The sequence below is a fragment of the Eptesicus fuscus genome, chromosome 5 (assembly GCF_027574615.1).
Source record: "Eptesicus fuscus isolate TK198812 chromosome 5, DD_ASM_mEF_20220401, whole genome shotgun sequence".
In the NCBI taxonomy this organism is placed as follows: domain Eukaryota; kingdom Metazoa; phylum Chordata; class Mammalia; order Chiroptera; family Vespertilionidae; genus Eptesicus; species Eptesicus fuscus.
In genome coordinates, this window is record NC_072477.1 from 74887357 (window position 1) to 75031014 (window position 143658).

The 143658-nt window shown below is 43.6% G+C and overlaps 4 protein-coding genes, 1 long non-coding RNA gene and 3 pseudogenes across 8 annotated transcripts; 5 read left to right on the forward strand and 3 right to left on the reverse strand.

Annotated features, from left to right (window-relative positions):
- Positions 1–14021: 14021 nt before the first annotated feature.
- On the forward strand, positions 14022–14459 carry LOC103303509 (ribonuclease 4). The gene has a single exon (XM_008160507.3). It carries the CDS (start codon positions 14022–14024, stop codon positions 14457–14459), a length of 438 nt encoding a protein of 145 aa, XP_008158729.2.
- Positions 14460–46360: 31901 nt separating this feature from the next.
- Positions 46361–48096, reverse strand: LOC103304773 (ribonuclease pancreatic-like). 2 transcript variants are annotated; one of them, XM_008161579.3, is made up of 2 exons: positions 48002–48096; positions 46361–47076 (listed from the first exon to the last, which is right to left on the reverse strand). In XM_008161579.3, the coding sequence occupies exon 2, from the start codon at positions 47059–47061 to the stop codon at positions 46531–46533; it is 531 nt and encodes a 176-aa protein (XP_008159801.3). In that variant the 5' UTR covers positions 47062–47076; positions 48002–48096; the 3' UTR covers positions 46361–46530. The 2 variants fall into 2 exon arrangements, with proteins under 2 accessions (XP_008159801.3, XP_054571560.1); XM_054715585.1 differs by lacking the exon at positions 48002–48096 and adding an exon at positions 47239–47320.
- A 12875-nt stretch (positions 48097–60971) lies between these two features.
- On the reverse strand, positions 60972–65013 carry LOC129149013 (uncharacterized). The gene is made up of 2 exons (XR_008556001.1): positions 64580–65013; positions 60972–61655 (listed from the first exon to the last, which is right to left on the reverse strand). It is a non-coding gene; the product is annotated as an uncharacterized LOC129149013 (long non-coding RNA).
- Positions 65014–65731: 718 nt separating this feature from the next.
- Positions 65732–84201, forward strand: LOC129149014 (angiogenin-like). 3 transcript variants are annotated; one of them, XM_054715587.1, is made up of 2 exons: positions 65732–65781; positions 83574–84201. In XM_054715587.1, the coding sequence occupies exon 2, from the start codon at positions 83591–83593 to the stop codon at positions 84029–84031; it is 441 nt and encodes a 146-aa protein (XP_054571562.1). In that variant the 5' UTR covers positions 65732–65781; positions 83574–83590; the 3' UTR covers positions 84032–84201. The 3 variants fall into 3 exon arrangements, with proteins under 3 accessions (XP_054571562.1, XP_054571561.1, XP_054571563.1); XM_054715586.1 differs by lacking the exon at positions 65732–65781 and adding an exon at positions 78822–78881; XM_054715588.1 differs by lacking the exon at positions 65732–65781 and adding an exon at positions 78860–78900.
- A 7270-nt stretch (positions 84202–91471) lies between these two features.
- On the forward strand, positions 91472–92438 carry LOC129149044 (ribonuclease 4-like; annotated as a pseudogene).
- Positions 92439–98887: 6449 nt separating this feature from the next.
- On the reverse strand, positions 98888–99130 carry LOC114229637 (thymosin beta-4-like; annotated as a pseudogene).
- A 2672-nt stretch (positions 99131–101802) lies between these two features.
- LOC129149163 (ribonuclease 4-like) lies at positions 101803–119624 on the forward strand. The gene is made up of 2 exons (XM_054716401.1): positions 101803–101960; positions 118561–119624. The coding sequence occupies exon 2, from the start codon at positions 118578–118580 to the stop codon at positions 119118–119120; it is 543 nt and encodes a 180-aa protein (XP_054572376.1). The 5' UTR covers positions 101803–101960; positions 118561–118577; the 3' UTR covers positions 119121–119624.
- On the forward strand, positions 116117–116515 carry LOC114229639 (angiogenin-like; annotated as a pseudogene).
- Positions 119625–143658: the final 24034 nt, after the last annotated feature.

Here is a 143658-nt window from a genome sequence, read left to right on the forward strand (position 1 = left end):
ACACATGGTCTCACCCGGACCCAGGGACGCTTGGCCTCTCCCAGAACAGGGGCACGTTGCCTCACCCGGGCCTAGGTGCACAAGGCCTCACCCAGATCCAGGGACACATGGTCTCACCCGGACCCAGGGACGCTTGGCCTCTCCCAGACCCAGGGGTACGTGGCCTCACCCGGGCCTAGGTGTACGAGGCCTCACCCGGATCCAGGGACACATGGTCTCGCCCGGACCCAGGTGTGTGTGGCCTCTCTCAGACCCAGGGGCATGTGGCCTCATGTGGACCTAGGTGCACGAGGCCTCATCTGGATCCAGGGACACATGGTCTCACCCGGACCCAGGTGCGCTTGGCCTCCCCCAGACCCAGGGGCACGTGGCCTCACCAGGGCCTAGGTGCATGAGGCCTCACCCGGATCCAGGGACACATGGTCTCACCCGGACCCAGGGACGCTTGGCCTCTCCCAGACACAGGGGCACGTGGCCTCACCCGGGCCTAGGTGCACAAGGCCTCACCCAGATCCAGGGACACATGGTCTCACCCAGACCCATGGACGCTTGGCCTCTCCCAGCCCCAGGGGCACGTGGCCTCACCCGGGCCTAGGTGCACGAGGCCCCACCCGGATCCAGGGACACATGGTCTCGCCCAGACCCAGGGGTGCGTGGCCTCTCCCAGGCCCAGGGGCATGTGGCCTCACCTGGACCTAGGTGCACGAGGCCTCCCCCGGATCCAGGGACACATGGTCTCCCCTGGACCCAGGGGCACTTGGCCTCTCCCAGACCCAGGGACACTTGGCCTCACCCGGGCACGGGACCCAGCGTCATCCGGGTCCAGGGGCACTTGGCCTCACCCGGACCCGGAATCCGGCCTCACCTGGACACAGGGGCACGCGGCCCCACCCAGACCCAGGGACGCGAGGCCCCACCCATACCCGGAGGCGCGCAACCACTCCCGAGCCCAGAGGCGCACAACCCCGCCCGCACCCAGGTCCCAGCGGGGCCCCGTCCTCCCGATCCCAATTCCCGCCGGGCAACCCCCCCAAGTAACCCCCCCCGGCCATCCTGCCAGAGCTCCAGGACGGCCGCCGCAGAACTCGTCGGGCGGCTGCTCAGCGAAGCTCCAGTGCGCCCGGTGTGTGGCGGCGGGCCGGTCCGGCGTTGCCGCGGCGGCCGGTCGCCGAGCATGTGCACCCGTCCGCCCCCGGGGCACCGAGATTCCTGAAGGACTCCGAGGCCAGCAAGCGTGGAGTCCCCCACCCCACGTCTCACAGGGGCCCGTCTGTCCGTGCTCGGCAGCCAGTGGAGCCGCCCCCTCAGCTGGAGACAGCCGGGGGGGCCGCGCCGAGCACGCTCCAGGTTGCCACTGCGTCGCCTGAGCCGCAGTTCCCAAAGTGTGGTCCTTGGGTCATCTGCATCAGCATCATCCCGCATACCCCTCTTTTATTCTGGCTGCAGAGCATCCACTCAGCCACCCCTACGGTGGTCTTGGGTGGTGTCTGCTCCGTTCTCCCGTCGCAGCCTCAAAGTTGTTGTGGCAGGCAACATCCAGGCCTCCGCCCTATGCCTCCATCCCGGTCCTCCCTTGTATAGTTAAGTCTTGATTGTTGCTGGTGCCCCCGGGAGGGCTCTCTTTGTCTATAAAGGAAGAGTTGCTGTGCAGGAGACACTCCTATGGGCCAGGTCTTGTTGCAGCAAGGCTTTGGCGCTCACTGAATCTGCCTGTTGGATGTGTCCCTTATGCGCGTGGTTGAAGTCTGGTGTCATTTCCCACAGACCACCAGATGCCCTCGTTTCTGGGTCCCCAATGGGGCATAGATCAGCCACTGCCTTAGGCACTCAGCAGGGATTACAGCAAAAACTGTAGTTTCCTCCTCCTGTCTGAGTGGCCCTGGAGCAGTCCGACTAGAACAGCAGTTCATCTGGTCCGCTGCCAGAGGGCAGGCCACCCACATGCATAAGCCGTTGCTTGGAGCGTAGATGCGCCTGCAAGACTTGCGGGGCGGGTCTTCAAAACGTGTGGGGCGGGTCCCAGGGCGGGGCGGTTCTCAGGGCGGGGCGGGTCCCAGGGTGGGGCGGGGTCTGAGGGCGCCAACAGGCCATGGTGTGGCGAGCCGCAATGGCTGCGAGTCTGCTCCTTCTGCCTTCCAAGTTTCTAAGTCCCCTCGTTCCTCGTTCTAGCGCAGCAAACACTGATTGCTGGGCGCACCTCCGCAAGAGTCCCGCCTCTCCCCGCAGGCATCTGGGTCTCCCGCGTGTCCCCAGAAGCTGGATTTCAGGGTGATGGGGAGCTAATCTCCCCTAGGTTTGGAACAAAAGCCCCTTTCTTCCGCCACCAGCCCGACCCACGCGCCTCCGCACCTCGTCCCCTCCGATTTCGCTGGTTTCCTCTTCCCTCTTAGCTGTAAATCTGCCATTCAGCCATCTCTCCTGTAGTTCTGGGCTGCAGACGCTCCGTCCTCCAGTCGCGCCCCTGAAACCGCTACGCGCGGTGCAGTTCGCAGTTCCTTTGTTTAGCCCAGCCGTCCTCTTGATTTTCCTCCGTCAAAATGGCTAGAGGACTTGAATGTAAGATGGGAAATCCTAAGAATCCTCCAAATTGGTGTTGGCGGCGTCCGGGGCCCCGAGGATCTCAGTGTGCAGCTCGGCCAGGTCGGTGGCGTGGATTAGCCCCTCCTGCAGAAAGATGGTCTCTTCCTTCACCGAGAGCCGCTGCGCCGATTCCGCGGCCGCCGCCACAGCAGCCGCCGCGGCGCCTGGCTGCGGTACTGACTGAGAGGAGCAGCTGCCCGGTCTGGGGAGACGCGAGCAGCAGTCGCCACCCTCACCAGCCCATGTTTCAGTTGTATTTCCGAAACTGCCATGCAAGGCAACAGATCAGCCTTTCACCTCCGCCGCCATCTTTTTTTTTCTCTCTAATTTTTAATTTCTTTATTGATTAAGGTATCACATATTTGTCCTCATCCCCCCATTCCCATCCCCCACCCTTCCCCACGGATGCCCCCACCCCCCTGTTGTCCTTAGCCATTGGTTAGGCTTGTATGCATGCACACAAGTCCCTTGGTTGATTTCTCCCCCCTACCCCTAACCTCTCCTACCCTCCCTCTGAGGCCCGACAGTCCGATCGATGCCTCCTTGTTTCTGGGTCTGTTCTTGTTCATCAGTCTATGTTGTTCATCATTTCCCCTAGATGAGTGAGATCATGTGTTACTAGAAATATACTTATAAGAACCAAATGTGAGACGAGCAATAATAGTTATGCTGACAGGCAAATGAATCAGTCTGTAGTAAGTTTCTTTCTGGACCAACAGTTCTTTTGAGACCCAATTTCAATGTCCACCAGTTCCTTATGTGTACATGTCGGCACTGACTTTTCAGCTCTGATGGTGGACAAATGGTGGTAATGCAGGTCCGACTCCCTCTGGTTTGGGCTCGCCCAGACGCAGGGGCGCGGCTTCACCCAGACTCAGGGGCACGGCCTCATCCACACCCGGGACCCGGCCTAACCCAGATCCAGGGGCACAGGGCCTCACCCGGACCCAAGATTCAGCTTCACCTGGACTCAGGGGCCCGTGGCCTCTACCAGATCCAGGGGTGCACGGCCTCACCCGGACCCGGGATCCAGCCTCACCCGGATCCAGGGGTGCATGGCCTCACCCAGATCCGGGATCCAACTTCACCCAGACCCGGGACCCAGCCTCACCCGGATCCAGGGGCGCATGGCCTCACCCGGACCCAGGTGTGTGCGGCCTTACCCAGACTCAGGGGCGTGGCCTCATCCACACCCGGGACCCGGCCTAACCCAGATCCAGGGGCACAAGGCCTCACCCAGACCCGAGATTCAGCTTCACCCAGACCCAGGGGCGCATGGCCTCGCCCGGACCCAGGGGCGCAGACTCACCCAGACCCGGGACCCAGCCTCACCCGGATCCAGGGGCGTATGGCCTCACCCGGACCCAGGACCCAGCTACACCCAGACCCAGGGGCGCGTGGCCTCACCTGGACCCCGGGGTGCGTGGCCTCTCCCGGACCCAGGGGCGCATGGCCTCACCCGGACCCACGATCCAGCTTCACCTGGACCCAGGGGCACACGGCCTTGCCCAGACCCGGGACCCAGCCTCACCCGGATCCAGGGGCGCATGACCTCACCCGGACCCGGGATCCAGCTACACCTGGACCCAGGGTCGAGTGGCCTCACCCGGACCCAGGGGCGCCTGGCCTCGCCTGGACCCAGGGGCACGGCCTCACCCGGACCCAGGACCCAGCAAGGCCTCGTCTTCTTGATCCCAATTCCTGTTGGTCAATTCCCTCTCAGCAATTCCCTCAGCCATTTTCTCAAAGCTCCGGGGCGGCTGCCGCGGAACTCGCTGGGTGCTGGGCTTGGCGAAGCTCCAGTGTGCCCAGTGCGCCGCGGTGGGCTGGTCCTAGGTTACTGCAGTGGCACTCAGGTCTGCAGCGGCGACCAGTCGCTGGGCGAGTGCACCTGGATCCAGGACCCAGCGGGGCCTTGTCTTCCCTATCCCAACTCCCATCGGTCAATTCCTTCTCAGCAATTCCTCCGGCCATTGTTCTGGATGGTGTCTGCTCTGTTTTCCAGTTGTAGTTTCAAAATTGTTGTGGTAGGCAACAATCAGGCGTCTGCCCTATGCCGCCATCTTGGTCCTCCAGAAGATTCTTAAGCAACCTTACAAATGTGGTTCTGAACACTGTGTCGTCCATCAGTTTACCTTCCTTCATCCCTTCTATTTGTGACCTGCTTCGGTGTCTTCACCTTTTGGCTGCCTCCCTATCGCTCAGCTTCCCCAATCTCCCTAGGTAGTCGCTCTTGATACCGCCCTTTATGGGCTGAGTGCAAAGTCTTGGTGTTGTTAAGCCTTGATTGCCATTGGTACACTGGGAGGACTTGACCTCCAGTCCAATTGGCTGTGAGGATCAGCTGTGTCTATGCCGGGAGTCAGTCTTATTCAACTAGACTTGCAAAATTGTAAAAGCCTCTGTGCTCAGCTTGGATGGGGCGGAGTTATAGGGTGGAGCCTACAGCCTTGGCTTCCTGTCAGCCCCGCCCTATGAGGTTCCTGTGTCTCAGTGTCCCTCTGTACTCCCTGCAAACACCTCTGAGAGAAAAGCGCCCTGGAGTTTCGCCCGCTGCCAAACAGTCTAGTCTCTCCCCCAATGAATCTGGATTCCCAGATTCTCGCCCGGAACTGGGTTTCAATGTAGTCGGAACTGGGACTCAGCACAGTCTGGCACTTTTGTCTCCTTCCCACCAGGGCAATCCAGCGGCAGAGTCAACAGACCATCCTCTGCGCACATTCCCGTGTGCACCTCCGGAGCTCTGCCTTTCGCCGCTCCTCTGTGCCTCCGCCCCACAGCCCAGATTCCCCCAGCATGAGCCTGGCTTCCCAGGGTTTCGCCCGGAACTGGGTTTCAGTGCAGTCGGAGCTGGGGTTCAGCGCAATCTGGAGCTTTTATCTCCTTCCTGCTAGAGAATGCCGGCCAGGCCATCAGCCGCCCCTTCCTCTCCAGCTCTGTCCTCCCTGCATGCGCGCGCGCCCGTGTCTCCATACCTCAGGCTTTTACGGCTCCTCTGATTTTCCTTGTGGTTTTCTCTTTCCTTCTAATTGTGGGCATTTCAGTCAGCCAGCTCTCCTGTGGTTCTGGATGATGTCCGTTTTGACTTTTAGTTGTATTTTTGAAATGGTTGTGCGAGGCTGTAGGTTAGGTGTTTAACCTATGCCGCCATCTTAGTTTCTCTAGGAGATAGCATTTTAAAGAATTAAGTTATGTTTGAAACTGGTATGCAGGTCCCTCATTAGCCATTTCAGTCACCCAGACAGTGTGACCTGCTATCATGAAGCAGCATCTTTGAAAACAAAGGACAGTTGTACCCATATACATCAAACCAGGACTTCAGCTACCATCAGCCCTCTGACTGCATATGTAGAAATGGGCCTGTATGACCCTCAAAAAACTGTCCTTTCTGTTTTGCGTTGCTCACTTCCTGTTGAGTCAGAGATTATTTTTATTTGCTCTAGTATAGTGACTTTCAATGGGTATGTCGCGAGAATTTTTAAAACATGCAATACCTGACTATTTAATCAGGAGCACTGACCACTTTTCCCTTAGATTGTCAAATTAAAAAAAAAAAAATGACAACCAACACAATAGCTGCCTGGTGTGAATGAATCAAAATTATACCTATTTATTTTGTCAGACTGTCAAGTAATATATTTTCTGGTGTGCTGCAGAATTTAATAATTAGTTTATGTGTGCCATGAGATGAAAAAGGTTAAAAATTTCTGCTGTAGTGCCTCATTGCTGCTCAAGTGCCTCCTTGCCAGGGTAAAGGAGATTCACCATTCATGAGTTCATGCCAATCCCAGGAGTGACCGTCATGTGGCAGCACCTAGCTAGCTGGTGTTGGTGAGCGATTCCCACTTCCACTCCTCCCCTATTTCACCCCTGATTAAATTCTCGCGACATACCCATTGAAAGTCACTATACTAGAGCAAATAAAAATAATCTCTGACTCAACAGGAAGTGAGCAACCCAAAACAGAAAGGACAGTTGCTAGCCAGAAGCAACTCTGAACATAAATGTCTTGAATATTCCAAATATTTGGGAAGTGGAAAGAGAGAGGCAGTAGAAGATGTGGAAAAAGCACTGATTTTAGAGCCAGATAGGCCTGGGTTTTCTTTCCTTGGTCACCAGAAGCAATGTTCTGACACTGTATGGCAATGCTTTCTTTGTTGTGGCTCTGAAGGTTTCTGGTTTAGTTTTTGTGTCGTTGTTTTTAAACTCTATAAAACATATGTTTATTTTCCACTGTCAAAAGTGCCAACAAAATGATCCTGCAACTAGAGAAGACAGAAAAATAGCAACCACTGTTGACAAGACAGACACAGGATCAATGATGCATGCATGATGATGGAATATATCACCAAGGCCTAGTTTTTAGGTTGTGTAGAAACAGCAAGGAAAAAAAAGACATCCAAGTTCTCTTTTGTGGAGATTGAGCTGTTGAGATTTATTTTTAAAAATTTCTTTTATCAGTCAATTCCACAAGCCTGGGAATCATCTTCATCTCCTATATCCATTCCATTTCATTTGTTCATTAATTCCCTCGTTTTGTTTATTAGTTCACTCAACCAATATTTACTATCTTCAGAGCACTTTGGCTGGATACTCTAATTTTTATTTTGTGGGTGTTTTTGCTTTTTTAATAGGACTAATAAGATTTCAAAAAAGACTTGATTTTAATATAATTAATAAAAATAGCCCAATGAGTTGAAAGATCAAGTAATTAAGAATACAAATGGCCAATTTTTAAAATAGTCATGGGGATGTCAAGTAAGCATAGGGAATATAGTCAATAGCATTGTAATGGTGTCAAATGGGTACTAGGCTTAAGGGATGACCACTTTGTAAGATATATAAATGTCTAATCACTATGTGGTACACCGAAAACTAATATAATATTAAATATAAACTACTAGAGGCCCGGTGCACGAAATTCGTGCACTGGAGAAGGTGTCCCTCAGCCCAGCTTGCACCCTCTCTAATATGGGACCCCTCGGGGGATGTCCAACTGCAGGTTTAGACCCAATCGGGCCTAATCCTGCAGTTGGACATCCCTCTCACAATCCGGGACCGCTGGTTCCTAACCGCTCACCTTCCTGCCTGATTGCCCCCTAACTTCTTCCTTGCTGGCCTGATGGCCCCCTAACTGCTCCTCTGCGGGCCTGATTGCCCCCAAATACCCTCCCCTGCTGGCCTGATCACCCCAAGGCTTTTATTAGTATAGATATGATCCTGCACAGAAAATTTTACTAACCCTGCTTTACAATAAGGACTTGACGATTGAATCATTAGGACCAGACACCAAGATTTCCTTTCTTTGAATAGTGGAGGGAATACTTATCTTGTCTTTAAGTTGCCCAGAAATTAAAATGAGGTAATGACTTAGAAAAGTATAAAAGCACCATATAAAGACAACTGTCTTTTTAATGAAGTGGCAAAATGAAAAACACTTTTTATTCTCCCCTTCCTTCCTTTACAGCTTTTATTTAAACTTTGAAATTTATAAAAATTTCACTCCAATTTTCATTTCTATACATTTAACATTATTTTGTATTAGTTTCAGGTTTTATATTAGTTACAGAATAGTGGTTAGACAATCATATACTTTACAAAGTGTTCCCCGATATTTCTAGTACCCACCTGGCATCATACCATCATTACAACACTACTGACTATATTCCCTATTTAAGTGACAGTGGGTTTACAGGTTCCTTTCAGTCTTTCTTTTGTGTTGCTCGTCCTTCCTTTTCTTTCTCACTTCTTCCCTCATTTTCTTTATATAGTATCTCAATTGGCCATCAAAGCTCAGTGAAGGCACTGGGACACGCTTAATCCATTTTACAGACCAGAAAACTGAGGCCAATTCCAGTTGGCTGTGGAACTTGACTCAGCACACAGGAAGCCCTCAGAGCCATGCTCTTTGTGCTTCCTAAGGGGCAGCCGCCCAGCAAACAGAACAAACCTTCCAGTCAGGCTTCCGAGCCTCTTTCTCAAGCACCTCTTCATTGCGGATGCTCCACATTCTTTCCTCTCCCCCCATTCTTTACTGCCCCCCCTTCTCCGAAGCAGGTGGAAGGCTTCCCACTCACTGCCTAGGCATGCTCTGCTATGGGGCAGGGTGTCCCAAGCTTGCTTTTGGGTCAAGGCAGGAGCAGGAGTCACTGCCTCTGAAGTGTGAAGGCCGCCTGAGCGAGGCCCATTAGCACTGGGAGCTTCTCTGAATCTCTGAGTCAGTCCAGTACCCTGCAGTGCAGCACCCCTCCACTGAGGTGGCACCACCCCTCAAACCCTGCCTCAGGGGTGAGGGTCCTTGCCCCTCTGCCAGGAGTCCTTCCATGCCCCTTGATCCCTGGCTGGGCCCACCCACGTCTTGGGGGCACTGCAGAACCTCTGTCTCTCTGCAGATGAGGCAGATCCCTGCCCTAGGTCTCCGTAAAGCTATGAATCTGTGGCCAGAGGCCTGGTCTGGGTCTCAGCAACCACATGCCTGCAATGTTCCCAAGGACCCTGGGAGCGGCTGGGCGAGTCCCGCCTCACCTCCCTGGGGTGCCGATCTCCCCAGGGGCCCCTGGGAGCGGCTGGATGGGCCCGACCACACACCCCCAGGTTGGCGATCTCCCCAGGGACCCCTGGAACTAAGAGGATTGGGCGCCGCCATCTTGATCTTCTCAATGGCCAGATAGGCCACCCGGAGTCCCGCCCCCCCAGCCTCTCACCGGCCCAATCATGGGCATAGGGGAGGTGAGGTCAATTTGCATGTTTCTCTATTATAAGGTAGGATTCCACATAACATCCCTAAGATATAGGTATTATTATACTCACCAATGAGTATTAACGCTGAGAGAGGTTAAGTAATTTTCCCAATATTATATAGGTAAAGTGGCAGAGCTAGTTCTTTGGGGTCACAGTATCAAAAGAAGTTCTTATTGAGAATCAATGTGGTAGAGTGGAGGAAACTTTTGGGACAAGCTCTGACCAAAAAGTATGTGTTTGGATGATTTGGGGATCAATTCATTTTCTGTTGCAGCTAGAGTTTTGAGATACACTCATTGATGGCTACTTTGGACTTGTTGGCCAATATTTGTTGGTGGCTTATTAAATCAGTTTGTTATTGTGGCCGAGGCTGTGGATTTGCTCTTGCATGAATAGTTTAGGTCTTCTCTGTAGCCAGTTATCTTTCTAAATCATATATTGGACACCAAGAAGCAGGATGAGAAAAAGTTAGACAGTCCCAGGCAAAATAAGAAGTGCAAGATTAACCATGCAAGATTAGATTTGGGGAAAATAACCAAAGTACATTGTTGTGATGAAGCTATGATCTAAGTGCTAAGTGTACCTTCAGAAATTCTATCCATTAGTCTAAGGATGAGGAGTTAATCAAGCATCATTTATCCCTTCTACTCTTGTTCCCACACTGTTCACTTCTCTGTCTTCCTAAGTCCATATCTCATATCTATAGCTATAGACACTCTAATGTAACCTAGAGCTTTCTAGCTTTTTGTATACAAGCAAAAGGTGGCAGTGACTATAGGAGATAGCATTTTAAAGAATGAAGTTATGTTTGAAACTGGTATGCAGGTCCCTCATCAGCCATTTCAGTCACCCAGACAGTGTGACCTGCCATCATGAAACAGCATCTTTGAAAACAAAGTACAGTAGTACCCATACACATCAAACCAGGACTTCAGCTACGATCAGCCCATGGACTGCATATTAGAAATGGGCCTGTATGACACTCAAAGAATTGTGCTTTCTGTTTTGGGTTGCTCACTTCCTGTTGAGTCAGAGATTAATTTTATTTGCTCTAGTACAGCAATTTTCAACTGGTATGCCACAATAATTTTTAAAACCTGCAATACCTGACTATTTAGTCAGGAGCACTGACTCTTTTCTCTTAGATTGTCAAATTAAAAAATGACAACCAACACAATAGCTGCCTGTTGTGAATGAATCAAAATTATACCTATTTATTTTGTCAGATTGACAAATGATATATTTTTTGGTGTGCTGCAGAATTTAATAATTAGTTTATGTGTGCCATGAGAAGAAAAAGGTTGAAAATCACTGCTCTAGTGAGTCAGCCCTGCCTCATTGCCAGGGTCAAGGAGAATCATAGTTCATGAGTTCATGCCAATCGTGGGAGTGACCGTCAGATGTTGGTGAAGGATTTCCACTTCCACTACCACTCTATTCCATCCCTGATTAAACTCTGTTGCTAGAGAGAAGCAACTCTGAACCTAAATGTTTTGAATATCCTGAATATTTGGGGAGTGGAAACAGAAAGGCAGCAAAAGATGTGGGAAAAGCACTGATTTTAGAGCCAGATAGGTCTGGGTGTCTTTCTCTACTCCGTCAACAGAAGCAATGTTCTGACACTCTATGGCAATGCTTTTTTTGTTGTGGCTCTGACGGTTTTTGTTTAGTGTTTGTGTTGTTTTTAAACTGTATTAAACATATGTTTATTTTCCACTGCCAAAAGTGCCAACGAAAGGATTCTGCAAGTAGAGACAACAGAAAACTATCAACAGCTATTGACAAGACAGACACAGCATCAAGGATACATGCATGATGATGTAATATATCACCAAGGCCTAGGTTTTGGTTGTGCATAGCAGCAAGGAAAAAAGACAGTCTAAGTCCTCTTTTGTGGCAATTGTGCTGTTGAGATTTATTTTTAAAATTTCTTTTGTCAGTCAATTCCACAAGCCATTTTGTTTCATTCGTTCACTAGTTCCCTTGTTTTGTTTCTTAGTTCACTCAACCAATATTTACTATCTTCAGAGCACTTTGGCTGGATACTCTTCTTTTTTTTTTTTTTTACTTTGTTTTTGTTTTTAAATAGGATTAGCAAGATTTCCAAAACGACTTGATTTTAATACCATTAAAAGAATGCTAACTGGGTGACAAAGGTGAAGGAATTAAGAAGTACAAATGGCCAGTTTTTTTTTTTTGTATTTTTGTTTTTTTTAATTTCTTTATTGATTAAGGTGTCACATATTTGTCTTCATCCCCCCATTCCCATCCCACACCTCTCCCCATGGATGCCCCAACCCCCTGTTGAACTTAAATGTTGGATAGGCTCATATGCATGCACACAAGTCCTTTGGTTGATCTCTCCCCCCTCCTCCCAACCTCCCCTATCCTTGCTCTGAGGCCCGATAGTCCGATCGATGCCTCCTTGTTTCTGGTTCTGGTCTTGTTCCTCAGTTCATGTTGTTCATCATTTCCCCTAGATGAGCGAGATCATATGTCACTAGATATATACTTATGAGAACTGAATGTGAGACGAGCAATAATAGTTATGCTGACAGGCAAATGAATCAGTCTGTATTGAGTTCCTTTCTGGACCAACAGTTCTTTTGAGACCCAATTTCAATGTCCACTAGTTCCTTATGTGTACATGTCAGGACTGACCCCTCAGCTCTGGATGGTGGACAAATGGTGGTAACGGAGGTCCAACTCCCTCTGGTTTGGTCTCGGCCGGACCCAGGGGCATGGCTTCACCCGAACTAAGGGGAACGTGGCCTCACCCAGACCCAAGGGGCGCGTGGCCTCACCCGGGCCCGGGACCCAGCCTCACCCGGATGGATCCAGGGGCACACGGCCTCACCCGGACCCAGGATCCAGCTTCACCCGTACCCAGGGGCGCAAGGCCTCACCCAGACCCAGGGGCACATGGCCTCACCCGGGCCCAGGGACCGGCCTCATCCGGGTCCAGTGGCGCCTGGTCTCACCAGGACCCAGGGGCGTGTGGCCTTACCCGGGCCCAGGGACCCAGCCTCACCCAGGACCAGGGGCCCAAGGCCTTACCTGGACCCAGGGGCGCATGGCCTCACCCGGGCCCAGGGACCCAGGCACACCCGGGTCGAGGGGCGCGTGGCCTCACCCAGACCCAGGGGTGCGTGGCCTCTCCCAGACCCAGGGGCGCGTGGCCTCACCAGGACCTAGGTGCGCGTGGCCTCACCCGGACCCAGGGGCGCATGGCCTCTCCCAGACCCAGGGGCGCGTGGCCTCACCCGGACCTAGGTGCGCAAGGCCTCACCTGGATCCAGGGACACATGGCCTCACCCGGACCCGAGGGCATGTGGCCTCTCCCAGACCCAGGGGCACGTGGCCTCACCCGGGCCTAGGTGTGCGAGGCCTCACCCAGATCCAGGGACACATGGCCTCACCTGGACCCAAGGGCGCGTGGCCTCTCCCAGGCCTAGGGGCGCGTGGCCTCACCCGGACCTGGGTGCATGAGGTCTCACCCTGACCCGGGACCCAGCCTCACCTGGATCCAGGGACACATGGCCTCACCCGGACCCAGGGGCGCGTGGCCTCTCCCAGACCCAGGGGCACATGGCCTCACCCAGACCCAGGACCCAGCCTCACCCGGATCCAGGGACACATGACCTCACCCGGACCCGGGGGCGCATGGCCTCTCCCAGACCCAGGGGCACGTGGCCTCACCCGGACCTGGGTGCGCGAGGCCTCACCCGGATCCAGGGACACATGGCCTCACCCGGACCCGGGGGCGCGTGGCCTCTCCCAGACCCAGGGGCACGTGGTCTCACCCGGACCTGGGTGCGCGAGGCCTCACCCGGACCCGAGACCCAGCCTCACCTGGATCCAGGGACACATGGCCTCACCCGGACCCAGGAGCGCGTGGCCTCTCCCAGACCCAGGGGCACGTGGCCTCACCCGGACCTGGGTGCGCGAGGCCACAAATGGCCAGTTTTAAAAATAGCCATGGGGATGCCAAGTCAGCATAGGAGATATAGTCAATAATGTTGTAATAATGATATATGGTGTCAGATGGGTGCTAGACTTATGTGGTGATCACTTCTTAAACTATATAAACCAGTATACATGTAGTACAGTATGTCAACTGTTATTTAATTTTTTTAATTTAATAAAAGAATAGACACATGAGAGGAAAGACTAACTAAAGGTTACTCTATCCTTTTTTCCTACACCTTCCTCAATTCCAAGATTTCAGGAATTAAAATCAGTTCACAAACTCTCATTGGCATATCCTGTCTATCCAAACCTTTGGGACTCAGTCTCCAGGGAACTGAACACTCTCCAAAGATCACATGACTAGAGAATTTCCTCAAGAGACAGACAACTCCAGTGTAATTTAGATCTGCCTTTTCACACCCTGGCCATACAGGACATATACACCTGGGCTTCCACCTGTTCAGTCTCTGCCCTGAGTCAGACTGGATACAGCAGCGTGTCTCTATAAGAGAGAAAAGCTCTTGCTTTCAGAGAAGATCATGTTTGCAAACTTTATACTCTTTGGGAAGCAGTGATGAGAAAAGTTGTGACCAGAGAAGTGGGGAGGAAAGAGTAGACTATAGAGTTGAGGAAATATCAACTTGCCATTCTCAAGACCTCTCTCTGGTGCCCATTTGTTACTTTCCTTTCTCCTTCCCCTTGTTTTCTCTCCAGGCACCTCCAAGGTAGTGATGGCTCTCCAGAAGACCTTTTCATTGCTTCTGCTCTTGCTACAGATGCTGCTGGGGCTGGGGCTGGTGCAACCCTCCTATGGCCAGTCCATGTACCAACAATTCCTGAGGCAACATGTGGACTCTGAAGAGACAGGTGGCACTGACTTGTACTGCAACACGATTATGCAAACATGGGGGATGACGAGGCCTACCTGCAAGCAATTCAACACCTTCATCCAAGCAGACATCGGGGCCATTAATAACATCTGCAGGAACCTCAACATCCAGTGCAAGAATGGCAAGATGAACTGCCATAAGGGTGTAGTGAGAGTCATAGACTGCAGGCTTACAACAGGTTCCCCGGGAAACTGCAGATATGAGGGCAGGGGTAGCTCTAGGAATGTGGTCATTGCCTGTGATGGTAAACCCCCAGTCCCTGTGCACTTTGACGGATAGATGCTATCCTGAAGCAGTTATGGCCTCGTAGTTAATCTTTTACTTACTCCTTGAATAGCAATGAGTAATGCATTTGAGCTATGTCTACTTATGTCTATTTCTTTTTCTCTATATAATCTATTCTGTTAAATGCATCAAAGAGAAATGGAGACATAAACATATAATAGGACTGTGCTTTCTATAATAAAATTTTCTATAAACTCTTCTGATTCCTTTTATAATACTGGTCAGCTTAGCTCTCTCAAATCCTATCCTCTGGAATTTCATCATTATATGTATGATATAGCATTTCACATATTTTAAGGTATTTCCATCTCAGTTATCTGATTTTAATACCACCGCACCCCTGTGATGTTCATGGTGCTACAAAAGGGGCCCAAAGTTACAGGATTTGCTGAAGAACATGAAGATGTGAAAAAGCTGATACAAAAAAATCCATTAAAAGAATCCATTTAAACTGGCTACTAATCCTACTTCATGACAGGTAGTGCTTTAAAAGTAACTGCTTTTTGATATTCTCAAAAGTCAGCTGTTAGGGGAAGCATTAAACATTTAGAAATATGAACTGGAAAAATGAGATCTCTGTCTGTATAATTTGGCAACCTTGTTATGTTTGTATCTAATAAGATTAAGAAATCATACAGAAACTTTCTTTTTCTCTTCACAAACTTTTGAATCATAGTAGTAAGTCAGAGTATTACCAATGTACTAGATCATTAAGACTCATTCTCTCTTCCTGACTGGAAAGATTTTTCATGTTTTCTTTGTAATAAAGAATTCAAACTACAGATATCTATGAAGATGGTGCTATGGTTCTTGTGTGGGATTTCTTTTCTTTTATCTTTTTAAAATTATTTTCTAGTTTATAAACATGCACGAACACCTTTATAACCTCACAAACTGGTCCATGACACAGAAACATTTGTGTCATTTACTAAAGACAATTCTTACACCCTTCCCTTTTCTCTTTGATTACTTTGAAACATATTGGAGAACAGAGATGTATGAAGACACTAGCAGCTAAAAATGGAAGTATGTATGTGAGTGTGTGTGTGTGTGTGTGTGTGTGTGTGTGTGCGCACGTGAAAGGACTAAACTGGAAATATTTGAATTAAAGGAAATATACATTGTTTATGTTTAAGGTGTGCAACCTCATTCAGTATACTAGTACATATGCATTGTGAAAGAATCACTACAATCAAGGTAATTCATCTATCTGTTACTTCACATAAATACCAAAAGTGACCCCATTTTGGATTGCTTTCTACTCCATTCTTTTCAACACTACTGAACATCATAGCTTAGCCCACCAGTTTCTTCTGACTACATACTGCTTTCACACCATTGTAAAGTTAAAAAATCCTAGGCATGAAAATCCTATATAATAAAAGAGTAGTATGCAAATTGTCCCCTGGACCGGGAGTTCGATCAGGGGGTGGGGCCAGCTGGGGCAAGGGAAGGAAGCCCTGGCCTACAGCAGCAGGCGGCTGGAGGAAGGGAGGGAGTACCTGGTCAGTAATCAGCAGCCGGCAGCTGCTAACAAACCTACCAGTGCACAGATTTGGTGACCTAGGCCTCTAGTTCATAAATAAAATGGTGGATCATTTTTGCTAATTCATGTCACCAAACTAAAACTTAACAACTAACCATATTTCAGCCTCTTCCACAGTTGAAATTTTAAACCAATCAATTTAGAATTACCTGATCAGCACTGGTGAGGTAATCTGGCTGATAAGACCCTCTGCCTTCCCCTGAATGAAGGTGTCCTTGCTTAAAACAATCCAGTCTTTCAACTACATAGTCCCACCCTCTTTCTGCCTATAAAAACCCTCCATTTTGTACAACTCACCAAAGCACCTTTCTAGTTGCTAGATGGCATGCTGCCCAACTCCTGAATTGCTTAATAAAGCCAATTAGATCTTCAAACTTATTTGGCTGAATTTTGTTCTTTAGCTCCTGCCTCCAGGGCCTTGTCATTACTTTGTACCCAGAAGACTTTGTTTGATGCGTGATCCCTTTGCTCCAGGCTCTTCATTTTACCTTATTTTATTTTTCTTTGCACCTTTTTCTTCCTCACTTCTCTTTCTTTCCTCCCATTTCTCTTCTCCTATCTCTGTATTAGTTTTTTTTTCTTTCCCTTCTTTTTTATCTTTTCTAAAAATGGATCTTCTTTATCTTCTTTATTGATATGTCTCTGTTGGTTTATTCATATATCTAATTTCCTTTTACCTGCTCCTGTTCCATTTCTCCTTCTCTTTTCTTTCTCCTCCTACTCAATTTTATCTTTTTTCTTCTTTCTTTTCTTGCTCTTTTCTTCTCTTAATTTTTTAACTTGTTTCATTTCCTAAATCCCTATCTGCTCTCTCCGCTACTCTCTGTTTCAAAAACTTTTTTCAATATTTATTTTTCTCCTGCCTCCATTCCAAACCATGATCCTTCCCATATTCGTCCAATTCCTCAACCTTATGTTTTCTATTTAAGCTCTGCATCTATAGATTCTGCTCTCTCCTCTTTTTTTTTCGGGGTGTTTTTTGTTTGTGCTTTTTTTATATATTTGTTGTGTTTCCTCCCCCATAGACTTCCTTTCTTTCTTTATTCTTTCTCACTATCATTCTTGTTCTCTTTTCTATTTTCTAAGTCTCTTTTCTGTAGCTGTCACTTTTATTAGGGTTATAGGTGTCTTGTGTACATTCATGTTCTGTTCCTCCTGTGTTGTGTCTTGTCGTATTGTATTATGTGACATTCAGTCAGCATCTCCAAAACATTGGCATAATGTGGTAGGAAGTGAGCCACATGATCAGACATCTTGAGAGGCAACTCCATCCATGAGTGGGACAATAACATTAAAGACCAAACTACATCATGAGAACCCAAATATTTCAAGTAGAGGGCCTCCTTAGAAATTTCAGTGAAGGAGACCTGAGACACTGAACCACTGGGTCCCCCAAAATATCTACTACAAAAAACCAATTCAAAAAATCTGGGTGGCATAGCAGTTTGATCCAATACATGAAAACAATTACAAAGCAATAGCAAAAATGGGGAGACAAAGAAACACTCCCAAATGAAAAAAAAAAAAAGGAGGAATCACGAGAAAAGGAATGAAATACAATAGAGGCAAGCAATTTGTCAAAGAAAGAATTCAGAGTAATGGCTATAAGGATGCTCAAATGTCTGGATCAGAAATTCACCAAGATGTGTAAGAATTAAGATGAAAGAATGACATAGCAGCAATAAAGAACACAATGGAAAGTTTCAACAGTAGACTAGTTAGAAGACAAGGTAGAAAAAACACCAAAGCAGAACAAATAGGAAAAAAATTAAAAAGCAGGAAGAGAGTCTAAGGGAGTTCTGGGACAACATGAATCAAAACATCAACATAACAGACATGCTAGAAGGGGAAGAAGATGAGCAAGGAATAGAAAACTTGTTTGAAGAAATAATAACAGAAAACTTCCATGACTTTGGGAAGAAAAAAGTCACATATGTCTAAGAAGCACAGAGAGTTCCAAACAAGATGAATCCAAAAAGACACACACCAAGACCATAATTATATTGGCAAATGTTAATGACAAAGTAAGAATCTTAAGGGCTGCCAGAGAGAGACAGAGAGTTACCTACCAGGGAGCTCCCATAAGACTATCAACTGATTTCTCAACAGAAACACATTAGGCCAGAAGGTAATATAAAGAAGTGTACAAAGTGATAAAAAGCAAGGCACTGAATCCTAGAATACTCTGTCCAGCAAGGCTATCATTCAAAAATGCAGGTGAAATCAGGAACTTCGCAGATGAAAAAAGACTAAGAGAGTTTATTACCACCAAGCCAGCAGTGCCAGAAATGCTAATAGGACTGTTGTAAATAGAAGAAATAGAAAGGGAGGAAGGAACACAGGCATAAAGAGTAAAAATGGATACAAACAAGAATCTATCAATAATAACCTTAAATGTAAAAGGATTAAATGCTCCAATCAAAAGACATAGGGTAGCCAAATGGATAAGAAAAAATGACCCGCCCTAACTGGTTTGGCTCAGTGGATAGAGCGTCGGCCTGTGGACTCAAGGGTCCCGGGTTTGATTCCGGTCAAGGGCATGTACCTGGGTTGCGGGCACATCCCCAATGGGGGGTGTGCAGGAGGCAGCTGATCGATGTTTCTCTCCCATCGATGTTTCTGACTCTCTATCCCTCTCTCTCTCTGTAAAAAATCAATAAAATATATTAAAAAGAAAACATGACCTATGTATATGCTATCTATAAGACACCCACCTCAGAACAAAGGACTCACACAGACTGAAAGTGAAGAAATGGAAAAATATTTTTTCAGGCATATGGAAGTGAAAAAAAAAAAGCTGGGGTAGCAATACTTATTTTTGACAAACTTGACCTCAAAGTGAAGGCCATAATAAGAGATAAGGAAGGCCACTTCATAATATGAAAGGGATCGATTCAACATGAGGCTATAATTCTGATAAACATATGCAACCAATATATATAAAAAAAAACTTATGGAAGATATTAAGGGAGAGATTGACATCAACACAATCATTGTACGGGACTTTAATACCCCACTGACATCACTGGATAAATCTTCTAGACAAAAAAAATCAACAAAGAAACAGCAATCCTAAACAACTGACTAGATCAGATGGAACTAATTGACAGCTTCAGAACATGCACTCCAAAGCACGTATACATTCTTCTCAAGTGCACATAGGATATTTTCAAAGATAGAACACATATTAGGACACAGTCTAAGTGTCTACAAATGCAAGAAGGTTGAAATCACATCAAGCATGTTCTCAGATCACAGTGGCATAAAATTAGAAACCATCTACAATAAAAATAATCAAACACATGGAGGGTAAATACCATGCTATGAAACTATGAATGGGTTACCAAAGAGATCAAAGAAGAAATAAAAAACAACCTGGAAACAAATGAAAATAAAAACACAACAATCCAAAATCTATGAGACACAATGAAAGCAGTCCAGAGAGGCACTACAGGCCTACCTAAACAAACAAACAAACAAACAAACAAACAAACAAAACAACACAAGAAAAACTGGTAATAAGATATCTAACCCTACAACTTAAAGAACTAGAAAGAGAGCAAGAAGAAAAGCCCAGAGCAAGTTGAAGGAAGGAAATAAAGATCAGCGAGAGAATAAATGATATTGAGATCATAAAAACAATACAAAAGATCAATGAAATCAAGAGCTGGTCCTTTGAAAGAATGATGAACCTCTAGCACGGCTCACCAAAAAACAAAGAGAGAGGACCCAAATAAACAAAAACAGAAATGAAACCTATGAAGTAACAACTGATCCCACAGAAATACAACTGATTGTAAAAAACAAAACAAAACACTATGAACAACTCTATTCCAACAAACTGGACAACCTTGACCATATGTTCATTTTTCTAGAAAAATATGGTATTCCAAAACTCAATCAGGATGAATCAGAAAACCTGAATAGGCCAATAACTACTGATGAAATTGAAGTAGTAATAAAAAAAAACTTCCAGTAAACAAAAGCCCTGGTCCGGACAGCTTCACACAGGAATTTTACCAAACATTCAAAGAAGAACCAATACTGATCTTTCTTAGACTAGTCCAAAAAATTCAAGATGAAGAAACACTTCCAAGCTCCTTCCATGAAGCCAGCATTACCCTAAACCCCAAACCAGATAAAGACACTACAAAGAAAGAGAATTACAGGCCAATATTCCTGATGAACCTAGATACTAAAATCTTCAACACAATATTAGCAAATCACATCCAGCAATACATTAAAAAGATCATACATCATGACTAAGTGGAATTTATTCTAGGGATGCAAAGCTGAAACAATATCCGCAAATCAATAAACAGATACAGCACAAAAACAAATTGAAAGACAAAAACCATATGATCATATTAATTGATGCAGGAAAAGCATTTGATAAAATCTAACACCCCTTTTTGATAAACATTCTCAGCAAAGTGGAAATAGAGGGATCGTACCTCCACATAATAAAATCCATATCTGACAGATCTACAGCCAACATCATACTCAATGGGCAAATTCTAAAACCATTTCCCCTAAGGACAGGAAAAAAATATGGATGCCCACTTTCACCACTCCTATTCCACATAGTATTGGAAGTGCTTACCATAACAATCAGCCAAGAAGAAGAAATAAAAGGTATACAAATGGGAGGGCTTAGGCAAGCCACTGCGGCTGCGCAGGCGGAGCCCTTGCATGAATTTCATGCATCGGGCAGGCCTCTAGTATACTATATAAGCATTGGACATTTCCTGACATTCTTGGAGAAAGTAATCTGGTGAAAGACTGAATTTCCTTTAATCAAAAAATTCAATTAGATTCTTGTTACTTATACATTAAAAGGATTGAAGAAATATGTACTACAGAAGTTTTAAATGATTAAAAACATTAAAGAACATAAAATATTACTTTAAAATAGCAAAATTAAGTGTGAGATATACATTCTATTTCATCTTTTTCTGTGTCCTTAAAAATCACTGTAAATATTTTTCCCAGAAAAAATTAAAGACAAAAATATGAGTGCCATCTTTTATTTTTTTTTTATTTTTTATTTTTTTTAAATATATTTTATTGATTTTTTACAGAGAGGAAGGGAGAGAGATAGAGAGCCAGAAACATCGATGAGAGAGAAACATCGACCAGCTGCCTCCTGCACACCCCCTACCGGGGATGTGCCCGCAACCAATGTACATGCCCTTGACCGGAATCGAACCCGGGACCCTTGAGTCCGCAGGCCGACGCTCTATCCACTGAGCCAAACCGGTTTTGGCATGAGTGCCATCTTTTAGACACTTCAGCAATATCTAATTCTCCTCTCCCCTCTCCCACTTCTCCCTCCTCCAAGAGTTGTAGTCACTTTTTGTTTCTGATAAGGGAAGGAGTAAGAATGAGGGTAACTGGGACAATCTTTTATGCCAAACTCTTAGAAGGTGTTAGTTTTAGAAAAATGGACTAGACTGAGATGAAGACTCTCCCAGATTTGTTTTCTTTTCTTCATGCAATTATGTATTGTGGGAGAGTCAAGATAATTGACTAAATTAGTAGTTCATTTAGCTGTATCCATAAATCAGCTTAAATAACCTGACATGTATTATAGAATAATCCCAAAAGTAGAAACAAATTCAGCAAATGTTCCAGCAGCTGTCAACTCTGGGTTCATATTAAATTCACCTGGGGGCTTTTAGAAAAATATCAATGACTAGATCCCTGTGAGATAAATATATATACTGGTTTCTGCCCCCATCCCCATTTCTGGCAAAAGGCTCCCGAAAGCCTTAAAAATTCCTAAGTGACAAGAGCACCTGCCTGAAGCCCTCTTGTTTATCATCTTTAATTCAAATTAGGCTAGGGTGAACATCCTAAGATCTCCTTCCTGAAGCAGCTTTCTCTGCCTGAATGTCTTGGGTTTGATTCCTGATCAGGGCACATACCCAGGTTTTGGGGTCAATCTCTGGTTGGGGCATGTATGGTAGGCAACTGATCAATGTTTCTCTTTTCCTTCCTGCCCTTCTCTCTCTAGACTCAATGAGAAAAAAAAAATCCTTAGATGAGGATGGAACCCAGTACCCTTCATTCCATGGGCTGACACTATATCCATTAAGCCAAACCAGCCAGAGCTATTATTATTTTTAATCCTCCCTTAAATAATCAAACCCATGACCCTTCAGTGCATGGGACAACACACTAACCAACTGAGCCATACCAGCCAGGGCTAGAACACTATTTTACATAAGTATACTTTATTACTAAAACGTTTTACCTAAAATATTTTTATTTTATTTATATCTACTTATATGTTCTTAACAACCCTATGTGATTTCAAAATTAATTATCACCCAAGCTATTTTCTTGACAAATTATGTAACAAATATGAACTTACTTTTGTAAACCCAGGTAAAACAAAAATACCATATTCAATATTGATAACTAAAATACGTATCTGTTTAATTAAACCAACCTTAAATTAGCTTTAATATCAAATATTTCTTTTTAGATTATAAGATTCTAAAAAATACGTGGGATGGCTTCTGTTTCTTTCTTTAAGTTATTTTTTTATTTTTTGTTGTTGTTATTCCTCTCCCCAGGATATTTTTCCATTGATTTTTTTCAATTTTTTTTTTTTACTGATTAAGGTACTACATGTGTCCATATCTCCCCATTGCCCCTCCCCACCCCACTCCCATACATGCCCTCACCCCCCAGTGTCTTGCATCCATTGGTTATGTTATATGCATGCATACAAGTCCTTCGGTTGATCTCTTACCTCCTCTCCCCCTTCCCAGCCTTCCTGCTGTAATTTGACAGTCTGTTCGATGTTTCTCTGCCTCTGTATCTATCTTTTTGTTCATCAGGTTATAATGTTCTTCATTATCCATAAATGAGAGAGATCATGTGGTGTTTTTCTTTCACTGACTGGCTTATTTCACTTAGTATAATGCTCTCCAGTTCCATCCATGCTGCTGCAAATGGTAATAATTCCTTCTTTTTTACATTAGCGTAGTATTCCATTGTGTAGATGTACCATAGTTTTCTAATCCAGTCATCTGCTGATGGGCACTTAGGCTGTTTCCAAATCTTAGCTGTTGTAAATTGTGCTGTTATGAACATAAGGGTGCATATATCCTTTCTGACTGGTGTTTCTAATTTCTTAGGATATATTCCTAGGAGTGGGATCACTGAGTCAAATGGGAGATCCATTTTTAGTTTTTTGAGGACACTCCATACTGTTCTCCACAGTGGCTGCACCAGTCTGCATTCCCACCAGCAGTGCATGAGGGTTCCTTTTTCTCCATTGATTTTTATAAATAGTAGGATGGCGGAGGAGAGACAATGAGAAAGAAACATCCATGTGAGAGAAACACATCCATTCGTTACCTCCCCCAGGTGCCCAGACCGGGGCTGGGATTGAGCCTGCAACCAAGGTACATGCCCAAGATAGGAATGGAACCGGGACCTTCAGTCCATGGGCCTATCTCTATCCACAGAGACAAACCCAGCAGGGCACTTCTATTTCTTAATTTAGGTATTTAATTCCTTTAAGCCAATAAATTATTACAACCTAATAATATCATCTGGAGACAGAAAGTATGCCATTTATAAACACAAATATCACCAACAGATCATACACAGAAACAGAATTATGAATAATTTTAAGAAGACAAGATTTCTCATTTGCCCTCGATAGCTTTTAAAGAACCTGGACATGGGAGGAGGGAATATCAGGCATGGTAACTTTAGCCACTTATGTTTACTTTTTATCTTTGTTAAATTTATTGAGGTGACCTTGGTCAGCATGAACATGTAGGTTTCAGGTGTGGGTTTCTATGTTATAAGATCTCTATATTGCACCATGTCAAATGCCACTTGTTGTTAAAAGTGCCCGTTTTTCCCCCCCTTTGGTTACCTCAGCCTCAGGCCCTAGTGAACTGTGTTCACATTTCTGATTACCCAGCAGGAAGAACTGTTGAAACTTTCAAAATATTCCTATTAGTCTTTGAAAGATTAGCTTTCCACTTTGTTAAGTTTCTGGTCAGTTATTGAATCATTTAAAACCTGTTCAATATATACTCATAATCTTTTTATCTCAATAACCTTTTAAAAATGTCCACCTTATGGGGCAGTCTCTAACTTTTCCTTCAGCATTTGAAAAAAAAAAAAAGACCTTGTTAATTAAACTAATTATCACCTGTAATACCCAAAAAGCTAAATAGCTAATTCAAAAGTCGCAAATTATATTTCTGTGTATCAATCTTTTATCTTCTAAAATGGTAGGCAATTGTGCTTCCAGTGACCTAATTTTTACAATATCTACAAATTTCTGAAAGTAATTAGGAAGGGGTCTGAGTGGAATTCGAATTTTATTCTAATTTCTGTCCTTTCATCTTATTAAGGGTCTCTCTTTTTTAATCTCTCTCTTTTTTTCTTTATTGATTAAGGTATTACATAAATGTTCTTATTCCCCCATTACTCCCCACCTCCCATTCATGCCCCACCCCCTTTTGTCTGTGTCCATTGATTAGGCTTTGGTTGATCTCTCCCCCTTACCCCCCTACCTGCCCTGAGGTTTGACATTCTGATTGATGTTTCTCTGTCTCTGGATCTATTTTTGTTCATCAGTTTATGTTGTTCATTATATACCACAAATGAGTGAGATCATGTGATATTTATCTTTCTCTGTCTGGCTTATTTCACTTAGCATAATTCTCTCCAACTCCATCCATGTTGTTGCAAAAGGTAAGAACTCCTTTTTTACCGCAGCGTAGTATTCCATTGTGTAGATGTACCACAGTTTTTTAATCCACTCATCTGCTGATGGGCATTTAGGCTGTTTCCAAATCTTAGCTATGCTGAATTGTGCTGCTATGAACATAGGGGTACATATATCCTTTCTGATTCGTGTTTCTAGTTTCTTGGGATATATTCCTAGAAGTGGTATTACTGGGTCAAATGGGAGTTCCATTTTTAGTTTTTTGAGGAAACTCCATACTGTTCTCCACAGTGGCTGCACCAGTCTGCATTCCCACCAGCAGTGCATGAGGGTTCTTTTTTCTCCACATCCTCGCCAGCACTTGTCATTTGATGATTTGTTGATAATAGCCATTCTGACAGGTATGAGATGGTACAACTTTGTTGTTTTGATTTGCATCTCTCTGATGACTAGTGACTTTGAGCAGGTTTTCATATGTCTCTTGGCCTTCCTTTTATCTTCTTTCGAAAAGTGTCTAGATCAGTTGCCCATTTTTTGATTGGGTTGTTTATCTCCTTTTTGTTAAGCTGCATGAGTTCCCTGTAAATGTTGGAGATTAAACCCTTATTGTTGATATCATTGGCAATTTGTCCTCCCATGCAGTGGGCTTTCTTGTTGTTTTGTTGATGGTTTCCTTTGCTGTGCAAAAGCTTTTTATTTTGATGTAATCCCATTTGTTTATTTTCTCTTTAGTTTCCATTGCCCTAGGAGCAGTATCAGTAAAGAAATTACTTCGGCATATGTCAGAGATTTTTCTGCCTGTGGATTCCTCTAGTATTTTTATGGTTTCCCGTCTTATGTTCAAGTCCTGTATCCATTTTGGGTTTATTTTTGTGTAAGGTGTAAGTTGGTGGACTAGTTTCATTTTTTTGCATGTATCTATCCAATTTTCCCAACACCATTTATTGAAGAGACCGTCTTGACTCCATTGTGTGTTCATGCCTCCTTTGTCAAATATTAATTGAGCATAGTGATTTGGGTCGATATCTGGGTTCTCTATCCTATTCCATTGATCTATATGTCTGTTCTTGTGCCAGTAACTGGCAGTTTTGCGAACAGTGGCTTTGTAGTACAGCTTGAAATCTGGTATTGAGATCCCACCTACTTTGTTCTTCTTTCTCAGGATTGCTGTGGATATTCAGGGTCTTTTTTTTTTTTTATTCCAGATGAATTTTTAGAGAGTTCTTTCAAGGTCTATGAAATATGCCATTGGTATTTTAATGGGGAGTGCATTGAATTTTTGGATTGCTTTGGGTAGTATGGAAATTTTAATGTTGTTGATTCTCCCCATCCATGAACATGGTATGTTCTTCCATCTGTTTACATCTTCCTCTATCTCTCTTTTTTTAGTGTCCTGTAGTTTTCCGCGTATAAGTCTTTTACCTCCTTCGTTAAGTTTATTCCTAGATATCTTAATATTTTTTTTTAGTGCAATGGTAAATGGGATTGCTTTTTAAATCTCTCTTCTGTAAGTTCACTCTTGGTGTATAGAAATGCCATAGATTTCTTGGTGTTAATTTTGTATCCTGCTACATTGCCAAATTCATTTATTAAGTCTATTAGTTTTTTGATGGAATCTTTCAGTTTTTATGTACAATATCATGTCATCTGCAAATAAGGACAGCTTTACTTCTTCTTTTCTAATTTGGATCCCATTTATTTCTTCTTCTTGTATAAATGCAATGGCTAATACTTCTAGTACTATGTCGAACAGGAGTGGTGAGAGTGGGCATCCCTGTCTTGTTCCTGTTCGTAGGGGAAATGGTTTTAGTTTTTTCCCATCGAACATGATGTTAGCTGTGGGTTTATCATATATAGCTTTTATTATGTTGAGGTATGATCCTTCTATTCTCACGTTGTTGAGAGTTTTTATCAAGAAAGGGTGTTGGATTTTGTCAAATGCTTTTTCTGCATCAATTGATATGACTATGTGATTTTTATCTCTCCATTTGTTTATATGATGTATCACGTTTATTGATTTGTGGATATTGTACCATCCTTGCATTCCTGGGATAAATCCTACTTGGTCATGGTGTATGATCTTTCTGCTGTACTGCTGGAGCTGATTTGCTAGAATTTTGTTGAGGATTTTGGCATCTATGTTCATGAGGGATATTGGTCTGTAATTCTCTTTCATTGTGTTGTCTTTATCTGATTTTGGTATTAGTTTGATGCTGGCTTCACAGCATGAGTTTGGAAATGTTCCTTCCTCTTGAATGTTTTGGAATCATCTGAGGAGGATAGGTTTTATTTCTTCCTTGAATGTTTGGTAAAACTCCCCTGTGAAACCATCTGGCCCCGGGCTTTTGTTTGCTGGAAGCTTTTTGATGACTGCTTCAATTTCTTCCATAATTATTGGTCTATTGAGATGTTTAGATTCTTCCTGATTGAGTTTTGGAAGGTTGTATTTTTCTAGGAATATGTCCATTTCCTCCAGGTTGTCTATTTTGTTGGAATAGAGTTGTTCATAGTATTTTTTCATACTCGTTTGTATTTCTGTGGGATCGGTTGTTACTTCACCTCTTTCATTTCTGATTTTGTTTATTTGGGTCCTCTCTCTTTGCTTCTCGGTGAGCCTGGCTAGAGGTTCATCAATCTTGTTTATCCTTTCAAAGAACCATCTCTTGATTTTGTTGATCTTTTGTATTGTTTTTTTGGTCTCAATGTCATTTATCTCGGCTCTGATCTTTATTATTCCCTTCCTTCTGCTTTCACTAGGCTTTTCTTGTTGCTCTCTTTCTAACTCTTTGAGTTGTAGGGTTAGGTAATTTATTATCATTGTTTCTTGGTTTTTCCAGTAGGCTTGTAGAGCTATGAACTTTCCTCTCAAGACTGCTTTCGTCGTCTCCCATATATTTTGGATTGTTGTCTTTTCATTGTCATTTGTTGCCATGATGTTTTTTTTTTTTTCTTCCTGATCTCTCTGGTAACGCAGTCATTGTTTAATAGCATGCTGTTTAGCCTCCAGGTGTTTGATTTTTTTTGGAATGTTTTTATTGTAGTTGATTTCTAGTTTTATTCCACTGTGATCTGAGAAGATGCTTGATATGATTTCTATCTTCTTATATTTGAAATCACTTTGCCTATGACCCAACATATGGTCTATCTTTAAAAATGACCCATGTGCACTTGAAAAGAATGGGTATTCTGTGGTTTGGGGGTGAAATGTTTTGAAGATGTCAATTAATTCCATCTGGTCTAGTGAGTCATTTAGAATTGATGTTTCTTTGCAGATTTTTTTTTTTTTACAGGATTTGTCCAATGGTGATAGTGGGGTATTAAAGTCTCCTACTATGGTTGTATTGCTATCAGTCTCTCCCTTGATATCCTCCAGGAGTGTTTTTATGTATTTGGGTGCTCCTGTATTGGGTACGTATATGTTTACCAGAGTTATTTCTTCTTGTTGGATTGCTCCCTTTAGTATTAGGAAGTGGCCTTCCTTATCTCTTGTTATGTCCATCACTTTGAGATATAATTTGTCAGATATAAGTATTGCTACCTCAGCTTTTTTTTCATTTCCATTCGCCTGAAAACACTTTTTCCAATCCTTCACCCTCAGTCTGTATGCGTCGTTTTTTCTGAGGTGGCTTTCTTGTAGAGAGCAGATACATGGGTTGTGTTTTCTTATACAATCCGTTTTGCTATGTCTTTTGATTGGGGCATTTAATCCATTTACATTTAATGTTATTATTGATAGGAACTGATGTGTCACCTTTTTTATTCTTAACCCCTGTGTTCCTTCTTCGTTTCTTATTCCCCCCCCCCTTTTTTTTACATTAGACCCTTTAGCATTTCTTTTTTTAAAAATTTATTTTATTTTATTTTATTTATTTTATTTTTCCCAATTTTTTTATTAAGGTATTATATGTGTACATATCTTACCATTGCCACCCTCCACCCCACTCCCATATATGCCCTTACCCCCCAGAGTTTTGCATCCGTTGGTTATGCTTATATGCATGCATACAAGTCCTTTGATTGATCTCTTATCTCCCCCACCTCTCCCTAACTTTCCCCCTGAAATTTGACAGTCTGTTTGATGCTTTACTGTCTCTGTATCTATCTTTTTGTTCAAGTTTATAATGTTCTTTATTACCCATAAATGAGTGAGATCATGTGGTATTTTTCTTTCATTGACTGGCTTATTTCACTTAACATAATGTTCTCCAATTCCATCCAGGTTGCTGCAAATGATGAGAATTCCTTCTTTTTTATGGCAGCATAGTATTCCATTGTGTAGATGTACCACAGTTTTCTGATCCAGTCATCTGCTGACGGGCACCTAGGCTGTTTCCAAATCTTAGCTATGGTGAATTGTGCTGCTATGAACATAGGGGTGCATATATCCTTTCTGATTGGTGTTTCTAGTTTCTTCGGATATATTCCCAGGAGTGGGATTACTGGGTCAAATGGGAGTTCCATTTTCAGCTTTTTGAGGAAACTCCATACTGTTCTCCACAGTGGCTGCACCAGTCTGCATTCCCACCAGCAGTGCACGAGGGTTCCTTTTTCTCGCATCCTCGCCAACACTTGTCGTTTGTTGATTTGTTGATGATAGCCATTCTGACAGGTGTGAGATGGTACCGCATTGTTGTTTTGATTTGCATCTCTCGGATAATTAGTGACTTTGAGCATGTTTTCATGTGGCTCTTGGCCTTCCTCTGTCTTCTTTTGAAAAGATTCTATTTAGGTCTGTTGCCCATTTTTTATTGGATCATTTATCTTCCTTTTATTAAGTTGTATAAGCTGCCTGTAGATGTTGGAGATCAAACCTTTTATCAGTGATGCCATTTGCAAATATGTTCTCCCATGCAGTAGGCCTTCTTTTTTTTTTTTTCTTTCAATTTTTTTTATTAAGGTATTATATGTGTATATATCTTACCATTACCACCCCCCACCCCACTCCCATATATGCCCTCACCCCCCAGAGTTTTGCATCCGTTGGTTATGCTTATATGCATGCATACAAGTCCTTTGATTGATCTCTTATCTCCCCCACCTCTCCCTAACTTTCCCCCTGTAATTTGACAGTCTGTTTGATGCTTTACTGTCTCTGTATCTGTCTTTTTGTTCAAGTTTATAATGTTCTTTATTACCCATAAATGAGTGAGATCATGTGGTATTTTTCTTTCACTGACTGGCTTATTTCACTTAACATAATGTTCTCCAATTCCATCCAGGTTGCTGCAAATGATGAGAATTCCTTCTTTTTTATGGCAGCATAGTATTCCATTGTGTAGATGTACCACAGTTTTCTGATCCAGTCATCTGCTGACGGGCACCTAGGCTGTTTCCAAATCTTAGCTATGGTGAATTGTGCTGCTATGAACATAGGGGTGCATATATCCTTTCTGATGGGTGTTTCTAGTTTCTTCGGATATATTCCCAGGAGTGGGATTGCAGTAGGCCTTCTTGTTGTTTTGTTGATGGTTTCTTTTGCTGTGAAAAAGCTTTTTATTTTGATGTAGTCCCATTTGTTCATTTTCTCTTTAGCTTCCATTGCCCTAGGGGCAGTGTCAGTGAAGAATTTCTTTTGGCATATGTCTGAGATTTTGCTGCTTGTGGATTGCTCTAGTATTTTTATGGTTTCCCGTCTTATGTTTAAGTCCTGTATCCATTTTGAGTTTATTTTTGTGTATGGCGTAAGTTGGTGATCAAGCTTCATTTTTTTGCATGTATCTGTCCAATTTTCCCAACACCATTTATTGAAGAGACTGTCTTGACTCCATTGTATGTTCATGCCTCCTTTGTCAAATATTAATTGAGCATAGTGGTTTGGGTCAATATCTGGATTCTCTATTCTGTTCCACTGATCTATATGTCTGTTCTTGTGCCAGTACCAGGCTGTTTTGAGAACAGTGGCTTTGTAATACAGCTTGAAATCTGGTATTGAAATCCCTCCTACTTTATTCTTCTTTCTCAGGATTGCTGTGGCTATTTGGGGTCTTTTTTTTTATTCCAGATGAATTTTTGGAGAGTTGTTTCAAGGTCTGTGAAATATGCTATTGGTATTATAATGGGGAGTGCATTGAATCTATAGATTGCTTTGGGTAGTATGGACATTTTAATGATGTTGATTCTACCAATCCATGAACATGGTATGTTCTTCCATCTGTTTACGTCTTCCTCTATCTCTTTTTTCAGTGTCCTGTAGTTTTCCATGTATAGGTCTTTTACCTCCTTAGTTAAGTTTATTCCTAGGTATCTTAATTTTTTTGGTGCGATGGTAAATGGGATTGCCTTTTTAGTCTCTCTGTCTGTAAGTTCACTATTGGTGTATAGAAAGGCCATAGATTTCTTGGCGTTAATTTTGTATCCTGCTACATTGCCAAATTCATTTATTAAGTCTATTAGTTTTTTGACGGAGTCTTTCGGATTTTTTATGTACAATATCATGTCGTCTGCAAATAAAGACAGCTTTACTTGTTCTTGTCCAATTTGGATGCCTTTTATTTCTTCTTCTTGTCTAATTGCAATGGCTAATACTTCCAGTACTATGTCAAACAGGAGTGGTGAGAGTGGGCATCCCTGTCTTGTTCCTGTTCTTAGGGGAAATGTTTTTAGTCTTTTCCATTGAGTATGATGTTTTCTGTGGGTTTATCATATATAGCTTTTATTATGTTGAGGTATGAGCCTTCTATTCCCACCTTGTTGAGAGTTTTTATCAAGAAAGGGTGTTGGATTTTATCAAATGCTTTTTCTGCATCAATTGATATGACTATGTGATTTTTATCTCTCAATTTGTTTATGTGATGTATCACGTTTATTGATTTGCGGATATTGTACCATCCTTGCATTCCTGGGATAAATCCTACTTGGTCATGGTGTATGATCTTTCTGATGTACTGCAGGAGCCGATTTGCTAGAATTTTGTTGAGGATTTTGGCATCTATGTTCATGAGGGATATTGGTCTGTAATTCTCTTTCATTGTGTTGTCTTTATCTGGTTTTAGTATTAGGGTGATGCTGGCTTCATAGAAGGAGCTTGGAAGTGTTCCTTCCTCTTGAAATTTTTGGAATAGTCTGAGGAGGATAGGTTTTAGTTCTTCCTTGAATGTTTGGTAAAACTCTCCTGTGAAGCCATCAGGCCCCGGGCTTTTGTTTGCCGGAAGCTTTTTGATGACTGCTTCAATTTCGTCCATAGTTATTGGCCTATTGAGCTCTTTAGATTCTTCTTGATTGATTTTTGGAAGGTTATATTTTTCTAGGAATATGTCCATTTCCTCCAGGTTGTCCAGTTTGTTGGAATAGAGTTGTTCGTAGTATTTTGTAACAATCCTTTGTATCTCAGCGGGGTCTGTTGTTATTTCACCTCTTTCATTTCTGATTTTGTTTATTTGGGTCCTCTCTCTTTGCTTCTTGGTGAGCCTGGCTAGAGGTCCATCAATCTTGTTTATCCTTTCAAAGAACCAGCTCTTGGTTTTGTTGATCTTTTGTATTGTTTCTTTGGTCTCTATGTCATTTATCTCCGCTCTGATCTTTGTTATTTCCTTCCTTCTGGTTACACTGGGCTTTTCTTGCTGCTCTTTTTCTAGCTCTTTGAGTTGTAGGGTTAAGTAATTTATTACCATTGTTTCTTGTTTTTTGCAATAGGCTTGTAGAGCTATGAACTTCCCTCTCAAGACTGCTTTCGCTGTGTCCCATAGATTTTGGATTGTTGTGTTTTCATTGTCATTTGTTGCCATGATGTTTTTTATTTCTTCCTTGATCTCTCTGGTGACCCAGTCCTTGTTTAATAGCATGCTGTTTAGTCTCCATGTGTTTGATTTCTTTGGATTGTATTTATTGTAGTTGATTTCCAGTTTTATGCCACTGTGATCTGAGAAGATGCTTGATATAATTTCTATCTTCTTGAATTTGAAGAGACTTTGCCTGTGACCCAGCATATGGTCTATCTTTGAAAATGACCCATGTGCACTTGAGAAGAATGTATATTCTGTGGCTTTGGGGTGAAATGTTCTAAAAATGTGAATTAATTCCATCTGGTCTAGTGATTCATTTAGGATTGCTGTTTCTTTGCTGATTTTTTGTTTAGAAGATTTGTCCAGTGGTGATAGTGGGGTATTAAAGTCTCCTACTATGATTGTATTGCTATTAATCTCTCCCTTGAAATCCTCCAGGAGTTTTTTTTATGTATTTGGGTGCTCCTATATTGGGAGCGTATATGTTTACCAGAATTATTTCTTCTTGTTGGATTTCTCCCTTTAGTATTATGAAGTGGCCTTCTTTATCTCTTGTTATGGCATTTACTTTGAGGTCTATTTTGTCAGATATAAGTATTGCTACCCCATCTTTTTTTTCATTTCCATTTGCCTGAAAGATACTTTTCCATCCCTTCACTTTCAATCTGTGTGAGTCTCTTGTTCTGAAGTGGGTCTCTTGTAGACAGCATATATATGGGTCATGTTTTTTTATCCATTCAGCTACTCGATATCTTTTGATTGGAGCATTTAGTCCATTTACATTTAAAGATATTACTGAAAGGTATTTGTTTGTAGTCATATCTATTTTTGTGTCTATATTCCTTCTTACTTGTTTATTTCTTCTTCTTACAGTATTCCCTTTAGCAATTCTTGCATTGTTGGTTTGGTGGTGATAAACTCCTTGAGCCTTTTTTTGTCTGCAAAGCTCCTGATTTCCCCTTCAATTTTGATTGATAGTCTTGCTGGATATAGTATTCTTGGATTCAGTCCTTTGCTTTGCAACACTTTGTATACCTCCTTCCATTCACTTCTAGCTTGTTGTGTTTCTGTTGAGTAATCATTTGACAATCTGATGGGTGTTCCTTTGTAGGTAACTCTCTGTCTCTCTCTTGCCGCCTTTAAGATTCTCTTTTTATCATTTATATTTGCCATTGAAATTATGACATGTCTTGGTGTGGGTCTTTTGGGGTTGATCCTGCTTGGGACTCTCTGTACTTGTGTAACTTTTATCTTTCCCATATCGGGGACGTTTTCTGTCATTATTTCTTCAAATAGATTTTCTAATCCCTGCTGCTCTTCTTGTCCTTCTGGCAGCCCTATTATACGCATGTTACTTCGTTTCATCTTGTCCCGAAGCTCCCTTAGGCTTTCCTCCTGCTTTTTCATTCTTTTTTCCAATTGCTGTTCAGAGTGAGCTTGTTTCTGTACCTGATCTTCTAACTCACTAATTCGGTCCTCTGCTTCTTGTAGTCTACTGTTGAAACTTTCCATGGTGTTTTTGATTGTAGCTATATCACTTTTCATTTCTTCCTGATTCTTGCATAAGTTGTTTATTTTCTCATCCATCCGATGTATAAATTCCACGACCATTACTCTAAACTCCTTTTCGGTCATGTTGCAAGCTTCAGTTTCACTGATTTCCTTTCTTGGCGACTCCACATTTTCTTTCCTCTGTGAGTTATTTCGTTTCCCCATTCTGGCTATCACCAGAAAGCTCAAGCTTCCGTTTGCGTGGACCTGGGCCGTGTGCTGTGGGGACTTCACTCCACCCGAGTTTCACTGAAGTGCTCTGACACTAGGACGTGTGGCTGCCTTTGGTTGGTGGGAACCAGACTTGCCCAGGGTCAGTGTCCCCAGTGTTCCGTGTGGTCTTGTGTGCACACTTAGAATCAGGGGCCCTGTCTGCACCACACTGTTGGTATGTGCCGAAAATGAGATCCTTAGCATGTGCCAGGAGTCAGAATTTCCCTGTGTCTGCACCACGACTTGAGTGTCAGAGTCTCTGTTGCCTTGTGCGGTTTCTTGTTGAGAATCAGGGTCCCTGTGTGTGCATGCACCAACAATTGGGGTCGCTGGCTCTTAGTGTGGATGCGCTGTGAGTCAGGGATCCCAGGCAGCTGTGTCTGGCATGCCAAATTCCCTGAAGTGGAGCTGCGTCCTGTGTGTGCTCTCTCTACTGAGCCAAACCGGCTAGGGCGCACACTCTTAATTCCCTGAAGGTGAGATGGCTCTGTGCACTCTACCGGAGTCCTGGAAGGGGCCGGAGTCTGTCCTGCGCGCCAAATTCCCCAAAAGGGAAAGCCCCTCTGTGCAAGCACTAAGATTCCCCGAAGGGGGAGCTGTGACCCGCAAGCCAAATTCCCCCAAATTCTCCGAAGGGGAGCCCTCTGTGCGCACTGACAGATTTCCCCAACAGGGAGCTGCTTCTGTCCCGCTCATGCCAAATTCCCTGAGGGGGAGCGAGTCCCTGCGCAAAGCTCTGCGGCTTGGGTGAGAGGCGGATCTATCAGTTACTATGGCACTGTCTGCGCCTCTGCAGGGAGGGGGATAGGCTCTTTGACTCACGGAATTCTGCCGGGAAGTCGGGATTCTTGTTGTTTGTTGGTCTGAAGCTGTGATAGCAGTTCTCTGTCCCCAGTGGCTGCAGGGTCCTGGTTTGTGTCAGAAGCCAGGATCCGAGTCTCAGGCAGCTCTGTTTCTCAAGATGGCATGGTCTCCGCGTCCGCACCAGCCTCGGAGATGTGTCCTCTTTTTGCGCAGGGCTCCGCCGTCTAGGACTGCCCGGTTAGGCAGCCCCTTGGAAGATGTGCAGAATCTAACTGACCCTAGCTCATACACACACACCGCACACGTCTACACTCTTCTCTATGGGTTCCTCACTCACACTCTCTCTCTCCCTACCTTCCTGCTGGTCGCCATCTTTTTTCCCCCCCTTTAACATTTCTTGCATTGCTGGTTTGGTGGTAATAAATTCCCTTAGTCCTTTTTTGTCTGTGAAGCTCCTGATTTCACCTTCAATTTTGATTGATAGCCTTGCTGGGTACAGTATTCTTGGATTCAGACCCTTCCTTTGCATGACTTTGTATCTTTTATTATATTGCCTTCTGGCCTGATGAGTTTCTGTTGAGAAATCAGTTGCTAGTCTGATGTGGGTTCCTTTGTAGGTAACTTTCTGTCTCTCTCTGGCCGCTTTTAAGATTCTTACTTTGTCGTTGGAGTTTGCCAATTTAATTATAATGTGCCTTGGCATCAGTGTTTTGGGATTCATTTTTTTGGGGACTCTGTGAGCTTCTTGGATTTGTGTGGGGGTTTTCTTCCCTATATCAGGGAAGTTTTCTGTCATTATTTCTTCAAACAGGTTTTCTATTCCTTGCTCAGTTTCCTCTCCTTCTGGAACCCCTATTATGTGGATGTTGTTTTGTTTCATGTTGTCCCAAAGTTCCCTTAGGCTTTCCTCCTGCTTTTTAAATTTTTTTTTCTAGAAGCTGCTCTACTTGGGTATTTTTTCCTACCGTGTCTTCTAGCTAACTGATGCAGTCCTCTGCTTCTTCTAGTCTACTCTTGATGCTTTCTATTGAGCTCTTTACAGCAGCGATGTAATTTTTCATTTCTTCTTGGTTCTTCTTCATTTCCTCTTGGTTCTTACTCATATTGTCGAATTTGTCTTACATTCTTTTCAGCCACCTTATGACCATTTCTCTGAATTATTTATCTGACAGGTTGCTTGGCTCTATTTTGTTCCTTTTCTGATGATGCCTGCTTTTCTATCATATGCAGGCTGTTTCTTTGTTTCCCCATGGTCTCTCTTCTCCGGGTGTCTGGTTATGTAGTACTCTCTCTCCTACTTTGATTTAAAGGCACAAAATACAACACAACCAGGTACAACACCCAAGACACTGAACATAAATGTATTCACGAAAATAATAGCCAAAATAAAGGTGACCACCAGAGAAAGGCAAATTAGAGGGTAGGAGAGAAAGGAGAAGAGGGAAAAAAAGAAAAAGAAAAAAAAGAAAGGAGTGCAAGAATGAAATTGGGAAAAGGAAAAAAAGTAAGAGAGAAAAAAAAGAGAATAAGAAAGGAAAGGGAACAAACTATATGTATGGGGAGAAAACTCCAATAGAACAGCCACTATTCCCAGCAAATGCCAGCAACAAGTACCTGGAGATGAATACAAACTACAAAAAATAACTAATATCAAGCGAGGCAAGGGAAAACAGAAGCAAAAAAAACCAAAAAAAGCAAAAAAAAAAAAAAAAAGCAAAATAAAACATAAATAGAATAAGCAAAACAATCTCACAAACAAGCATAAAAATTTGATATAATCAACATTCAAGCAAACAATAACAAAAGGACAGAGAGAAAAACAATTTTTTGGATAGTGAAGACAGAGAAGAGAGAGGTATGTATGGACTCTGGGCAGGGGATTGGAAATTAGATATATATGTAGGGTGAAATTTTAACAGGGGGTAAAAAGAAAGAATAGGGAAGATCTAAATCAGGAAAAGGGTAAGAGAAACAGGACAATGAAAGGGGAAGTTAGGAAGAGGACTGATGGCATAAAGGCAGAGTTGAGATAGAGTAGAATGATGCTAAAGGAAAGATGAAAATAGAATGTAGAACACTAATCTCAGTAAAATAAAGAGAAAATAAAATGATACTTTTTAAGAAAAAGGTAAAATAAAGTAGTAATACAACTGATTGAAAATTAAAATGTAATAATTAAAAAGGTAAAATCAAGTGAGGAAAAAAGAAAAAAATAGTTTCTTAAGTAAAAGATGAAAACAAATATTTTTAAATGTGCAGTAGTGAAGGTCATTCACTTCCTCTATTGTTCTGTTTGGCTCGCCTGTTTCCCAGTCAGGACAGTATTGCAGTTCCCTGCATTCCACTGCTCCTCAGTGTTGTAAGCCAATCCTGATTTTTGAGCAGGCATTGTGTCTTGATTTTTTGTATTCCTTTATTTGTGACTACACAAGAGTCAATTTGTGATTCAACATCTGAGTGGCAGTGTTTCTGGATTCACCTCCGGGTCTATAGGTCCTCTCTAACCTGTGCTTAGATCCTGCTTTCCCTGTGGCACTCAATACCGGTTTGTGGGAGCGGGCTTCCCCAGAGCTGGTTCTCTGATGGTCACTCCCCGCTCTGATCCCCAGGCTCCAGAAAAACAACCTTCCCCCGCAGTCTCCTAGGGTGTCCCCAACTGGGCAATCCCTTGCACTGGGCTCAGCAATCAGGAGAAAGGATTCAAAGAGGAAAACGCGCAAGTGTGCGAACTCAGGGTCACGCTCAAATCTGCGCAGTCCTTCCTTCCTGCTTGTGTCCAAGCAACCTGCACACTCCCAAAATTTTTAGGTTGTCCTTCTGCATCAGAACAAAATGGGCTGTTTTCTAGAGATCCTCTCTGTTATCAGCTCCGAGGACCCCCCTCCACATTCACCGATCACACCAGCCCCAACAGCCACGGATTTTTCTAGGTGCAGACTTTCCCTTTTCCTCCAGCTCCCGCATTGCACGTGCCTCTCCTCCCTGCCACGACCAGAGACCTCACCTTATCCCAGGCAAAATCTGACCTTTCTGTGGTGGAGTGGAGAGCTCCTCTGAATCCGTGTGTTTGCGCCAATTGGGGTCCAGTTCTCTGGGGTTCACAGCTGTTCGGTGGGTGCCGCAGTTGTAGATTTTCAGGCTTCCGATAACATCCACTTTCCCATTCAAGATGGCACGGTCTCTGAGTCCGAGCCGGTGGCTCTGGGAGGGAACGCAGCAGCAGTGGGGGCTGCCTGGTCAGGGGATCCCAGTCCACCACCTTCTGGAGTATAGCTGTTCATTAACTCACCAACAGACACTCCCAGTGTGACCCTCAGCTGTTCTTTCTATCTGCTCCGGGACAAGGCTTGGGACACATCTATCTACTCAGCCACAATTTTTTTCCTCTAAGGGTCTCTTAATGGCTAGTTAATTATACCAATATGAGAGCTCTCTAAAATTTTTCATTTAAAAGTTCTTCAATTCAAAACGTCAAGGTCTAATCAATGATAGTAGGATTTTAATAGCAATAAGTCTTTTACAGCTTAACCAAGGAAGCAGAAAGGCTTACCCAAAGAGAGTACAAAAGATGCAGCTCTCATAGCTACACACGTTCACTCTCAGAGAAAGCGCAGACCTTCATTACACAGGAATCAGAAAGATGGAGTGTATGCCACAATATGTGAGATGCCTTCAGCCACAACCTTCTCATTTGTGGTACCAGGCAGGCCCTACTAGAATGGGATTTTTCAGCACTAACAAGTAACAAAGGTTTAGATGACAAATACCCTATTTTTTTGTTTCTTAATAAACATCTTAAAATTAGTATCCCAAAAAGGTAGCTTCAAGGTGGCAAAACTTAGATCCCTTTATTAGTAAAACCAGGAATGGCATAAAAACCAAGATAAATACCAAGCTGGTGATGGTATCAATTAGAATCAACTATCTATCACAAGACCACCAGGAAGTATGGGCCCTGGTGAGTACTACATTTTTTGTCCCTTTGTCTTGTCAATCTTTAGTACCTGAATTCTAATATTAAGAAAGTGCTATAACAGGGGCCTGTTAGTGGAGAATAATTTGTGTAAAACTCCTGGGGCCTCTGTCTGCTCTGACTCTCCATGCCTGTAAGTTAATTGCCCTTTAATAAATTCTATTAAGCCCTATGGACTTGCCTGCATCATCTTTCAGTCTAAGATACCTTTTCATTACAATGGCCATTACACCGTTGCCATATCGTGAGACATGTGCAAGTTACTTAGCTTCCCAGTTGCCTCATTAACTATAGGATATTGATTAATTAAAACTATTAAATTCTCCTTGGTCTGGCACCTTGCAAATCACCAGCCATACAAGGGTAGAAAGGCTTGGTTTCTGTCTTCTAATAGCTTTAAGTTTAATGCAAAGACAAACAAGAAAACTGTAATTTTCAGTAAAGAGTGATTAGTGTTCATTGTTAGGACAGTTTTAAGACCTAAATAAACACATATAGATATAAAATGGACTTAATAAAATTCCTGGTATGTCATAAAGTTAGTTCCATGTCCCCTTGAATGATTATAAACTTTGAGGGGAGTTATTTTATTCCTCTAAAACAAGACATTCTCAAATAGCTCACTTTCTAGTCAGCTCCCAACTTCCTGTCTTTTACCATGGGACAGTGACTTGTGACAGCAGTCCTTTGGTAGACTTGTGTTAAATATTAATGTTGCAAACATTGCTTAACACCCCCTCTAAAGGGATCAGAGAGCAGTCAGAGCCCTGGGGTTGGCCTGGAACCATTGTGCTTTGTGGCAAGTGGGCAGTGCTACAGCCATTTCTGCACTGTATTCAGACTGAGAGTTGAAGTATGACAAGACTGAATTCTGGTATGGCAGGCAAGGACCCTGAGTGAGAAGCAAGCCAAAATCACCTGGAAGGAGGGAAGTGAAGAGACTCAAGGTTTTCCCTATAGACTGCAGTCATTGATCCCTCTGTCCCAAAGAGATTGTGCTAATTTGCCTTTACAAAAACTGCTGTATTAACCAAGGGTGTTTTATAAGTTCCTCTAAGGAATTTTTTCCCTTGGTTTTCTATTTATTACCAAGCCTACTCTTGCATTCTGGGCAACTATGAAAAGCCTAGATATGCATAGAGGAAACTACTTTTTCCTTGGTGAAGGAGGGGATGGGATGGTGGTATCAAAAGCACATTTCACAAATAGATTTATTGAGGTATAATTGCATATTTTAAAACATACATATTTATATTGAGCAATCTGATGAGTTTTGACATATATATGTTAACATAAAGACCTTCAAACCTGTAAAGAATTTTTGTGAGTTTATTTGAGCCAAACTGTCGACATATGGCAGGAAGCAGAACTTCAACGAACTGAGAAATGTTCTGGAGAATGGCTGGTTACATCTATATCTATACACTAGTGGCCCAGTGCACAGATTTGTGCACATTGAAAGGAAATTAATTAGAAGAAATATTTTAATATCACTATTTGCCCTTTCTCTATAATAGAAGTGTCAACCAAATTCACAATTGACAACGATAACTGCTTTTAGTTAAAGTTTAATTGCAGACAATCCTTTGTGGTAACTTTAGGTCTATGAGTTTGCAAGACTGCCATGCAGGCCTTCCCTGAGCTTGTCAGGTTAGCATGTGGCCCTTTCATCCACATATATAAACACTCATAAAAACAATCACCACAATAAAAATATTGAACAATAGCCTACCAAGCCACATAGTCAGGGAATGCAGAAGAGGAAGGAAATTGTCCTTCAGAGTCACTTTGCCCAGACATATAACAAGAAGAAACTAGATAATGACACATAGAAGTAATGAGCTTTAACGGGCAGTAACCACACTCACTTGTAAAACATGCCTAATGATGAGACGTTATAGGGGGAATATCTAGGCTCCATCTTGCCTGAAAGGACTCCCACTAAGAGGCCAGACTATGACTCCTTGCTTTCAGTAAAATTCCACAGTTGAAATTAACATAACCACATCCTTACCAAGGAACAGAATGAAATGCTGCTTCTCTCTGATGGTTTGCAGGCTAATAGCTCCTACTATAGATATCTCAATTGATTCGAGGAATTCTGCTTGAGGTTTAAGCAGCCCCTTTATCAGCAGAGATGAGGAAATATGCACGAAGTAATGATTGTTTTTCAGAGATTCACAGGAGTATCCATAACTGGACTCAGATCAGTGGGTCAACGAAGAGACCAGGAACAAAGGGATTGAGAAATTTTACACTCCTCCTGGAATCCTTTTAGATGCCTACCTGTCTCAGACCAGCATCCACCCTTGTGTCACCCTTCCTCCCTTACTTTGACAGTAAAAGCTGCCTGAATTTCAGAATCTTTTAAGATGAATTTGAGAAAAAGTTCTAGAGGTAGGTCTTCTTGATCAATAAATCTTTCCTTATTCCAAACTCTGAAGTCTTAAATATTGGCTTTTCTTTTGAAGCATCAAATAGATGAACCTTGGGTCTGTAACAAAAAGAAAGAATGTACAAAAACTATCCATTCTTTTTTAATGTCATGTTCTATAAAATTAAATGGTAATAAGATAGAGTTTGTGGCAAAATAACTATAATTGATAAAAGCTACAGGAACCTGAGAGAGATGCCTGGTCCTTCTTCATCTTGAGGGCTTTTATCTATTTTCCAAATGCAGGGATTTTAGAAGAGGTCTCAGGGGAGGATCTCAATAGCATATTCATCAGCTTTACAAGTGTGTCTTTTCAGGGTTGTGATCTCTACTGATTAGTTGGTGTGAGGGTAGGAGATCATTAGTCATTGCATCTGATCCCAAAGCCAGCCATGTCATTGCTTCATCTGGTTTTGCTGCTTTTCTGGGCCTGGAGCTGACACGCAATTGAGGCCTAGATGTTATCTCTAGTTTGACCAAAACTCTATCCTTGGTCAAAAGATCCAAGGTTTTATTCCTAACATTATTAAATGCGGGTCAGAACCTCATTGTTCTGGGGGCTTAATGCTTAAGGGAATGGTCATACAAGGGTCATATGGGAGTTGTATGATGCTATTCTCTGGCCTTATTCTGACTCTCTCATAACTAACAACATTCCAAGGGATGAAAATTCAGGGGAGAATCTGAACTGCATGACCTGCGATATGAAAGGTCAGGACATGAAAACTGTATGAGCAATGATATGTTAGGGGAGGAAAGGTCACCCTGGGGGTGAAGTCCCACCCTACAATACTTGTTTACGAAGTTTTCCCCATTGCTAGGCACCAGGTACTTTCTACCCTGGTAACATTCTGTACCTGGCCTGTAATTTCTACTCTGCTCATGTCTGTCTAACTGCCAACTATATCAGATACACTTAAAGCTGCAGGGGTAAGGAAGAGCTGGGATACTAATATGTGTTTATCTGTGTACTGAGAATGTAGAATTATTGAAGCTTGTTTGGTTTAAAGAATCTTCTGAAAATTAACATTATTCTTTATTGGATATAATTATTTCAGCCTATAAGCTGAAAGGTTATAGGTTAATTTGCCTGGGTTAGTCTTCTGGTGATAGAGTAGGAATCTAGACAGGCATGAGCAGAGCAGGAACCAAAGGCCAGAGTGGACATTTCTGGGTGCCTAACAAGGGACAAAACAAGAGAAAAAAACTATTATAGGCTTGGACCTTGCCCCCAAGGTGACCTTTTGTCTCCTAGCATGTCACTAGTCATGCAGTTTAGACACTTTGAACTTTTATATCATTAGTCATGCAATTTAGACCCCCTACAGGAGGAACAAGGGGGCCAGAGAATAGTATCATACAACTCCCATATGACCCTTGTATGGCCATTCCCTTAAGCATTAAGCCCCCAAAACAATGAGGTTCTGACTCGCATCTAATAATCTTAGGAACAAAGCCTTGGAATAGATGTTGACCAAGGAGAGAGTTTTGGTCAAACTAGAGATAACATCTAAACCTCAGTTGAGTTTCAGCTCCAGGCCCAGAAAAGCAGCAAAACCAGATGAAGCAACAACATGGCTGACATCAGGACCAGAGGTAATGACTAATGATCTCCTACCCTAGCACCAGTCAATCAGTAGAGACCATAACCCTGAAAGGACACACTTGGAAAGCTGATGAATATGCTATTGAGATCCTCCCATGAGACCTCCCCTAAAATCCCCACCTTTAGAAAACAAATAAAAACCCTTAAGATGAAGAACCATGCAGGTGCTCTCCCTCTCTTGAGTACACCCACAACTCTCCACACCCACTTTTGTCCCCAGGCACACTCTCTCTGGAGCATAATGGTGCCTTTCTCCCTCTTCCCTCAGGTGCATTATCTTTACCTTTCTTTCTCCTAAGCTCCAAGGGCCCTTCTTTTGCCACTGTAATTTGTCTCCTAAGTCATGCAAGCACATTTGGCTCATTTCTTCTACCCCTGTGACTTTCTAAATAAACTTTTGCTTGTATTTCAGTTCTTGGCTCTGAATTCTTTTTTAGCTGAACTCAAGGACTGCGGTGTAGTTCTGATATTAACATCAGGAGGAACTAGTATTCCTTTTTTTGTGGGGTAGCAATAGGCTCCCCACAGAACAGAGACCTCTGATTTATCTCCTGATGGCTGTTTTTCTTCTTGACTAAACTGGACCCCTCCAGGATAGGACCCCATCTATTTTCTCCCAGTCTCCACCTCTTCAGACCACTTTCCTTCCCATTGGCTCTCTGGCTGTGCAAGTCTGAACCTGGACCATCTGTTGTCACCTATCACTTTATTCCACAGATGGAGGCCCAGTGGTCTCATGGTCCAGGTGAAAGATAACATGACTGGAGCCATATTAAAATAGAGCCTAAGTAGCCATTTCAGAGGAACTGCTCTGCACGTCTTACTTTTCTTTATCTTACAAGCTGGACCAAACCACCAGAATTCTAAGAATGCCAAGAGTATCCTATTTTTAAAGACTGGTGAAATTGGATTTTGAGAATGACCAAAATTCTAACCAACAAATTAAATACAATTTCAGGTAAATCTCAAGCCAATGCATGAAGTACAAATATAACTTACCTCATCTAGTACCGATAAATCTTCTTTAATACAACTTATCTCATCTTCCTCCATTTCCCCCATAAAACCCTGAGTTTCTATTAAGGGGGAACACTATTTGGGTTTCTGTCTGAATTTGTTCTCCCAAATTGCAATTTTTTTGGATCTTAAATAAATGCTTATTGCTTCTTCTTCTTCTTTTTTTTTTTTTTTTTTTGCTTCTTCTTTTTCATTTAACACCCAGGAAGCACAAAGACCCAGAAACCAGAAGTGGTGATATGCAGTTACAAATGTAGCAAAACACCAAGTTAGCATTCTTAGAAGTTCCACTAAGGAGCAAAACTGAGAAGCTTCAGGCTTGGGAAGAAGGGTGAGATAAGAAAAATTCTGTCTACAGGAAACAAATCTAAAAACTTAAAAAGTTTCCTTTTTCCCCCTCCTGCATCCTCACTGCTGGTAAGGACTGAGACTCCCATTACCCCAGAAATGCAGGTATATCTGACCACTCTCGCCTGCAGGTTTCCTCCTTATATAGAAGCTCCCAGGGCTAAGAATTCAGTTTACCGAGAAAAATAGCCATTTCCAACATTTATAAATGTAGTATATAAAGACAATACAGTAGTGGTGAAACTGGTTGGAAGTAGGAACTTTCTCTCCCTATGACCTTGTCTAGAGTCAGATACAGCTGTAAACAAAGGGACAAATAAAATGGCTAAGTGATGACAGAAGCTGAGTCTAGTCTGTTCAAGAAATGTAAGGAAGCTTTGCCAACAACTAAGCAGACTCACAGGCCAGGTACCCTGGGAATCTGTGAGAGCCACCAACTCAGGAAGAGCCACAAGTCCACAGCATGTAGTAAAGCAGGAAGACTCGGAATTTTTTTTTCTTGAGTTGACTCTGGTGGCGGAAAGGATGACTTGGAAGCAAGGAGGCCTAGGGTCTACTCCCAGATGTGCCACTATTTAGCAGCAGCCCTGAGCAAGCCACTTAACCGTTTTGAGATTCAGCTTGCTCCTCTATAGAAAGCAGGGGATACAATAGAACAGGGGTGGCAAATGGGAGGCATGTATATCCTTATTTCTCTTATGCCTTCCGCAGAGGCTATTGTTCAACTACATTATGGTTTAGAAGTTCTTCTACAGCAGTCCAAATAGGCATTTCTAATGAAAGTTTGTACACAAGTTGAAATATAGTTATTTTACCTCTAAAATCCATTCTAGCTCCTAAATGGAAGGTTCCAATGTTCCAAGTAAGAGCTGACTATTTTTCTGATTTAGTGGCTCACTCAGAAAAGAAAAGGAAGGAAGGAAGGAAGGAAGGAAGGAAGGAAGGAAGGAAGGAAGGAAGGAAGGAAGGGAAAGAGAGGGAAAAAAAGAAGAGAAAAGGAAAGGAAAGGAAAGGAAAGGAAAGGAAAGGAAAGGAAAGGAAAGGAAAGGAAAGGAAAGGAAAGGAAAGGAAAGGAAAGGAAAGGAAAGGAAAGGAAAGGAAAGGAAAGGGTTAGCAGGGAAAGTCACTAAGAAAAGAAAACATTTATCACTTCTCCTCCCCACCCTGAGGCTGGGCAGGGTCTTCCAGATATCACACTGTCCTTCCTTCTGTGTCAGAGATTTTAGTGTTTAACCTTCTTCTGTCAGTTCACCCAGCATGAGTGTCCTCTGCAGCACCCTGTTATCTAACCAGCCCACACTTGTTAGTACATGCAGACCCAGGGGAAGGTCCCGGGACTGAAAACCTACTTCCCAAAGGGAAGGTCAAGGAAAGACCAATAAAAGAGGGTGGTCACTCCAGTCTGGTAATTAATAGAATTCACTAAGGGAAACTTACTACAAGGCTCATCTTGGGTGGCTGTGAGACAGAGTGGATCCCCAGGACACCTGGCAGGTGACAATAAACTTACTTAGGCTAAAAGAGGTGGGGGATAATCTGGGATAATAATACGTGAATGCTACCAGGTACAGAAATTACTGTACATGCTTGACCAGGTCAGGACAATGGCCTGTTCCAGGAAGGAGCAAGTCACTGGAGGCAGGGGAGGGGTCAGAAAGGACATCAATTATGGTCTGACAGTCTCTAAGGGGGATTTATGGGAAGCAATCTCTATTCTGGCCCAGGCCCTGCTCATGGGACAGGAATCATATCATGGAGTGGTCTTTCCTCCACACTTAAAATTGTATGTTTGGCATTAAGAAATCTACTTGAAAAGGGATTATCTACAAAAGGAATTATCTCTAAAAGCCAAGAGTCAGAAAAGGGGGCATTTAATGATTCTACTTGCTGCTCACCAAAGTTAACCAGAATTACAGTTCTCACCTTCTGGCAGGAAAGCAATCACATTAACAGTAACCTGAATGGAGACAGCTTCAGGAAGCCAGGTAGTTGCAACTGAGTTTTATTGAAAGAAGCAGTAAAGTGGTTCTCGTGGGACCCACCTCACAACCCATCCCTCACCCCCCAAACCACACAGGCGCAAGTCTCAGGCCAGGGAAACACTTTTGTGCTGGATAGGAGCCCTACCTTGAGTCATTTCCCCCAGTGCTAAGAAGGAGGAGGGGTGACAGATGATTCGGTGAGGTGGGGCATCTCACTGCTCTGGTCTCCAATGGAGACCTCTACTGAAGCATCAAAGTGAACAGGCACGTACGGGTTTCCCTCACAGGCCACGATGATGTGCCTCTCCTTCTGGCTGGTCCGGTAGGCACAGTTGGGGTATTTGGAGCCACCTGTCTCATGACAGTCTGTGATGTTCATGCTGGAGTTGCTCTTGTGGCAGTTGGGCTGTCCATTCTTGCAGGTGATGTTTCCCTGGAGGCAAATGGCCTGGACATCTGCCAGAGGCTCGTGCACGAAGGTGTTCACTGGTTTGCACCGTCCCTCTGTCATATTCCGGCGCCTCATCATTTGGTTGCAGTAGTTGGAGTTGTTGCTGGGGTAGCCGTCTGGGTCCATGTGTTGCCGCTGGAACTTCATGGCCCGTGATTCCTTTCCCAGGGAAGGCTGGACCCACCCCAGCACTAACAGCATCAGGACTAGCAGTGGGAACAGGATGAGGGCCTTCTCCTGAGCCATGGTGGCCTCAGTGCCCTGGAGGAGCCCAGCCAGTGAAGAGAGAGGGGAAGAAAAGCATCACTTTAGGAGAGAACCCCAGGTCCCACCTGAGGTCTCCCCTGGCTTACAGTCTCCCTTCAGGTCAGCCAGAAAGACACCCTTTTTCCTGCAAGATTTTCCAAGTGATGGGACACTCACATGTACTCGCCTCCAAAGCATTTGACCCTACTGGTGACAGGGAGCCAGGTCTTCCCCTCTGGGTGGTGACCTCCAAAGTGACCTAAAATCCCAGGGGTCCTGTTTTTGAATACTGGAGGTTTTGTATCTAAAATACTTTTTTAAAATATATTTTTATTTATTTCAGGGAGGAGGGGAGGGGGAGAGATAGAAACATCAACAATGAGAAAACATCATTGACCAGCTGCCTCCTGCTCAACCCTACTGGGGATCAAGTCCACAACCTGAGCCTACAACCCTGGCATGTGTCCTTGATTAGAATCAAACCCAGGACCCTTCAGTCTGCAGGTGGACACTCTATCCACTGAGCCAAACTAGCTAGGGCTAAAATACATTTCTACTCAGTGTTCTAGTGGTTCAATAGATCTTTTTGTCTAAACCATGAGCCAAATTGTATCGTGGTTACTGCCATGACATACAGGGTCATGGCGAACAGAGCTCAGTTGTCCTACAACATTAGGGAAATTCAACTGAGTGCCTGGCACTGGCATCATAAAGGGATGCCATTGTATTCCAAAAAGAGATGCTTGCTTCTCCTCACCTGGGGTTACTCCTTCTCTAGCCCCATGTGTTCTCTGTAGCCAGAATGCTCACTCCCATCCCAGCTCTGCCCCCAGCTACATTTGCCTAACCCAAGCTTAGGGATTAGCCTTGCCCACTTTGCCTCCCTTCACTCCAGACCTCAAGCAGAAGCTGCTCCAAGACCACCTCTTAGGCCTCTTACCTGGGACTTTAGCTTTGATGCCAGGCAAAAGCAAGTGGAAGTCCAGTTTCTGCAGTCACTGGATCTTTGGGGAGTGGAGCTTATGTAAATTACAAAGGGGCTTGGCTTCCAAGATGAGAAGGGTAGGAGGAGCAACCCTGAGGACAATGGGGAATAACCGAGGCTCCCCTCTTTTCAGGATTGCTGGGGGGAATGAACCTGTCTATGGGAGTCTTTCTTGCCATGTGAATCTCATCTCTCTGCTGGTTCCCAGGGATAGCAGGGAAAGTCACTAAGGCCCTGATGCTCAAACCCTAACCATGTCTTTGTTCTCTCTTTGGGGACCATTTCACCAAATAGCCCTTAGAGATTAGCAAAGGGCACATAATATGTAATCAAGGGAGAGGGGGGGGAAAGGGAGGTCATCTCTCTCCCCAGGAGTCCTGGAGTGGTTTTGACCAGAATTACCAAACTCCTAACAGCAGCTCTCCTGTGGGAAGTGAGAGAAGTATCCAGCTGTCTCTAGCTGGCAGGCTTCCTCAATCTGAAAGAGGGGAGAGTGCCTGAACAGTTTGGGTAAGAAGGAAACCTCTGCATGGCCTCACCCAGTTCTGGTAACTTCAACATTCCTGAGGTGAGTGTGTGACAATTTTTATCTTCAGTGACGACTCATCCCGTAGGTCAGAGTTAAGTAGAGAAACTGAAGATAAATCAAAACCCAAATTCCCTTTCAGAGAAAAAATAGAGAGCAATAAGTTTCTTAGCAGCAGAATTCCCTCCTAGGTAGAGATCTATTTTGGTGTGACAATTTTGATACTGCTTGAGTGAGAAATAGCAAAATTCCCTCCATGCTCTAGATTTATTATTTTTTTCTAGGAAAACTATTTTATTTAGCTATAATATCAACTCCAACAGCTTGAAATAAACATTTCCATTCTTTTTCATTGAACGGTATGGTTTGCATGTCACTTTCTTCTAGAATGTCCTGTTTTTTATTATAGTAACTTCTATACCACTCAATTTGTTCTACTTTTTATTTAACACCCAGATATGGGCTTTTAGAAAGGCCAAATAATTGAATCGATACTCCCTCCCCTGGAAACTGACCTTGAGGCCACTTCACAAAGGACATTCCCTCTTGCTTAGACCACATTCCACTTGCTAAGACCATTATCTCTCCCCTCTGAACCTTCTTAGGATCCAGACCACCCAGAGAATTCTCTGCCCAGAAAAAGCCCGCCTAGAGTCCTTTAAAATTTCTGACTCCCTGTCCCTGTGTGCTGATACCATTTGGGGGCTCAGCCCATCTGGTAACCAGATGACCTAATCCTATCTAATAAAAGAGTAATATGCAAATTGACCGTTACACCAAGACACAAGATGGCCGCCACCATGTGGTCAAAGATGGCTGCCCCCATGTGGACACACATGGCCACCACAAGATGGCTGCCACAAGATGGCCTGTAGGGGAGGGCAGTTATGGGAAGTTAGGGGTGATCAGGCCAGCAGAGGAGGGCAGTTGGGGGTGACCAGGCTGGCAGAGGAGCGCAGTTGGGGGAGACCAGGCTAGCAAGGGAGGGCAGTTGGGGGGGACCCCGGCCTGCAGGGAGGGCAGTTGGGGGAGACCAGGCCTGCAGAGGAGAGCAGTTGGGGGTGGGGGGAGACCAGGCCTGAAAGGGAGGGAAGTTGGGGGTGGACAAGGCCTGCAGGGGTGGACAGTTGGGGGGGACCCAGGCCTGCAGGGAAGGGCAGTTGGGGGGGACAAGGCCTGCAGGTGAGGACAGTTGGGAGCCAGCATTCCTGGATTGTGAGAGGGATGTCCAACCACCCGTTTAGGACTGATCCCAGTTGGATCGGGCCTAAATGGGCAGTCAGACATCTCTCAACGGGTCCCAGATTGGAGAGGGTGCAGGCTGGGCTGAGGGACACCACCCCCCAATGCATGAATTTCGTGCACCGGGCCTCAAGTAATTTTATAATCCCTTACCACTTTGGCTCTATGTGTTCCTCCATTGTCGACCCTAACAGGCCACAGGCCACCAGCTCCATGAAATAGTGAACTGGTCTTTGTTTTGGAAAATACTGCAAGTATTTATCCAGAAATTTATGTTCATTAAATTCTGAACCATCATCAATACCTGCTTCATTGTTAATTGGGAACTCCCACAGTTTTCCCTCTTTCATTCACTGGCTCATCTTCTCAAAACCATTCCAAAAGGGCGTTCATTCACTGCAGCTAACTGCTTAGAAATTCCACATCCCAACGTGAAGGTGCTGTTTCTGTTCCAGGTGCCTCTTCAGTAACTGATTTAACATAAAAAACATTAAGTTTCTTCCCTTTGAATATATTTTTCCTAAAATAGCTGACAGACTCACTGGCTCTGAACTGCAGTGCTGGGGCAACAGCTCTAGCACCAGGGACATTTGGGGAGGAACTGGCTTCAGGATGAGGGCTGTCAATGCTCTGGATTGAGACTGTCTCCGTCCAAATTGTAGTTTAGCACTTAAGAGCTGGGCAAGTTATAGAACTTGATTCATTTCCCTGCTCTTCAGTTTCCTGGTCTCTAAAATGGGGATAATAATATGTACCTTTTAGATTTGTTATTACACTGAAATAAGGTCTGATGTGCAAAGCTCTTCAAGAGTGCTTAGAAAGCTTCTATAAATGGTAGGTCAGTGATGGTCATAGGGAGTGGTGCTGAGGTTCTGTGCAAAGGAAACTGTTTAAATAACATTGGGTGATCTCTGAATTGCTTTTTACAGGGCGTGGGGTCAAGTAATAGGCAGACCTTGGTTTTGCTAAAAACCTGAGCTTAAAAAGCAGGCAATTTTGAAATCCTGGAGAGAGGTGAAAAGAGGTAGAGGAGAGAAGAAAGGGACCATGGTAGAAAGAACAGAATTCTTTTAAATGAAATTTCCAAAGTGTCGTCATGTGATAGCCAAGACATCTTTAGTCAAGTCAACATTATTTGCTAAAGTGTAGGAGTTTGGAAGTAGCAGTGGGGCTAAGGAAGCCATGGCATAACAAGCTTTTAGTTTCATGTTTCTGTAGTTCACCCACCACCTCATCCTCCACCCATGTTTTGTTTGTCTCATAGTCCTTATATAGTACTCTTATCATCTTGAGTGGTGTTGGGAGGAAAATTTTTCATACCCATTTATGTTCCTAGTTGGGGGCCTGTGAATTAATTGAAGAAAGCCAGATTAACAGGAGAGACTAGACAAAGTTTGTTCACATGCATATGAAGAAGCACAAAAGGGAGGAGAAAGGATGAACTGGAGTGTTCAAGGCAGGCTCCCAAGACCACGGGACATTATGAAGCCACATCAGTGACTGGCCTGATCCCAGGTGCAGGTGGGAAAGTAAAAGGAAGTACATTTTTGTCCCTCCCATAGATGCCTGGAAATTAATCTCTGAAATCCTCCTTGAGCCAAGGACAAAAGGGTAAAATACTTTCAAGGCTGTGCAGGTTACCATTCCTGTTGATGATTCCCATTTTATAAGACTTCTCATTTCTCTTTCCAAGCCCATTTCACTTCCATCCATCCAACAGTGTGAACTAGGAAAAAAGGGGTTCCAACACCTGAGCCCTTGTTTGAGGCCAACCAGGTACAGGTTGCACTTTTCCAGAGGGCGGTTCTGACCTGTGTGTGAGCCCACCAGGTGCAGTCAACAGCCTGGTCTCTGGAACACACAGAGAAGGGCCCCAGTCTCCTCCCTCTCATTCTAAGCCTCCCGACAGTATCAGTTTTCCTCAGCCCCAAGGACAGAGTGCATCTTCCCTATGTCCTTTCCCACTCCGAGTGCCACCCTGAGTCTTCTTAATGGAGGTCAGATATTGTTCACAGTGTATGAGGAAAGACAGAGACTTGGGAGAAGACCTAATTATCTTTCAGCCTAGGCAGTTCAGTGGTCTCCTTGGTTCTACCCATTTTAGGAGAGTCTCCCTGCCCTTCCCTTATAGGATGAGCACCAGTGCCTCCATTCTTTATTTTAGGGTAACCCACTTGTGCCAGCTCTTCTGAAAGCTTATCACAGTGGCATTAATTATTGACCTGGATTTCTGAGTGAAAGAAAACAGCTGATAGCCCTGGCCTGGTCTTTTAGTTGGTTAGAGCATCATCCCTTGCAACAAAAGGTTACAGGTTCAATGCCTGGACAGAGTACATATCTATGTTGTGGGTTCAATACCTGGTCGGGTTGTGGGTTGGGTGGTAAATGACCAATTGATGCTTATCTCTCACATCAATGCTTCTCTCTTTCCCTCTCTTCATCTCGCTTCCTCTCTAAAAAATCAATAAACACATATTTTCAGGTTAGGAAAGAAAAAAAGAAAACAACTGATAAGAGAGGAAAGCAGGACACCTGAGGGAGCTGGGAGTCTGAAGTCTGCAGTCTCCACCAGAGCCACAGACCTTGTCTTGTCCTGAGAAGAGCTAAGCAGCTAATTCAAGAACTTTGTTTTAGATCCAAGTGCTGAAAATTCTCACCAGAGAAGCAGCCCCTAGAGTTGTAATACAAACTAGACCTTAATATGAGCTCGGTACAGATGAAGATGGGGTTATCAGAAAGCAATGGGAGAAAAGTGCGGAGTGGGGGAAATAGGGGAAGATTTCAGAGCAAAGTTCGCCTTGGGAGGACTTTTAAAGATATATAGGTGTTTTTTATTAGGCATACGGTAAGGGCAATTCAGATTAAAAAAAAAAAAAAGTCCAGAAAGAGAAGTAGATGCTCATGGTACAGTACTGTTTATTTTGAAAATAATAAGTTCTCCCATGTGACTGGGAGGAGGTGAAGGATGGCACAGAAAAGAAAGCTGAAGGCCCAAATAGAAGTACCTTCAATACCAAGCAAAAAACTTCAATATGTAAAAGATGTAGATAGTTACTTTGAACTCAAGGAATGGAAGGACACAAGCAATGGAAAGGATGTTTCATCATTTTCCCGTTATATATACAAGGAGTCTGAAGGTCACAGCAGTCCCAAGGTCAGACAGCATCTTGGCAGCAGAAACAGAAACCAGCCTCAGGTCACCAACTTCCAGGGCAGGGTCCTCACTACACTGTGATGCCTGGTGTGCCCTGGGTGGGGCACACCAGGATATGCATCCAAAGAACTGCAATAAATAGTGAAATTGATCTTTTCTTCTAGTTCTGATTTCCCCAAGAGTTCTCCCACTGCCCTTCCTGCTGTGAAGTGTGGTGGGAGAAGGCAGGATAGCTTTGCTGCTGCCCCCACCTGTGGAGTTCTGGGGGCTGGGGACTCATACTGAGGTATTTTCAGGGGTACTTCCATTGCAGCAGCTGGGGTGAGGGAGGCAGGGAGGGAATGAGTGGCTCAGGGCTCCCAGCTCCAGGCTCTGGGGGCATTGGTTGATTCTACTAGGGACGCTGGAGGGAGGGGAGCCAGCTTAGGAGGAAGAGGTCCCCAGGAGAATATCCACTCCAAGCAGTATCTCTCCCTCTCTTTAAGAAGCCTCACATGCTGGCTCCATCAAGGAAGCAAAGTCCTGAGAACACTCATTTGCTTAGAATTTTGGGGTCTCACATCTTCCATCTCCTGCTTTCCTCCTTGAGTTAGTCACCAGGACTGGTACAATGAGTACTATTGTGCTTCTTTTCCCAAAGCTGGGAGATATTGTCAAGAACAAACCACGTGGATGAGGAAGTCCATGCAGGCATATCAAGTGAAGAGAGTTCAGCTTTATCCAGTTCAGGGGACAAGTCTCACATCTCATTAAGTGGAGCCTTTTATTGACTCATTAAGTCCAACCTTCTGACCTACTGGCTGACCTGCTTTCAGATGTGAATTAAACAGTCCTGATGACTACTTTCATTGCAATCTGATCTGGCAGGATTTTCTCTCTCTGAATATGAGTCTCACTTCTCCGGAAAAGTTAATCATTAATCCCTCTCTGCTATTCTTGGCACTGCGCCAAACTCAACTCTACTTTCCTCCCCTTTTCCCCAGTTTATCTCTCACAGAGGAAATAGAAAAGCAGACCTCAGCAGTGCTATGGTTGTGTCACATGTGCAGGAGAGAGTATCCCACTGTCAGCAAGCACGTGTGTGAGCATAAGTGTTGGTGCAGGACACCCAGCTCCCTCCACCAGCTGGGACACAAGGCCTCTGTCAGCAGGTCATGCAGTGACTGTGGCCAAACCAAGTGACTTCTCTGAGCCTTAGAATTGTTTTCTGAGAAATGAAAGCGTGAAGAAAGATGATTTCTAAGATTGCACTCAGTTAAAACAATAAACTCCCTTAGCCTTTTTGTTTGTTTGTTTGTGAAACTCCTGATTTCCCCTTCAATTTTGATTGATAGTCTTGCTGGATAGAGTATTCTTGGATTCAATCCATTGCTTTGCATCACCTTGTATATCTCTTTCTATTCCCTTCTATCTTGATGTGTTTCTGTTGAGAAATCATTTGATAATCTGATGGGGGATCCTTTGTAGGTAACTCTCTGTTTCTCTCTTGCAGTCTTTAAGATTCTCTCTTTGTTGTGAACATTTGCCATTGCAATTATGACATTTGTTGGTGTGGGTCTTTTGGGATTCATTTACTTGGGAATCTCTGTACTTGTGTAACTTTTTTCTTCCCCATATCAGGGAAGTTTTCTGTCATTATTTCTTCAAATAAATTTTCTAATCCTTGCTGCTCTTCTTGTCCTTCTGGCAGCCCCATGCACCCAAGTTCAAATTCAGTTATTTTGTTTTGCATTGTCCCAAAGCTCCCTTAGGCTGTCCTCCTGCTTTTTAATTTTTTTCTCTAGTTGCTGTTCAGATTAGGCTTGTTTCTGTACTTTATCTTCTAACTCACTAATTCGGTCCTCTGCTTCTTCTAGTCTACTGTTGAAGCCTTCCATGGTATTTTTGACTTTAGTCATATCATGTTTCATTTCTTCCTGATTTTTGCATAGCGTGTTGATTTTTTTCATCCATCCAGTTCATGAAGTGTATTACCATTACTCTGAATTCTTTTTCTGTCATGTTGCATGCTTCTATTTCACTTATTTCCTTTCTTGGCGATTCCTCTTTTTCATTCCTCTGGGGATTGTTTCATTGTCACCCCATTCTGACTATCACCAGAAGGTTCAAATGTCGAGTTGCAGGGGCCTGGGCCATATGCAGTGGGAGTTTTGCACCCTCCAAGTGTCACTGAAGAGTTCTGACACCAAGACATTTGGCTGTGATGGGTTGGTGGGAGGCACGCTCACCCTGGGTCAGAGTCACAGGTGCTTAGTGTGGCCTCCTGTGCACACCTAGAATCAGGGACCCTGCCTGCTCCACATTGAAATAGAAAACCCGCTGGTGTGTGCCAAAAATCAAAGCCCCCTAGTGCGTGTCAGGAGTCAGAGGCTCTCTGTGTCTGCACCAAGAATTGAGTGTCAGATTCTCTGTTGCTTGCTGTGGCCTTGCACTGAGAATCAGGGTCCCTGTGTGTGCATGCACCAAAAATTGGAGTGGCGGGCTCTTAAAGTGAATGTACTGGGTATCAGGGATCCCAGGCACATGCAATGAGGAACATATTCTAGTCACTGGTGCTCATTCCTGCCTCTTGTGTGGAGATTCAGGGTCCTGATCTGCTTGGGAAACCGGGTTGCACAGTCGCACTGTGTTGGCAGGAGGTCCACTCCTGCCCTGAGGAAAATAGCCTTCTATGTGTGCTTGCCCTGAATTAAAGTCAGGTGGCACTGCTGGTCAGTGTGGGTGTGGGGTCTGGTCACGTGGGTGTGCACTGTGGAAAACAAACTCTCCGTGTCCATGCACCCAAGTTCAAATTCAGCACTGCCCTCCTGTGTGGGCATGGGGTCTGGTCGTGGGGAACAAACTCCCTGAGTTTGCATGTTCAGGTTCAAATTCAGGGCAATCTCCCTGGTTGGGTGCAGGATCTGGTCATGGGAAACAAACTCCCTGGGTTTGCACCCCCAGGCTCAAATTCAGCACTGTCTCCCTGCCTGGGCACGGAGGCTGGGTGAGGGAAACAAACTCCCCGGGTTCGCACCTCCAGGTTCAAATTCAGTGCAGCCTCTCTGCTAGGGTGCAAGGTCTGGTCCCAGAAAACAATCTCCCCAAGGTCACGCACCTATGCTCAAATTCAGCACAGCCTCCCTGCCTGGGCATGGAGCCTAGTTGCGGGAAACAAATTCCCCGAGTTCGCACATCCAGGCTCTAATTCAGTGCTGTCTCGCTGCCCTGCATGGGCATGGGATCTGGTCGCATTAAACAATCTCCCCAAGGATGCGCACCTAGGCTCAAATTCAGTACAGTCTCCTTGCCTGGGCATGGAGCCTGGGCATGGGAAGCAAACTTCCCGTGTCCGACATCAAGGCTCATAGTCAGGTAGAGCTGCTGCAGCTGTGTGTGTGCAGAAATCCTTATTGTGTGGCCAGGGACTGGTAGCTCCTATGCCACTGCCACGGGGGTGGTAGGGTAGGGGTTTGGCGTTGTGACTCACAGAAATCTGTGGCTGCGGTGCCTGGAGTCTTGGTGTCCCTAGGTCTGCAGCTATGGTCGTAGGTCTTTTACCAGAGTGGCTGTAGGGTCCCAGTTTTCTACTGAGACCAGACTGCATGGTGGTGAGGCTAGGATCCTAGTCTCAAGCAGTTCTGGTCTTCAAGATGGCGTGGTCTTTGTGGTGCCAGTGTCCTCCCTGGAGTGTTTGTGGTGGCAGCAGGGTTTTGCCATCTAAGACTGCCCAGATTAGTGGCCCCTTAGAAGACCTGCAGGATCTAACTGTCCCTATTTCACACACACACACACACACACACACACACACACACTCACACACATACACGTTCACACACTCCTCTATTGCTCCCTCACTCTCATACACTCTCCCTTCTTACCTTCTTGCCGGTCTCCATCTTTGTTTTTTTCAAAATTCAGTTTCTTAACTTAGATAGTAGTGAACAAAGATATGTTAACTTTGGATTATTTTATTGAGTTTTATACTTAAAACTTGTTCATATTTCTGCAAATCCAATATAATAAAAAGGTAATATGCAAATTGATCATCACTCCAACACACAAGATGGCCGCACACATGTGGTTAAAGATGACTGCCCCCATGTGGACACAAGATGGCCACCACAAGATGGCCAGCAGGGGAGGGCAGTTGTAAGGGACCAGTCCAGCAAGGAAGAGCAGTTGGGGGCGATCAGGCCTGCAGGGGAGGGCAGTTGGAGGTGACCAGGCTTGCAGTTGAGGACAGTTGTAGGGGACTCAGGCCTGCAGGGAAGGGCAATTGGGAGGAACCAGGCCTGCAGGGGATGGCAGTTGGGGGTACCAGGCCTGCAGGAAAGGGAAGTTGGTGGGAACCAGGCCTGCAGAGGAGGGCAGTTAGGGGTGACAAGGCCAGCAGGGAAGGAGAGTTAGGGGCAACCAGGTTGGCAAGGGAGGGAAGTTTGGGGGGACCGGGTCGGCAGGGGAAGGCAATTGGTGGCAACCAGGCTGGCAGGGGAGGGCAGTTAGCTGTGACCAGGTTGGCAAGAGAGAGCAGTTAGGGGTGACTGGGCCAGCAGGGGAGAGCAGTTGGGGGTGACCAGACCAGCAGGGGAGGTCAGTTAAGGGTGACCAGGCTGGCAGAAGAGCAGGTATGCATCAATCAGCCTGGCAGGGAAATGGTTAGGGGGTGATCAGGCCAGCAGGCAGAAGCAGTTAGGGGCAATAGGGCAGGCAGGCAGGCAAGCAGTCCTGGATTGTGAATGGGATGTCCGACTGCCTGTTTAGGCCCGATCCTAAACGGGCAGTCGGACATCCCTTGAGGGGTCCCAGATTAGAGAGGGTGCAGGCTGGGATGAGGGACATCCCTCTCTGATATTTATGGTATTGCCCTAAACTCAACTCTACTTTTCCCCCCTTTTTTCCAGTTTATCTCTCACAGAGGATCTAGAAAAGCAGACCTCAGCAGTACTATGGTTGTGTCACATGTGCAGAAGAAAGTATTCCACTGTCAACAAGCACGTATGTGAGCATAAGTGTTGGTGCAGGACACCCAGCCCCCTCCACCAGCTGGGACACAAGGCTTCTGTCAGCAGGTCATGCAGTGACTGTGGCCAAACCAAGTGACTTCTCTGAGCCTTAGAATTGTTTTCTGAGAAATGAAAGCGTGAAGAAAGATGATTTCTAAGATTGCACTCAGTTAAAACAATTTTTCAGTGTTTTCTGTTTCTAAAGATCTTCCTCTCAATACTTCCCAAATGAAAGATTGGATCTCAATATAACATCTATTTCCAGAAGACCTTTATGTGTTTCAAAGTTGCAAAGTTGCTTTTGTTGTAGTACTCACCAATAATTGCCTTCAGTTTAAATAAAAAAAAAAATTCATTCACACAGAAATGCAGAAAGTGAGAGAAACATTCTTATTTACCCTGACTCCCACCCTCCTGAATTCCTGTCAAATACCAGCAAAAAAATAAATTTTATAGCAATATGGATTTTGTATATATTAATGTTTTTTAAAAGGCACAAATTCTGATCTTTTATTTAAAGAAATTATGTCTTCAGAATTGACGTTTAAAGCTGTTATTGTATAGCTGAGTTGCACAAAAAATAAGTATTGCAATTTAATACACTAATTTATTACATGTTGATTTCTATAGTAAGAAAAAACAATGTCAGCCTATCTGTGGTTCCATCATCAATTCGTTGGGTAAATGAAAATTTCAAGAATACAGTCTTATCAGAGACCCAAAATTAGAGGTAAATCTAGGAATAGAGTTCATAGAACTAGATACTCTCATTAATTAATTTTGGGAATATGTCAATAGTAAGTAATGATTTATAAGAAAGCTCCAGTATATATTTCTCTAAGTTACCAAGTGGGTGATAATATTGAAAAGGCACAAAATAATAAAATACCTAATAAACAAATACAAATATGTTATTTGTATTTTCATCACCTATAAAAACATTGATGTTTTAGTGCATAATTCTCCACACTTTTGTCTATGCTATGTATATGTTTTTATAACATATGGGATATTGTATGCTATGTATATACTGCTTCCAATTCTGCTTTTTCTCTTAAAATGCATCTGGGATTGCCGGAAGCCAATTCCAGCATGTCATAATTGCAGGAGTTTCAGCAAAAGGTTGATGGTCCTTGGGGACTCAACAAGGGCTGAGTCACACATGTTATCACCTGTTGGAATGGCTAAAGGCATTTCCCCAAAACCTGAATAGGGTTATTGTTTGCTGCCAGACAGCTCAGGGCATCTTAACATACATGTTACTGCCTCCTACAACCAAACACCTGAACAGCCGTAGGCTATTCCCCATTCTGACAATGGACTCTGTAAATGAAACCCTACCCTTTGAAGTGTATAGTTCCACCTTGCCTTAGGACAATCCTATCTAATAAAAGAGAAACATGCAAATTGACCGTACCTCCAGTATGCCCACAAATCATGCCCACCAGCCAATCAGGAGTGACTATGCAAATTAACCCAACAAATATGGCGGTGGCCACAGAGCTGGATAATGCAGGAGGCTTGGGTTGTCCCTGGTGATGGAGGAAGCCAAGCTTTCCACCTGCCCTGGCCAACCTGGCCTCTGCTCAAGGCTACAAAGTTTCAATTATAGAAGATAAATAAATCCCAACAAAAATGGCGGCAGCCATGGAGCTGGAGAGAGCCAGAGGCTTGGGTTGCCCCTGGCAATGGAGGAAGCCAAGATCCCGCCCTGGCCAGTCCTGGCCTGCAGTCAAGGCTACAAAGTTTCAATTATAGAAGATAAATAAATCCCAGATACCAGGACCTTCGCTTGGGTTGCTGGGGGGCGTGGCTGGCCTGGAAACCACCACAGGCCCCTCGCCCAGGCTGTCCCATGCCCCAAGCGAACCCCAGCCCTGATCTGAGACACCCTTCAGGGCAAACTAGCCAGCTGCCACCAGTGCAACAGGCCTCTATCCTATCTAATACAAGAATAACATCACTCCAACACACAAGGTGGCTGCCCCCATGTGGTCAAAGATGGATGCTCCCATGTGGACACAAGATGCTCCCATGTGGACACAGTTGGGGGGGACCAGGCCTGCAAGGGAGGGCAGTTGGGGGTGACCAAACCTGCAGAGAAAGGCAGTTGGGAGGGACCCAGGCCTACAGGAGAGGGCAGTTAGGGGTGACCAGGCCTTCAGGGAAGGGCAGTTAGGGATGACCAGGCCTGCAGGGGAGGGCAGTTAGGGGCAATCAGGCCGGCAGGGGAGCAGTTAGGCATCAATCAGGCTGGCAGGGGAGTGGTTAGGGGGTGATCAGGGTGGCAGGCAGAAGGGGTTAGGGAAAATCAGGAAGGCAGGCAGGCAAGCAGTTAGGAGCCAGTAGTCCTGGATTGTGAGAGAGATGTCCAACTGCCCATTTAGACCCGATCCCAGTAGGATTCTTGCTGAAGTAAGAATCCAGAGATGAAAGATAATTTTGAGAGGCATTGGGGGTCAGAGGATCCTGGCTTAAGAAACTAGGTTCTCCTTGTCTCTGGATCACTTGCTTTTTATTAACACAAACTAGAGGACCAGTGCACCTCAGCCCAGCCTGCACCCTCTCCTATCTGGGACCACTCGAGGGATGTCTGACTGCCCATTTAGGCCCAATCCTACTGGGATTGGGCCTAAATGGGCAGTCAGACATCCCTCTCACAATCTCTCTCTCTCTCTCTCTCTCTCTCTCTCTCTCTCTCTCTCTCTTCCTTCCTCTCTCTCTAAAAAGTAATGAAACCTTTCCTCATGTGAGAAAACAATAAAACATCACATGTGCATTTGTATTCTTGTGTCATAAGTCAGGTTCCTTGGCAAAGAGTCACTGAGATAAAGATTTGCATTCAGGAAGTTTACTGGGAACCTTGGGATCAATACCTACAGAGGGGTCCATAGGGATCTTAAGTGTGAGCAAGTGCTCATCTGGGCTCTTGGACTCAGGGTATGATTCTTGCTTTGGGTGCGAGAGGTCTTGTTGTGGAGCGGATGCGAGTGAATGACCACTGGAGTCCAGACCAAATTAAAATTTAGGGAGCCTTTACTAGCCGGGCGGCCGGACGACCCGGTGACTGCTCTGCCATTCTCCACGCAGGGAGACCAGAGAGCAGCAGTGACCCTTTGTGTAGGACCACTTTTAAGCACATAAACCACATCCGGTTTTTGCAGAACAAGTAACCCAAGACAAAACAGTTTTTCCCAAGCAACGTCAGGATCATGCCAATGACGACCATGTTATTCACAGGGTCATCCTGTTCTCCAGAAAGCTGACAGTGTTCTATGAAAGAAGGCTACGTGCTGGGAAGGGGCCATGAGACCCTAGCTCAAGGCTTGGCCTAGTGTCAGCACTGACATCTCTATCTGGGGCATAGTCCACGGCCTCAGTAGTGCTCAAAAATCCCCACTCTCCAACATTCCCCACTGGTTTTATGTACATGAGTCAAATCATTGACTCTTTTGGGTCATTGTTGGCGAGGGAGTTATATTGACCCATGAGGACTATAAGCTTGATATCTTGAGCTGAGTGTGATGAAGCCATGTCGGGATCCCATCGACCTTGACTGCTGTGGGGGTGTCCTTTCCAGGTAGGAGTCAGTCCTTGTGTGGCAATTTTCTTTACCCAAACAGAGTCACCAGGGTGGAAGGATGGACCGGATCAGAGATGCTTCTGGACTGATTTCTGGGTAGACTGTAAAGCCTGTAAGAACTTGAGTAAAGATTGGTTATGGATTTCAGCTTTTCTAGATTGGGTTTTCATGTAAGCTGGTGAAGTGGGTAGGTCAGGGTTTGGAAGAGTCACTAGAATCTGTAGAGGCCCCACTGGTTTTAGGGCAGCCTCCTGGGCTGCTTCATCTGCAACCTCGTTCCCTCTTGCTTCTGGGGAGTCCCCTTGTCTCACATAGGTAGAGATGGAAAGACTTAATTACATCTGGTAGTTGGCCCATTGTCCTTGCTCTGCTCATATCTGTCTAACTGCCTAATATATTACCTCAAGGATCCTGGCTCTGAATTCTTTTAGGGAAAATGGACGTTGTTAGGCTCTTCTAGCTACTTCCTGCTGAGGCGGGTCAGAAGTTTCTCTCAGAGCCAAGAGATCCTTGCTGTCTGTCAGAGGGACAATGAGGCCTGGGCACAGAAGGAGGTGGGCTTGTGACCCGGCGGAGACAAACTGTAACAAATGGTCTGGTGGAAGGGAAAGAAAACCCTTCAGTTTTAATAACTTCTATTGAAATAGAATTTTTCTCCTCAAAATTACCCCCATGTTTATCAAAAGAGCCAAATCAAGATTAATTTATCTATTGTATTTAATTTGGCCTGATTGTTTGCATAAACATAACAAGAATGGTAACTGACTACCTTTGCTGGAATTTCATGATTGAATCTTAATGTGCCTCATAGGGCCAGGAAGCCAAGCCATCCAGCTGCAGTCAGGCCTGCCTGTAGTACCTGCTGAGTTAGGTGAATCCTCACCTATAGTGGCTCTACCCGGGCCCATGCCCTAGGTTTTAAGGCCCATCTCAGTAGCCCTCCTACTCATCGCGGCTCAGAGTGCATGGGGGTCCCGCAGGGACGCAGAGGCGCCCTTATTGCTCCCCTTCTACTCTGACCAACCGCCAGTGATGGTAGGGCATGGGCCTGATGCTCCAGCACCAGCTATTTTCAGGGCTACCAAGCAGGATACCAGGCTTTCTCCGTGGCACTCTTATTGGCTTCAAGTCTTTAGAGTTCAGGCAGGGCTCTTTAAAACATGATACTCCAGTCAAAGTTTCTGGTTAATAAAACTACTATTGGAAACCGGTCTTATTGTATTTATGCAAAGAAATGTATTGCCATGATTTATTAAGTATTGCCAAATTTCGGAGGAATTGTATAGGAGGAAAATATACTGACCTGCTTTAAGATAGAATTTTCCTTGCCAGTCCTTTTTACGGACTTTTTAAATTATAAAAAACAGTAACTGTTAGATTTCTTTTATCAGTCCCTCCCTAAGTACTTTGGCATAAGCTATTTACTCTCTGTTTAGGGAGGCAGAATGCAAATTATTTACTCTTCCTGGCTTACTGGCCTGTATTGTTTGATTTCTTTATAACATATTTCTTCTCCTTCTTACACCTATACTACCATCTATTGAAACAGACACTTCTAAATTAGCCTTTAAACCTTCTTTCTATGTCCTTTAAAAATGCATAACTATGCCTCAGCCCTTCTACTGAGTATTCCTTATTCTTTGAAACCTTAATCCTTTAATGATTCCTAAAAACTAGACAGTCAGAATTTCTTAGATTAACATTTATGACCACACTTTAAATGTACTTTTTAAAGAAAATATAACTAGACCTTCAGTGATAAAACCAAGAGTAGGTAAAAATATTTCCTTTTGAGAGACAGATATTTTTATAACTTAAACTAATTGTCAGCCTTAAAGATATTATATCTTAAAATTCCTTTGCTGAATATTCTACCACTGCCCAAGAAGTACCCAGTAACCCCACCCTGCCAGGCTCGGACAGTGAGAAAATGGGCAGAGGAAGATCCACTGTGTTTTGCCAGCAGAGTTCAGATAAGCAAGAAACCAAGGACGCCAGCAGAGCTGGTTGTACCCAGCAAAATTAACAAAAACCTATCTCTCCCTCTTCTCCCCCTTTTCTGCATTAACCATTTACTCTGTCCTTAGCAGGGGAAATAAGGCAAGCTTTCTGAGATCCTGTATAACCAGGCTTTTTACACTTAAGAAACTGCTGTTCTCCCTCCCAGATTTTCCTTCTTTACTCCAAGGTCCCAGAGGATCTCAACCTTCACCACTTCTGATATCTCCAAACATTCTCTGTCCCCCAGCCTAGGGCTTCTCTATCTCAGCAGGCTGAGAGTGAATTCTACCGCCTCTACCCTTTCTACACCTGCGCCAGAGAAATTGCAACCCAACAAGTTCCCTCTTGCTTCTCTGGATTGGCAACCTTCACAAATTTTATAACTTTAAATTAATCCTAGGACTTTAAAATTTCAATTTAATACAGCAAATTTACAAATCAGAGCAAATTCAAACCCTTACTTACACAAACATAGACAGAAATTTTTATTAGCTAAGTGGGCTGATTCCCTCTCTGACGGAGAACAAAAGACTCTGAGAAAAGGGTGTCTCAGCAGCTGCTAAAGACTTTTGCATTCCATCATAGCAGGTCCACCCTATCTTTAAACAAATTAAACAACAGAAAGAGATAACAAATACTCTCACACTTACATTTATACACCAGACAGTCTGAGTTTTTGACCTAGGGGAGGTGATCAAGCTCCCCCTTCCACTCACTGGGATATGGGAAAGTTGGCCATTCCCGCTCACAAAATTTCTGTAAATCAAAAGCATTAACGGAAGCTCCGTAGTCATCTGCTCGTCGCTTGAATTCCTGAAAATTTTTCAAAAAACATTGCAGGGGAGTACAGACAGAAGCAGACTGACCTATTCTAATGATAAAGACAATTAAGACCACAATAACACAGAATAACAAAGACAACCAACAGGATCGCCGGGCACCGTCGTGCACCGGGATCTGGTCTCGGTAGTACTGCTGCGTCCAGCCTTCCAGAGACCCCAGATGGGCACCTACAGAACAGAACCAGAAATAAGTTTCTTACCGGTAGGAACCAGATCCAGGTGGCTCTAATCAGAGTCAATCAGGAAATTTAGCAGACGGGGTTTCCGACCTCTACCAGTCCCGGGGCTGAGGAACATCTCTCAGAGATCTCCCCCTGGGTTGGAGAGTCCAGGGACCCCGGTGGGCTCTGGTCACAGGACCAGGCAAAGGCTGGTGATCTCGCTAGGGCCTCCAAATGTTGTGGAGCGGATGCGAGTGAATGACCACTGGAGTCCAGACCAAATTAAAATTTAGGGAGCCTTTATTAGCCGGGCGGCCGGACGACCCGGCGACTGCTCTGCCATTCTCCACGCAGGGAGACCAGAGAGCAGCAGTGACCCTTTGTGTAGGACCGCTTTTAAGCACATTAACCACATCCGGTTTTTGCAGAACAAGTAACCCAAGACTAAACAGTTTTTCCCAAGCAACGTCAGGATCATGCCATTGACGACCATGTTATTCACAGGGTCATCCTGTTCTCCAGAAGCTGACAGTGTTCTATGAAAGAAGGCTACGTGCTGGGAAGGGGCCATGAGACCCTAGCTCAAGGCTTGGCCTAGTGTCAGCACTGACATCTCTATCTGGGGCATAGTCCACGGCCTCAGTAGTGCTCAAAAATCCCCATTCTCCAACAGTCTCAGGTTCAAATCCTGGGCCAGTCCAATCTTTCAAAATTTGCTTTTCCCCCTTTGGGGTCTACTGCAAAAAGTTCTGTTCCGGGCCTGTTCCAAACTGTTAGCAAACCAGAGGGGCATTGAACTGATGGGAAGCGGATGACCTGTGTTGGAGATGAAATTGTCTGGCTTCCAAGACTCTGGGATCAGCAGCCCGTGTCCCTTCGGGCTTCCGTAGGCAGGACAGGTGTCCCGCATCGTGCTGTCGCGAGTCCTGCTGTCCAAGCCAGCCACGCCTTTGCTGACACCGTGTCTCCAAAGCAGATCTCCAGGGTCGCTCCAGGCCATGCAGGGCCTCTCAGGCTGTGCCTGGGTCAGGGATGCGGTACCGCCAGCTCCAAAGGCAGGACCTCCACACGGATCTCCTTAGAGAAACTGGGCATGGTACCAACTACCCAGGGGCTCGCCCGCGGCGTCTCCCCTCCACACAGCATCCCAATCCCCTTAGTGTACACACACAAAGCAGGAGTCAGAACATCTTCACGTTTTCTACCAGCTCCCCGTTTTCTTACAAAGGAGGAAGAAGCAGGTGAGAAACAAAAACTTCTCTTTCTAAGCCCTGGCCTTTTCTGCAACTTTGTTCCCAGGCCAAGATGGGTTTAATTTCTGCTCCTCCTCCTGCTTCGTGTCCTAACTTTATCAGGGCGCTTTGGCCAGGGTAGTCCCTTCTGAGTGGAGGAAATTCAGGAAGAGTTTGTGGGACCAGACTGGGAGCTGAGGCATGGAAGGAGGCAGAAGTGCAGTTTTGTAAAGTTAGCAATGTTACATTCCCACCCCATGTTTACTTTCCGCAGCTGGGCAGAGATAGCAGAGCGAATGCCTGTAGCCTAGCAGGTAGACTCCAAGGGACCACTGCCTGGGCGGCCCAGGGAGACCGGCACATGCTCAAACTAGGGATTCTTTGCTGGCTACTAGGTTGATCGCCAGATTTATGGCGCAGAACTTGTTCAGTTCTTGCAAATGGAAAGGACATTTGATGCTTTCATTTTCTGTTTCTTCACCTCTGCCTCCTCACCCTTAACCCACCCTCAGCCAGCGCGGTGAAATTCTTGGAGACTCTGCCAACAGCCTCCTCTTTAAGCTTTCTTCCTGCACCATTGGGATCCTCAGCCTTCTTACTGGGAGACAGCACACCCACAGACACAGCACGTGGGCATGACATGACATCTTTGTTTCCAAAGGACAGTAATACAGTCTCAGCACCACTGTGAGGACTAGGGAAATCTATAATTAGCCAAGACCCTCCCTTTGTGTCATTAAGAACCTAATAATCAAGCCATAATGTGATCACTAGAAACACAAGTGACATAATTATCTGAACAGCAGGTGGCCAACCTTCCAGAAGCAGCCTCAGGTATTCATAGAGCTACTTAAACTGCACAGCTACTAACTAGTTAGTGCAGGATGATAATGGTGTTACATTTCATTTCAAGCAATTTCATTTTTATACAGATAAAGTAATATATTTTTTGAATTTGAGGAAATACTGCAAGTAGGTTTCCCTTAAACAGCAACTTTCACAGGAACCTTTAAAATTAGCCTTGATTTTCTAGAAATTCCTAGTATAGAACATGAAGTCTGTGTAGATGTTCCTTGGGCCACACGTTGTTCTCTTTCTTTGCTCCTCAGTTTCCTCATCTGTAAAATGAGGAGTTAACAGAATGGTTTCTGAGGTCCCTCTCTCTTATTCTTTGTTGCAGGAATGACCAGATATTGTAACAGGCCTCACAGAAAAAGAAGGTACTCCAGTCATGAGGAGAAAAACTATCACTTGGCAAAGAGGATAGGAAAAGCCATTCCAGGGAAATAGGAAGGGCTCTGGCTTTTGTCAAAAGTGCAGATGTCAGGTTATAAGCAGGCAGAGGTAAGTGGCTGGTCAAGTTATTGCTGGGAGCACTTACCAGTGTGATTCACAAATGAAAGTAGATGGCTAAGAAAGTGGACCAAAGCAGGCTGGCAAAACCCCTCTTTAGGAGTTTCCATTATACTGTATTTGAGCAAAAAGCAATCTCTGGAAATAGTTATTCTCAGAAAAACACCTTGAAACATTTGGGAAAGAGAGAATGGGCACAAAGCCCAGAGTTTGTTGATAAGTGAGTGTTTACTGTTTGTCTGTTTGGAAATAGAGCCACGTCAGCAGGCCTGTGTCCCATTCTCCCTCTATCAGAACTGTCTCTCCTTGCTAGAAGTGGAGACATGATCCTTCTTCTCACGTGAGCTTCATCCTCTTTAACCATTACTTCTCTTCTTAAGTAAGTTTCATGCCTGTAGACCCAAACTCTGTAAGAGTTATAAAGAAATGTAGAGATTAACCTCTTCCCTCCATCACACAATTTACTATTAGTCTTAAGGACAGAATTAAACATTTTTACTCTGTATAAAGGGGAGAGTACACCAGCACTAGAGTCCTTAGAAGGAGAACCCAATCTTCCCCTGTCCGTGCAGAGAAACTATTGGCTTGAAGAAGAGACATAGAAAAACATTTCAGAAAAAGGAGAATAACTTTCAAGTTCAAGCTGTCAGAACATTTGAAAATATATGAATATACTAGAGGCCTGGTGCACAAAATTCGTGCATGGCGGGGGGGAAGGAGTTGGGTTGGGTTGGGGGTGGGTGGGTGTCCCTCAGGCCAGCTTGCACCCTCTCCAATCTGAGATCCCTTGAAGGATGTCCTACTGCCGGTTTACAGGGATCAGGCTTAAACTGGCAGTCGGGTATCCCTCTCACAATCCAGTACTGCTGGCTCCTAACTGCTCACCTGCCCTGCCTACCTGTCTGATTGCCCCTAACCACTCTGCTAACTGGCCTGATCACCCCCAACTGCCCCCTGTGCCAGTGTGCTCACACCCAACTGCCTCCCTGCCAGCCTGATCACCGCCAACTGTGCCCCCATGCTGGCCTGCTCGCCCCTACCTCCCCTCCCCACTGGCCTGCTCACCCTCAACTGCCCCCCTGCTGGCCTGCTCACTCCAAACTGCCTCCCTCACTGTCCTAATCACCTCCAACTGACCCCCACTGATGGCCTGCTTGCCCCCAACTGGCCCCCCTGCTGGTTTGCTTACCCCCAACAGCCCCACCCCGCAACAGGATGATCACCCACAACTGCCCTCCCCTCTTGGCCTGTAACCGCCACCATGGCTTTGTCCAGAAAAACATCCGGAAGCTCTCCTGGAAGGTCTCCCAGTCTAATTAGCATATTACCCTTTTATTAGTATAAATAGAGGCTTGGTGCACGGGTGGGGGCTGGCTGGTTTGCCGGACCAGGAAAGGTGTCCCTGATCAGGGTGGGGGTTCCCTTGGGGCATGGGGCAGCCTGGGCGAGGGGCCTGTGGTGGTTTGCAGGCCGGCCATGCTCCCATGGGGTGAGGGTCCCTGCTGGGGGGCACATGGCCAGCCTGGGTGAGGGGCTGAGGGCTGTTTTCAAGCTGGTCACAGCCCCTTCAGGGTGGGGGATCCTGGCTGGGGTGTCTGGCCAGCCTGGGTGAGGGGCTGATGGCTGTTGCAGGTTTGCCAAGCCCCCCAGCGGGGACCCTCACCCCATGGGAGTGTGGCCAGCCTGGGTGAGGAGCTGAGGGCTGTTTTCCGGCTGGCCATGCCTCCCGGTGATCCAGCCTCCCAGCCCTTCCTTTTTTTCTTTTCTTTTTTTTTTCAGTGCCTCCTAGAGTGGAGGCCAGGGCCGGCTGGAAGCAGGTTTCTGGGATTTATTTATCTTCTATAATTGAAACTTTGTAGCCTTGAGTGGAGGCCAGGGTCAGCCAGGGCAGGTGGGAAGCTTGGCTTCTTCCATCGCCGGGGATAACCCAAGCCTCCTGCTTGCTCCAGCTCTGTGGCTGCCACCATCTTTGTTGGGCTAATTTGCATACTAACTCCTGATTGGCTGGTGGGTGTAGTAGAGTGATGGCCAATATGCATGCTTCTCTTTTATTAGTGTAGATTTTTCAATTGGCAATTATTTCACATCTATTACAATCACTGACAAAGATATAGTGTTTATTAATCAGAGACTATAATTTCCTGTTACATTTTGAAACACAAATGGATAAGCACTTCGATGCACTTTAATAAAATTGTAAAACTTTTTTCTCAAAAACCTCATTTTCTGTTTCCGCATAACCTCATTGTGCCAAGCTGAAAATAAAACAATTAGAATAAAAGCAACCATTCACCATTCACCTGACTCTGCACTGTCAACCATGTAGGCAGGTTGTGGATTTCCCCAAGGTTATTCACTAAAATCCTTGAGACAGAGAAGGGATGTGGCTGTGTTCAGAGGCTGGAGGCTGCTCCCCGCCATCACTGCCAAACTAAACCCAGAGGCTGATCTGTCTGTGTGAGCTGGGCTGGAACTGGTGTTTCAGGTCATGGGACTGTTTGTGTGTGAATGTGACATTGGAGTGTAGTGTCTTGTCTCTGTTGTTAGGCGATTCATCAGAGAAGGGTTGTGTTGATCAAGTCATCTTGTCCCCAAGGCTGCGGGAGGTGGCTGATGCCTCAGTCTCCTGGGACTGCTGAGGCACTCAGGGTGTTGGAATGGGCCTGGCAGCCATCTTCCTTAACAAGTAAAATGGTTGATAACTTTTTAGAACTCACTTCTCAGTGTCTCTTTTAAAGGTGATATGTGATTAATTTAAAATAGGTCCCACTCCCAAATACCTTATCTGCCCACAAAGGATAGTGAGGATTTGGGCACTCTGCTGTGTGCCAGTAGAGACCCTACTCTAAGGGCCCCATATCCTGTTACCTTTCTTTGCTCCTAAAGGACATTGAACTTTGGTGTTTGGCAGAACAAATGTTCTGGCCAGAGACTTGCCTGCACCTTCCTCTCCAGAGGCTTCAATAACGGAATCACCAAGTACTGAGGGAAAGCATTTATGGCAGTGTGCTTGGTCCTCTTCTCACTACCTTCAACTTTTTTCTTTTTAGCTCAGGATTTGGTAGGGGATGAAGGCAAGCAGAGAGATGATGGGGGAAAGTGAAGCTCAGGCAGGACTCGTCATAACACAACTGAAAAGCAGATGACGTTTGCCCTTTTTGGGTTCTGCATGCTGCCCATGTCTCCAGAAAGGGACAGAACTGAGCCAGCAGGTCCAGGATGTGTGGGTTTTTGACTTCTGCAGGAAAGAATTCAAGTCACAAGCCCAGCTGATTTTGAGAGTATTTTTATTAAAGGTTGGAACCGTGACACAAAGGAAGAGCTTTGGATAGAAGAAGCAAGGTCACAGTAACAGAAGTGACCCTCGACTGGGCTGCCTAAACTCAGAAAAGGAAGTCACAGCAAAAGATGTGAGCCTAGACTTAGCTGCTAGATCACTGAGAAGTAAAAGTGTGAGAGTCAAAAGTGAGTCAAGTGTGGATTGCTTTTGGCTCACTGAAAAGTTAGACAAGAGGAGGACCGTGGGAATTTAGGAGAAAGCAAGTAAAATTACACACCTGAGAAAAGGGTGGCATTGGTGTGCTCAGAGAAGAGCATGTCTTGAGGATTAATCTGTTTTCTGTAGAAGGGAATTTTAGGGGAGGTCTCCATTAGAATATTCATCAGCTTTTAGGCACGTATTTTAACATGCTTATGTATCAAATGAGCGTATAGTGGGGTTTGGGATCATTCTCTTGTCATCGTTAGCCCTATCTTGGATTTGTCTGGCTCTAATTGTTTTTTTTTTTTTTTTTTTTTTTTTGTTGTTATTTATTCCCCTGACCTCATTCTTTCTTGGGTTTGGCACTAATGGCACCACTGGGTCTCTGTTACCTATCTCCCTGACTAGGGTGATTTTAGCTACTCACTCTCTGGTTCATTAGGTATTCTTCCATAACCAAGGACACCTGCTCCTAATTGTCCTTGGTTAGGGAAGATAGAGTCAAATGTTTTTTGTTTTTTTTTCCTTTATTGATCCATTTATCTAACAAATATTATTTTTTTATTTCTTTATTGATTAAGGTATTACATATGTGTCCTTATCCCTCCATTACCCTCCCATCCCTCAGAGTCTAATGTTTTATGAGCTGGCTTTGATTGCTTGGCCCTTTGTTTATTTTATTTTATTTTTTTCCCCAATTTTTTTTATTAAGGTATTATATGTGTACATATCTTACCATTTCCACCCCCCACATCACTCCCATATATGCCCTCACCCCCCAGAGTTTTGCATCCGTTGGTTATGCTTATATACATGCGTACAAGTCCTTTGATTGATCTCTTATCTCCCCCACCTCTCCCTAACTTTCCCCCTGTAATTTGACAGTCTGTTTGATGCTTTACTGTCTCTGTATCTGTCTTTTTGTTCAAGTTTATAATGTTCTTTATTATCCATAAATGAGTGAGATCATGTGGTATTTTTCTTTCATTGACTGGCTTATTTCACTTAACATAATGTTCTCCAATTCCATCCAGGTTGCTGCAAATGATGAGAATTCCTTCTTTTTTATGGCAGCATAGTATTCCATTGTGTAGATGTACCACAGTTTTCTGATCCAGTCATCTGCTGACGGGCACCTAGGCTGTTTCCAAATCTTAGCTATGGTGAATTGTGCTGCTATGAACATAGGGGTGCATATATCCTTTCTGATTGGTGTTTCTAGTTTCTTCGGATATATTCCCAGGAGTGGGATTACTGGGTCAAATGGGAGTTCCATTTTCAGCTTTTTGAGGAAACTCCATACTGTTCTCCACAGTGGCTGCACCAGTCTGCATTCCCACCAGCAGTGCACGAGGGTTCCTTTTTCTCCGCATCCTCGCCAACACTTGTCATTTGTTGATTTGTTGATGATAGCCATTCTGACAGGTGTGAGATGGTACCGCATTGTTGTTTTGATTTGCATCTCTCGGATAATTAGTGACGTTGAGCATGTTTTCATGTGTCTCTTGGCCTTCCTTCTGTCTTCTTTTGAAAAGATTCTATTTAGGTCTGTTGCCCATTTTTTTATTGGATCATTTATCTTCCTTTTATTAAGTTGTATAAGCTGCCTGTAGATGTTGGAGATTAATCCTTTATCAGTGATGCCATTTGCAAATATGTTCTCCCATGCAGTAGGCCTTCTTGTTGTTTTGTTGATGGTTTCTTTTGCTGTGAAAAAGCTTTTTATTTTGATGTAGTCCCATTTGTTCATTTTCTCTTTAGCTTCCATTGCCCTAGGGGCAGTGTCAGTGAAGAATTTCTTTTGGCATATGTCTGAGATTTTGCTGCCTGTGGATTGCTCTAGTATTTTTATGGTTTCCCGTCTTATGTTTAAGTCCTGTATCCATTTTGAGTTTATTTTTGTGTATGGCGTAAGTTGGTGATCAAGCTTCATTTTTTTGCATGTATCTGTCCAATTTTCCCAACACCATTTATTGAAGAGACTGTCTTGACTCCATTGTATGTTCATGCCTCCTTTGTCAAATATTAATTGAGCATAGTGGTTTGGGTCAATATCTGGATTCTCTATTCTGTTCCATTGATCTATATGTCTGTTCTTGTGCCAGTATCAGGCTGTTTTGAGAACAGTGGCTTTGTAATACAGCTTGAAATCTGGTATTGAGATCCCTCCTACTTTATTCTTCTTTCTCAGGATTGCTGTGGCTATTCGGGGTCTTTTTTTATTCCAGATGAATTTTTGGAGAGTTCTTTCAAGGTCTGTGAAATATGCCATTGGTATTTTAATGGGGAGTGCATTGAATCTATAGATTGCTTTGGGTAGTATGGACATTTTAATGATGTTGATTCTACCAATCCATGAACATGGTATGTTCTTCCATCTGTTTACATCTTCCTCTATCTCTTTTTTCAGTGTCCTGTAGTTTTCCGTGTATAGGTCTTTTACCTCCTTAGTTAAGTTTATTCCTAGGTATCTTAATTTTTTTTGGTGCGATGGTAAATGGGATTGCCTTTTTAGTCTCTCTGTCTGTAAGTTCACTATTGGTGTATAAAAAAATGCCATAGATTTCTTGGCGTTAATTTTGTATCTGCTACATTGCCAAATTCATTTATCAAGTCTATTAGTTTTTTGACGGAGTCTTTTGGATTTTTTATGTACAATATCATGTCGTCTGCAAATAAAGACAGCTTTACTTGTTCTTTTCCAATTTGGATGCCTTTTATTTCTTCTTCTTGTCTAATTGCAATGGCTAATACTTCCAGTACTATGTCAAACAGGAGTGGTGAGAGTGGGCATCCCTGTCTTGTTCCTGTTCTTAGGGGAAATGTTTTTAGTTTTTGTCCATTGAGTATGATGTTTTCTGTGGGTTTATCATATATAGCTTTCATTATGTTGAGGTATGAGCCTTCTATTGCCACCTTGTTGAGAGTTTTTATCAAGAAAGTGTGTTGGATTTTGTCAAATGCTTTTTCTGCATCAATTGATATGACTATGTGATTTTTATCTCTCAATTTGTTTATGTGATGTATCACGTTTATTGATTTGCGGATATTGTACCATCCTTGCATTCCTGGGATAAATCCTACTTGGTCATGGTGTATGATCTTTCTGCTGTACTGCTGCAGCCGATTTGCTAGAATTTTGTTGAGGATTTTGGCATCTATGTTCATGAGGGATATCGGTCTGTAATTCTCTTTCATTGTGTTGTCTTTATCTGGTTTTGGTATTAGGGTGATGCTGGCTTCATAGAAGGAGCTTGGAAGTGTTCCTTCTTCTTGAATTTTTTGAATAGTCTGAGGAGGATAGGCTTTAGTTCTTCCTTGAATGTTTGGTAAAACTCTCCTGTGAAGCCATCAGGCCCCGGGCTTTTGTTTGCCGGAAGCTTTTTGATGACTGCTTCAATTTCGTCCATAGTTATTGGCCTATTGAGCTCTTTAGATTCTTCTTGGTTGATTTTTGGAAGGTTATATTTTTCTAGGAATATGTCCATTTCCTCCAGGTTGTCCAGTTTGTTGGAATAGAGTTGTTCGTAGTATTTTGTAACAATCCTTTGTATCTCAGCGGGGTCTGTTGTTATTTCACCTCTTTCATTTCTGATTTTGTTTATTTGGGTCCTCTCTCTTTGCTTCTTGGTGAGCCTGGCTAGAGGTCCATCTATCTTGTTTATCCTTTCAAAGAACCAGCTCTTGGTTTTGTTGATCTTTTGTATTGTTTCTTTGGTCTCTATGTCATTTATCTCTGCTCTGATCTTTGTTATTTCCTTCCTTCTGGTTACACTGAGCTTTTCTTGCTGCTCTTTTTCTAGCTCTTTGAGTTGTAGGGTTAAGTAATTTATTACCATTGTTTCTTGTTTTTTGCTATAGGCTTGTAGAGCTATGAACTTCCCTCTCAGGACTGCTTTCGCTGTGTCCCATAGATTTTGGATTGTTGTGTTTTCATTGTCATTTGTTGCCATGATGTTTTTTATTTCTTCCTTGATCTCTCTGGTGACCCAGTCCTTGTTTAATAGCATGCTGTTTAGTCTCCATGTGTTTGATTTCTTTGGATTGTGTTTATTGTAGTTGATTTCCAGTTTTATGCCACTGTGATCTGAGAAGATGCTTGATATAATTTCTATCTTCTTGAATTTGAAGAGACTTTGCCTGTGACCCAGCATATGGTCTATCTTTGAAAATGACCCATGTGCACTTGAGAAGAATGTATATTCTGTGGCTTTGGGGTAAAATGTTCTGAAGATGTCAATTAATTCCATCTGGTCTAGTGATTCATTTAGGATTGCTGTTTCTTTGCTGATTTTTTGTTTAGAGGATTTGTCCAGTGGTGATAGTGGGGTATTAAAATCTCCTACTATGATTGTATTGCTATTAATCTCTCCCTTGAAATCCTACAAGAGTTTTTTTTATGTATTTGGGTGCTCCTATATTGGGAGCGTATATGTTTACCAGAATTATTTCTTCTTGTTGGATTTCTCCCTTTAGTATTATGAAGTGGCCTTCTTTATCTCTTGTTATGGCATTTACTTTGAGGTCTATTTTGTCAGATATAAGTATTGCTACCCCATCTTTTTTTTCATTTCCATTTGCCTGAAAGATATTTTTCCATCCCTTCACTTTCAATCTGTGTGAGTCTCTTGTTCTGAGGTGGGTCTCTTGTAGACAGCATATATATGGGTCATGTTTTTTTATCCATTCAGCTACTCGATATCTTTTGATTGGAACATTTAGTCCGTTTACATTTAAAGTTATTACTGAAAGGTATTTGTTTGTAGTCATATCTATTTTTGTGTCTGTATTCCTTCTTACCTGTTTATTTCTTCTTTTTACAGTATTCCCTTTAGCAATTCTTGCATTGCTGGTTTGGTGGTGATAAACTCCTTGAGCCTTTTTTTGTCTGCAAAGCTCCTGATTTCCCCTTCAATTTTGATTGATAGTCTTGCTGGATATAGTATTCTTGGATTCAGTCCTTTGCTTTGCAACACTTTGTATACCTCCTTCCATTCACTTCTAGCTTGTTGTGTTTCTGTTGAGTAATCATTTGACAATCTGATGGGTGTTCCTTTGTAGGTAACTCTCTGTCTCTCTCTTGCCGCCTTTAAGATTCTCTCTTTATCATTTATATATGCCATTGAAATTATGACATGTCTTGGTGTGGGTCTTTTGGGGTTGATCCTGCTTGGGACTCTCTGTACTTGCGTAACTTTTATCTTTCCCATATCCTGGAAGTTTTCTGTCATTATTTCTTCAAATAGATTTTCTAATCCCTGCTGCTCTTCTTGTCCTTCTGGCAGCCCTATTACACGCATGTTACTTCGTTTCATGTTGTCCCGAAGCTCCCTTAGGCTTTTCTCCTGCTTTTTCTTTCTCTTCTCCAATTGCTGTTCAGATTGAGCTTGTTTCTGTACCTGATCTTCTAACTCACTAATTCGGTCCTCTGCTTCTTGTAGTCTACTGTTGAAACTTTCCATGGTGTTTTTGATTGTAGCTATATCACTTTTCATTTATTCCTGATTCTTGCATAAGTTGTGGATTTTCTCATCCATCCGATGTATAAATTCCACGACCATTACTCTAAACTCCTTTTCGGTTATGTTGCAAGCTTCAGTTTCACTGATTTCCTTTCTTGGCGACTTCACATTTTCTTTCCTCTGTGAGTTATTTCGTTTCCCCATTCTGGCTATCAGCAGAAAGCTCAAGCTTCCGTTTGCGTGGACCTGGGCCGTGTGCTGTGGGGACTTCGCTCCACCCGAGTTTCACTGAAGTGCTCTGACACTAGGACGTGTGGCTGCCTTTGGTTGGTGGGAACCAGGGTCAGTGTCCCCAGTGTTCCGTGTGGTCTCGTGTGCACACTTAGAATCAGGGGCCCTGTCTGCACCACACTGTTGGTATGTGCCGAAAATGAGATCCTTAGCATGTGCCAGGAGTCAGAGTTTCCCTGTGTCTGCACCAAGAATCGAGTGTCAGAGTCTCTGTTGCCTTGTGCGGTTTCTCGTTGAGAATCAGGGTCCCTGTGTGTGCATGCACCAACAATTGGGGTCGCTGGCTCTTAGTGTGAATGCGCTGTGAGTCAGGGATCCCAGGCAGCTGTGTCCGGTGTGCCAAATTCCCTGAAGTGGAGCTGCGTCCTGTGTGTGCTCTCTCTACTGAGCCAAACCGGCTAGGGCGCACACTCTTAATTTCCTGAAGGTGAGCTGGCTCCGTGCACTCTACCGGAGTCCCGGAAGGGGGGCGGAGTCCGTCCTGCACGCCAAATTCCCCAAAGGGGAAGCCCCTCTGTGCAAGCACTAAGATTCCCCGAAGGGGGAGCTGTGACCTGCAAGCCAAATTCCCCCAAATTCTCCGAAGGTGAGCCCTCTGTGCGCACTGACAGATTTCCCCAACAGGGAGCTGCTTCTGTCCCGCTCATGCCAAATTCCCTGAGGGGGAGCGAGTCCCTGTGCAAAGCTCTGCGGCTTGGGCGAGGGGCAGGACTATCAGTGACAATGGCGCTATCTGCGCGCCTGCGGGAAGGGGGATAGGCTCTTTGACTCACGGAATTCTGCCGAGAAGTCGGGATACTTGTTGTTTGTTGGTCTGAAGCTGTGATAGCAGTTCTCTGTCCCCAGTGGCTGCAGGGTCCTGGTTTGTGTCAGAAGCCAGGATCTGAGTCTCAGGCAGCTCTGTTTCTCAAGATGGCATGGTCTCTGCGTCCGCACCAGCCGCCGAGAAGTGTCCGCTTTGTGCGCGGGGCTCCGCCGTCTAGGACTGCCCGGTTAGGCAGCCCCTTGGAAGACGTGCAGAATCTAACTGACCCTAGCTCATACACACACACACACCACCCACGTCTACACTCTCCTCTATGGGTTCCTCACTCACACTGTCTCTCTCCCTACCTTCCTGCCGGTTGCCATCTTCTTTTTTTCGCTTGGCCCTTTGTTTAAATATTTTGTCTCTATTTTCCTTATTCTACTTGCCAGGGAACTTCCCTAGTTTTTTATTACCCTGCCTCATCCACTTTTCTTCCTCCTTAAGTCCTCAGGCCCTTCCAGTTACCAAACCTGTTTCTAAGATAGGCTCTGGAGCACCTGCCCAAGCATGTGTAACCCACTGGTAGCTGTTTAAAGAGTTAATCTCTCCTAGGAGAGAGTGCTTTGGAACAGGGACCAATGCCTCCAAAGTGAAGGCATATCCTGGGTTTTTAGGATTTATCAGTAAGCTAGAAGCAGAGCTTTCCTGGGACCCTTGGAAGCCTTCCTACTCTGCCTGCCTTGTTTGGTAACCATGACCAAACCCAGTTGTGCTGGTGAGCCCTGAGAGAAGCCTAGAGAATCTGCATGGTTGGGGTCCCAAAAGTGGTATCCAAGAATGCATTTTTAGACCATGAGGGATAATAAAAAGAATTTTGGGCCTAGGTGTCAGTCACTGTTGTAGAAACTAAGACTATAGAGATGATAAGACAATTATTCTTCATTAAAGGGGTTCTATCCAATGGAGAGACAATGAGATCAATTAACCATCTCAGGAGTGATGCTTATCAGTGGAGATAATCAGTTTGCAGCTGTGCTACAAGGAACAGAATATTGGGGGCTCCTGGTTAGTCTCTTGTGGACAGCTGACGGTGAAGTAAGGAGAAGCCCAGGAAATATGGCAAAGATATTTCTGAGGCTTAGTAGCTGGGAGGCTGAGGTCAAATAAGTGGGTACTAACAGCTGTCACATAACCTTCTCTACAAGTGCTTTCCTGGTTCTGTGAAATCTATGAATAACCTACTTATTGGCATGGCTTCCTTTCATGAAACCAAATTATGTTCATAAATAGACAGTGCAGGGGAACAGCATTCTGCTGTTGGCGTTCTACAAAGGCAGTTCTTGGAGTTGGCCCATAGATCAGAAACAGCGTCTTCTGGATCCAGATCATGTATGTGAACAATGAAACCTTGGTCCTGTCATGGGCAAGAGTAAGAACCACGAACATTGGAAAAAGGGCAGCTTTGGAACAAAGGACCTTGCTTACCAACATCAAACATTGCCTCTTAGAACAACTCCTTAATCCACTTCAGTGGGTAAATATTTGATCTAGTCATTCCCAAGAAAAAGGTGAATTTCCTTGTTTGCCAAGGGCAGGGTCTTTGGTTTCCTTATCTCTGCCAGGATTAGGGTTCTTTGGAACTAGTTTCCCCACCCTGTTCATTTGATCGCTATATAATCAGAACCAGAGGGATCCAGTGCACACAGCTGGAACCCATCTCCAGGAACAAAGAGGTGGAAACCATCTTCAGTTGGAGCCACTCTTCTTGATTCTTGTAAGATTCTCACCCCTGGGTAATCTATTGCTGTATTTTTTTAATATATACATACTATGTCTAGGCATTTAGCTATTTCAATGGAACAATTCTCCCCCCACCCCCCTTTAAAGCCTATGGGCCCAACTTATGAACTAAGAAAAAATGAACCAGATTCTAAAGTTTAAAATGAAAGCAGATTTCTTTTGGGATTGTCTATATGTGTGGATGAAGGGAGATTAGTGAGACTTGAACAGGTGAAGGGTTACAAGGGATTCCTGAATTATGATAAAATCCCCAAAGACCTGGGGAAGCCATTTGCTGAAGGGCATCTGGATGCCCCAGGGAACAGGCATTAAATGTGGCAGAACAGGAAAGAAACAAAAAGAATGCTTTTAGCCCTTTTCTTCTAATCTTCTCGACTAATTTTTTTTTTTTTTTACTTAAAAAAAGTTTTGATTGCTCTTTAAGAGCCAAGTGGAACATATCTAAGATCAAAAGAAGGTATACTGGCAGGCTGCAGGGAAGAAGAAGGAAAAGAGATAAGGGAAGGAGTATGCATTGGGTGTTATGCTTTCTGCTTTGAGGGATATTGTCCTAGAATACATAAAAGTGTGAAGCTACATGTATGGAAATTAAAACCATAGTTACTTATCATAAACTGTAAGTTAAGTACCTGGTGTGTACGAGTTAGATGAATCTCTTCAATACAAAACATTGCCTGTGGAGAGAGGAAGAGAATATTAATTATTGTGAAGATTAAAGGATGGGTTTGAGACAGATGATAAAGTTAGTCTGAAGAACAATGAAGACATGTTTCATTGACAAAAAGCTGACTGACACTTATGTGCTTGAATATGGAAGGTTATGTGTGAGTGAGTTTAATGACCAGATGTGAGGCTCTAAGCCCTTGGCCTAGGCAGATTCACTTCAGTAGCACAAATAATCTGTCTCATACTTGTTTTCTCCCAAATTGATTGTACCTCTTTTGGGGAAATTTAAGATTGAATATTTGGGTGAGAAAGTTGTGAGTGGGTGAGTAGATATTCGATACTGGTGGCCATGGTGTGTACCGGCTGGGCTTTGGTTTCTGGATGTCTTAGGGATTCAAGATTACAATAAGCCTGAGCAAAATTTAGCTAAATTCTTACAGAATTAATGTGCAAACTCTGAAAGCTAGAAACAAATATTTTCCTTTACCTCTCCAGACTGGGATGGGAGGCTTTCAACCTCCAGCCAGCAAGTGGCTTTGTAGGATATGAAGCCTCTGTGTGGCATCAGTCCAGGCCCTTCATTAAAGGTGGTCTGTGGGCTTGGCTTACACTCTGAGCCTTATGAAATTATACATTTCAGTAAAATTGGATCACAGGCCTACTTATCATCTTTTTTTTTTTTTTTTCACAAAGCGCCTTATGCTATCTACCTACTAAACTTATAAAACCTTGTCTCTGTAATTCCACTAGGCTTTTGCTAGTAAAACTGGAAAAGATTCTCTTATGCTTAGTGAGAACCATAGAATTTCAGACTTTAGAGTTAGCAACACTCTCATTTTATAGATAAACAAACTTAAGCCTGAAGAGGAAAATTAAGTCAAGCACTAAAAAAATAAAATAAAAAATATTGAGGGTCTACTGTGAGGCAGGCACTGAGATTTAAGGTGAGTAATATGGGCTCTGCCCTCCTGTAGAGTGTACACCAGTAGGAGACACTGACATGGAGACAGGTGATTGGATGAAAGGTTGGAAATGGCAGCCCTGGAAATTGGCAATAGGTATATCTTTATTTTGCGATATCCTTGTGGGCAGATCCTGAGTTATGTGACTTTTGCTTTGAAACTTGTATCTAATGGGGTGTCCTTGGTCTTTATTATTTAAGCACAGAGTGTTTAGACAGAAACTCCAGACAGGCCCAGCAGCTCAGACCCCCTTCTTTGAACAACAATATCCCCACAACCTGTACAGCACTGCCACCTCCTACAAGGACCTCTGCTTTCCACTATAGCATGGAAGATATTGGCAACATTTCTACCCACCACTGCCACCTAATGACGCTTTTGGCTACTACAGCTCTGGCTCTACTTGCTGATTTTGAACTCTGGGATTCTGCCTCCAGGCAGAGAGGTGTTGACTTTGTGAATCTAAGGTCCTGTTCCATCTGGGGAGCCTGAGATTCTATAATTGCCTTCGACTTAGAAGGCAATATTTGTCTATTAAAGAGCAAGAAACTTAAATGAATCCACATCAGTAAACCTTTGATGAGGTCTTCCACAAAACTAGAAAAAGAAAACACACCCAGAAGACTAAAAAGCACAGTGTAAATGTAAAGAGCTTGGCAAATGGGGAGCCTGGCAGGCCAGCAGCTGTGTTGAAGCAGTGGCCATGTATGAATACTTGTTATTCTTTTAGGGCTGGCTCTTCTGTCTTCAGTCATGAACCACTTTTTTGCTCAAGTTCCAAGAACATGCTTTCACTTGATTCTATTACAAATTGTAATTAGTGTTCCTAATGGCAACTTTTTCAGCTGCTATTTATTTCAGTAATGTGGAATGACCAAAATTTTTCCTAGTGTATAATTTGGTGTTCTTCAACAGTATGACGAATTTGTGTATCGTTATTATGAAACAGACAAGATGTATCAATGCCAAATGATGATGAGAAAGAGTGTTCACTTTGGTCTCTCTCTCACATGCCTTCCCAGGAAACCATCAGAACCCTGGATTTACTGGTCTTTCTAGATTTACAGTCATTCTCCAAGGGCTGTTTAGTAATAATACAGGCTTAATGCTAGAACCTGTGGCATCTTTAAGGATATAAAAATATTTGACATAAAAATGTTTATTGATGTACATATAAGAACAGTTCAAAATAAAGATTACTATTTAATTTAATGTCTATGAAAATGTACCATTTGTTTTCTTTTAATTTAGGATTTATATGAATTACATCACACTTGAGACTAACTTGAAGGTCAAATTTTTCTTCCATTGTAAGAATATCTTATTATGTGTGATGGTTGCTAATAAATCATAGCCAATCATAAAGTAAGTGAGTTGCTGATTCACAAACAATTTGAAAAGCAAAATTATAAAAAACAGTTTCAAATTTATAGTGAAAAGTCATTTTTATTATTGAATGTGGGAACACTGACATTTATTTGATACAATGTGGGGGAAGATATGATGGTTTTTAAAGGCTCTGAATGTTTCTTAAATTTTTCTCCAAAGAACTAAAAATATTGTCAGGAACTACCAAATATTTTTCTGGAAACACCAAATATTTTTCAACTCTCAAACCTTCACATTTCTTAACACATAAAGTTCTTAAAGTTAATATGAAATTTGTTTTCTATTTTGTTATAATCTATACTTGTTTAATCACATTTTTAATAGCTATCATTGACATAAAATTTTACTCCAGAAGAAAGCATTCTATTTACTGGATAGGTATGTTTGAGTGTGTGTGACACACTGCCCCAGGGAAGTGTGAGTCCCACAGTTTAGACAGAAAACTCTTGAGAGATGATGGCAGAAATCTCCTTCTCTCTCTTATTCTTCTTTTGTGGAAGATGTTACAAAATCATTATAGCAAATTGTAAGGATTTTGGCTTCACGAAAGTTCTGAAGAGGTTTTCTTTGGTGTTCTTTTATCTGATCACATAGTAACATCATTTGTCTATTGTGTAACAGTGTATGTACATTTATGGGAAAACTAGAAAATATTCTCTGAGAATAATCCACCTTGTTCTTAAGAATAAGCTTGAATTCTTCTTCCTCCAGTCTTCTGTAAAAGTTGACCCAGACCCACTTCCAATCATTATACAAATTCTTCCATGCTCTTCTCTGTTTTTTTTCTAAGTAGTATATAATAATTCCACCTTTAACCACAAACCAAGTAATTCTTAGGGAATTGGGTCTGTCTCTCTTCACGTCAGGGCAAAACTGCTCTCAACTGCTCTTCTTATAGCCAGCTGATTTATTGACTTAAATACTTAGAATCTTGTCTTTAACAAACCTCTGATTGACCCTTCCCTGGGCTCAGAAGACCCTCTTTGCCCTGGCCAGTGTGGCTCAGTTGGTTGAGCATCATCCCATGCTCCAAAAGGTTGCCAGTTTGATACCTGGTCAGGGCATATACCCAGGTTGTGGGTTTATTTGGTTTTGGTGCATACAGGAGGCAACCAATAGATGTTTCAGTCTCACATCAATGTTTCTCTCTCTCTCTCTCCTCCCCCACCCTTCCTTTCTCTCTAAACTAAATTAAACATATATTTTTTTAAAGTCCATCTTCTTCATAGGCCTCCTATCTTACTGTTTCATCTCAGTGAACTGGACCTCCTATTCCTACCCCATGGATGCCTTGTACCCAGAAGAGCTTATGTAATGTTTGTTATTCAATTAAGTAATAAATGGACTAGAGTGTGAATGGATATTTTAATGCTATGACTGATAGAAAAATAATTACTCAGAGTCATAAGGGATATGAAAGAATGGTTTGGGCAGGAAGTTGTGTTCAGAACACTTAGATTGATTTTCCAAAAGAATGGATTGACAAGAAATGTGAGATTAATGAGGAAGAGAAAAGAAAAGATATAATTTAGGTGACTGAGGATACTGGACTCATGATGCCCTGTCACTAGTCCAGCAGGTCCCTGTCCTTTTATTCTCATTTGCCCTTTTAGCCTAATTTGTCCTACCATACCTTTTGCCCTTGGCAGGAGCCTTGTTGGAAGAGATGATGATGGGCCTGGGTCCCCTGTTGTTGATCTTCATGCTGGGGTCCTGTCTGACCCAACCAAACCCGGCTCCAGATGACCAGAGGTACAAAATCTTCCTGAACCAGCATTATGATCCCACTCCAGATGGACACGATGACAGATACTGTGAAGTCACGATGAAGAGACGAGACTTGACTTCACCCTGCAAAGACATCAACACCTTTATTCATGGCACCAAGAAGAAAATTAAGGCTGTCTGTGAAGATAAGAATGGGAAGCCTTATGGGGAACATTTCAGAATAAGCAAGTCTCCTTTCCAGGTCACTATTTGCAGGCACCACGGAGGGTCCAACCAGCCTCCCTGCAAGTACAGAGCCACAGCAGGGTCCAGATACATTGTTATTGCCTGTGAACATGGCTTGCCTGTCCACTTGGATAGGACCTTTTACCGTCCATAATCAGCAGGCCACTAGCCCAGAGTTGGCTCTGCTCTCTATTCCTGGCATTTCCCCTACACACTCTAGAACAGGGGTGGCCGCATTCATTGCCAGGGGCCCAGAAAATGAGCTGCCTGGATCTTTTGTTTTCTGTTTTACAATATGTAATAAATAAAAATGTCTCTGAAATCAGTAAGAATCAAAGTCTTCTCATCAGTTCTTGGCCTATTGATTTTTCCCCAATTTCTCTACTCAGCTGCCCCAGAGGGGATGGCATGGAATACAAATGCCCTTTTCCCTATTAGTTACTTCATTCTCAGTCATTAGGGAGGTAGATTTTCCGTTTTTGTGAGTGTAAGGATGTTAAATTCATCTTATAGCAGAGCTGGGAAATTCCAGGGCACATGGCTGCTAAGCAGAATTTTGAAGAGCAAATTATTTTTGCTGTCAAATAAGTCAATATTACTTTTACAAATGTTAAACTTTAAGTAGTGTTTAGAACTAAATACCAGCAGATTAAATTTTACCTCTCTCTTAAGTTATCGCATTTTAAAAAATATATATATTTTATTGATTTTATACATAGAGGAAGGGAGAGGGATAGAGAGTTAGAAACATCAATGAGAGAGAAACATCGATCAGCTGCCTCCTGCACACCCTCTACTGGGGATGCGCCTGCAACCAAGGTACATGCCCTTGACCGAAATCAAACCTGGGACCCTTCAGTCCACAGACCGAAGCTCTATCCACTGATCCAAACTGGTCAGGGCTAGTTTTCACATTTTAAAAGATATATTTCAAATAAAACACAAGGCATATTCATTAATGGATTCAAATCTATCCTCTAAATTCTCTATAAGAGGCAAACTCAGATTAATATTTCAGTATCCCGTTACTCCAAAGTACCTAGATATTTAAATATTTTTCTATTTAACCCAGCAAACTCCAAAGTTTTAAATTACCAAAAAATTATGGAAAACTATGTTTAGTCATAGATATATCTATATCTATATCATCTATATCTATATATATATATATCACCTAAAAAGCTTTATCATAAACCCTTTCTTTAGTTACATCTATTTATTATGTATTAACAAACTTCAGATTTTAAAGCCAATTATTTTACCCAAGGCATTTTCTTGGCAGATTTTGTAATAGGCATAACTTACTGGCCTTCAGTGGCTTTAATATGAAAGTACCATTTTATTTTATTTTCCTTTATAAAAACAGGAGTTCCCCCTCCCCTGCCCACCTTCACTGCTATTTCTGCACCTTCCTGGAGGGTTTTTCTACAGAGCTGTTCCTCCCAGTGTTATGGGCAAAAATAGAACATTGGGGACTAGTTATGGTTACGGGAAATATTAATCTGTTAGCCATGATTGCCTAACCAGGACATACCACCTGGCTAGGAGTCATATGTCCCCTCCCTCCTTGGGATGCAGTACATTCTTATTCAAAAACTGCCCATTATCATGAAAACATTAACCCTGTTGCCCAAACAATGGAGTCCCAACCCAGACTGCATTGCTTGCCCGTAATTCCTACTTCCCCATGTAATCTTTGTCCCTATATTCATAAACCAGGGAACAGCAAACTAAAGGCCCCCAAAGATAGAAAGCCAAAATTACATTAGACACACAGACAGAAATCTCACTAGCTAAGGGTTTCTGGTGACTGATGCCCTGAGAAGGAGAGCAGGAAGAGTACATTCTGACAATCTCTGTCCCATGTTCAGCCTCAATGCACATAACTGGGCTTCCCCAAAGCAGGACATGGCCCATCTTTAAACAAATTAAACCAAACAATAAAGAAACACAAAACATCAACAGAAACGCTCTTATGCAGGTGTGCACAATGCACTAACATTTACACCACAGAGTGCCCTGCATTAAAAAACCACCGAAGCAGAGCAGTATCTCCTGTCTGTGGTTTGGGGACTGTCCCTCCCCTGAATCTCAGCATTGGCCCAAATAGACTATTTGGGGAAGAATTCTACCTAGGCCTAGAATTTTTGTTTCCCATCCTCGGAAAGTCCTTTGTGACTCTGTTCCTGCTCAGTCCCCCATATTGGAGATGTCTCGCACTGTGCTCAATCCCCCATTTTAGAGATGTCTCACACTCCCCGAGATCCATTTTGTCCCTCTCTGGCCAGTTCCCATGTGGGAGAACGGAACAGCAGATCAGAACTCCACACTCGCTTTATATGTCAGACCTTTCCCAGTCACATATACCCGACCTCTGAGGATACCCAACCACCAAGATGGTATTTCCACCTTGGCCCGCATGAGACTTGCCTGGTGCTGGGCATGTACCCTCTTGGTATCATTTTCGCCACCTTCCAAAGAAAAACAGTCTCAGGCTTATCTATGGCACCCGCAAAGAGACAGGGCCCAGGCAAAGGGCCACCCAAAATTGGGTGGGACGTGCCTACCCTTCAACCAGGGTCCCTCCCTAGTCTGGGCACAGAAATCCCAGACAAGCCCCCAAGTTTTGAGAAATGGCTCACCTGTCTCAATTTCAAATGATGGGCTGGGAAACAGAAACATGGCGAAAATGAGACTTTTAATAACACTCTCGAGAGTGGGTGTCCATCATGCGGCACACAAGTGGGGAGGGAAACATAGACTATTTATTAGTCCCTCCTTCGTTTCCTCGTTGGCTGAGTCCTATGAAGTCACCTGTTTCTTTATATATCACCTAGGTCTTGCTGTCTCCCATTTGGGCCATTTAAAATATTGGCTGAGATCTTTTCTTTTTTTTCTTTTTTCTTTTGGCTGAGAACTTTCTAGTTGACTCCACCTCCCTTTGTTTAGTTAGGGCAGTGGTTCTCACCTTCCTAATTTCGCAATTCTTTAATACAGTTCCTCATGTTGTGGTGAACCCCAACCATAAAATTATTTTCATTGCTACTTCATAACTGTAATTTTGCTACTGTTATGAACCATAATGTACATGTCTGTGGTTTCCGATGGTCTTAGGCGACCCCTGTGAAAGGGTCGTTCGACCCCCAAAGGGGTCGTGACCCACAGGTTGAGAACCTCTGGTTTAGGGGAATTTTCTTGGAAAGTGTGCTATCAGCCATGTGCACAGCTCTCATACCTTCTCCCCACTGCCTACATTCTGTTTGCTCTAGAGCCGTGGTTGGCAAACTGCGGCTCGTGAGCCACATGCGGCTCTTTGGCCCCTTGAGCGTGGCTCTTCCACAAAATACCACTGCCTGGGCGAGTCTATTTTGAAGAAGTGGTGTTAGAAGAAGTTTAAGTTTAAAAAATTTGGCTCTCAAAAGAAATTTCAATTGTTGTACTGTTGATATGTGGCTCTGTTGACTAATGAGTTTGCCGACCACTGCTCTAGGGAAATTCAGTAACTGCCTGGCCACACGATGTTTCTTTTCTATAAAATTTGAATCAGAGGCATGTTTCTTACACTGAGCACCTACCATGTACCTGGCATTATGATAAGTACTTAACATTGATTTTATCCTTTATTCTTCCTAACATCCCTAAGTGAAAGGTATTATTATGCTCACTTACTTAAGAGTAATAATGCTGAGAGAGGTTAAGTAATTTCCCCAAGATCATATAGTTAATGTGGCAGAGCTAGTTCTTTGGGGTCACAGTATCAAAAGAAGTTCTTATTGGGAATCAATGTCGTAGAGTGGAGAGAGGCTTTGGGGCAAGCTCTGACCAAAAAGTATGTGTTGGGATGGTTTGGGGATCATTTCATTTTCTTTTGAAGCTACAGCCTTAAGATACACTCATTGATGTCTACAATGGACTTCTGTTGGTAAATATTTGTTGATGTCTTGTTAAATTAGTTGGTTATTGTGGCTGAGGCTGTGGGTTTGCTCTTGCATGAATAGTTTAGGTCTTCTCTGTAGCCAGTTATCTTTCTAAATCACTAGAGGCTCAGTGCACAAAATTCGTGCATGGGAGGGTGGCCGGGATGTACCTCAGCCCGGCCTGCACCCTCGCTAATCCAGGACTCCTCAGGGGATGTCCGACTGCCGGTTTAGGCCCAACCCTAAACCGGCAGTTGGACATCCCTCTCGCAATCTGGGACCACTGGCTCCTAACCACTTGCCTACCTGCCTGCCTGATGCCCCTAATAGCTCCCCTGCCAGCCTGATCACCCCTAACTGTTTTCCCTTGCTGGCCTGATCCTCCTAACTGCTCTCCCATGCTGGCCTGATCGCCCCTAACCACCTCTGCCTTGGCCCCGCCACCATGGCTTTGTCCAGAAGGATATACGGAGGTCTCCTGGTCTAATTATCATATTACCCTTTTATTAGTATAGATATCTTGGACAGAAAGAAGCAAGATGAGAAAAGGTAGATAAAACCATGCAAAATCAAAGGTGAAAGATTAACCATGCAAGATTAGATTTGTGGAAAATATTCCAAAGTGTATTGTTGTGGTGAAGCTATTACCCAAGTGCTAAGTGTGCCTTTAAAAATTCAATCCATTAGTCTAAAGATGAGGAGATAATCAAGCATCATTTCTCCCTGCTCTCATATCTACAGCTATAGGTACTGGTATGTGACCTAGAGCTTTCTAGCTTTGTGTATACAAGCAAAAGGTGGCTGTGAATATAGGAGATAGCATTTTAAAGAATTAAGTTATGTTTGAAACTGGTATGCAGGTCCCTCATTAGCCATTTCAGTCACCCAGACAGTGTGACCTGCTATCATGAAGCAGCATCTTTGAAAACAAAGGACAGTTGTACCCATATACATCAAACCAGGACTTCAGCTACAATCAGCCTTCCGACTGCAGATGTAGAAATGGGCCTATATGACCCTCAAAAAACTGTCCTTTCTGTTTTGGGTTGCTCACTTCCTGTTGAGTCAGAGATTAATTTTATTTGCTCTAGTATAGTGACTTTCAATGGGTATGTCGCGAGAATTTTAAAAACATGCAATACCTGACTATTTAATCAGGAGCACTGACCACTTTTCCCTTAGATTGTCAAATTAAAAAAAAAAAAAATGACAACCAACACAATAGCTGCCTGGTGTGAATGAATCAAAATTATACCTATTTATTTTGTCAGACTGTCAAGTAATATATTTTCTGGTGTGCTGCAGAATTTAATAATTAGTTTATGTGTGCCATGAGATGAAAAAGGTTAAAAATTTCTGCTGTAGTGCCTCATTGCTGCTCTAATGCCTCCTTGCCAGGGTAAAGGAGATTCACCATTCATGAGTTCATGCCAATCCTAGGAGTGACCGTCATGTGGCCCCACCTAGCTAGCTGGTGTTGGTGAGCGATTCCCACTTCCACTCCTCCCCTATTCCACCCCTGATTAAACTCTGTTGCTAGCCAGAAGCAACTCTGAACATAAATGTCTTGAATATCCCAAATATTTTGGAAGTGGAAAGAGAGAGGCAGTAGAAGATGTGGAAAAAGCACTGATTTTAGAGCTAGATAGGCCTGGGTTTTCTTTCCTTGGTCACCAGAAGCAATGTTCTGACACTATATGGCAATGCTTTCTTTGTTGTGGCTCTGAAGGTTTCTGTTTAGTTTTTGTGTTGTTGTTTTTAAACTCTATAAAACATATGTTTATTTTCCACTGTCAAAAGTGCCAGCAAAATGATCCTGCAACTAGAGAAGACAGAAAAATAGCAACCGCTATTGACAAGACAGACACAGGATCAATGATGCATGCATGATGATGGAATATATCACCAAGGCCTAGTTTTTAGGTTGTGTATAGAAACAGCAAGGAAAAAAAAAGACATCCAAGTCCTCTTTTGTGGAGATTGAGCTGTTGAGATTTATTTTTAAAACTTTCTTTTATCAATCAATTCCATAAGCTTGGGAATCATCTTCATCCCCTATATCCATTCCAATTCATTTGTTCATTAATTCCCTCGTTTTGTTTATTAGTTCACTCAACCAATATTTACTATCTTCAGAGCACTTTGGCTGGATACTCTAATTTTTATTTTGTGGGTGTTTTTTTTTTAATAGGACTAATAAGATTTCAAAAAAGACTTGATTTTAATACCATTAATAAAAATAGCCCCATGAGTGAAAAGATCAAGTAATTAAGAATACAAATGGCCAATGTGTCCCTGGATCCTGGTGAGGCCTCGCTCACCTAGGTCCGGGTGAGGCCACGCGCCCCTGGGTCCGGGTGAAGCCGTGCCCCTGGGTCCGGCCGAGACCAAACCAGAGGGAGTCGGTCCTCCGTTACCACCATTTGTCCACCATCCAGAGCTGAGGGGTCAGTGCTGACATGTACACATAAGGAACTGGTGGACATTGAAATTGGGTCTCTAAAGAACTGTTGGTCCAGAAAGAAACTCACTACAGACTGATTCATTTGCCTGTCAGCATAACTATTATTGCTCGTCTCACATTCAGTTCTTATAAGTATATCTCTAGTGACACATGATCTCGCTTATCTAGGGGAAATGATGAACAACATAGACTGATGAACAAGAACAGAACCAGAAACAAGGAGGCATCGATCGGACTATCGGGCCTCAGAGGGAGGATAGGGGAGGTTGGGGGGAGGGGGGAGAGATCAACCAAAGGACTTGTGTGCATGCATATGAGCCTATCCAACGGTTAAGTTCAACAGGGGGTTGGGGCATCCGTGGGGAGGGGTGTGGGATGGGAATGGGGGGATGAGGACAAATATGTGACACCTTAATCAATAAAGAAATTAAAAAAAAAAAGAATACAAATGGCCAGTTTTTAAAATAGTCATGGGGATGTCAAGTAAGCATAGGGAATATAGTCAATAGCATTGTAATGGTGTCAAATGGGTACTAGGCTTATGGAGTGACCACTTTGTAAGATATATAAATGTCTAATCACTATGTGGTACACCAAAAACTAATATAATATTAAATATAAACTATAATTGAAAAATATTTAATTTAAAAAAATAGACACATGAGAGGGAAGCCTAACCCTAAACATTACTCTATCCTTTTTTTTACACCTTCCTCAATTCCCAGATTTCAGGAATTAAAACCAGCTCATAAACTCTCATTGGCATATCCTGTCTATCCAAACTTTTGGGAATCAGAGTCTCTAGGGAACCAAACACTCTCCAAAGATCACATGACTAGAGAATTTCCTCAAGAGACAGACAACTTCAGTTTCATTTAGATCTGCCTTTTCTCCTGTTTCACACCCTGACCATACAGGACATAAACACCTGGACATCCAGCCCATCAGTCTCTGCCCTGAGTCATTGTACTGGCTACAGCAGAGTCTCTCTATAAGAGAAAAGCTCTTGCTTTCAGAGAAGATCATGTTTGCAAACTTTTCACTCTTTGGGAAGCTGATGAGAAAAGTTGTGAGCAGAGAAGTGGGGAGGAAGAGTGGACTATAGAGTTGAGGAAATATCAACTTGCCATTCTCAACACCTCTCTCTGGTGCCCATTTGTTACCTTCCTTTCTCCTACCTCTTGGTTTCTCTCCAGGCACCTCCAAGGTAGTGATGGCTCAACAGAAGACCCTTTCATTGCTTCTGCTCTTGCTGCTTGCGGGGGCCTGAAGCGGTGGGAGCCATACATGGCAGGGATCTCCCTTTTCCAAGTCCTGCGCGGAAAGAGAGATGAACGAACCGGTTATAAGTGGAGGCGGCCAGGGATTGAGAAATAATAGAAATAAACAAAGAAGACGCAGAAATAGATTTAAAGCTGGGGGCCAGGTGGGACACCATTTTCTCTCTGATGGAGAGGCAGCATAGGACAACACAAGCCACCAGCGCGTTTATTTTTATAGGCCTAGATTTACATATCTAGTCTTGCCCCTGCCGACACCTGGGCTGCTATGAAGTCAGAACTGATTAACATGTCCAGCCTTATTGGGGAAGCATGTTCCCAGGGCGTGGCTCTGCCCATCGCCCTGAGCTCAGCTGACGGTAATTAAAGAGAAAATGCCCATGTGTCTTCTCAGGCGGCCCCCTACAGCTGCTGACCCTCCTGGGCCTGGAGCTGGGGCTGGGGCTGGGGGTGGTGTAGCCCTCTATGGCCAGCCCATGTACCAACAATTCCTGTGGCAACATGTGGATCCTACAGTGACAGTTGGCGACATTAAACACTGTAACTTGATGATGCAAAGATGGAGGATGACTCAGTTTCATTCATTGCAAGAAATTCAACACCTTCATCCACAAAGACATCTGAAATATTCGTATCATCTGCAGCACCATCAATATCTGGTGCAAGAATGGCAAGATGAACTTCCATGAGGGTGTAGTGAGTATTACAGATTGCAGAGACACAGGAAGTTCCCTAGCCCCCAACTGCAGATATGGGGCCAGGGCCAGCACTAGGCGTGTGGTCATTACCTGTGAGGGTAACACACCCCTCCCCCTGGCCCCAGTGCCTGTGCACTTTGACAGATACTACCCTGCAGGGGTTATAGCCCCGTGGTTGACCTTTAACTTACTCTTTGAATAGCAAGCAATGAGTAATGCATTTGAGCTATCTCAGGCAGTTTTCTCTCTTTACGTCCACTTCTTTTTCTCTATATAATCCATTCTTTTAAATATATCAAAGAGAAATGGAGGCATCAACCTATAATGGGACTGGGCTTTTCTATAATAATATTTCCAGCAAACTCTTCTGCTTCCTTTTATAATACGGTCAGCTTAACCCTCTGAGATCCTATCCTCTGGAATGTAGTCATTATATGTATGATATAGCATTTCAAGTATTTTAAGGTGCTTCCATCTCAGTTATCTCATTTTAGTACCACGCACCCCTGTGATGCTGATATTGCTACATTTAAGAGCCCAAAGTTAAAGGATTTGCTGACGAACATGAAGTTAGTGGAAAAGCTGAAGCAAAAAATCCACTTCAACTGCCTACTAATCCAGGACTTTTTCTACTTAACCACAAGGAGTGTTTTGAAAGTAACTGCTTTTTGGTATTCCCAGCAGTCAGCTGTTGGGGAAAGCATTAAAAATTTGGAAATATGAACTGGCAAAATGAGAGCTCTGTCTGTATAACAATAACCTTGTTATGTTTGGTTCTAATAAGATTATGACACAAAGAATTTTCTTTTTCTCTTCCCAAACTTTTGAATCACTGTAGCAAGTCAGAGTATTAAGAATGCCCTAGATCATTAGGACTCATTCACTCTTCCTAACTGGAAAGATTTTTCATGTTTTCCTTTTAATAAATAACTCAAGCCCAGCCAGCCTAGCTCAGTGGTTGAGCATCGATCTGTGAACCAGGAGATCAACAGTTCGATTCCTGGTCAGGTCACATGCCTAGTGGCCAGCCAGTCCTCATTGTGGGCCATGCTGGAGGCAACCAATCAGTGATTCTCTCTCATCATTGATGTTTCTATTGCTTTTCCTCTCTGAAACCAATTAAAATACATTTTAAATAAAAAGTCAAACTACAGATAGCTGTGAAGATGGTGCTATGGTTCTTTTTTTTCTTCTTCTACCCTCTTAATTATTTTCTAGTTTATAAACATGCACCAACACCTTAATACCCTCATAAACTGGTCCATGACAAAAAGTCTATAGGATCAATGACCAGGACACAGAAACATTTGTGTCATTTACTAAAGACAATTCTCACACCCCTCCCTTTTCCCTTTGAATATTTTGAAACAAATTGGGGAATAAGAAGGGAAGTATGTATCTAAGAGTGTGTGCGCGCGCATGTGTATATGTGTGTGTGTGTGAAAGGACTAAACTGAAAATACTTAAATTATAGCAGATATACATTGTTTATATTTAAGGTATGCAACCTGATTCATTATACATATGCATTGTGAAAGAATCACTACAATCACGCTAATTAATGCATCTGTTAACTCACATGGTTATCAAAAGTGACTCCATTTTGGACTGTTTTCATCTCCATTCTTTTCAACACTAGTGAACAGCATAGCTTAGCCCAGACAGTTTCTACTGAATGCATATTGCTTTCATACCACTGTACAGTCAAAAAATCATAAGCTTGAAAAATCATGAATAAAATTGTGATTCATTTTGGTTAAACCATGACACCAAACAAAAACTTAATAACCAAATTTCACTTTTAGCCTCTTCCAGAGATGGAATTGTAAACAACTCAATTTGGAATTTCCTGATCAGCACTGCTGAGGAAATCTGCCTGATAAGATTCCCCACCTTCCCCCGAATGAAGGTGTCCTTGTTTAAAATAAATCAGTCTTTAACTACGTAGTCCCACCCTCTTTCTGCCTATAAATCCTTCCATTTTGTACAGCTCTCCAAAGAGCCTTTCTAGTGCTAGATGGCATGCTGCCTAATTCCTGAATTGCTTAATAAAGCCAATTAGATCTTCAAACTTACTTGGCTGAATTTTGTTCTTTAGCTCCTGCCCCCAGGGCCTTGCCATTGCTTTGTACCCAGAAGACTGCCTTTGATGTATGACCCCTTTGCTCCAGGCTCTCCTCAGAGTGACCTCCAGTGTTCTAGATGAGGAGATAAACAGGTGCACATAGTAAGGCTGTCCCCTCTCCTCCCCTCTCCCCACCACCACTGCCAATCAGTTGAAACACTGCCCCTCTCACATCTATTCCTTTCTCACTGCCTCAGACTTCTTAGCTCTAAGAAAAGGGAAAGAACACTGACTCTGTTCTGTAGATTCACACACTAATCCCCACGGACCTGTGAACGTGAGTATGGAATCTGAATAGGGAAAGTTAGAGTTAGAAGGTTTGGTACTGAGCATGGCTGGGGAAAAGGCCCAGGAACACTGGAAGGGGCTTGCTTGACCTTCTAGGTGATAGAGTTGAGAATGCAGCGATCCAACTTGTGAGAAGCAAAGACAAGAATTTAACTCAGCATTAATGTTACTAATTCACACTTCCCTTCCTCCCCAATATTTTCAAACATAATACATTGAAGCAGCTTAAATCTTGGTCTTCTCATCCTCTTTAGGCCATTTGAGTGAGGGATAGGGTGCCACAAATGAGAACATGCCTATCCCTTATTCTGTGTCTGATAGAGCACTCGAGACCCCCAAAAGTGCTCTCATGCAAATTCCATTAGTCTCTCACAGGTCTGTAAGGGAGCTACTATTAGGCTCATTTGAGGACACCAATTGTGAGATATTAAGAATTAGGTTAGAGTTTCTATAGGGCCAGGTTAACTCCTTGTGGTAACTGAGGACAGGGAGCTGGTTTAAAGGGGAGAATTTTTCAAACATCTCTAGGCCCTGATTTTGACCAGAGCAGTTCCTGTGAGGGCAGTTTTAATCTTGGTATTTGGTTGCTTTGTTTTTTTTTTTTTTTGTTTTTCTTTTTAAATATTTTTATTGATTTCAGAGAGGAAGGGAGAGGGAGAAATAGAAACATCAATAATGAGAGAGAATCACCAATTGGCTATCTCCTGCACACTCCACTCTGGGGATCGAGCCCATAATCTGGGCATGTGCCCTGACTGGGAATTGAACCAAGACCTCCTGGTTCATAGGTTAACACTCAACAACTGAGTCATCCTGGCTAGGATTTTTTTGTTTTATTTTTGTTTGTTTGTTTTGTTTGTTTTTTCCTTCATTTTTTTTTATTAAGGTATTATATGTGTACATATCTTACCATTGCCCCCCACACCCCACTCCCATACATGCTCTCACCCCTCCGTGTTTTGTGTCCATTGGTTATGCTTATATGCATGCATACAAGTCCTTCGGTTGATCTTTGCTTTGAACACTATTTCAAAACTGCATTTCCTTTATGATGGTATTCTTAATGGCAAATCAAGATGACTCAGCATGATGATAATTAGGGAAATGGGCTCAGAGAAGGCAAGTGGGTAGTCAGAAGTGCTACCATGTTTCAGGCAGCCATTGGGGAAGTGCTATGAGGAAGTCAAGATGAGATAAGCCCCAATTGCAGAGTCCGTTTTAATTGCAGCCTAGGATTTCAGGGAGCCAAAGCCTTCCTGCTTGAAAATGTTTCCCAAGTCTACTCATCTTCTACATTCCCTTAAAGGGTGACAACCTTTTCTACTTCACAGACATAAAACTTAAAGTCCCATTCTCTTTCAGACACATTCTCTTATGAGAACCCATCTGGACTGTAAAACACTCCTTGTTTTGGGTGAAGTGGTGTTTAGAATTCTCAAAATAAATTTCATCTATATTCTCCATTTTTGTTGTTGTCTCATTCAGGCTCTAGCATTTTTCAGTTCTTGTAAATTTTATTATCTAACTAGAGGCCCAGTGCACGAAATTCATGCATGGAGGGGAGGTGTGTCTCTCAGCCCAGCCTGCACCCTCTCCAATCTGGGACCCCTCAAGGGATGTCCGACTGCCCGTTTAATTGGGCCTAAACGGACAGTCGGACATCACTCTCTCAATCCAGGACTGCTGGCTCCCAACTGCTCGCCTACCTGCCTTTCTGATTGCCCCTAATCGCTTCTGCCTGCCAGCCTGATCACCCCCTAACCACTCCCCTGACAGCCTGATTGATGCCTAACTGCTCCCCTGCCAGCCTGTTTGCCCCCAACTTCCCTCTTCTGCTGGCCTGGTCACCCCTAACTGACCTCCCCTGCAGGGTTGATTGCCTCCAACTGCCCTCCCATGCAGGCCTGGTCCCTCTCAACTGCCCTCCCTTGCAGGCCTGGTGCCTCCCAACTGCCCTCCCTTGCAGGCCTGGTGCCTCCCAACAGAACCTCCCCTGCTGGCCATCTTGTGGTGGCCATCTTGTGTCCACATGGGGGCAGGATCTTTGACCACATGAGGGCAGCCATCTTGTGTGTTGGAGTGATGGTCAATCTGCATATTACTCTTTTATTAGATAGGCTAGAGGCCTGGTGCAGGGGTGGGGGCCAGCTGGTTTGCCCTGAATGGTGTCCCGGATCAGGATTGGGGTTCCCCTGGGGCATGGAGTGGCCTGAGCAAGAGGCCTGTGGTGGTTTGCAGGCCAGCCACGCCCTCTGGCAACCCAAGAGGAGGCCCTGGTATCTGGAATTTATTTACCTGTTATAATTGAAACTTTGTATCCTGGAGTGGAGCCAAGCCTCCTGCTCGCTCCCTGGCCGGCAGCCATTTCTGTTGGGGTTAATTCACCTTCTATAATTGAAACTTTGTAGCCTGGAGTGGAGGCCTAGGCCAGCCAGGGAGGTGGAAAGCTTGGCTTCCTCCATTGCCGGGGCAACCCTGGCCTGCTCTCTCCAGCTCCATGGCTGCCGCCATTTCTGTTTGGATTTGTTTACCTTCTATAATTGAAACTTTGTAGCTTGAGAGGAGGCTTAGGCCTGCAAGGGCAGGCGGAAATCTTGGTTTCCTCTGTTACCTGGGAAACCTTGCTCTCTGTGGCTATAGCCATCTTGGTTGGGTTTATTTGTATATCTGCTCCTGATTGGCTGGTGGGTGTGACTTGTAGGTGTAGCGGAGTTAGATCAATTTGCATATTACGCTTTTACTAGGTAGGATGAGATTTATCATCTTCTAGTCTGGAACCAAATGGTAAAATTGAGCCTAAGTGTCTACATTGGCAGGGAATGCAGTTTTAAGGTGGACCTCATTTGAAGACACCAATTGAGGGCAGTACTGCAGTTATGTTTTCCTCTCTCTCCCATGGAGAACCACAGGTGATCCTGGTGACTGAGATGTCCTCCTCTCTGAAGGTCCTAAGTGCTCTCTTGCTCCTGATGTTCCCCTTTGTGTGGGCTCCATGTACACAGCCAGAACCTTTCCTGGAGGCAATTCATGAAACGGCACCATCTGAGCACTAAGCTGGGGATTCAATGAGTACAGATGCAATAATCTCATGAGAGAAAGAGAAGCTCCAAAAGTAATGTATACTAGTATATATGAGCCCAATATCCCTTCAAAATAATCAAGTGTTACTTAGTGAATAACAAAAAGGGCTACAAAGAGGACAGGAGCCACAGCTACTCTACTTCCTTGCCCCCTTTCCAAGTTTATCTCTCATAGAGGATAAAGGCAGACCTCAGCAGTGCTATGGTTGTGTTACAAGAGCAGGAAAGAGTATTCCACTCTCAGCAAGCTTGTGTGTGTGCGTGAGTGCGTGTGTGGGCGTGCACGCATAAGTGTTGGTGCAGGACACCCAGCTCCCTCCCCCAGCTGGGACTCAAGGTCTCTGTCAACAGGTCATGCAGTGACTGTGGCCAAACCATGTGACTTCTCTGAGCCTTAGAATTGTTTTCAGAGAAATGAAAGCCTGAAGAAAGATGATTTCTAAGATTGCACTCAGTTAAAACAATTATCATTGTTTTCTTTTTCTGAAGATCTTCCTCTCAATACTTCCCAGAAAGAAAGATTGGATCTCAATATATGATCTATTTCCTTAAGACCTTTAAATTTTTCAAAGAGCCAAAGTTGCTTTTGTGGCAGTATTCACCAATTAACTGCCTTCAGTTTAAATAAAAAACAAGTATCATTCACTCAGAAACACAGAAAGGGGGAGAAAAATTCTTATTTACTCCCACTCTCACCCTCCTTATTTCCTGTAAAAATGCCAGCAAAAGATGAATTTTTATCCCAATAAGGAATTTGTATATTTTTATATTAAGTGAAATGCACAAACGCCTGTCTTTCAATTTAAAGAAAGTAAATGTCTTTAGAGTAGAAGTTTAAAGCTTTAATGTAGAGCTGAGGTGACACAAACAATAAGCATTGCTATTTCATACACTTTTTTTTTCAGGTTTTAAAACTTTTTTTTGCATATTTAAAAAATTGTGAATTCCAATAATTAAAATCATTTGAACAACAACAAAAAGGCACCCTGATTAAACTGCATTTTACAGCCCACAGGACCCCTTGGACCAGTTTGGTTTTTACTCTGGATTTCACCCTCATCCCACCCAGCTTGTTCCTTCACCAACATGCAAGTTCTCCCCCTTCCCAGCCAGGCAGCCAGGCAGATGGGAGCTACAGGTGCAACCTTTGTTGTCACTTAAACTGATCCAACCTCTTTGCATCTTACAAAGTTTAACAGCTAAAAGAAGTAAAATAAGAAGGCAATGCTTGTGGAATATACAGTGCATATTGGCGGTGCGAGCCTCATTACAATTCGCCTGCTTGCTTCTCCTGTTCAATCGTTTCTTTTGAAGGCAGTGGATTTTTCTCTTGTGTTCTGTCTTCTTTAATTTCAACTTATCAAATTTCTCAATCTCAGTTATATTGGGTTTATCAGACATCGTTGCAGAGGGAAGCCAAGCGAGCTGCACATATGAGAGAAGTCTGATCTGTTCAGTGAGTGCCGCCGAGTCCACACGAATTTATTATGTTGATTTCTATAGTGAGAATAAACAATGTCAGCCTGTCTGGGGCTCCATCATCAATTCATTGAGTAAATAGAAATTTCAGGAATACAGTCTTATCAGAGATCCATAAATTAGAGATAAACCGAGGAATAGAGTTCATAGAACTAAAGGCTCTCATTAACTAATTTTGGGAACAATTCAATAGAAAGTAACTATTCAATTAGAAAGTTCCGGTGTATATTTCTCTAAGTTACCAAGTGGGTGGTAAATATTGAGAAAGACATAAAATAATAAAATTCTTGATAAAAAAATATAAATATGTTACTTATATATTCATCACCTATAAAAACATTGATGTTTTAGTGCATAATTCTTTACACTTTTATCTATGCTATGTATATGTTTTTATAAAACATAGGAAATTGTATACTATATGTATATGGCTTCAGATTCTGCTTTTTCTCTTAAAATGCATCTGGGCTTCTGTTAAAATTTAGTTTCTTAACCTAGATCATAGTGAACAAAGATATGTTCACTCTGGATTAATTTATTGAGTTTTAGACTTAATTTTGTTCATTTTCTGCTTGTATGTTATCTATATAATAAAAGACTAGGTGAGCATTAAGGCATCAGTCGCTATGATGTGCACTGACCACCAGGGGGCAGACACTCAATGCAGAAGCTTCCCAATAGTGGTCAGTATGCTCCCATGGGGAGCATCGTTCAGCCAGAAGCATGGAGTCCGCATGCATGTACACTGAGGGGATTGCGAGTGCACATGGATGGTGAGTGCAGCAGCGGTGGCAAGAGCCTCTCCCACCTCTGCAGCAGCACTAAGGAGCAGCCAGCTGAGCGGTAAGGAGCCAGCAGGTGGGTGGAAAGGAGCGAGGGGTCCCCGAGTGAGAGGGATGTCTGTCTGCCAGCTTAAGACCGATCCCTATGGTGGACATCCCTCAAGGGGTCCCAGATGGTGAGAGGCTGCAGGCCAGGCTAAAGGGGACCCAACACCTCCTCTCCCCACCACCAGTGCACAAATTTCGTGCACTAGGCCTCTAGTATTACTGTATATATAACAAAAAAAAGTGTATTAAAAATATGCATCTTATTTATGCCAAGTCAAAAAATATCTATATTACTCTGAATGGCTCTGTAGTATTTCTTATTGGGGATGTAGCATGATCCATCAAACAAATTCCCTATTTTGGATATTCATAGTATTTACAACTTTTTACATGTATGCATTCTAAAGTAAAAACCCATCTCACCCAGCTGGTATGGCTCAGAGGTTGAACATGGACCCATGAACCAAGAGGTCGTGGTTTGATTCCATTCAGGGCACATGCCTGAGTTGCATGCTGGATCCCCAGTAGGGGGTGTGCAGGAGGCAGCCAAAGGATGTTTCTATCTCTCTGTCACTCTCCCTCCACTCTCTCTAAAATCAATAAAAACATATTGGGGGGAAAAACACCAAAAACATCTAGTCCTCCCGTCCCACACACCAAAAGGTCATGGGTTGGATTCCCAGTCAGGGCACATACTTAGGTTGAGGGTTCCACTCCTCAGGCGGGACAACTATAGGAGTCAGCCAATGAATGTTTCTCTCTCTCATCAATGTTTCTCTCTCTCTCTCTCTCTCAATCAATCAATAAAACCTATCCTCAGATAAGAATTAAAACAACAAAACATCACATTTGCATTTATATTCTTAAAAAAGCACACATTTTTATTGATTTCAGAGAGGAAGGGAGAGGGAGAGAGAGAGAGATAGAAACATCAGTGATGAGAGAGAATCATTTATTGGCTGCCTCCTGCATGCTCCTTATTAGGGATCAAGCCTGCAACCCAAGCATGTGCCCTTGTCCAGAATCAAACCTGGGACCCTTCAGTCCGCAGGCTGATGCTCTATCTACTGAGGCAAATCCGCTAGGGCTGCATTTGTATTCTTGTGTCATAAGTCAGGTTCCCTGGCTAACAGTCGCTGAGATAAACATTTGCGTTCAGGAAGTTTACTGGGAAGTGGGCTTGGGATCAATACCTATAGATGGGTCCAAAGGGAACCTAAGTGTGGGTCAGTGCTTAACTGGGTACTTTAGGTATAGATGGTATAATTCCTACTTTGGGTGCGAGAGGTTCCAGGTTCAAATTCCAGACTAGCCCCAGCTTTTAAAACTTGCTTTTCCTCCTTCAGGAACTTCTGAGAAAAGTTCTGTTCCCTGCCAAAGTTCTGTGCCAAACTGTTCTGCAAAGGAGAGGTGCACTGAAGGTAAAGCAGAAGCGGGCTGATGACTTGCATTAGAGACGAAATTGCCTGGCTTCCTGGGTTCTGGGGGCCTCTTTGCTCCGGGGAGCAGCAGTCCCTGACCCTTCGGGCTTTTACAGACAGGGCGGGTGTCCCGCATCCTGCAGTTGGAGCTGGCCACGTCTTTGCTGAACCTGTGTCGCCAATGCAGATCTCCAGGGTCGCTGGAGGGCTGGGCAGGGACTCTCCCACTGCGCCTGGGGCGGGGGCTGCTGTGGCGCCACCTCCGGAGGAGGGGCCCGGACGCTTGGGGCTTTCTCAGCGAAACTGGGCGTGGTACCAACTACCCAAGAGCCCGCCCCCCGGGTCTCTCCTACACACAGCACCCCAATCCCTTTAGTGCGCGCACACACGCACACACACACACACACACGCGGACCCCCCGCAGATCCAAAGCAGGAGTCAGAACAACATCTTCGCGTTTTCTACCAGCTCCCCGTTTTCTTACAAAGGAGGAAGAAGCAGGTGAGAAACAAAACTTCTCTTTCTAAGCCCTGCCCTTTTCTGCAACTTTGTTCCCAGGCCAAGATGGGTTCAATTTCTGCTCCTCCTCCTGCTTCGTGTCCTAACTTTACCAGGGGCGCTTTGGCTGGGAACCTCCCTTCTGAGCGGAGGTAACTGGGGAGAAGTTTGTGGGACCAGACTGGGAGCTGAGGCATGGAAGGAGGCAAAGTGCAGTTTTGTAAAGTTAGCGGTGGGGTGGTGCTACATTCCCACCCCATGTTTACTTTCCGCAGCTGGGCAGAGATGGGCAGCGCGAATGCCTGTAGCCTAGAACTCCAAGGGACCACCGCCTGGGTGGCCCAGGGAGGCCCGGACTGGGTCAAACCAGGGATTCTTTGCTGGCTACTAGGTTGATCGCCAGATTTATGGCGCAGAACTTGTTCAGTTCTTGCAACTAGAAAGGACATTTGATGCTTTCATTTTCTGTTTCTTCACCTCTGCCTCCTCACCCTTAACCCACCCACAGCCATGGCGGTGAAATTCTTGGAGACTCTGCCAACAGCCTCCTCTTTAAGCTTTCTTCCTGCACCATTGGGATCCTCAGCCTTCTTACTGGGAGACAGCACACCCACAGACACAGCACGTGGGCATGACATGACATCTTGGTTTCCAAAGGACAGTAATACAGTCTCAGCGCCATTCTGGGGACTAGGGAAATCTTCAGTTAGCCAAGACTCCCTTTGTGTCATTAAGGACCTTCTAATCAAGCCATAAATGTAATCACTAGAAACCCAAGTGATATAATTATCTGAACAGCAGGTGGCCAACCTCCCAGAACCAGCCTCAAGTATTCGTAGAGCTGCTTAAACTGCACAGCTACTAACTTTCAAGTTCAAGCTGTCAGAACATTTTTAAATATATGAGTGTATTTTTATTGGCAGTTGTTTCACATCTATTACAATCACTGGCAAAGATATAGTGTTTATTAATCACAGACTATAATTTCTTGTTACATTTTGAAACACAAATGGATAAGCACTTAGATGCACTTTAGTAAAATTGTAAAACTTTCTTCTCAAAAAAACCTCACTTTCTGTTTCCTCATAACCTCATTGTGCCAAGCTGAAAATAAAAAACAATTAGAATGAAAGCAACCGTTCACCATTCACCTGACTCTGCACTGTCATCTGTGTAGGCAGGTTGTGGATTTCCCCAAGGTTGCTCAGTGACATCCTGGAGGCAGAGAAAGGATGTGGCTGTGTTCAGAGGCTGGAGGCTGCTCCCCGCCATCACTACCAAACTAAACCCTGAGGCTGATCTGTCTGTGTGAGCTGGGCTGGTCTGGTGTTTCAGGCCATGAGACAGTTTGTGTGTGAATGTGACATTGGAGTGGAGTCCCTTGTCTCTGTTGTTAGGCGATTCACCAGAGAAGGTGTGTTGATCAAGTCATCTTGTCCCCAAGGCTGTGGGAGGTGGCTGTTGCCTCAGTCTCCTGGGACTGCTGAGGCCCTCAGGGTGTTGGAATGGGTCTGGCAGCCATCTTCCCTAACAACTGACTGGTTGATAACTTTTTAGAACTCACTTCTCAGTGTCTCTTGAAAAAGTGATATGTGATTAATTTAAAATAGGTCCCACTCTCAAATAGCTTGTCTGCCCACAAAGGACAGTGAGAATTTGGGCACTCTGCTAGGTGCCAGTAGAAGTCCCACTCTAAGGACATATCCTGTTACCTCTCTTTGCTCCTAAAATACATTGAACTTTGGTGTTTGGCAAAACAAAATGTTTTGGTCAGAGTCATGCCTGTCCCTCCCTCTCCAGAGGCTTCAGTAACCCCGAGGCACCCAGTACTGAGGGAAAGCTATTTATGGCAGTTTGCTTGGTCCTCTTCTCACTACCCCCAGCTTTTTTTCCTTTTAGCTCAGGATTTGGCAGAACAAATGTACTGGTCAGAGTCATGCCTGCCCCCTAACTTTTCTCCTTTTAGCTCAGGATTTTGTTGGGGATGAAGGCAAGCAGGGAGACAACGTGGAGGAAAGTGAAGCTCAGGCAGGACTGTGTCTCAACACAACTGAAAAACAGGGGTAGTTTGCCCTTTTTGGGTTCTGCATGCTGCCCATGTCACCAGAAAGGGACAGGACTTGGGCAGTAGGACTGGGATGTGTGGGTTTTTGACTTCTGCAGGAAAGAATTCAAGTCACAATCCCAGCTGATTTTGAGAGTATGTTTATTAAAGGTTAGAACAGTGACACAAAGGAAGAGCTTTGGGTAGAAGAAGCAAGGTCACAGTAACAGAAGTGACCCTAAACTGGGCTAAATAAACTCAGAAAAAGAAGTCACAGCAACAGATGTGAACCTAGTCTGGACTGCTAAAGTTAGGAAAGGAACTCACAGTAACAAAGTGAGCCTTTAAAAAACAAAGAAAGGAAAAGAAGTGAGCCCAGGCTGGGCTGCTCTATCACTGAGAAGGAAAAATATTCTTATGGCAGATATCAGGCTTGTGAGGAGCGACAAACCATAGGCACCTGGAGGTTCAGAAAAGAACTGTTTTATTTGCACTGATGCTGGCTCAGCAGAGTCCCCTCCAGAGGCTGAGCCCTGGTGTCTGGGTTCTGACCTTCTTTTAAACATGACTAGAGGCCTGGTGCATGAAATTCGTGCATGGGTAGGGTCCCTAGGCCTGGTTGGCAATCGGCTGATCTGTGGCGCATTTTTTTTTGGGGGGGTGGGGTGGTGGTGGTCTCTGCTGACATCCACCTTGGCCAGCCTGGGGCCTGTGGGCTGGGGACAGCTCCGGCGTTGAGCATCTGCTCCCCTGTTGGTCAGTGCATGTCATAGCGACCAATTATTCCATTGGTATTTTGGTCAATTTGCATATTAAGCTTTTATTATATAGGACTAGAGGCCCCGTGCATGAAATTCGTGCACGGAGGGGGGTTGTCCCTCAGCCCAGACTGTACCCTCTCCAATGTGGGACCCCTCAAGGGATGTCCGACTGCCCGTTTAGGCCCGATCCCAGTGGGATCGGGCCTAAACGGGCAGTCGGACATCCCTCTCACAATCCAGGACTGCTGGCTCCCAACTGCTTGCCTGCCTGCCTTCCTGATTGCCCCTAACCGTTTCTGCCTGCCAGCCTGATCACCCCCTAACCCCTCTGCTGCCAGCCTGTTTGCCCCCAACTTCCCTCCTCTGCCGGCCTGGTCACCCCTAACTGCCCTTTCCTGCAGGGTTGATCACCTCCAACTGCCCTCCCTTGCAGGCCTGGTCCTTCTCAACTGCCCTCCCTTGCAGGCCGGGTGCCTCCCAACTGCCCTCTCCTGCTGGCCATCTTGTGGTGGCCATCTTGTGTCCACATGGGGGCAGCTATATTGTGTGTTACAGTGATGATCAATCTGCATATTACTCTTTTATTAGATAGGATAGAGGCCTGGCACAGGGGTGGGGGCCAGCTGGTTTGCCCTGAAGGGTGTCCTGGATCAGGTGGGGGTTCCCTTGGGGCATGGGGCGGCCTGAGCGAGGGGCCTGTGGTGGTTTGCAGGCCAGCCATGCCCCCTGGCAAACCAAGCAGAGGCCCTGGTATCTGGAATTTATTTTCCTTCTACAATTGAAACTTTGTAGCCTGGAGTGGAGCCAAGCCTGGGGCTCCCTCTGAGGCCAGCAGCCATTTGTGTTGGGGTTAATTCACCTTCTATAATTGAAACTTTGTTGCCTTAAGCAGTTGGGCCCCGCCAGGGTGTGCGGAAAGCTTTGCTTCCCCTGTTGCCAGCAGCAACCCTGGCCTGCTCTCTCAAGCTCCATTCTGCCGCCATTTGTTTGAATTTGTTTACCTTCTATAATTGAAACTTTGTAGCTTGAGTGGAGGCTTAGGCCTGGCAAGGGCAGGCAGAAAGGTTGGCTTCCTCTGTTACCTAGGAAACCTTGCTCTCTGTTGCTGTAGCCATCTTGGTTTGGGTTAATTTGCATGCTCGCTCTGATTGGATGGTGGGCGTGGCTTGTGGGTGTGTCAGAGGTATGGTCAATTTGCATATTTGTCTATTATTAGGTAGGATAAGCTTCCAGGTATTCAAGGGTCTTTCCACACAAGTGGCAGCCTGGGAGGTTGGCTGATGTAAGAAGCAAGGGAGATTACAGAAGCCAAGCATGTGGTTATGGTGGAGCAAGTAAGGGGAGGGTTATCTGCTATTGGCTTGCCTTCTCAGTCTGAGTGACAGAAGTGAGCCAAGCAGGGACTGTTTTGGCTCACGGAAAAGTTAAAGAAAAGGAGTGCCCTGGGAGCTTAGGAGGAAGAAAGTAAAATTATGCACCTGAGGAAAGGGAGGCAAGGGTGTGCTCAAGGGAGAGCATTCACTGAGTCTTGAGCATTCACTTTATCTTGAGGATTTTTATGCGTTTTCTGTAGTTAGGAATTTTAGTGGAGTTCAATCAGAATACCATTTTTTTTCATGTATAAGACACTATTTTCTTTTTCCCTAAAATTGTTAGACTTGAAATCAAGTGGCTTCTTATACATGAAGTCAGACAAGTAGGGAGCCGTGTGGGTGGGTAGCTGCCCCTTCCTTGTCAAACAGGCTTCCTCCAATCATGAGCCTTATTGTTAACTAACATCAGCTGATGCCGTGATTGGAGGTGAAGGTGCAGAGTGTGCAGATGCAACTAAGACCAAAGTGTTCTGAGTCCATGAAGATGCCAAAAAATAAAAAGATAAATAAATAAAAATGTGTTCTGTTTTATGTTAAAATATTGATTTCTTAATTTGGGGTTGGAAAAATGGGGGTATCCTACACAAGGGGGTGTCTTATACATGGAAAAATACAATAGTAATCAGCTTTTTAGGCATGTCTTTTAACATGCTTCTGTATCAAATGAGCTTCTAGTGGGGTTTGAGATCATTTTCTCAGAAAGTGATGTCTGATTAATTTAAAATAGGTCCCACTTTCAAACAGCTTGTTGGCCCACTAAAGGACAGTGAGGATTTGGGCATGCTGCTAGGTGTCAGTAGAGGCCCCACTCTATGGATCCCCTATCCTGTTACCTCTCTTTGCTCCTAAAAGACATCAACTTTGAAGAAGAGACATAGAAAAACATTTTAGAAAAAGGAGAATAATTTTCAAGTTCAAACTGTCAGAACATTTTAAAATTATATGACTACTAGAGGCCTGGTGCATAAAATTTGTGCACAGGGCTGTGTATCCCTCAGCCCAGCCTGCACCGTCTCCAATCTGGGACCCCTCAAGGGATGTCCGACTGCCCATTTAGGCCCAATTCCAGTAGGATTGGGCCTAAATAGGCAGTCGGACATCTATCTCACAATCCAGGACTGCTGGCTCCCAACTACTCACCTACCTGCCTTCCTGATTGCCCCTAACTGCTTCTGCCTACCAGCTTGATCATCCCCTAACCACTACCCTGCCAGCCTGATTGATGCCTAACTGCTCCCCTGCCAGCTTGTTTGCCCCTAACTGCCCTCCCCTGCAGGCCTGGTCACCCCTAACTGCCCTCCCCTGAAGGCCTGGTAACCCCCAACTGCCCTCCCCTGCAGGCCTGGGTCCCCCCCCCCAACTGCCCTTCCCTGCAGGCCCAGTTGCCCCCAACTTCCCTTCTCTGCTGGCCTGGTCACCCATAAATGCCCTTTCCTTCAGGCTTGATCCCCCCAAACTGCCCTCCCTGCAGGCCTGGTCCCTCCCAACTGCCCTCCCCTGCTGACCTGATCACCCACAAGTGCCCTCCTTTGCAGGCCTGGTCCCTCCCAACTGCCCTCCCCTGTTGGCCATCTTATGGTGGCCATCTTGTGTCCATATGGGGGCAGCCATCTTGTGTGTTGGAGTGATGGCCAATTTGCATATTATTTTTTATTAGATAGGATAGAGGCCTGGTGCATGTGTAGGGGCTGGCTGGTTTGCCCTGAAGGGTGTCCTGGATCAGGGTGGGGCTTTCCTTAGGGCATGGGGTGGCCTGGGCGAGGGGCCTGTGCTGGTGTGCAGGCTGGCCACACACCCCCAGCAACCCAAGCGAAGGCCCTGGTATCTGGGATTTATTTATCTTCTATAATTGAAACTTTGTAGCCTTGAGTGGAGGCCTTGGCTGTCCAGGGTGTTCGGAAAGCTTGGTGTTCTCCATCACCGGGGACAACACAAGCCTCCTGTTTGCAGCCATCTTGGTTGGGTTAATTTGCATACTTGCTCCTGTTTGGCTAGTAGGCGTGGCTTGTGAGGGTAGCAGAATGATGGTTAATTTGCATATTACTCTTTTATTAGATAGGATATTTTTCAAATATTTTATCTCTATCTTGGATTAATCTGGCTCTAACTGTTTTTTGTTGTTGTTGTTTATTCCCCTGACCTCATTCGTTTTGGGGTTTGGCACTAATGGCACCACTGGGTCTTTGTTACCTATCTCCTTAACTAGGGTGATTTTAGCTACTCACTCTCTGTTTGGGGAGTAGAGGTATAAACCACCTGCTCCTAAGTGTCCTGATTAGGGAAGATAGAGTCTAATGTTTTATTAGCTGCTGTTGATTGCTTGGCCCTTTGTTTAAATATTTTGCCTCTGTTTTCCTTATTCTATGTGCCAGGGAACTTCCCTAGTTTTTTATTAACCTGCCTCATCCACTTTTCTTCCTCCTTAAGTCCTCAGGCCCTTCCAGTTACCAAAACTGTTCCTAAGATAGGCTCTGGAGCACCTGCCCAAGCATGTGTAACCCACTGACAGCTGTTTAAAGAGTTAATCTCTCCTAGGAGAGAGTGCTTTGGAACAGGGACCAATGCCTCCAAAGGGAAGGCAATCGTGGGTTTTTAGGATTTATCAGTAAGCTAGAAGCAGAGCTTTCCTGGGACTCTTGGAAGCCTTCCTACTCTGTCTGCCTTGATTGGTAACCATGACCAAACCCAGTTGTGCTGGTGAGCCCTGAGAGAAGCCAGGGGAATTTGCATGGTTGGGGTCCCCGAAGTGAGGTCAGAGAATGCATTTTTAGACCATGAGGGATAATAAAAAGACCTTGTGGCCTAGGTGTCAGCCACTGTTTTAGAAACTAAGACTGTAGAGATGATAAGATAATTATTCTTCACTCAAGGGGTTCTATCAAATGGAGAGACAATGAGATCAATTAACCATTAAAGGAGTGGTGGTTATCAGTGGAGATGATCAGTTTGCAGCTGTGCTACAAGGAACAAAATATTGGGGGTTCCTGATTAGTCTTTTGTGAAACGCTGAGAATGAAGTAAGGAGAAGCCCAGGAAATATGGCAAGAATAGTTCTGAGGGTTAGTAGCTGGGAGGTTGAGGTCAAGGGTAGTGGATACTAACAGCTGTCACATAACCTTCTCTACAAGTGCTTTCCTGGTTCTGTGAAATCTATGAATAACCTATTCATAGGTTATTGGCATGGCATCTTTCATGAAACAAAATTATGTGGGTAAATAGAACTGTTTACGGGAACAGCATTCTGCTGGGAGACCACATTTACTCTATGGGGTTCTTCCAAGGCAGTTCTTGGTGTTGGCCCGTAGATCAGAAACAACATCTTCTGGATCCAGGTCATATATGTGAACAATGAAACCTAGGTACTGTCATTGGCAAGAATAAGAACCAAAAACATAAGAAAAAGGGCAGCTTTGGGACAAAGGGCCATGGTTATCAATATAAAAATTGCCTCCCAGAACAAATCTCTAATCCACTGCAATTGGTAAATAGTGGATCTAGTCATACCCAGGAAAAAGGTGAATTTCTCTCTTGGTTTTCCATGGGCAGTGTCCTTGGTTTCCATATATCTGACAGGATTAGGGATCTTTGGAACTAGTTTCCCCACCCATTTCATTTGATCACTATATCATCAGAACCAGAAGGACCTCAGTTCACACAGCTAGAACCCATCTCCAGTAATAAAGAGGTGGAAACATCTTCAGTTGGAGGGACTTTTCAAGATTTTTGTAAGATTCTTACCACTGGGCAATCTATTGCTCTGTTTGTTTATCTGTACATTAGAGGCTCGGTGCACAAAATTCGTGCATGAAAGGGGGAGTCTCCTCAGCCCAGCCTGCGCCCTCTCCAATCTGGGACTCCTCAGGGGATGTACGACTGCCGGTTTACATCCCTCTCACAATCCTGGACCACTGGCTCCTAACTCTCACCTGCCTGCCAGCCTGATCACCCCCAACTGCCCCCCTGCTGACCTGCTCACTCCAACTGCCACCCCCCCCACCAGCCTTAGTGCCCCCAACTGCCACCCTCCCGCCGACCTGTTTGCCCCTAATTGCCCCTCCTGCCAGACTGTTTGCCCCTACTGTCCCCCCTGCCAGCCTGGTCACCCCTAACTTCTGCCCCCACCAGCCTGGCCGCCCCCAACTGCCCTCCCCCACTGGCCTAGTTGACCCAAAATGCCCCCCCTGTTGGCCTGGTTGCTCCACACAGCCTGCTGTTCAGTCGTTTGGTCATCCCTCACTAACCACCCTGCCAGCCTGGTTGCCCCATGCAGCCTGCTGTTCAGTCCTTACTATCGTGGCATCCCAGACAATTTGCCTATTCCTCTATTATTAGTATAGATATTATTTCTAACCACTTAGCTATTTTAATAAAGCAATTTTTTCCCCTTTTTAAGCCTCTGGGGTCAACCTATGAATTAAGAAGAAAATGAACCAGATTCTAAAGTTTAAAATGAAAGCAGATTTCTTTTGGGATTGTCTATATGTGTGTGGATGAAGGGAGATTAGTGAGACTGGGAGCAAGTGGAGGTTTAGGAGGGATTCCTGAATTGTGATAAAATCCCCAAAATCCTGGGGAAGCCATTTGCTGAAGGGCGTCTGGATGCCCCCAGGGAACAGGCATTAAATATGGCAGAGCAAGGAAAGAAACAAAAAGTATGCTTTTAGTTCTGTTTTCTTCTAATCTTCCCTCCTAATTTTTTCCTTTAAAAAATTTTGATTGCTCTTTAAGAGCCAAGTGGAACATATCCAAGATCAAAAGAAGGTATACTGCCAGGTTGAAGGGAAGAAAGAAGGGAAAGCGATAAAGGGAAGAATATGCATTGGGCATTATGCTTTCACTTTGAGGGGTATTGCCCTAGAATATATAAAAGTGTGAAGCTACATGTATGGAAATTATAAGAATAGTTCCTCATCAAAGACTGTCAAATTAACTCCCTGGTGTGTAAAGTTGGATGGATCTCTTGAATACAAAACATTTCCTGTAGAGCAGGGGTCCTCAAACTTTTTAAACAAGGAGCCAGTTCACTGTCCCTCAGACTGTTGGAGGGCCTGACTATAGTTAAAAAACAACTATGAACAAATTCCTATGCACACTGCACATATCTTATTTTGAAGTAAAAAAACAAAATGGCAAAAACACCCGCATGTGGCCCGTGGGCTGTAGTTTGAGGACACCTGCTATAGAGAGAGGAAGAGAATATTAATTCTTGTGAAGATTAAAGGCTGGGTTTGAGACAGATGATAAAGTTAGTCTGAAGAACAGTGGGGATATATCTCACTGAAAAAAAAAAGCTGACTGACACTTATGTGCTTGAATATGGAAGGTTATGTGTGAGTGAGTTTGACCACCAGATGTGAGGCTCTAAACCCTTGGCCTAGGCAGATTCACTTCAGCAGCACAAATAATCTGTCTCATACCTGTTTTCTCCCAAATTGATTTTACATCTTCGGTAATATTCAATTAGGATTTGGTAACTATTCAATTAGGATTAAATATTTGAATGAGCAAGTTGTGAATGGGGGAGCAGATATTAGAAACTGGTGGCCATGGTGTATACTAGCTGGGCTTTGGTTTCTGAATGTCTTAGGGATTCAAGATTACAATAAGCCTGAGAAAATTTAGCTAAGTTCTTACAGAATTAATGTGCAAATTCTGCAAATTAGAAACAAAGATTTTCATTTACCTCTCCAGACTGGGATGGGAGGCCTTCAATCTCCAACCAGCAATTGGCTTGTTAGGATATGAAGCTCTTGTATGGCATCAATCCAGAGCCACAATTAGAGGTGGTGTGGCTTTGGCTTATTCGCTGAGCCTTAAGAAATGATACACCTTGCCCGGCTGGCATGGTTGAGTGGTTGAGCGTTGAACTATGAACCAGGAGGTGAAGGTTCGATTCCTGGTCAGGGCACATGCCCAGGTTGTGGGCTCAATCCCCAGTGTGGGGCACCCAGCCGATCAATGATGATCTCTCATCATTGATGTTTCTATCTCTATTGTCACCCCTTCCTCTCTGAAATCAATAAACAAAAAGAAAAAAAGAAAGGAAGGAAGGAAAGGAGGAAGGGAGGGAGGGAGGGAGGGAGGGAGGGAGGGAGGGAGGGAGGGAGGGAGGTAGGGAAGAAGGAAGGAAGGAAGGAAGGAAGGAAGGAAGGAAGGAAGGAAGGAAGGAAGGAAGGAAGAAAAGAAAGAAGAAAGAAAGAAAGAAAGAAAGAAGAAAGAAAGAAAGAAAGAAAGAAAGAAAGAAAGAAATGATACATCTCAGTGAGATTGAGTCTCATGTCTTCTTATCATCTATTTCTTTCAAAAGTTGCCTTCTGCTACCAACTGAACTTATACAAACTTGTTTCTGTAATTTCACAAGACTTTTGCTAGTAAAACAGGAAAAGATTCTCCTATACTTAATGAGAACCATGGAATTTTATATTTTAGAGTTAGCAACTCTCTCATTCTATAGATGAACAAACTTAAGCCTTGAGAGGGAAATGAAGGCAATCACTAAAAAAAAATTTAAAAATATTGAGGGTCTACTGTGAGGCAGGCACTGTGATTTAACGTGAATGCATGGGCTCTGCCATCCCGTCGAGTGTACACCAGTAGGAAACACTGAAATGGAAACAGGTGATTGGATAACAGCTTGAAAATGGCACCCCTGAAAATTGGCAATAGGTATATCTTTACTTTGTGATATCCTTGTGGGCAGATCTTGAGCTTTATGTCTTTTACTTTGACATTTGTATCTAATGGGGTATCCTTGGTCTCAATATCTAAGCACAGAGTGTTTGGACAGACTCTAGACAGGCCCAGCAGCTCAGACCCCCTTCTTTGAAAAACAATATCCCCCAAACCTGTAGAGCATTGGCATCTCCAACAAGGAACCCTCATCTCCACTACAGCATGCAGGACATTGGCGACATTTCCATCCACCACTGCCACCTAATGACTCTTTTGGCTACTACAGCTCTGGTTCTACTTCCTGATTTTGAACTCTGGGTTTCTGGCCCCAGGCAGAGAGGTGTTGACTTGGTGACCCTAAGGTCTTGTTCCTTCTTGGGAGCTTGGGATTCTATGCCTTTGACGTTAGAAGGCAATATTTGTCTATTGAAGAGCAAGAGACCCAAATAAATCCAAATCAATAAACCTTTGATAAGATCTTCCACAAAATTAGAAAAAGAAAACACACCCAGAAGACTAAAAAGCACAGTGTAAATGTTAAGAGCTTGACAAATGGGGAGCATGGCAGGTCGGCAGCTGTGTTGAAGCAGTGGCCATGTATGAATACTTGTTATTCTTTTAGGGCTGGCTCTTCTATCTTCAGTCATGAATCACATTTTTGCTCATGTTCCAAGAACATGCTTTTGCTTGATTCTATTACTAATTGTAATTAATGTTCCTAATGGAATTTTTTTCAGCAGTTATTTATTTCAATATTGTGGAATGACCAAAAATTTTCTTAGTGTATAATTTGGTATTCTTCAACAGAATGCCAAGTTTGTTTGTTGTTTTTATGAAACAGACAAAATGTATCAATGCCAAATAATGATGAGAAAGAGTATTCCATTTTGCTCCCTCTCTCACATGCCTTCCCATGAAACCATCAGAACCCTGGATTTCCTGGTCTTTCTAGATTCACAGACATACTCCAAGGGCTGTTTAGTAATACTACAGGCTTAGAGCTAGAACCTGTGGCATCTTTAAGGGTATAAAAATACTTGACCTGAAAATAATGTTTATTGACTTCAAAGAGTACAAAATAAAGATTACTAATTAATTTAATGTCTGAAAATTTACATTTGTTTTCTTTTAATTTAGGATTTATATGAATTACATCACACTTAAGAATAACTTGAAGATCAAATTTTTCTCCCATTGTAAGAATTTCTTATTAAGTGTGATGGTTGATAAGAAATCATAGCCAGTCTTAAAGTAAATAAGTAGCTCATTCACAAACAATTTGAATACAAAATTACCGGTATATAAATAAGTTCCAAATTTTTGTGAAGACTCACTTTTATTATTGGATGTGGGAACACTCACATATATTTGATATAATGTGGGGGAAGATATGATGACTTTTAAAGGCTCTAAATGTTCTTTCAATTTTTCTCCAAAGAACTAAAAGTATTGTCAGAAACTACCTACTGCACACACCAAATAGTTTTCAGTTCCAAATCTTCACATTTCTTAATGCATAAAGTTTTAAAAGTTCATAAGAAATTTGTTTTCCATTTTGTTATAATCTATACTTGATTAATTCTATTTTTAATTACCAACCATTGACATAAACTCATGCTGCAGGAAGAAGCTTTCTATTTACTTTATGGGTATATTCGAGTATCTGTGACACACTGCTCTGGGAAGTGTGAGTTCTACAGTTTACACTAAAAATGCTAGAGAGATGATGACAGCAATCTCCTTCTCTTTCTTATTCTTCATTTGAGGAAGATGTTAAATCATTACAGCAAATTGTAAGAACTTTGACTTGAGGAAAAGTTCTGAAGGGGTTATCTTTGTTGTTGTTGTTTTATGTATATCACACTAGAGGCCCGTGAAATGGGGCCTAAACCAGCAGTCGGACACCCCTCATGCAATCTGGGACCTCTGGCTCCTAACCACTTGCCTGCCTACCAGCTTGATTGCCGCTGAACCACTCCCCTGCTAGCCTGATGGCCCCCAACTGCCTTCCCCTGCCAGCCTCATGGCCCCCAAGTGCCCGCCCCTGCTGACCTGATTGCCCCTATCCACCTCTGCCTTGGCTTTGTCCACACTACCATGGCTTTGTCCAAACGGAAGTCCGATGGTAGGAAGATGTCCAGTCTACCAGTCTAATTAGCATAGTACCCTTTTATTAGTATAGATAGTAACATCATTTGCCTATTGTATAACAGTCTATATAACATTTATAAGGGAAACTAGAAAATATTCTCTGAGAATAATCCACATTGTTCCTAAGAATAAGCTTGAATTCCTCTTTCAGTCTTCAGTAGAAGTTGACCTCAGATCCATTTTCAGACATTGCATTGATTTTTCCATAATCCTCTCTGTTTTTTTTCTAAATAATACATAATAATTCCACCTTCACCCACATACCATTAATTCTTGGAGAATTAGGTTGTCTCCCTTCACCTCAGAGCAAAACTTCATTCCTTATAGCTAGCTGATTGATTGACGTAAATACTTGGAATCCTGTCTTTAACAAACCTCTGATTCATCCTTCCTTGAGCTCAGGGTTTCTTACAGGTTTCTCTTTGACCTGGTCAGTGTGGCTCATTGGTTGAGTGTCATCCCATGCACCAAAAGGTTGCTGGTTCGATTCCTGGTCAGATCAAAACCCTGCTGTTGGTTTGATCTCTGGTCTGGGTGTCTATAGGAGGCAACCAATAGATGTTTCTCTCACATCAATATTTCTCTTTCTTTTTCTCTCTATCTCTCTCTCCCCTCCCTTCCTTTCTGTCTAAAATCAATTAAACATACTTTTAAAGTCCATTTTTTTATAGGTCTCTTATCTTATTGTTTCATCTCAGTGAACTGTAGCTCTTATTCCTTCCCCATGGATGCTACATCTCCTTTTAGGGAAGACTTGGGAATATCTTAATGGCCTCTGTGTGCCAGGATGTAGCACAGTGCCTTGTACCCAGAGGAACTTATGTAATGTTTGTTATTCAATTAATTAATAAATGAATTAGAGTGTGAATGGATATTGCAATGCTATGACTGATAGAAAGGTAAGTACTCAGTGAGTCTTAATGGATAGGAAATAATGGTTGGGACAAGAAGTTGTGTTCAGGAAACTTAGATTAATTTTCCAAAGGAATGGATTGACAAGAAATGTGAGATTAGTGAGGAAGAGAAATGAAAATATGTAATTTAAGTGACTGAGGATGCCTGACTCATGATGCCCCGTCCTTTTAGCCTAATTTGCCTTTTTAGCCTAATTTCCCCCAGCATACCTTTTTCCCTTGGCAGGAGCCTTTGTTAGTAGAGATGATGATGGGCCTGGGTCCCCTGTTGCTGGTCTTCATGCTGGGTCTGGGTCTCACCCCGGTGACCCTGGCTCAGTGCGACAATAGGTAAAGACACTTCCTGGCCCAGCACTATGATGCCAATCCAAGTGTCCACAATGACATATACTATGAAACCATGATGAAGAGATAAGGGCTGACTTCACTCTGCAAATACACCAGTAACAACATCAAGGTCATCTGTGAAGATGAGAATGGAATGCCTTACAGAAAAAAATTCTGAATAAGCAGGTCTCCTTTCCAGGGCACTACTTGCAGGCATAAAGAGGGTTCTCCTGGCCTCCCTGCTGGTACAGAGCCACAACAGGGTCCAGAGATATTGTTGTTGCCTGTGAACATGGCTTGCCTGTCCTTTGATTAGTCCTTTTACCATCCATAACAAGAAGGGCACTGGCCCAGAGTTGGCTCTGCTCTCCATTCCTGGCACTTCCCCAACACATTCCAAAACAGGGGTGACTACATTCATTGCCAGGGGCCCAGAAAATAAGCTGCCTGAATTTTTTTCTGTTTTATAATCCTATATAATAAAAGGCTAATATGCAAATTGACCAAACAGCAGAATGATCGATTGCTATGACGTGAATTTACCACCAGAGGGCAGATGCTCAATGCAGGAGCTGTCCCCTGGTGGCCAGTGCACTCTCACAGGGATTGCACCACTCAACAAGAAGCCCTGATCCAGGCTCAGGGCTGGTGAGTGCAGAGGTTGTGGCAGGAGCCTCTCCCTGCTCCGCAACAGCTGGACATCCCCCCCTCCCACTTGGTCTCCTGGACTGTGAGAGAGTGCAGGCCGGGCTGAGGGACCCCCCTCCAGTGAACCATTTTTGTGCACCGTGCTTCTAGTATGTTAATAAATAAAAATATATCTGAAATCAGTAAGAATCAAAGTCTTCTCATCAGTTCTTGGCCTATTTATTTTCCCCCATTTTCTCTACTCAGCTGCCCCCAGAGAGGATGGCATGAGATACACATGCCCTTTTCCTTATCAGTTAATGCCTTCTCAGTCAATAGGGAGGTAGAATTCCCCTTCCTGTGAGTGGAAGGATGGGTGTTAAATTCATCTTACAGAGAGAGTTGGGAAATTGCAGGGCTCATGGCTGCTAAGCAAAATTTTCATGAGAGGCAAATTGTTCTTACTGTCAAATAAGCAAATATTACTTTTACAAAAGTTAAACTAAAAGGAGTAGTGTATAGAACTAAATACCAACAGATTAATTAAACTTTATATCTACCTCTCTCTTAAACTTCCTTTTTCCTCTCTGTTTCTCTCTCTGTTTCTCTCTCTCTCTCTCTCTCTCTCTCTCTCGAATACATTCACCAACACACCAACACACATACACACAAACACACACTCCTGCATAAATACCAAAATTCACTCCTGGTACCCACCTCTTGTCTTAGGCAGGAGGTAATTTTGAGTTGCATTGACTAGACTGCTCCCAGGGTATTTTTGTGGTTATTTCATATATAGTTAAAAAAGTTTGATTACTTTCCATTATTTCTCATGAATCTTTTACTTTATCAATGGATGTCAGGCAACTGTGAGGTCTTTGGGAATTTATAGAAAGATCCCAAGCTTATCCTCTATTCTTCTTCATCTAGATTTGTTTTCAAGTAAACGCACCTTAGGTAAACAGACACTCTCTTTATAAAATACTAGAGGCCCGATATTTGTGCAAGGGTTTGCCCACGCACCTCCACTGCCTCACAGCCCCGCCTCCCACCCACTGGTCATTCCAAAAGGTCTAATTAGCATATTAGCTCTTTATTATATAGGGTACTAATCAATTCACAGATTTTATGGTTAACTTTCTGTAACCTAATTTCTATCAACAGGTGCCTGAATATTTTATTTAGAAAGTAGTTGTCAATAAATTACAATTATGAATCACTAGTTTTGCTTTCTTGTGAACATATGACTGTGCTGGTCATGGTATTCACAATGGTGCCCTCTCCTGCTGCCTACATTGCCTTGAAATGGGCCAATAGCCTTGCTTTTTCAATACCCAGGTTATAGATCAGTGTTCAGGTGCCACCAGGGAGAGCCCAGACTCACTGAAAGTATTTAAAGTTATGGAGGAAGAAATGGGAAAGTAAAATACTGATGCATACCCAGCATGTGAATCTTTCTTCCTTGACGTAACCTATTTCAACAACTTGATATCACTATCATTTCCTAAGATAGTAGGAAGAAGAGTTTTCCAAATCTCTCCTAATAGAAAATTTGCCTTATTGTAAAATTTCAAAACTCCCTTGGGAAACAGTGATGAGAAAAGTTGTGAACAGAGAAATGGGGAGGAAAGAGTGGACTGTAGAGTTGAGGAAATATCAACTTGCCATTCTCAACATCTCTCTCTGGTGCCCATTTGTTACCTTCTTTTCTCCTGCTCTTTGGTTTCTCTCCAGGCACCTCAAAGGTAGTGATGGCTCTCCAACGCTTCTATGGCGAGAACAGGGATGTAGGATTCCACGGTGAGACCAGGAATGAACGATTCCTTAGGCAACATGTGGACTCTGAAGAGACAGGTGGCACCGACTGGTACTGCAACAAGATGATGGAAACCCGGGGGATGACTTCGCCTGATTGCAAGAAATTGAACACCTTCATCCATGAAGACATCGGGACCATTAATAACATCTGCAGCACCCCCAATATCCAGTGCAAGAATCGCAAGATGAACTGCCATGCGGGTGTAGTAAGAACCACAGAATGCGCACTTATAAGACGTCCCAAGGACTCCTACTGCTCAGACAGGGTGATTATGGGAGGTAACCAGCCCCCCAAATGCAATTATAAGGCCACTGCCAGCACCAGGCCTGTGGTCATTGCCTGTGAGGGTAACCCCCTGGTGCCTGTGCACTTTGACAGGAGTGGTGATAGCGTGCCTGTGCACGTTAACAGGAGTGGTGATAGCGTGCCTGTGCACGTTAACAGGAGTGGTTATATCGTACATGATGAGCTTTAAATTATTCCTTGAATAGCAATGTGCAGTGCATTTGAGCTATCTCAGGCTCTGTCTCCTCTGCTTATGTCTACTTCTTTTTCTCTATATAATCCATTCAGTTAAATGCACCAAGAAGTTAGTGGAAAAGCTGAAGCAAAAAAATCCATTAACACTGGCCACTAATCCAGGACTTTTTTCTACATCATCACAAGGAGTGTTTTGAAAGTAACTGCTTTTTGGTATTCCCAGCAGTCAGCTGTTATGGGAAGCATTAAAAATGTGGAAACACGAACTGGCAAAATGAGAGCTCTGTCTGTATAATATGACAACCTTGTTATGTTTGGGTCTAATAAGATTAAGAAATGATACAAGGGACTTTCTTTTTCTCTTCCCAAACTTCTGAATCACGGTAGCAAGTAGGAATATTAACAGTGCACTAGATCATTAAGACTCACTCACTCTTCCTGACTGGAAAGGTTTTTCATGTTTCCCGTGTAATAAAGAACTCAACTATAGATCTGTGAAGATGGTGCTATGGTTCTTGTGTGGGATTTTTATTTTCTTCTTTTTTTTATTTTCTAGTTTATAAACATGCACCAACACCTTATTAACCTCATAAACTGGTCAATGACAGAAGCCTATTGGATCAATGACCATGACACAGAAACATTTGTGTCATTTATTAATGATAATTCTCACACACCCCCTTCTCCCTTTGAATATTTTGAAACAAATTTGGGATCAGAGATGTATGAAAAAGCTAAAGAAGGGAAATATGTATGTGAGACTGTGCATGAGTGTGGGCGTCTCTGTGTGTGTGCCTGTGTGAAAGGACTAACCTGAAAATACTTGAATTACGGTGGACATACATTGTTTACATTTAAGGTGTGCAACCCTATTCAGTATAATATGCATTGTGAAAGAATCACTACAATCAAGGTAATTAATGTGTCTGTTATCTCACATTGTTACCAAAAGTGACTCCATTAAGGACTGTTTTCAACCATTTTCTTTTTTGTGTGTGTGTGTCTTTTTTATTGTTTAAGGTATTACAAATAGTAGTACATATGTCTCCTTTTCCCCCATTAACCTCCTCCCCATTTCCCCTACCCGCCCCATACATACTGCCCGCACCCACAGTGTCTGTGTCCATTGGCTATCTTTATATGCATGCAAACCAGTCCTATGGTTGATCTATTAGCCCCCCACCCAACCCTCTGCTGCCTTCCCAGTATAGTTTGACAGTCTATATGTTCAATGCTTCTTTGTGTCTGTATCAATTTTTGTTCATCAGTTTATGATGTTCATTATATTCCACAAATGAGTGAGAGCATGTGATATTTATCTTTCTCTGACTGACTTATTTCGCTTAGCATAATACTCTCCAGTTCCATCCATGCTGTTGCAAATGGTAAGAATTCCTTTTTTACAGCAGCATAGTATTCCATTGTGTAGATGTACCACAGTTTTCTAATCCACTCATCTGCTGATGGGCATTTAAGCTGTTTCCAAATCTTAGCTATGGTAAATTGCGCAACGATGAGCATAGGGGTGAATATATCCTTTCTGATTCGTGTTTCTGTTTTCTAGGGATATATACCTAGAAGTAGTATTACTAGGTCAAATAGCAGTTCCATTTTTAATATTTTGAGGAAATGCTGCACTGTTTGTTTTCCACAGTGGCTATACCAGTGTGCATTCCCACCAGCAGTGCAAAAAGGTTCCTTTTTCTCTGCATCCTCTTCAGCACTTGTGGTTTGTTGATCTGTTGATGATACCTATTCTGACAGGTGTGAGATGGTACCTCATTGTTGTTTTGATTTGCATCTCTCGGATGATTAATGACTTTGAGCATGTTTTCACATGTGTCCGGGCCTTCTGTATGTCCTCTTTCAAAAAGTGTCTATTTAGGTCCTTTTCCCACTTTTCCATTGGATTGTTTTTCATCCTTTTGTTAAATTGTATGAGTTCCCTATCAAGTTTGGAGATTAAACTGTAATCAGAGATAACATTGGCAAATATGTTCTCCCATGCAGTGGGCTTTCTTATTGTTTTGTTGATAGTTTCTTTTGTTGTGCAGAAGCTTTTTATTTTAATCTAGTCCCATTTGTTTATTTTTTCCTTAGTTTTAATTATCCTTGGAGTAGTGTCACTAAAGATATTGCTATGACAAATGTCTGCTATTTTGCTGCCTATAGCTTCCCCTAAAGTTATTATGGTTTCCCTTCTTATGTTTAAGTCCTTTATCCATTTTGAGTTTATTTTGGGTATGGTGTAGGTTGGTGGTCTAGTTTCATCTTTTTGCATGTATCTGTCCAATTTTCCCAACACCGTTTATTGAAGAGTCTGTCTTGACTCCATTATATGCTCTTACCTCCTTTGTCAAATATTTGAGCATAATGGCTTGTGTCGATTTCTGGGCTCTCTGTTCTGTTCCATTGGTCTATATGTCTGTTCTTGTGCCAGCACCAGGCAGTTTTGAGAACAGTAGCTTTGTGATATAGCTTGATATCTGGTATTGTGATCCTTCAAACTTTGTTCTTCTTTCTCAAGATTGCTGCAGCAATTTGTGGTCTCTCTTTTTATTCCAGATGAATTTTTGGAGGGTTGATTCTAGCTCTTTGAAGTATGCTATTGGTATTTTAATGAGGAGTGCATTGAATTTATAGATTGCTTTCGCTAGTATGGATATGTTAATGATGTTGATTCTACCAATCCATGAACATGGTATATTCTTCCATTTTTAAAAATATCTGCCTCTATCTTTTTTCAGCATCCTATAATTTTCTAAGTACAGGTCCTTTACTTCCTTGGTTAAATTTATTCCTAGGTATCTTAATTTTTTTTGTTGCAATGGTAAATGAGATTGTTTTTTTAGTTTCTCTTTCTGTGAATTCATTATTGGTGTATAAAAAAATCCATAGAGTTCTGGGTGTTAACTTTGTATCCTGATGCATTGCTGAATTCATTTATTAAGTCTCATAATTTTTTGATGGAGTTTTTAGGGGTTTCTATGTACAATATCATGTCATCTGCAAATTATGATAATTTTACTTCTTCTTTTCCAATGTGGATGCCTTTTATTTCTCTTTTTGCCTTGTTGCCATGGCTAGTACCTCCAGTACTATGTTGAACAGGAGTGGTGAGAGTGGACATCCCTGTCTTGTTCCTGTTTTAGGGGAAATGGTTTTAGTTTTTGCCCATTGAATATAATGTTGGCTGTAGATTTGTCATATAAGGCTTTTATTCTGTTGAGGTATGATCCTTCTATTCCCACATTACTGAGAGTTTTTATCAAGAAAGGGTGTCGGATTTTGTCAAATGCTTTTTCTGCATCAATGGATATAATTACATGGTTTTTATCTCTCAGTTTGTTTATGTGATGTATCACACTTTTGAGTTGCAGATATTGTAGCATCCTTGCATCCCCAGAATAAATCCCACTTAGTCATGTGTATGATCAGAGAAAGGATTGGGACCAGAGGGTGAAAAAGGCCTGGATGTAGGGAATCTCTGACCATCTTCCATTGTGGTGACATCAATTATCTAAATCGTGCATTGTGTTAAAATTGAAAGTTCCATTTTTAGGCCATTGAAATTTATCTAGTTTATATCATGGCCAAACAATATCACAAAAGGAAATGAGGTGCTAGGGCATGATCTCCCTCTTGACTATGCAGAGGGAGTGTAGCATGGCCCATGAGAGAGGAAGGGTAAACAACAAACCACAAATCCAAAGGTGACTGTTTAGGGCAGGTGTCCCCATTGCTAAACAAATCACCAGGAGAAACAAGGGGTGGCCCTCCAGACTGGACCCAGTCAAGAAGGATCCAAAGCCAAATGGCTGAGGAGTCTTTGGGCCTAGCACTAGGATTTTTGAGATGAGAGACTTTCGAAGAGTCAGTGAGAGTGAGTGGGCAGAAGACACGAAATGAGGGGAATTGTGAAATGTCACTCACCTAGAAAAGATTGGCTGGTGTGGGATGGAGGGTCAATAATGGAGAAAGATTCCCAATCCTGCATCCTCCTTGGCTAGTTCAAGAGGGTCCGTAAGGGACGGAGGCCTAATTGAGGCCAGCAATCCAGTTACCAGAGTAGGATTCGGAGGTAAGCACAGGACAAACTGACACTACCTACTGCTCTCTGAGTAGCAAACTTAGGGTGACCAAACCAATATGATGGCTCCTCTTCCTCCTGGAATCCTCCTGGCTTTCAGCACCAAATGTTAGAGTCACTGAAGGAGGAATGCACAAAGCCAAAGTGGTAAGGGATTATAAATTTATTAGAGGCCTGATGCACGAAGATTCGTGCAAGAATGGGTCTTCCTTCCCCTGGCTGCCGACACTGCCTTTGCTCTGGCTGGAGCCACCTTTCCACCTTCCCATACTGCCCAGAGACCCAGAGCAGCTTGGGCGATAATGCAAGCATACTGCCCCTAGCTGCTCCGCCTGTGTATGCAAATTAACCTGCCATCTTTGTTGGGTTGATTTGCATACTCACTCCTGATTCGCTGGAGGGAAAAGTATGGTCAATATGCATCTTTCACTTTTATTAGTGTAGAATAGGTAATCTGGATACCAAATGGGCTGAACCCCAAAATGGTGCCAGCACCCAGGGACAGGGAGTCAGAGATTTAAAGGACTCTAGGTAGGCTTTTTCTGGGCAGAGAGTTCTCTGGGCTGGTCCTGATTCTAGAAAGGTATGGAGGGGATGGATAATGGTCTTAGCAAGAGGAATGCAGTAAGAGCAAGTGGAATGTGGTCTAAGCCAAAGGAAATGTCCATTGTGAAGTGGTCTAAAGGTAAGTTCCCAGGAAGGGGTGTTGATTCAATTATTTGATCAGACCTAACATATATTTGATTGGAAGTAGCAGGGGGGCTAAGGAAGCCATGGCATAGCATAAGCTTTTAGTTTCATGTTTCTGTATTTCACCCTCCACCTCACCCTCCACCCATGTTTTGTTTGTCTCTTAGTCCTAGATAGTATTCTTATAATCTTGAGTGATGTTGGGAGGAAAAATTTTCCTACCCATTTAGGTTCCTGTTTGGGGGTCTATGAATTAACTGATGAAAGTCAGATTCACAGGAGAGACTACACAAAGTTTGTTCACGTGCAGATGAAGAAGCATAAAAGGGAGGAGAAACGATAAACTGGAGTGTTCAAGGCAGGCTCCCAAGACCACAGACCATTATGAAACCACATCAGTGACTGGCCTGATCCCAGGTGCAGGTGGGAAAGTGAAGGGAAGTACATTTTTGCCCCTCCCATAGATGCTTGGAAATTAATCTCTGAAATCCTCCTAGAGCAAAAGACAAAAGAATAAAATGCTTTCAAGGCTGTGCAGGTTATCAATCCTGTTGATGATTCTCATTTTATAAGACTTCTCATTTCTCTTTCCAAATTCATTTCACTTCCATCCATCCAACAATGTGAACTAGCAAGAAAGGGTTCCAACATCTGAGCCTAACAGGTACAGGTTGCACTTTCCCAGAGGGCGGCTCTGACCTGTGTGTGAGCCCACCAGGTGCAGTCAACAGCCTGGTCTCTGGAACACACAGAGAAGGGCCCCAGACTCCTCCCTCTCACTCTAAGCCTCCCGACACTATCAGTTTTCCTCAGCCCCAAGGACAGAGTGCATCTTCCCTATGTCCTTTCCCACTCCGAGTGCCACCCTGAGTCTTCTTAATGGAGGTCAGATATTGTTCACAGTGTATGAGGAAAGACAGAGACTTGGGAGAAGACCTAATTATCTTTCAGCCTAGGCAGTTCAGTGGTCTCCTTGGTTCTACCCATTTTAGGAGAGTCTCCCTGCCCTTCCCTTATAGGATGAGCACCAGTGCCTCCATTCTTTATTTTAGGGTAACCCACTTGTGCCAGCTCTTCTGAAAGCTTATCACAGTGGCATTAATTATTGACCTGGATTTCTGAGTGAAAGAAAACAGCTGGTAGCCCTGGCCTAGTCTTTTAGTTGGTTAGAGCATCATCCCTTGCAACAAAAGGTTACGGGTTCAATGCCTGGACAGAGCACATATCTATGTTGTGGGTTCAATACCTGGTCGGGTTGTGGGTTGGGTGGTAAATGACCAATTGATGCTTATCTCTCACATCAATGCTTCTCTCTTTCCCTCTCTTCGTCTCGCTTCCTATCTCTCTAAAAAATCAATAAACACATATTTTCAGGTGAGGAAAGAAAAAAAGAAAACAACTGATAAGAGAGGAAAGCAGGACACCTGAGGGAGCTGGGAGTCTGAACTCTGCAGTCTCCACCAGAGCCACAGACCTTGTCTTGTCCTGAGAAGAGCTAAGCAGCTAATTCAAGAACTTTGTTTTAGATCCAAGTGCTGAAAATTCTCACCAGAGAAGCAGCCCCTAGAGTTGTAATACAAAATAGACCTTAATATGAGCTCGGTACAGATGAAGATGGGGTTATCAGAAAGCAATGGGAGAAAAGTGCGGAGTGGGGGAAATAGGGGAAGATTTCAGAGCAAAGTTCGCCTTGGGAGGACTTTTAAAGATATATAGGTGTTTTTTATTAGGCATACCTTAAGGGCAATTCAGATTAAAAAAAAAAAAAAGTCCAGAAAGAGAAGTAGATGCTCATGGTACAGTACTGTTTATTTTGAAAATAATAAGTTCTCCCATGTGACTGGGAGGAGGTGAAGGATGGCACAGAAAAGAAAGCTGAAGGCCCAAATAGAAGTACCTTCAATACCAAGCAAAAAACTTCAATATGTAAAGGATGTAGATAGTTACTTTGAACTCAAGGAATGGAAGGACACAGCAATGGAAAGGATGTTTCATCGTTTTCCCGTTATATATACAAGGAGACTGAAGGTCACAGCAGTCCCAAGGTCAGACAGCATCTTGGCAGCAGAAACAGAAACCAGCCTCAGGTCCCCAACTTCCAGGGCAGGGTCCTCACTACACTGTGATGCCTGGTGTGCCCTGGGTGGGGCACACTAGGATGTGCATCCAAAGAACTGCAATAAATAGTGAAATTGATCTCTTCTTCTAGTTCTGATTTCCCCAAGAGTTCTCCCACTGCCCTTCCTGCTGTGAAGTGTGGTGGGAGAAGGCAGGATAGCTTTGCTGCTGCCCCCACCTGTGGAGTTCTGGGGGCTGGGGACTCATACTGAGGTATTTTCAGGGGTAGTTCCATTGCAGCAGCTGGCTTGAGGGAGGCAGGGAGGGAATGAGTGGCTCAGGGCTCCCAGCTCCAGGCTCTGGGGGCATTGGTTGATTCTACTAGGGACGCTGGAGGGAGAGGAGCCAGCTTAGGAGGAAGAGGTCCCCAGGAGAATATCCACTCCAAGCAGTGTCTCTCCCTCTCTTTAAGAAGCCTCACATGCTGGCTCCATCAAGGAAGCAAAGTCTTGAGAACACTCATTTGCTTAGAACTATTTGGGGTCTCACATCTTCCATCTCCTGCTTTCGTCCTTGAGTTAGTCACCAGGACTGGTACAATGAGCACTATAGTGCTTCTTTTCCCAAAGCTGGGAGATATTGTCAAGAACAAACCACGTGGATGAGGAAGTCCATGCAGGCATATCAAGTGAAGAGAGTTCAGCTTTATCCAGTTCAGGGGACAAGTCTCACATCTCATTAAGGAGAGCCTTTTATTGACTCATTAAGTCCAACCTTCTGACCTACTGGCTGACCTGCTTTCAGTTGTGAATTAAACAGTCCTGATGCCTTCTTTCATTGCAATCTGATCTGGCAGGATTTTCTCTCTCTGAATATGAGTCTCACTTCTCCGGAAAGGCTAATCCTTAATCCCTCTCTGCTATTCTTGGCACTGCGCCAAACTCAACTCTACTTTTCTCCCCTTTTCCCCAGTTTATCTCTCACAGAGGAAATAGAAAAGCAGAACTCAGCAGTGCTATGGTTGTGTCACATGTGCAGGAGAGAGTATCCCACTGTCAGCAAGCACGTGTGTGAGCATAAGTGGTGGTGCAGGACACCCAGCCCCCTCCACCAACTGGGACACAAGGCCTCTGTCAGCAGGTCAGGCAGTGACTGTGGCCAAACCAAGTGACTTCTCTGAGCCTTAGAATGGTTTTCTGAGAAATGAAAGCGTGAAGAAAGATGATTTCTAAGATTGCACTCAGTTAAAACAATTTTTCAGTGTTTTCTGTTTCTAAAGATCTTCCTCTCAATACTTCCCAAATGAAAGATTGGATCTCAATATAACATCTATTTCCATAAGACCTTTATGTGTTTCAAAGATGCAAAGTTGTTTTTGTTGCAGTACTCACCAATTATTGCCTTCAGTTTAAATAAAAAAGAAATTCATTCACACAGAAATGCAGAAAGCGAGAGAAACATTCTTAGTTACCCTGACTTCCACCCTCCTGAATTCCTGTCAAAATACCAGCAAAAAAAAAAAAAAAAAAGAATTTTTACCCTAATATGGATCTTGTATATATAGTAATATTTTCAAAAAGGCACAAACTCTGATATTTATTAAAAAAAACATACAATGTCTTCAGAATAGACGTTTAAAGCTTAAATTGTATAGCTGAGTTGCACAAAAAATAAGTATTGCAATTTAATACACTAATTTATTATATGTTGATTTCTATAGTAAGAAAAAACAATGTCAGCCTATCCATGGTTCCATCATTAATTCGTTGGGTAAATGAAAATTTCAAGAATACAGTCTTATCAGAGACCCAAAATTAGAGGTAAATCTAGGAATAGAGTTCATAGAACTAGATACTCTCAATTAATTTTGGGAATAAGCCAATAGTAAGTAATTATTCATAAGAAAGCTCTAGTATATATTCCTCTAAGTTACCAAGTGGGTGGTAAATATTGAAAAGGCACAAAATAGAAAAAAAAGTTCCAAGATGGCGGCATAGTTAAGCAGCTAATCTGCTGCCTCACACAACAATTTCGAGGGTACAACTAAGGGACAGAGCGTCTACCACCCAGAACCACGGGAAAGCTGGCTGAGTGGAAGATTTACAACTAGGAAGAGAAAGGAGCACAAACGCTGGGGAGCTGAGGTACAGAGGCGCGCGAGTCGGGCTGGCAGCGGGCGACTGGGTTCGCGGTTTTTCTTCAACCCGCAGGGAGACAAGCTCCCGATCACTGTGAAATCCAGTTTCTGGGGACACTCGAGGGACCCAGACACCTACGGGGAGAGGCTGGACTCTCGGCCATCGGGTCGGAAAGTGAGAGTGACTTTTTTGCAGTGGTGCACCCAGCAATCATTGTTTACTGCGCTGGAGCGTGGGGCGCAGGGACTTGGAAATGGGAAAGGCAGAGACGGCTGACGCCAGCCATCGCCGTTGGCCACGCCCCAGCCTAGTGACGCCCTGAGACCCCGCCCCGCCCTGAGGCCCCGCCCCGCACATTCTACAAACCCGCCCAGGCTCCACACAGTGGCTTTTGCATATAAATGGCCTGTTCTGTGGCAGCTCAACCAAATTAACTGCAGCTCCAGTCAGACTGCTCCAAAACCGCCCAAGCAAAGGAGGAGAAAACTAGTTCTTGCTGTAGCTCCTGCTGGGGGACACACAGTACACAAGGGTACACCAAGAGTGTCCACCTCAGGTAACTGGGAGGCTGACCCGTTGAACCAATAGGACACCTAGTACACAAAGCTACCCTACCAACTCAGGGAAGCAGAGAATATGAGAAGGCAAGGAAACAGATCACAAACCAAAGAAATGGAGGAGAACAAGCGACTGGACATAGAGTTCAAAACCACAGTTATAAGGTTTTTCAAGAATTTCATGGAAAAGGCCGATAAATTCAATGAGACCCTCGAGGATATGAAAAAGGACCAACTAGAAATTAAACATACACTGACTGAGATAAAAAATATTATACAGAGACCCAAAAGCAGACTAGAGGATTGCAAGAATCAACTCAAAGATTTGGAATACAAAGAGGCCGAGGACACTCCTCCAGAGAAGCATGAAGAGAAGAGAATTCAGAAAGTTGAAGATAGTGTAAGAAGCCTCTGGGACAACTTCAAGCGAACCAACATCAGAATTATGGGGGTACCAGAAGAAGAGAGAGAGCAAGATGCTGAAAACCTATTTGAAGAAATAATGAATGAAAACTTCCCCCACCTGATGAAAGAAATAGACTTACAAGTCCAGGAAGCGCACAGAACCCCAAACAAAAGGAATCCAAAGAGGACCACACCAAGACACATCATAATTAAAATGCCAAGAGCAAAAGACAAAGAGAGAATCTTACAAGCAGCAAGAGAAAAACAGTTCGTTACCTACAAGGGAGCTCCCATATGATTATCAGCTAATTTCTCAACAGAAACCATGCAGGCCAGACAGGAGTGGCAAGAAATATTCAAAGTGATGAATAGCAGGAACCTACAACCAAGACTACTCTACCCAGCAAAGTTATCATTCAGAATTGAAGGGCAGATAAAGAGCTTCACAGATAAGAAAAAGCTAAAGGAGTTCATCACCACCAAACCAGTATTATATGAAATGCTGAAAGGTATTCTTTAAAAAGAGGAGAAAGAAGAAGAAAGATAAAAATTATGAACAACAAATACATATCTATCAAAAGTGAATTAAAAATCTGAGGAACAGAATAAACTGGTGAACTTCATAGAATCAGAGGCATAGAATGGGAGTGGATTGATAATTCTCAGGGGGAAAGGGGTGTCTGTGTGGGGAGTATGGGAAGAGACTGGACAAAAATCATACACCTATGGATAAGGACAGCGGGGGGGAGGTAGGGGCAGAGGAGGGTGGGAACTGGGTGGTGGGGAGATATGTGGGGAAAAAGGAGAAACAATTGTAATCTGAACAATAAAGATTCATTAAAAAAAAAAAGAAAAGGCACAAAATAATAAAATACCTGATAAACAAATACAAATATGTTATTTGTATTTTCATCACCTATAAAAACATTGATGTTTTAGTGCATAATTCTCCACAATTTTGTCTATACTATGTATATGTTTTTATAGTATATGGGATATTGTATACTATGTATATACTGCTTCAGATTCTGCTTTTTCTCTTAAAATGCATCTGGAATTTTGTTAAAATTCAGTTTCGTTTTTTTATATAATGATTCGACAGTGTCAATTTATTTAACGAGTCTCCTCTTGATGGACACTTAGGTTATATCAGGTCCTTTGCTTATTACCAATCAGTTTGAGATGTAAAATTATAATGCAATTTAACAAACTTTAAATACTTACTGTGAATAAAGCCCTATTTTAAGCATTATAACATAAACTAGACATGTTTCTTTTTTTGCATTTTAATTTCTTTATTGATTACGGTATTACATATTGGTCCTCATCCCCCCATTACCTTCACAACCCCCTCCACACACACACACACTCATGCCCTCAACCCCCTGTTGTCTGTGTCCACTGGTTAGGCTTACATGCATGCATACAAGTCCTTTGGTTGATCTTTACCCCTTACCTCCACCCTCCCCTACCTTCCCTCTGAGGTTTGACAGTCTGATTGATGCTTCTCTGTCTCTGGATCTGTTTTTGTTCATCAGTTTATGTTGTACATTATTTCCCATAGATGAGTGAGATCATGTGATATTTATCTTTCTCTGAATGACTTATTTCACTTAGCATAATGCTCTCCAGTTCCATCCATGGTGTTGCAAATGGTAGGAATTCCTTCTTTTTTAGCTCAAGATAGTATTCCATTGTGTAGATGTACCACAGTTTTTCTAATCCACTCATCTGCTGATGAGCGTTTAGGCTGTTTCCAAATCTTAGCTATGGTGAATTGTGCTGCTGTGAACATAGGGGTGCATATATCCTTTCTGATTGGTGTTTCTAGCTTCTTGGGATATATTCCTAGAAGTGGGATCACTGGGTCAAATAGGAGTTCCATTTTTAGTTTTTTAAGGAAACTCCATATTGTTTTCCACAGTAGCTGCACCAATATGCATTCCCACCAGCAGTGCACCTCGGTTCCTTTTTCTCTGCATCCTTGCCAACACTTGTTTGTTGATTTGTTGATTATAGCCATTCTGACAGGTGTGAGATGGTATCGCATTGTCATTTTGATTTGCATCTCTTGGATAATTAGTGACTTTGAGCATGTTTTCATGTGTCTCTTGGCCTTCCTTCTGTCTTCTTTCAAAAAGTTCCTATTTAGGTCCATTGCCCATTTTTTGATTGGATTGTTTATCTTCCTTTTGTTAAGTTGTATGAGTTTCCTGTAAATGTTGGAGATTAAACCCTTATTGGTGATAACATTTGCAAATATGTTCTCCGATGTAGTGGTCTTTCTTATTGTTTTGTTGATGGTTTCCTTTGCTGTGCAATAGCTTTTTATTTTGATGTAGTCCCATTTGTTTATTTTCTCTTTATTTTCCGTTGCCCTTGGACCGTGGTCGGCAAACTGTGGCTCGCGAGCCACATGTGGTTCTTTGGTCCCTTGAGTGTGGCTCTTCCACAAAATACCACGTGTGGGTGCACACATACAGTGTGATTGAAACTTCGTGGCCCATGTGCAGAAGTCGGTTTTCGGCTCTCAAAAAAAATTTCTTTTCTTTTTTTTTTTTTAATATATTTCTTTATTGATTTCAGAGAGGAAGGGAGAGGGAGAGAGAGACAGAAACATCAATGATGAGAGAGAATCACAGATCGGCTGCCTCCTGCACGCCCCCTATTGGGGATCGAGCCGCAATGCAGGCATGTGCCCTTGGCTGGAATTGAACCTGGGACCTTTCAGTCTGCAGGCTGTCGCTCTATCCACTGAGCAAAACCAGCCAGGGCTCAAAAGAAATTTCAGTCGTTGTACTGTTGATATTTGGCTCTGTTGACTAATGAGTTTGCTGACCACTGCCCTAGGAGCAGTATCAGTGAAGTTCTTTTGGCATATGTCTGAGATTTTGCTGCCTGTGGATTCCTCTAGTATTTTTTTGATTCCCGTCTTATGTTTAAGTCCTTTATCCATTTTGAGTTTATTTTTGTGTATGGTGTAAGTTGGTGGTCTAGTTTCATTTTTTTGCATGTATCTGTCCAATTTTCCCAATACCATTTATTGAAGAGACTCCATTAGTATGTTCATGCCTCCTTTGTCAAATATTAATTGAGCATAGTGGTTTGGGTCGATTTCTGGATTCTCTATTCTATTCCATTGATCTATATGACTGTTCTTGTGCCAGTATCAGGCTGTTTTGAGAACAGTGGCTTTGTAATACAGCTTGATATCTGATATTGAGATCCCACCTACTTTGTTCTTCTTTCGCAGGAATGCTGCAGCTATTCGGGGTCTTTTTTTTTTATTTCAGATGAATTTTTGGAGAGTTCTTTCTAGGTCTGTGAAATATGCCGTTGGTATTTTAATGGGGAGTGCATTGAATCTATAGATTGCTTTGGGTAGTATGGACATTTTGATGATGTTGATCCTACCAATCCATGAACATAGTATGTTCTTCCATTTGTTTATGTCTTCCTCCATCTCTTTTTTCAGTGTCCTGTAGTTTTTTGCACATAGGTCTTTTACCTCCTTAGTTAAGTTTATTCCTTAATTTTAGGTATCTTAATTTTTTTGGTGCGATGGTAAATGGGATTTCTTTTTTAGTCTCTCTTTCTGTAAGTTCACTCTTGGTGTATAGAAATGCCAGAGATTTCTTGGCATTAATTTTGCATCCTGCTACCTTGCCAAATTCATTTATTAAGTCTAATAATTTTTTTGATGGAGTCTTTAGGGTTTTCTATGTACAGTATCAAACAGGAGTGGTGAGAGTGGGAATCCCCGTTTTATTCCTGTTCTTAGAAGAAGTAGTTTTAGTTTTTGTCTATTGAGTGTGATGTTGGCTGTGAGTTTATCATATATGGCTTTTATGATGTTGAGGTATGATCCTTCTATTCCCACCTTGCTGAGTGTTTTTATCATGAAAGGGTGTTGGATTTTGTCAAATGCTTTTTCTGCATCAATTGATACGACTATGTGGTTTTTATCTCTCAATTTGTTTATGTGATGTATCATGTTTATTGATTTGCGGATATTGTACCATCCTTGCATCCCTGGAATAAATCCTGCTTGGTCATGGTGTACGATCTTTCTGATGTACTGCTGAATCCGATTTACTAGAATTTTGTTGAGGATTTTGGCATCTATGTTCATGAGGGATATTGGCCTATAATTCTCTTTCATTGTGTTGTCTTTAGTTGGTTTTGGTATTAGGAAGATGTTGGCTTCCTAAAATTCAGGCGGAAGGAACACTTCCAATATATATATTGGAAGTGTTCCTTCCGCCTGAATTTTTTGGAATATTCTAGGAGGATAGGTTTTAGTTCTTTCTTGAATGTTTGGTAAACTCTCTTGTGAAGCCATCTGGCCCCGGGCTTTTGTTTGCTGGAAGCTTTATGATGACTGCTTCAATTTCTTCCATAGTTATCAGCCTATTGAGAGTTTTAGAATCTTCCCAATTGAGTTTTGGAAAGTTGTATTTTTCTAGGAATATGTCCATTTCCTCCAGGTTGGCTAGTTTGTTGGAATAGAGTAGTTCATAGTATTTTTAACAACCATTTGTATTTCTGTGGGATTTGTTGTTATTTCACCTCTAGCATTTCTGATTTTGTTTATTTGGGTCCTCTCTCTTTGCTTCTTGGTGACCCTGGCTAGAGGTTCATCAATCTTGTTTATCCTTTCAAAGAACCAGCTCTTGGTTTCATTGATCTTTTGTTTTGTTTTGTTTTTTTTTTTTTTGTTTGTTTGTTTTTGGTCTCTATGTCATTTATTTCTGCTCTAATCTTTATTATCTCCTTCCTGCTACTCACTCTGGGCTTTTCTTATTGCTCTCTTTCTAATTCTTTGAGTTGTAGCATTAGATGATTTACTACCATTTTTTCTTTTTCTTTTTCTTTTTTTTTTTTTTTGAGGTAGGCCTGTAGAGCTATAAACTTCCCTCTCAAGAATGCTTTTAGTGTGTCCCATAGGTTTTGAATTGTGTTTATATTGTCATTAGTCCAGGATGTTTTTAATTTCTTCTTTGATCTCAATATTTAATATATTGAACAATCAATATTTAATAACATGCTATTCAGCTTCCAAGTATTTGAGTGTTTTGGATTGTTTTTATTGTAGTTTATTTCTAATTATATGGCATTGTGGACTGAGAAGATGCTTGGTATTATTTCAATCTTCTTGAATTTGGGGAGATTTTGCTTGTGACCCAATATGTGCTCTATTTTTGAAAATGTCCAATGTGCACTTGAGAAGAATGTATATTTCATGACTTTGGGGTGAAATGTTCTAAAGATGTCAGTTAAGTCCATCTGATCTAGTAAGTCATTTAGGATTGCTGTTTCTTTGCAGATTTTTTGTCTAGAGGATTTATCCAGTGATGTCAGTGGTGTATTAAAGTCCCCTACTATGATTGTATTGTTGCCAATCTCTCCATTAATACTTTCCAAGAGTTTTTTGTAATATATATATTACAAAATATATATATTGGGTGCATATATGTTTACCAGGGTTTTATCCTCTTGTTGTATCAATCCCTTTAGAATTATGAAGTGGCTTTCCTTATCTCTTGTTATGGCCTTCACTTTGAGGTGTATTTTGTCAGATATAAGTATTGCTACCCCAGCTTTTTTTTTTTCATTTCCATTTGCCTGAAAGATATTTTTCCATCCCTTCACTTTCAATCTGTGTGAGTCCCTTGTTCTGAGGTGGGTCTCTTGTAGACAGCATATATATGGGTCATGTTTTTTATCCATTCAGTCACTTGATGTCTTTTGATTGGAGCATTTAGTCCATTTACATTTAAAGTTATTATTGAAAGGTACTTGTTTGTAGCCATTTATATTTTTGAGCCTGTGTTCCTTCTTATCTTTTTATTTCTTCTTTTTACAGCATTCCCTTTAGCATTTCTTGCATTGCTGACTTGGTAAGTGATAAACTCCCTTAGCCTTTTTGTTTGTTTGTTTGTGAAACTCCTGATTTCCCCTTCAATTTTGATTGATAGTCTTGCTGGATAGAGTATTCTTGGATTCAATCCATTGCTTTGCATCACCTTGTATATCTCTTTCTATTCCCTTCTATCTTGATGTGTTTCTGTTGAGAAATCATTTGATAATCTGATGGGGGATCCTTTGTAGGTAACTCTCTGTCTCTCTCTTGCAGTCTTTAAGATTCTCTCTTTGTTGTGAACATTTGCCATTGTAATTATGACATTTCTTGGTGTGGGTCTTTTGGGATTCATTTACTTGGGACTCTCTGTACTTGTGTAACTTTTTTCTTCCCCATATGAGGGAAGTTTTCTGTCATTATTTCTTCAAATAAATTTTCTAATCCTTGCTGCTCTTCTTGTCCTTCTGGCAGCCCTATTATACATTCGTTATTTTGTTTTGCATTGTCCCAAAGCTCCCTTAGGCTGTCCTCCTGCTTTTTAATTTTTTTCTCTAGTTGCTGTTCAGATTAGGCTTGTTTCTGTACTTTATCTTCTAACTCACTAATTCGGTCCTCTGCTTCTTCTAGTCTACCGTTGAAGCCTTCCATGGTATTTTTGACTTTAGTCATATCATGTTTCATTTCTTCCTGATTTTTGCATAGCGTGTTGATTTTTTTCATCCATCCAGTTCATGAAGTGTATTACCATTACTCTGAATTCTTTTTCTGTCATGTTGCATGCTTCTATTTCACTTATTTCCTTTCTTGGCGATTCCTCTTTTTCATTCCTCTGGGGATTGTTTCATTGTCACCCCATTCTGACTATCACCAGAAGGTTCAAATGTCAAGTTGCAGGGGCCTGGGCCATATGCAGTGGGAGTTTTGCACCCTCCAAGTGTCACTGAAGAGTTCTGACACCAAGACATTTGGCTGTGATGGGTTGGTGAGAGGCACGCTCACCCTGAGTCAGAGTCACAGGTGCTTAGTGTGGCCTCCTGTGCACACCTAGAATCAGGGACCCTGCCTGCTCCACATTGAAATAGAAAACCCGCTGGTGTGTGCCAAAAATCAAAGCCCCCTAGTGCGTGTCAGGAGTCAGAGGCTCTCTGTGTCTGCACCAAGAATTGAGTGTCAGATTCTCTGTTGCTTGCTGTGGCCTTGCACTGAGAATCAGGGTCCCTGTGTGTGCATGCACCAAAAATTGGAGTGGCGGGCTCTTAAAGTGAATGTACTGGGTATCAGGGATCCCAGGCGCATGCAATGAGGAACATATTCTAGTCACTGGTGCTCATTCCTGCCTCTTGTGTGGAGATTCAGGGTCCTGATCTGCTTGGGAGACTGGGTTGCACAGTCGCACTGTGTTGGCAGGAGGTCCACTCTTGCCCTGAGGAAAATAGCCTTCTATGTGCGCTTGCCCTGAATCAAAGTCAGGTGGCACTGCTGGTCAGTGTGGGTGTGGGGTCTGGTCACGTGGGTGTGCACTGTGGAAAACAAACTCTCCGTGTCCATGCACCCAAGTTCAAATTCAGCACTGCCCTCCTGTGTGGGCATGGGGTCTGGTCGTGGGGAACAAACTCCCTGAGTTTGCATGTTCAGGTTCAAATTCAGGGCAATCTCCCTGGTTGGGTGCAGGATATGGTCATGGGAAACAAACTCCCTGGGTTTGCACCCCCAGGCTCAAATTCAGCACTGTCTCCCTGCCTGGGCACGGAGGCTGGGTGAAGGAAACAAACTCCCCGGGTTCGCACCTCCAGGTTCAAATTCAGCACAGCCTCCCTGCCTGGGCATGGAGCCTAGTTGCGGGAAACAAATTCCCCGAGTTCGCACATCCAGGCTCTAATTCAGTGCTGTCTCGCTGCCCTGCATGGGCATGGGATCTGGTCGCATTAAACAATCTCCCCAAGGATGCGCACCTAGGCTCAAATTCAGTACAGTCTCCTTGCCTGGGCATGGAGCCTGGGCATGGGAAGCAAACTTCCCGTGTCCGACATCAAGGCTCATAGTCAGGTAGAGCTGCTGCAGCTGTGTGTGTGCAGAAATCCTTATTGTGTGGCCAGGGACTGGTAGCTCCTATGCCACTGCCACGGGGGTGGTAGGGAGTGGGTTTGGCGTTGTGACTCACAGAAATCTGCGGCTGGGGTGCCTGGAGTCTTGGTGTCCCTAGGTCTGCAGCTATGGTCGCAGGTCTTTTGCCAGAGTGGCTGTAGGGTCCCAGTTTTCTACTGAGACCAGACTGCATGGTGGTGAGGCTAGGATCCTAGTCTCAAGCAGTTCTGGTCTTCAAGATGGCGTGGTCTTTGTGGTGCCAGTGTCCTCCCTGGAGTGTTTGTGGTGGCAGCAGGGTTTTGCCATCTAAGACTGCCCAGATTAGCGGCCCCTTAGAAGACCTACAGGATCTAACTGTCCCTATTTCACACACACACACACACACACACACACACACACACACACACACTCACACACACACACACGTCCACACACTCCTCTATTGCTCCCTCACTCTCATACACTCTCCCTTCTTACCTTCTTGCCAGTCACCATCTTTGTTTTTTTCAAAATTCAGTTTCTTAACTTAGATAGTAGTGAACAAAGATATGTTAACTTTGGATTATTTTATTGAGTTTTATACTTAAAACTTGTTCATATTTCTGCAAATCCAATATAATAAAAAGGTAATATGCAAATTGATCATCACTCCAACACACAAGATGGCCACACACATGTGGTTAAAGATGACTGCCCCCATGTGGACACAAGATGGCCACCACAAGATGGCCAGCAGGGGAGGGCAATTGTAAGGGACCAGTCCAGCAAGGAAGAGCAGTTGGGGGCGATCAGGCCTGCAGGGGAGGGCAGTTGGAGGTGACCAGGCTTGCAGTTGAGGACAGTTGTAGGGGACTCAGGCCTGCAGGGAAGGGCAATTGGGAGGAACCAGGCCTGCAGGGGATGGCAGTTGGGGGTACCAGGCCTGCAGGAAAGGGAAGTTCGTGGGAACCAGGCCTGCAAGGGAAGGCAGTTGGGGGGAACCAGGCCTGCAGAGGAGGGCAGTTAGGGGTGACAAGGCCAGCAAGGGGGGTCAGTTAGGGGTGACCAGGCCAGCAGGGAAGGAGAGTTAGGGGCAACCAGGTTGGCAAGGGAGGGAAGTTTGGGGGGACCGGGTCGGCAGGGGAAGGCAATTGGTGGCAACCAGGCTGGCAGGGGAGGGCAGTTAGCTGTGACCAGGTTGGCAAGAGAGAGCAGTTAGGGGTGACTGGGCCAGCAGGGGAGAGCAGTTGGGGGTGACCAGACCAGCAGGGGAGGTCAGTTAAGGGTGACCAGGCTGGCAGAAGAGCAGGTATGCATCAATCAGCCTGGCAGGGAAATGGTTAGGGGGTGATCAGGCCAGCAGGCAGAAGCAGTTAGGGGCAATAGGGCAGGCAGGCAGGCAAGCAGTCCTGGATTGTGAATGGGATGTCCGACTGCCTGTTTAGGCCCGATCCTAAATGGGCAGTCAGACATCCCTTGAGGGGTCCCAGATTAGAGAGGGTGCAGGCTGGGATGAGGGACATCCCTCTCTGATATTTATGGTATTGCCCTAAACTCAACTCTACTTTTCCCCCCTTTTCCCCAGTTTATCTCTCACAGAGGAAATAGAAAAGCAGACCTCAGCAGTGCTATGGTTGTGTCACATGTGCAGGAGAAAGTATCTCACTGTCAACAAGCACGTGTGTGAGCATAAGTGTTGGTGCAGGACACCCAGCCCCCTCCACCAACTGGGACACAAAGTCTCTGTCAGCAGGTCATGCAGTGACTGTGGCCAAACCAAGTGACTTCTCTGAGCCTTAGAATTGTTTTCTGAGAAATGAAAGCGTGAAGAAGGATGATTTCTAAGATTGCACTCAGTTAAAACAATTTTTCAGTGTTTTCTGTTTCTAAAGATCTTCCTCTCAATACTTCCCAAATGAAAGATTGGATCTCAATATAACATCTATTTCCATAAGACCTTTATGTGTTTCAAAGTTGCTTTTGTTGCAGTACTCACCAATTATTGCCTTCAGTTTAAATAATAAAAAAAAATTCATTCACACAGAAATGCAGAAAGTGAGAGAAACATTCTTATTTACCCTGACTCCCACCCTCCTGAATTCCTGTCAAATACCAGCAAAAAAATAAATTTTATCCCAATATGGATTTTGTATATATTAATATTTTTAAAAGGCACAAATTCTGATCTTTTATTTAAAGAAATTATGTCTTCAGAATTAACATTTAAAGCTGTTATTGTATAGCTGAGTTGCACAAAAAATAAGTATTGCAATTTAACACACTAATTTATTACATGTTGATTTCTATAGTAAGAAAAAACAATGTCAGCCTATCTGTGGTTCCATCATCAATTCGTTGGGTAAATGAAAATTTCAAGAATACAGTCTTATCAGAGACCCAAAATTAGAGGTAAATCTAGGAATAGAGTTCATAGAACTAGATACTCTCATTAATTAATTTTGGGAATATGTCAATAGTAAGTAATTATTTATAAGAAAGCTCCAGTATATATTTCTCTAAGTTACCAAGTGGGTCTTAATATTGAAAAGGCACAAAATAATAAAATACCTAATAAACAAATACAAATATGTTATTTGTATTTTCATCACCTATAAAAACTTTGATGTTTTAGTGCATAATTCTCCACACTTTTGTCTATGCTATGTATATGTTTTTATAACATACGGGATATTGTATGCTATGTATATACTGCTTCCAATTCTGCTTTTTCTCTTAAAATGCATCTGGGATTGCCAGAAGCCAATTCCAGCATGTCATAATTGCAGGAGTTTCAGCAAAAGGTTGATGGTCCTTGGGGACTCAACAAGGGCTGAGTCACACATGTTATCACCTGTTGGAATGGCTAAAGGCATTTCCCCAAAACCTGAATAGGGTGATTGTTTGCTGCCAGACAGCTCAGGGCATCTTAACATACATGTTACATGTTACAACCAAACACCTGAACAGCCGTAGGCTATTCCCCATTCTGACAATGGACTCTGTAGATGAAACCCTACCCTTTGAAGTGTATAGTTCCACCTTGCCTTAGGACAATCCTATCTAATAAAAGAGAAACATGCAAATTGACCGTACCTCCAATTTGCCCACAAGCCATGCCCACCAGCCAATCAGGAGTGACTATGCAAATTAACCCAACAAATATGGCGGTGGCCACAGAGCTGGATAATGCAGGAGGCTTGGGTTGTCCCTGGCGATGGAGGAAGCCAAGCTTTCCACCTGCCCTGGCCAACCTGGCCTCTGCTCAAGGCTACAAAGTTTCAATTATAGAAGATAAATAAATCCCAACAAAAATGGCGGCAGCCATGGAGCTGGAGAGAGCCAGAGGCTTGGGTTGCCCCTGGCAATGGAGGAAGCCAAGCTTCCTGCCCTAGCCAGTCCTGGCCTGCAGTCAAGGCTACAAAGTTTCAATTATAGAAGATAAATAAATCCCAGATATCAGGACCATCGCTTGGGTTGCTGGGGGCGTGGCTGGCCTGGAAACCACCACAGGCCCCTCGCCCAGGCTGTCCCATGCCCCAAGCGAACCCCAGCCCTGATCTGAGACACCCTTCAGGGCAAACTAGCCAGCTGCCACCAGTGCAACAGGCCTCTATCCTATCTAATACAAGAATAACATCACTCCAACACACAAGGTGGCTGCCCCCATGTGGTCAAAGATGGATGCTCCCATGTGGACACAAGATGCTCCCATGTGGACACAGTTGGGGGGGACCAGGCCTGCAAGGGAGGGCAGTTGGGGGTGACCAAACCTGCAGAGAAAGGCAGTTGGGAGGGACCCAGGCCTACAGGAGAGGGCAGTTAGGGGTGACCAGGCCTTCAGGGAAGGGCAGTTAGGGATGACTAGGCCTGCAGGGGAGGGCAATTAGGGGCAATCAGGCCGGCAGGGGAGCAGTTAGGCATCAATCAGGCTGGCAGGGGAGTGGTTAGGGGGTGATCAGGGTGGCAGGCAGAAGGGGTTAGGGAAAATCAGGAAGGCAGGCAGGCAAGCAGTTAGGAGCCAGTAGTCCTGGATTGTGAGAGAGATGTCCAACTGCCCATTTAGACCCGATCCCAGTAGGATTCTTACTGAAGGAAGAATCCAGAGATGAAAGATAATTTTGAGAGGCATTGGGGGTCAGAGGATCCTGGCTTAAGAAACTAGGTTCTCCTTGTCTCTGGATCACTTGCTTTTTATTAACACAAACTAGAGGACCAGTGCACCTCAGCCCAGCCTGCACCCTCTCCCATCTGGGACCACTCGAGGGATGTCTGACTGCCCATTTAGGCCCAATCCTACTGGATTGGGCCTAAATGGGCAGTCAGACATCCCTCTCACAATCTCTCTCTCTCTCTCTCTCTCTCTCTCTCTCTCTCTCTCTCTCTCCTTCCTCTCTCTCTAAAAAGTAATGAAACCTTTCCTCATGTGAGAAAACAATAAAACATCACATGTGCATTTGTATTCTTGTGTCATAAGTCAGGTTCCTTGGCAAAGAGTCACTGAGATAAAGATTTGCATTCAGGAAGTTTACTGGGAACCTTGGGATCAATACCTACAGAGGGGTCCATAGGGATCTTAAGTGTGAGCAAGTGCTCATCTGGGCTCTTGGACTCAGGGTATGATTCTTGCTTTGGGTGCGAGAGGTCTTGTTGTGGAGCGGATGCGAGTGAATGACCACTGGAGCCCAGACCAAATTAAAATTTAGGGAGCCTTTATTAGCCGGGCGGCCGGACGACCCGGCGACTGCTCTGCCATTCTCCACGCAGGGAGACCAGAGAGCAGCAGTGACCCTTTGTGTAGGACCGCTTTTAAGCACATTAACCACATCCGGTTTTTGCAGAACAAGTAACCCAAGACAAAACAGTTTTTCCCAAGCAACGTCAGGATCATGCCATTGACGACCATGTTATTCACAGGGTCATCCTGTTCTCCAGAAAGCTGACAGTGTTCTATGAAAGAAGGCTACGTGCTGGGAAGGGGCCATGAGACCCTAGCTCAAGGCTTGGCCTAGTGTCAGCACTGGCATCTCTATCTGGGGCATAGTCCACGGCCTCAGTAGTGCTCAAAAATCCCCACTCTCCAACATTCCCCACTGGTTTTATGTACATGAGTCAAATCATTGACTCTTTTGGGTCATTGTTGGCGAGGGAGTTATATTGACTCATGAGGACTATAAGCTTGATATCTTGAGCTGAGTGTGATGAAGCCATGTCGGGATCCCATTGACCTTGACTGCTGTGGGGGTGGTCCTTTCCAGGTAGGAGTCAGTCCTTGTGTGGCAAATTTCTTTACCCAAACAGAGTCACCAGGGTGGAAGGATGGACCAGATCAGAGATGCTTCTGGACTGCTTTCTGGATAAACTGTAAAGCCTGTAAGAACTTGAGTAAAGATTGGTTATGGATTTCAGCTTTTCTAGATTGGGTTTTCATGTAAGCTGGTGAGGTGGGTAGGTCAGGGTTTGGAAGAGTCACTAGAATCTGTAGAGGCCCCACTGGTTTTAGGGCAGCCTCCTGGGCTGCTTCATCTGCAGCCTCGTTCCCTCTTGCTTCTGGGGAGTCCCCTTGTCTCACATAGGTAGAGATGGAAAGACTTAATTACATCTGGTAGTTGGCCCATTGTCCCTGCTCTGCTCCTATCTGTCTAACTGCCTAATATATTACCTCAAGGATCCTGGCTCTGAATTCTTTTAGGGAAAATGGATGTTGTTAGGCTCTTCTAGCTACTTCCTGCTGAGGCGGGTCAGAAGTTTCTCTCAGAGCCAAGAGATCCTTGCTGTCTGTCAGAGGGACAATGAGGCCTGGGCACAGAAGGAGGTGGGCTTGTGACCCGGCAGAGACAAACTGTAACAAATGGTCTGGTGGAAGGGAAAGAAAACCCTTTAGTTTTAATAACTTCTATTGAAATAGAATTTTTCTCCTCAAAATTACCCCCATGTTTATCAAAAGAGCCAAATCAAGATTAATTTATCTATTGTATTTAATTTGGCCTGATTGTTTGCATAAACATAACAAGAATGGTAACTGACTACCTTTGCTGGAATTTCATGATTGAATCTTAATGTGCCTCATAGGGCCAGGAAGCCAAGCCATCCAGCTGCAGTCAGGCCTGCCTGTAGTACCTGCTGAGTTAGGCGAATCCTCACCTGTAGTGGCTCTACCCGGGCCCATTCCCTAGGTTTTAAGGCCCATCTCAGTAGCCCTCCTACTCATCGCGGCTCAGAGTGCATGGGGGTCCTGCAGGGACGCAGAGGAGCCCTTATTGCTCCCCTTCTACTCTGACCAACCGCCAGTGATGGTAGGGTTTGGGCCTGATGCTCCAGCACCAGCTATTTTCAGGGCTACCAAGCAGGATACCAGGCTTTCTCCGTGGCACTCTTATTGGCTTCAAGTCTTTAGAGTTCAGGCAGGGCTCTTTAAAACATGATACTCCAGTCAAAGTTTCTGGTTAATAAAACTACTATTGGAAACCGGTCTTATTGTATTTATGCAAAGAAATGTATTGCCATGATTTATTAAGTATTGCCAAATTTCGGAGGAATTGTATAAGGAGGAAAATATACTGACCTGCTTTAAGATAGAATTTTCCTGCCGAAACCGGTTTGGCTCAGTGGATAGAGCGTCGGCCTGCGGACTGAAAGGTTCCAGGTTCGATTCCGGTCAAGGGCATGTA

Bases quoted from the DNA above. Each gene is read 5' to 3' on its own strand.
- LOC103303509 (XM_008160507.3), top strand. From the start codon at position 14,022: ATGGCTCTCCAGAAGACCTTTTCATTGCTTCTGCTCTTGCTACAGATG.
- LOC103304773 (XM_054715585.1), bottom strand. From the start codon at position 47,259: ATGCTTTGGAGGCGAGTACAT. The intron at 47,077-47,238 runs GTGAGTGTCCCA...GGGCTCCTCCAG, and splicing joins TGCTTTGGAGGCGAGTACAT to GGCACTGAGGCCACCATGGC.
- LOC129149014 (XM_054715587.1), top strand. From the start codon at position 83,591: ATGATGATGGGCCTGGGTCCCCTGTTGTTGATCTTCATGCTGGGGTCC.
- LOC129149163 (XM_054716401.1), top strand. From the start codon at position 118,578: ATGGCTCTCCAACGCTTCTATGGCGAGAACAGGGATGTAGGATTCCAC.